General features: G+C 40.5%; 3 long non-coding RNA genes across 3 annotated transcripts; 2 read left to right on the top strand and 1 right to left on the bottom strand.

Moving 5' to 3' along the window:
* The first annotated feature begins 10,958 nt into the window (after window positions 1-10,958).
* Window positions 10,959-116,510, top strand: LOC116694045 (uncharacterized). The gene is made up of 3 exons (XR_004333062.1): window positions 10,959-11,048; window positions 43,534-43,587; window positions 116,388-116,510. It is a non-coding gene; the product is annotated as an uncharacterized LOC116694045 (long non-coding RNA).
* LOC116694041 (uncharacterized) lies at window positions 78,359-96,720 on the top strand. Its single transcript, XR_004333058.1, has 3 exons — window positions 78,359-78,458; window positions 91,663-91,674; window positions 96,711-96,720. It is a non-coding gene; the product is annotated as an uncharacterized LOC116694041 (long non-coding RNA).
* On the bottom strand, window positions 100,402-104,495 carry LOC116694042 (uncharacterized). Its single transcript, XR_004333059.1, has 4 exons — window positions 104,484-104,495; window positions 101,702-101,703; window positions 100,587-100,811; window positions 100,402-100,412 (listed from the first exon to the last, which is right to left on the bottom strand). It is a non-coding gene; the product is annotated as an uncharacterized LOC116694042 (long non-coding RNA).
* Window positions 116,511-120,289: the final 3,779 nt, after the last annotated feature.

Raw genomic sequence — 120,289 nt, 5'->3', positions numbered from 1 at the left:
TGAAGGCAACGTTCTTCTTGTTGAGGACAGCCTTGACTTCCCGCGTTACCCATGGCTTGTCATTAGGGTAACAGTGGACAGTCTTGATGGGGGAGACCACGTCTGCGCAGAAGTTTAGGTAGTCCGTCAGACAATGTTTCATGCCCTCTATGTCCTCACCATGCGGGTTGATCAGCACATCCCAGACTGTGGTGTTGTAACAGTCTCTCAGAGCACTTTCCATCTCAGGGGACAACCTCTTGCTGGTGCGAGTCGTCCCCGGCTGTTTTTGGACCACGGAGTGTACGGTGGCTGTAGATGAACTAGGTTGTGATCAGACTTCCCCAATGGGGGGAGGGGAGTTGCTCTGTTTGCATCCCTTACATTAGCATACAGGAGATCAATTGTCCTGTTGTCTCTAGTAGGACAGTCTACAACCTAGTGAAAAACTGCCAAAGTAGAATCCAAAGTTGCACGATTATAGTTAAATAGGGGTAAGAGAATTTCACAGGGAGTAAGATAAGAGGAGGAATGCTAAAAATCAACATGCTTTTCAATTTTAGCTGGGTCAAAGAGTTGTCCAAGGCCAAGCAACCACCACAAAACCTGCGTGTACGGATGGCAGGTGTTTATCCAGCAATTGACAGATGTTGATCACAGTACTTTCGTAACAGCAAATTGACCATTACAATTCTGTGTTATGTTAATGCAGCTTGTCATTGTCAGCTAATTCACATTACAAACACAAGCTGAAAAGTAATTTATACACCGTTGATGGAAATTTCATTTCCTTGGGTTTAGTCATAGACATAACCAATATACGTATACTGTATTTTTTTGCATCTTAACACATCTTTGGGGCAGCTCAGTCTGTTTTTCTTAAATTTCCTGTTCCTTATCATAATTACGTGATAGTGTAGAGTAGAAAATGAGAGCTGGACGAGAGAGGTAGCAGCAGATAAAAACGATAATGTCTCCAAACTTACCTCAATTATAACTTGTCTCCTCCTTGTCGTACTACAGCCCTTACTGTTAAAAATAAGTTTGGAGACACTACCTTATTTAATCATAAAATTAATAGATATTTTTTGTCGGTGTTGTAGTTTATAGATGGTCCCTAAGCTCCGCCGGCTGCTGCTAGAGACCAATCTTATTTTTCCAGGTTGAAGGATGGCCGTTTTGATAAAAACTTGTTTTTAGCTCATTGTTAACTTTACGTTAGGAAAGATCAATGTCATTTAATATCATTGCACTATAGAGTAAAATGGTCTCAGAAGTTTAAATCTGTGAATATCTTTCTAACGTTGCTCACTTATTAAAAAAAAAAAAAAAAAAAAAGAATTGAGCAAAAAAAACCTAAAAAAGTAGACAAAAAACTAAACCAAGAGCACAGATTATGAATCCGTGCTCTTGGTTTAGATTTATGTCTCAGCTGAACCCAGGATGACTCCATACCTCCTAAAGCACTATTGTAGGAAATTTATTTTTTTACTTAAATGTTTTTGTTGGCCTTGCTGTGGTGATTTTCATTGCTATGTTCTTCTTCTTCTTCTTCTGTATATTTATTGTTCTATACACCCAAGCGACCACTCCTGGGAAAGACCTACAGTACTTGACATAGCATGTTTAAACATCAAATGTACCAGCTTTCATGAACTGTGAGTTGGTGGTTTGTGGCAATTGCAAAATGTTTATTTATATGACAGTGTTTTGGATCATTACTTTAAACTCCCAGTCAATTAGGTTTTTAACTTTTGTTCTTTTAGGCCATGCCTGACACACCTTCATGCCTCTTCTGCAGCCCATCAAGTCATGTCATTCTTTTTGTTTTCCTTAATGGCCTCCAGGAAGTGTGTGGCAAAATTCGAGAAAAGAGAAAACTAGAAGCAGATCCTCATTAAATCTCTCACACTGAAATAAATTATACGCACTGTTTTTGCTGGAAAACACAGGAAACAGGGAGAAGGATGTGATGTGAACCCCTCAGCTCAGGCTGTCGTCTGGCTGAGCTTTTGGTGTTCAGGTCCAATCAGGGTCCAGTGCTGTGAGACAGACGTTGACCCACGTTTGTGCCGTCGTTATGTTGCAAGTGAAGACCGGGGAGTGGAGAAAAGGCAATAGGCTTCATTGCTTTCCAGCTCTGACAATTATCTTTGCAATCAGCTCTGAACAAGGAGCTTTTTATTTCAAGAATCCTCCCCGCCTGCACCACTCAGCTTGACCGTACTCAGCTTAAGAACATGAGGTGAATGTTGTTGTACCCAGCTGTGTCTTGGCTCAGCAATAGTTTAGTGCAATTAGAGAGTGAGAGAGGAGATTAGGAAACACCCAAAGGCTGTGTTGTCACTGCTGAGTAACACAATGAAGTGAGTGTAGCTGACAGTGGCCCTCAGAGTGCCAAAGGAGATATCTGATGTAAACTTGAAGGATTAACAAAACTCCAGAGCCTGCACTGAGTGAACTTACAGAATTTAAAGGAAGGGAGGGGAGTACATTTGATTGGATTGTATATTAGTGCACGATAAAGAGAATGTAGTGTTAATTATCAATCATTTGTGTGGTAATGTGTTAAAGCTTTGCGGTAAATGGCTAAAGTGATACCATAGATGTTTGTTATGTGTGTGTGTGAGTGGGACTCAAGAGAGCATTCGTTCTTTTAGACACCATCTGGTTCAGCTCTTCTTGATCACATGATCAGTGGGTAGAAGGGTTTGGTTACAACACACACACACACCACACACACAACACACACACACACACACACACACACACACACACACACACACACACATTCTTAAAGGTCACTTTTAAGATTTCCGGTTTTCGTGTATGTGTTATTTTCTAACCAAGCCAGAAAGCCAAACATATTCCATTGTTTAGACCTTCTTTTTCACTTATTTGTGGGACAACAACATGGGACAGATTTGTTCTGAATTGTGTCGATCTATCATGTCATCTACCCACACTGGAGAAGCTTTAGTCATATTTATTAATTAAAGATTATCTCAGTTGAACCTAATATATCCTACTAGTATTTCCAACAGTGGTACCACATAGAACACGGCTCATCGCTCATCATTCATCCTGTCTTCTTCTCTACTCACCAGCAGTGCACTACACATGCACAAAAACGTCAGTGATTAACAAACCTGCAGTTAGAGGTATGATGGATTTATCCCGATGTGGAATCAGAATGTGGTGAATTGTTTGTTCAGGTTGTAATTAGTGAGCGCATTTATAAAAATTAGCTCACAAAGCTGTTATTGATGGCGTGTAAGGATTGATTGCTGTCAAAAAGCTGATAACAAATGTGTGCGGGAGATGAATGAGGAGTGAAGATTACTGAGCTGGCTCACTCTCTTTGTCTTTTGGCTCAGAGGCATTCCTAGTGTACGATGAAGAGAGTGCTACCTGAAGATACATTGACAGAAACATGAGTTGTGTGTGTGTGTGTGTGTGTGTGGTGTGTGTGTGTGTGTGTGTGTGTGTGTGTGTGTGTGTGTGTGTGTGTGTGTGTGTGTGTGTGTGTGTGTGTGGTTGTGTGTGTGTGTGTGTGTGTGTGTGTATGTGTATGTGTATGTGTGTGTGTGTGTGTGTGTGTGTGTGTGTGTTTTGGAGGCTCATGTGCCAAAATTCTTCATATTTTCTAAAGCAATGGGCCCTTGTTTTCAGAAGGAAATATCCAAAAGCAAGCCTTCCATTTCTAAGCACAGACCATCGGTATTGTTGGCTGTGATGACTATTGTCACGAGCAGATTTTTATCACCTGCACCTTTTATCTAATCTGCATCCAGCATCAGATCTACTTGTCAAATGCAAATCCATCGGAATCCCTTGTTAATCTCATATCAGTCTATTTCTGTTTAAAGGTACAGAAATAGTTGTATTTTCTTTAATGCCAAGAGATCGATGAGCAGATTGATTCTGCTCTTACACATGAGATTGGGATTGATCCTCCTATCAAACTCTTGGCAAGAAAGTGAAACACTTTAACAGTTCTATGCAGCAAAAGTTTATATAACTAGCATTTTGTATGAAGGCCAAAAATAAATTTAGAGTTTTTCCAGATAGATTACATATTTGCTACAATATTTATATGAACTGTCTGAATGTTTGGTACAGTGCTCGTCTGCATATAAAAAAAATGAGAAGATAAATATTGGTTAGACACAGCTTAAAAACATTACAAACATGGAACCAGCTATCACAACCCAACCCTGTATACCTCAGTGTAATGATCTGTAATACGAGCATTTAACTCAGCTGAACACAGCTCCTACCAAAGTCATTCTGAAAAGTATGCCAGACATGTAGGTCTGTGGGCCTACTTCACATATGATTTAATTGAGAGCAGCTCAGGTAATGGTTAACGAGAGTTTAGCAAGAAGGGGAAGCATTTGACATTTAAGCATCTTATTCAATCATTCCTATTAAACTCCTTTCAAATGCTTCATACTTTTTATATTGGGTAGCAGGATGGCATCACTGTAGTATTGAGAATTTCTGTGTGAACAGTAGTTGTGGCTAATATTTATAATGGAGGCGCTCACATCTATGTGTTATGAAAAGATATGTGATCCCGGTCATTACTGACCAGGGCCTCTTCTCTGAGACATGTACCCAGACCCATGAAGTCACTGCTTGTGCTTTGTGAATGTATTTTGATTAGACATTAGATCTCGGTCATTACTGATCCATCTCTCTATTAGTTCTGTATATCATTTCATCTCTCTCTACTGTGATTGCTTCCACATGCCAAGCCCCAGGCGCCACAGGCCCACACAGTCTTTGGGTGTGTGTGTGTGGGGGGGTTCCGGAGCCCCTATAATGGCATTAGGCAACCATGGAGTCCACCTGGATGCATCAGTGGATGGGACACAGAAGAGGTGGGTGGTTGGTGGGATAACATGACGGTTGTTAGGGTAGGATGAAGGGTGGAGGCGTGGAGGACGGATTGAGGAAAGAAGGGGATTTGGGCGGACACATCCTTGGGCTTGCTTAGTACTGATGAAATAAATTTGAATCATGGGGATGGACAGAACTAGAGAGCATATTTATAGTGGCAGGGGATTTCAACCACACTAACCTGAAGACTGTTTTGCTCAAATTTTACAAGAATGTGATCATTAAAACAAGGAACAACAAAACACTGGACAAGGTGTATACAAATGTTCCCGGAGCCCATAAAACCCAGTCCTCACCTCATTTTGGACAGTCTGACCATCTATCCCTGCTCCTGACACCAGCCTACAAGCCCAACATCAGCAAGAACAATCCTCAGGTAAAGACCGTGCAGATCTGGACTGCAAAAGCCTCCTCAGACATTGCCACATCAAATAAGCAAATTAAAATGCTCCCCAACCAGAAGCCCTTGTTTAACAGCAGGGTGAGGGAGCTGCTCGAAGGCAGGGACACAGCGCTGAGCTCAGAGGACAGGTAGGAGTACACGAGGGTGAGGGCCAACCTACACAGAGGCATCACACCTGCAAAGCGGAAATACAAACAACGCATTGAGGATAACTTCAATGACAACAACCCTGTGCAATGTGGCAGGGTGTAAGGAACATTACTGGCTACAAACAGAGCAACAGCAACTCCACGTCAACTGACCCTTCTCTCCCAGACCAGTGTCGTGGAAGTTTCTTGTACAGCGAGAGAGACACACACAAGGAGAGAGCCAAAAGTCATACACCCTGAGAGGCATTTGGGAATACCTATGAATAGTCAACAATACATGGATATTATAGAAGGATACATATGAAATCATTGCTTGAATGTAATTTTCCCATTACACCGCCTAAAAACCTACTTTGCCCGTTTTGAGGACTCCAGGTCCAGCTCCAACAGGGGACCGGACCCACATACAAGCGCCACCTCTCCAGAGTGCGATCAGCAGCTCACTCTTTTGACCTACCAGGTAAAGAGAGCACTACACAACATAAACTGCAGCAAAGCAATGGGGCCTGATGGCGTTTTGGGTACAGGGATTATGGTGGGGGTTTTCAGACAAGTGGGGAGGGGGGACCCCACTTGTCTGAAAACTGCCACCATAATCCCTGTACCCAAAACCTCAGCCATCACAAGCCCGAATGATTACCGGCTGGTGGCCCTCATACCGGTGATCATGAAATGCTTTGAGAGACAGGTACTGCCCCACATCCCTCCTGACCTCGATTAACACCAATTTGCATACAGGTCCAACAGATCCACTGATGATGCCATCCCCATAGCACTGCACATAGTCCTCACACACCTGGAAACCCCCAACAGTTATGTAAGGATGCTATTCATTGACAACAGCTCTGCATTCAACTCCATCAAACCAGACAAACTGATCAACAAACTACAAACACTGGGTCTGGGTGACCTTCTCGGTCAGGGGATTAAAGACTTTCTCACCAATAGTCCCCAGAGTGTCAGGATCAGCCATCACACCTCCTCGAGGATTATCCCCAACACCGGCGTCCACCAGGGCTGCGTCCTCAGTCCAGCCCTCTACTCTCTACCCTCTACCCACGACTGCACCCATTCCCAAAACTCAAAACACTCTCATCACATGTTGAGGAGTCTTTCTTTTGGTGTTTTTCAGAGTCAGTAGAAGTGTTTCTTTACTTTCCTAATTTTCTTATAACTGTGACCTTGTCTACCGCCCTTAATCTGTTATTGTCTTTTCAACCTTTTAACAGGTGCATGTTCATTAATTGTTCATGGTTCATTGAACAAGCATGGAAAACATTGTTTAAACCCTTTTATAATGAAGATCTCTAAAGTTATTTTGATTTTTACTAAAGTATATTTAAAATACGGTGTCCTGAAAAAGGGGTATTTCTTTTGTTGTTGAGTATATTTGATATTTTTTACCCTATGCTGCTATTTGGAAAGGATGGCTCCAACAGAATTTTGTTGTATTGCATACAATAACGATCTAGCTAACTATCTTCTAGCTTGGGCACCTTTATACATAATGTATATGTAAACATTTGCTACATGCACACTAGATGTAGTGTAAGTCTGCATGTTTCCAGTTAACAGTGAATATATTTGTGTGCTGGGAAACACGGATTACTCAGCGATTAGAGTGTGTTTGATGGCATGACGTTGTTTGAGTGAATTCAGCCCTTACCTGATAGTTCTTACAGACAGGATATGTTTCATATATCCATAATAAGCACAGGGGAGCTTTGGTTGTCAGTTCTACCCCAAGTGGAGTGTACATCTGCCCAAATGATCTGTGTCGAGAAAAGCACAGGAGAAATGAGAAAAACAGCTGCAGGCGTTCATGAACACACAAAAACAGTCTCACCACCATTTTCCACTGAAAATGGCTCGCAGTATGATCAAATGACAGACAAACTGGCAATTTACTCTGCTCGTCTCTCTGGCTAGCTGTCCTGGTAGTGGTAGGAAGCCAGAGGCGTCGGTGATGAAGCAGACCCCAAACTTTAGAGGAGAAGGAGAATAACAGGCCTACAACAGAGACCATTTTGAATTGCTATATTTTGATTTGTGGCATCCTTTCTTGGAATAAATTGGGGAATATTGTTTTTTTTCTAATAAGGTTCCTGACTGTTTAAAGTCAAGTCCCTGAGCCAGTTGGACATTTTCCTTTTGTTTGTTATTTATTTACAATTCTACATGGTTTGGTGGCAAATGTCCAAGAGGTGCAAAGAATTGTTACATACCCAAGCCATAATTAGTGCTTTTTCATTGTAATAATTTGTTTCCATTAAAATTGAGAACATTTGTTGGCACAGCTTTTTTTGTTTTGCCTCTTACTACTTTGTCAGGTTACATCATTAACCCAGTGAATATCGCATGTAGTTTTGATTGCCATCAAAAAGAAATTGCTCAGAGAACTTTCCGCCCAGTGAACAGCTCCATTCTCAGATAACAACACTCAGCAATTGCCCAGCCAGCTGAGACAAGCTTGTGAACACAGTCACCCAAACTGACTGAACAAGGTTAAAGATATTTGGTTTCTTGGGTGTGATAAAAAGGTTTAATGGCTATATCTTTCTGCTTCCACAGTTAATGGTAACCTAAGAATAATGTTCACAGTGATTTGATAAGAACCAAGTACTATACAGGCTTTGGCACTGGATCTTTCTTGGCTTGATTGTCACTATTTTGCACTAGTAAGGTGCTGGAGAGCAGCAGTGCATCCTCGTGCGCAGCTAGTGTTTGTGCTGAACCCAATCGATTCGGTCTGTTCCAGAGATTCATCCCTATGTTTCTCAGGGAAAGAAAATGTTCAGTACATAGACCCTGGAAAAGGAGGCCTGTGGACCTTTAAAAATAACTTCCCAATACTACATACGGAGCACAGCCAATCCACCTTGATTCAAACCATGTGCATGAAACAGGATAATGCTTTTTTGTGAACACAGTCTATAAAGAATAGGGTTTGTAATTGGGCATATGCAGTTTTCTTGTCATTATGAATTTAGATTCAGTGTGGCCAGAGGTCTAACTGGAAAGCTCTCATTTTGCGGAGGGGGACTGATTTTCGTCTGAATATTTAGATGGGAAGACTACAATGGTTGTAAATAAACAGAGTTTGTGTGACACTTTCCATCCACTAGCTACATACATACTCATCAGTAAAACCTCATCAGCTACATAGTCTTAAATATGTTTTTAAGGTCAGAAAGGTGATGAAAACCTGCAAAAAAACATCTTTGTGTTTGCTTTTCTAGATCACCTGTTAGTGTTCCATTTTATGCATCTCTTTTGTCTTTTAGGCCAATCGGTTCTGGCCATTGGCTGTTACTGTTGTAGGGAATTGAGGACCAAAATGCAGAGACAATGGCAGGCAGGCAAGAGAAGTTCAATACTAAGGGAAGCAAAAACCAAAGGCCAAAATCCCAGAAAAGTTCACAGAGAAAAGGATAGCCAAAAAACAGGGACAAAGAAGCCACAGGGAAGATACAGGAGCACACAAACAAACACACAAAATGAGGGGCGCACGGACACTAAATACACAGGGTACCGAGATAACGAGAGGCAGGTGACAAGTGGGCTGGGAAACAGGCGGAAAACATTAGGTAATCACAGGAGCGGGGAAAACACAGGAAGTAAAACTAGAGACAAGACAAGACAGAGACCCAGACTTCAAAATAAAACAGGAAACAGAGAATACAGACACTCACACAAGACAGGAACAACAACACAAGACCAGGGAGGAAACACAGAGAAATCACAGAAAACAGAACAAAGAAACAGGATGAAAACCGAAACCATAGCATCGGCACAGAGGAGCATACCCTTACCCTTGTTTACCACCATTCATATACCCCTTGTCCTCTTTTGACCTAGATGCACATTGTGGCTTTTTCTGTGTACATATTGCATAGCTTGTATGAGTGTCTCAACTACTGTACTGTAATTGCCCACAATGTCTTCCATATGTAGTTGTTGTGTTCTGCCATCATATAGTTCTTCTCAAGATTGTCAGAGCTTGAAAAACTGAGATGTCTTCTAGCCGGCTCGTGGACACGAGCCTCCTTTTCACTGCGTAATGTCCTCATGACTTGCACAGACAAAATGTGTCTGTCCACAGACACAAAGGGGATGCCTTTCCTAGAAAACCTAATCACCAAAAAATGAGAAAAGTGCAAGCAGATGATATTCTTTTGGAAAGAGTGATATGTTTACACTTCTGTTTACTCTGTTTTCACTTACACTGGTCTTAACTTTGTAATCTTAAACTTAACTTGCTTTATGACCAGAACCCGATGCATTTCATACTTTTGTCAGCCAGTTGAATTCAGTTCAATGTGCCCCCCCTCACCGAACAAAAAAGACCACACTACCAGTCGCATCACTGTGCATTAGATTCAGGTTCACCATTATAAATCCATTTGAAAGTTTTGGTTTTTAAGTTTTGATTTAATTTTCTCAAACTCAACCCGAGATACAATTTACAGTTTTTCACTATCCAGCTGGGCTGAGTTCAGTTGGAATTAAGATGATGTGCCTAGCTTTTTCTGTAATATGAGTCATTGTGAGCATTTCCATAAATATATCACTCTTTGCTGGAGGCTAGGAAGATTTTTTTTGTTTTTTTGTTCCTCAAACCAATGCCGATTCAAGGACCTTGCAAGCACTAACAAGCAGCTGTGTCTATCCTTACCTTACTAGTCTCTAAATCTCAGAATCCAGCTTTCTTCTATTGAGTAAAGCTGACTTTTATCAAATATTTTGCTGTTTTTAGTGAAATGTAAAACACTGATATCATATTGCTTTTTTTGCTCTACTCAATAGCCGTGAATAAATGAAAACAGTGATGTCTTAAGAACACATTTTCCTCCCCCGATTGATAAGAAGGGACAGATTTAGAGTAAACAGTGAGAGCCATCAGTGTAAGCTACTGTGTTTTCATTGGCATCCTCACACTGTGTGGAGCTCTTGAGTGTGATTGACACAGTGCGGTTGCCATTGCTTCATGCATCATTCCAAAACATTCAGATTTTTTGATTTTATTTAATGTTGATCATGGAAATCTTTTAATTAGCTGTTGCTGTACATGAGTCTTTTTTGTGACTTAACAGTGATCCTAGTATTGGGCATACTGTTGCTTACCGCTGCAATGCATGGGCTGGGCTGTATTGTTGTCATTTTCCTGATTGATTTATATTGTGTGGCATTGTTTATCTTGCTAGAGATATTCAGGGATTCCATTTGACTATTGAAGTGTGTCCAAGAAACACTTAAATAGTCTGAAGCAATCCTTCCGTTTCATGGTCAACTTTCTCATGGAGTGGGAAGACACATTGGGGTTATGGGAGTTGCTTTGTTGGGATCTTCTAAGCGATTATTTTTAAGTAAATAGTGCGGCGCCCTCCAGTTGTGTGTTTGTCTTTCATCCAGATATATGTGTGTACCCTTGTTCCTCTGCCAGCAGCACTACTGTCTTTTTTAAATATCAAACTCATTGAGTGCTGTAATGAGCCAGTTGTGTGTGTAACATTTTTTTCTACTCTTGTCCCTGATAGGAGAGTGTGACCAAGCAGCAGAGAGCAGCTGAAGAAAGAGATACAACCAATACAGAAACTGCAGTAACATAAACAGTAAGTGCAGAATTATTTAAGCATGTATTAATGACCAATTATTAATGCATTTCATGAATACCTACCACATATATCCTTCGTGCTTTATGTGATTTATGCACACTTATGCTGTGTTGTATACATCCCCAATACACGGAAATAAAGAAGTTGCAATGCAAGTGACATATGTTTGTCATAATGCACAAATAAGTATTATGTACAGTATGTATAAATATTTTAGAACGTTTCATTATACCATTCAAATGCAATAAATGTCAAAACACTTTTACAAATAAATACAATTGAAACAAAGTAATACATATATTGTATATTTCCATTTTGGAGTTTTTTAGGGGCCCCAAGTACCAAAGGTGCTTTGAACAATTCAGGTTAAAATGGACAGGTACCAGGGAAGATGGTCTATTATCCATTTGTGATATTCATGTATATCATATGTGATGTCATTAGTGATAGTTAGGGTTCTTGAGAAACACAGACTTATGCAGAATTATGAATTATGTGTTAAAGCAACACTCAAAAATATTTGAGAATGAAAAGGGGCTCGGAAGTTTGTTGCTTGCTTATTTGTGGATAAAGGCAGCGGTAGTCATCTTGTATTCACAGCAGTTATTATTATTCCAATGGCGATCCAGAGTCACGGAGAAAATCATGTCAAAACATGTTAAAAAATGTCCATAGATATTTCTGTTCCACTAAGTCCACTGATCCCAATCATCCACTTCTCCACTGTTAAACCTGATGTTCAGTCTGTTCCAAAAAATCATTGTTTCACCATAAATCGCTAAATAGTCTACTTCCAGCAAAGCTTCAGATTTACCGAGGCAAAAGCATGACAGGGAAAAAGCAGCGTGTTTGGATCATACTGAACATATGAATCATAGGTGGAGCAGTAGATAATTCTGCATGAGGTTTAATACTTAGTTTTGACAAAAGCTATGTGCAATTGTTTGCTACTGATCGTCAACTTAGTCAATTTGACTTAATCTTTTAGAAGAAAAATAATCAAGTTAATTACCATTATAGAAACAAAAGGATAGCATCATATGTAAAGAGCAAAGAGAGAGGATTCTCAGTGTGAGCTGAGAATGTAAGATTTACTAGGTAGCTGACACGAGTCTTCTTGGAAAACATGAATTTTCAGCCTATGACAGGGAACATAATGTAACATCACACAGTCGGCCTACTGAGAGACTATCATGACCCTTACACAGCATACTGTCAAAGCACTATGGCTGTCAATCATGCTCTTCTTGAAAAGTCATCATTATGGTTAAGGAATGCAGTCTTTTTCCATTCTTCCTCTGTTGGTAGGCTCAGGGTAGTCTGGATCAGTGACAGAACATTTCCAGTAGGGGAAAAAATAGATACAGCATAGTATCGCGATATTTCCCGTGGGAATACTGTATCGATACACAGACACCAAGTATCGATCTTTTATTATTTAAATTGAACATGAGAATTTTACTTTTTGGTAGTAGAATAATTAAATCGATTGCTTATTCGGTCCACCAGATGGCGCTGTTTGTTTTCTGGCGAGGTCAGCGGGGTGACTGTCAGCGTGCAGGAGGATGTAGATAAATTAAACATGGCAACATCAGAGAAAGAAATCAGAAATGTACCGTCTGCGTTTAAATCAAGTGTTTGGAACTTTTTCAACAAGGAGGGGACAACTGAGATGCATATGAGACATGGGATTTGCAAGGAGTGTCGTATGCAAATAAAATACTCAGGGAATACCACCAACATGAGGGCTCATCTCACACGCCAAGTTCCAGAGTTAGCGTTAGCCAAGAACGGTAAAGCTAATGCTAAACCAGCTCCACCGAAAAACCAACCAACACTGGACACACTTAGCTTGACAAAGCTACCTCCAAATTCAAAGCGAGTGAAGAAAATAACTCAAGACATCGCCTACTTCGTGTGCAATGACCGGCGTCCATCCAACGGTGTGGAAAATGAGGGATTTTGTCACTTGCTAAAAACACTGGAACCAAGGTACGTAACTCCGTCGCGCCGCTTTTTCACGGATACAGCCGTACCCAAACTCTACAGAGAAGTTAAGCTTAAAGTTCAGGAAAGTTTAAAAACAGCAGAACGTGTTGCATTGACTTGTTATGAATGGACGTCACGGTCAGTGGATTCCTATGTGACTATTACAGCTCATTATCTCACAGAAGACTGGCAACTGCTGTCTCACGTTCTCCAAACTAGACCAGTACACGAAAGTCACACCGGGGCGAACATTACTCACCGTCTGCAAAATGCACCACGAGAATGGGGGACTTGTAAAATGGCCGTTGCAAAGACTACGAAAAGATTTACATTAAAATGAAATGTTAAATTTAAATAAAATGCAACATGTACTCTTAAAGTAAACAAAACGTGCTACGTTTGCTGCCAACCTTAGTACTAACAAAAGTTCGAAAACATTTTGTGTGCGCAAAACACTTCACGTGGAGTTGTCCCGCTTGTCACCGACAACGCTTCTAAAATGGCCGTTGCCATTCTGTTAGCGGGACACCTCCACATCAAGTGTTTTGCGCACACAAAATGTTTTTGAACTTTTGTTAGTACTAAGGTTGGCAGCAAACGGTAGCACGTTTTGTTTACTTTAAGAGTACATGTTGCATTTTATTTAATTTTAACATTTTATTTTAATGTAAGGCTACATGTTTTATTTTAAATTCAACAGTTAATGTTTTTCTAATTCCCTAGGGGCTGAAGGGCTGAAGTTGTATTGTAAAAATATACCTGTTGGTATTACAGTCTAGTCCACCTTAATTATATGCAAACAGTTCAGTTTGCCAGGTGTATACAACATTTATAACATATTCATGAAAGTGTTGGCTAGTTAGTCAGCTTGACAGTCACATTTTACAGCAATACAATTCATGTGAGATGAACAAACAGATGTTGACAACGGTTTCCTTTGGGGACAAAATAATGAAGTTGGGAAACAAGGTACTAAAATTGCACTATATCGCAGAATATTGTAATATGTGTAAAATCGCAATAATATCGTATTGTGACCCAAGTATCGTGATACTATTGTATCGTGGTGCCTCTGGTGATTCCCATCCCTAATTTCCAGGATAATGCCTCACATCCGGGCCCGGCGCTGCCAGATGTTCTGCCGGATGTCCCTCTCCTTCCGCTCTCTGTGTGTTGCCTCTCTCAAACTCTTTTCAATTCGGGAAACAACAACCTTCAAGCTAGCAAGCTACACGCTAAAAATGGCAAGTCCAAATTTTAACAAGGCAGGCCCGCTTGGTTCCTTTAGGAAAGGATTGTAAAGATTTATGAAGAATATGTTTATGGCATTTACTATCTAACTGGGACTATTGGGACCAATTGGCGGGATTGCTGTGGATGAAATTTCATTTAATATTTTATGTGGCGTTTTCTTTTGCGGGGTGCCAATGTTCCACCAAAAGTTCCTTCCAAAGACTATTTTGCAGAGGGACCATCGCTGTGTCCGGAGTTTAGTGACCCCAAGACCATTGTGATTGGTTTAAAGAAATGCAAATAACCCTGAGCGTTTCCTTCTCCTATCCAGGAATGTACAGTATGTGTGGTACAGCCTGACCTTTCTCCGCAACGCTGTGGAGATAATCTGGTTGGCAATGCAAGACTAGACTCAGGGCAAGTCACTAGCCATTTGTTCAGAATGTCCCACAGGGATTTTTTGTGAAGCTCTTGTTGGATTTTACCAGCAAGCAGCTTCACACATGACCAGCATAGCCTCACAGCTCTCTTGAGTGCTCTATACAGTGGAAACTGGTAAACTGAGGAGTAACTGGAGGAGAGCAGGCCAGTATATTCAACAGTGGTGGTCTTGGATGTCAGGTCCAGCCACTAGGGGGCAATGGTACAGTGATGGTGAGGTGGTGAAATTGTTTAGATATACTAAAAGCCGTTGATGATCTACTTACAGGTAATCTTATATGATACATAAACACTGACATGTTGATCCTGTACTGACTAATTGGCAAGTATTTTGAAACAGTCATTGATATGCTGTTATGGGTAACTGATCCCTTGTTGAACTTCACCTTTGAATCAGATTTTATGATCGTAGCCCTCAAAAATATGTTTGCATGCTAATCAATCTGAATCTCTAAATTGCTACCAGGTAGGATGTGCCCCTCTTCTTCTACGAAAAACAGCCTGCAGATCGCAGGAAAATACATAATTGATGAAATTAACGTAGAGGAAATCCGCAGAATATGAACACCAGGTTTCAGATCAGTTTCGGGATCTACTTCCTTCGGGCCTTAAGGTCCCTCTCACACAGTTTACAGAGCACAGTATTAACAACAATGTAAAGCTGAATAGTATAAAGTAGCTTAAGAAAAATACATTTTCTTTTTACCTGAAGTGAATCTTGATGCATTTTTAAATTCCTTGAATTCTGCTTGTCATTGCAGAAAGGAGTTTTTATTGATGAAACGAATGAAAATACATTTTGAGATTGGTACTTTAACTCTTCCATTATTTGGTTATTTTTGATTATACTTACAGGTCATATTTACAATGCAAATATGTATTTGGCATATTATCAAACAACACAAGTTTGGAGGCCAGACTGGGATCTTTACCAGAAATTGTTATAAACATACCACAAGCACAAACAACAATCCATTTTTGAGTTATACAAACTGTGTTTGATTTGTTTTTTTTGTAACACGCATTAGTCCAACGTTTGGAAATTTATATTAATGAAAGGTTCTATGCCATTAGGCACAGAGCTCCAATATTAAAAGTTCACATTTGAATAATTGATAGCAGATGTATGGCAACAAAGTTAGCACTGAAGCACCGCAAGCATTACAACCATTGTCCAGTCTGGTATATTTGTGCATTGTTTCTGTGCGTTAAGGCATTGTCAACACCGTGCACGGTGATAATCGTGTTAATGATAGCACTGCCAGACAGGAGGCAGAGCTGTGAATGCGGTGTGGTCTTATGGTCGTATTTTACAGGCAAGTTTCACTTCTTTTTCTCAATGGATCATTACCCCAATGTGTGCAGTGATTTATGAGCTACGTTACAAATGCTGGGAGCAGTTCCTGTCTGGGGGCTGACATCCACCCACTGATTGCCACTATTTGTCTATGTGCATGTGTGTTTGTGTGTGTATTATGCGTGAGCGTGGGCATGACAAAATGGGAGCAGGACTGCTGTAAAGGCTTGTCAAAGCCAATGTGTCTCTTTCAGTCAGTCTGAAGGCGGGTGATTGTTTCCCTGTATGCATGTGTGAGACCTGTGTCCTATCAGATCTAGAGTTCCTCTCCTGGTAACTGAATACAGTAATGTCTCACTTTGCTGGGTGCTGATGGATTACATTTTAAACAGATTTTAGAGCTAATATTTGGATGAAAAAAGTAACCAAAGGCTGAACAAAAACCTGCAAAGAGCAGCACCTTGGTGTTTTCTCAGATTAGTGGTGTGAATGTGCTCAGCTTTGTGTCTTTTGTGTGGAGGTTTACTCCGTCTTACCTATGTTGGGCGAGGTTGAACGTGTTTGTTTGGACAGTTCTGGATTGTACATTAGCCACAATGAATCTCTGTCAGCTCACATCATCCACTGACAGAATACCTTGGAAACTATATTAGCCTGTCACTGATGCATATCTCTCCATGTGCATGTGTGTGCATGTTTTTGTATACGTATCATTATGTGTATGTATTGTTTATGGCAATATGAGTCATCACTGGATACGTTCGCCTGTGTAGATGTTTTCATTGTAGCCCTAAATAGTTTGCATTGGTTACATGAAAAAAAGGCATTCCAGAGATTCATTATGTATATGGCAGTGTGAGTGAAAGCGCTGCATGCCCTTTTAGGTCAGTACAAGAAGCGATGCGTTTGCTGGCGTATGGAAATTGCAGGTGTTCGTCAAGCTTTTATCAAGGTGTTTTGGATACTTTTGTGTGTGCTTGTTGTCTCGCTCTCTCTCTTCTCATATGTGCTTGTGTTTGTGTGTCTGAATGTGGACCACCCAAAGCCTTTGAGGTCATAACAATAACAGGTCCACTTCCTTCCAGTGATATGGCATTAGTTTCACTCGAAGGGCTGTAGACGGGTTTGTCGCTATCAGTCCACATCGGAACAACAACAGCCACACTGTTTAGTGGACTTGTCACAGCTGTGCAGTAGGTTATTCCCCCTCCCAGTGCCTTTATCTACATTTGTAGAATGTATACATATATATACAGTACATTCTACAAATGTACAGATGCAGCCTCATATTCAGAATGAAAGGTCTGGTGTTCTTGAAAAGCACCCACAGAGCTCATCCATCTTCCAACAGATGTTTATACTTAATGTTGCAATTAGTCTTTTATTTTTTTCTCTAGCCCATCCTGCAAAATGTGATGTTTTGAAATATCTTCTCTTGCTGTTTTAGACCGTTTCTCTACTTGTTTTGCATCATAACTTCAGCGTAAACAACATCCTCTGGTCAGGCAGCTTTTTCATTTTTTAGTATTTAAAAAAAAAAAATGTTGCTCTTCTTTCTCCTTCTGGTGACCAAAAGTACGCCGTTGTAATTAATATGATAATATGTGTGGTGGCATAGTTTTTTCCAGGCATATACCATATTAACTGGAGGTCTGAATGAGGTTTCAGCTGGAAACACTGAGGATAGAGGCCGAGTACAGTTTCTCTTGGCTAGTTTAAGGAGGGGAAAAAAATGTTATTATATTTTGGAGAGAAGAGCTCTTTACCCACAGCAAGAACTATTCCTATTTGCTCAGATAACTGTGTGAAAAATGCAGCTTAGTGCAATGTTTGCAGGTGTGGAACAGGATTGATAGTGTTTCAGTTCACCTTTAGCTCCAAGACAATTCTGCCTTGTCTGACTTCATCCATGAAGCTGGTTTATCTAACATGCTAACAAGCATGGTATGGGAACCACAGAAACTAAACTTTAGCTTCATCTTAATGATTTATTGCATCACACAGTTTGGCCTCAGGAATCAAGTGCGCTAATGCGTTTGATCAAAAGGGAATTCCTTTGCTTTGCTTCTTATGCTTTGAAACATTGTTTTCAGACACTCTTCAAATTGGTTTCTCAACATCCCAACTCTAATAGGCTGTTTATGTGCGAGGGGATGATTTACAGTGTTAAATGACAGTGGAGCTCACATCTGTGGTTAAACTGGGTGCAATATACTACTCAGATGCCCATGGTTGCCAGTTCCCCAGTCTAGACGGGGTAAACACCAGGCTTTATAGACCTGCTGACTGACAATCACTGATGATTGGGTTTGTGTGATATGAGAGGCAGGGTCAGTTAAAATGATTGACAGCTAGTGGCATTCTTTGTGTTTGCTTGTTAGTGTTGGGGGGGGGGGGGCATTTCTTTATGGCTGACATGAACTTAAAGCACTTTCAGTAAGGAGAAAAAAGAGGGTTTCACCTGCTCAAGCTGTTATGAAATGATCAACACAAATTCTCCTCATAAATGTCAGGTGAATGGGGATACAGTGATATAATAGGCATTTATCTCTGGTGTACCTTTTGAGTTATGAGAAGAACCTTTTGCACAGCCAACCAAAACATCCATAACACAGCTGATGAATCATACTGGTTTGAAGGCAGATAACAAAGGCCCTGGGACCTTCCCAGGAAAGAAAGTGTTGGTCTTGATTTGCTCCAAGATCCCCAGATCCCACATCTCTCTCGCTGTGCTTGGTGTGGTTGCTGTGCATGCTTGCTGCAAAACTTAGGATGGTGATGGTAATTATTCTTGTTGTTATTTATGTGTTTTGCTTTCGGAATTGCTGTGATCTATGGCGGAGGCTGGTTCCCTTGGGGTGCCTGTTATCCAGTGACAGTGCTGTGATGGGGTTCACAACACTGGTACTGGATAACAGGTATCCTTACTGTCATTAATACACAGATTTATTGACATTCACTTACACTCAAGTGCTCAAACAAATATTGTTTAATCCCATTATACTGGTTTCTCTTATAACTCATACTTTACAAATACTGCCTGCTTTGTATTGAATTGTAGCTACACCCATATTTTAATTTGTCTCAGTTGCTAATAACTATCATTGTAATGATCTTTGATGATCCCAATGCATGGCTACACAGGATCATTAGTTTTTTTTTGCTTTATTTGGATTACCCATTTATTTTTTTGTCTTTTGTGGAAGTTATTTGAATGTTTTTCTGCATTTGTCTATGCTCTTGCATTCAGAGAAATTAAAGATGCATATGAGTCACTAAAAAGAATATACATCAGCTTTCACAGAATTACAGCACTTTTTGCCCTGTCTGCAAAGAATGGCACCACTTGCAAATCTGTCCTAAGAGAGGGGGTTTCAATGGCCAATGATTGGAATCTGTCTGCCTCTGATTAAAGCAAGATATTGAAACACAAGATTCTTTGCAATATGGTGTTAGAATGAAGTGTGCGTCACTCCATCAATCGCACACTTAACATTAATTCTTAACTAGGTGGAGAGCTTACTATTTACTTTTACGTGTGTGTGTGTGTACATGTGCATTATTTGCTGTTGCAGGAATATATTGCAAAAGGGCATTTTACTTGGTTGACTGAAGAAAAAACATGCTGTTTTAAAGAATGAATACGCATATCAAATACACCCTGGCAGAAGTAAAATGTGCTAAGACAATGCTTTGGTTAATTGTAACCACTGTGCCAAGACTGACATAGTGAGTCACTGTGTAAGCAATGGCTCTCAGATCAGCATCATAGCTCAACCACATGCCAAAGGCATCCAACCTCTTTTGCTCTTGCACACAGCCTTATGAGCTACTAAACTGCCTTATGTCCGTCTCTTTTTTCTAAGGGACAAAAAAGGTTCCCAGTCTGCAGGGAAATACAAATCAGAGATCAGGATCGGTTTCATAGAAATCTCTTTTCCTATCTCCTTTTCCTGCTGGAGCTTTCAGTTAGACTAGTGGGAAGCGGTGAATGAGGAAAACAGTGTATGTATTTGTGCTTGGAAGAAAGATTGGGGGCACTTTTGCTCTACTACTCATACATTGTTGTGACAATATAGCGATGTAATTGTGATTTGTTCTGCAGCTGAGGGTTAGCAGGTACAGTGCTCGTAGGGCATATTGGGTTTAGAGTTGACAGCCTTTACAGCTTTTCAATGTTGGCATGAAGAGTCAAACCACAAGTTTGTCTCAGGATGATGCGGATTGACTTGGCAGATGTATTTTTACAAGAACACTTGGGGCAGAATTAGGGATTTAAGGATGCACACACCTTGACATTCTCATCTATGTTACACCAATTTCACCCCTGCATCTTTAGTTTATTGTTGATTCAACATGGATGGGATTTAGGTTTAAATCCACTTTTCCGTTTTCTTTAATATATTGTCCTGCATCAGATTCCAATTCCTTCTGATTGTTGGTGCTGTACAATGCTAAGCAATATGTTCTTAGTCCACAAGGGGGTACAGTAGACATTCAGCACACATGCTGGATGCTGCTTCACTGTCAAAGCCTTGGAGGAGTTGAGCAGGAACACAAAGAATCCTGTCTGAATGAGTTTAGCTGACTGTCTTCATGCTGTGTTTTGGTTTCACTCATGCAAACACAAAAAGAAAACTCCTTGAAAACCAGATGCATACTTCTCACCAGCCCAAACTGCACTTTAGCACAACACATTGTGACAGGGAGGAGTTGAAACTGAAGAGAACCTGGTCATTACCTGTAAGGACCTGGTTATTACCCCATCAGCATCTAGTTATCTGGGTCATTTCCGCTATAGTCCCAACTCTAAATAACAGATGTCTGAATATATATATATATATATATATATATATATATATATATATATTCATTTAAAAAGACGAGTGTGACAAATGTCTTTGAGGATAGATTGGAAAATAAATGGCGTGAGTGAGGAGGAGATCAATTAGTAACAGCTTGCAGCTTCCCACAGCCAAATGCACTTATGCTGCATGACAGCAGGAAGGGAAGCGAGGATTAAGTTGGAATTCGACATTGTTACACATCTTGAGAGGACCAGCAGTTGTGAGTTTCTGTGATGTCTTTACTTCATACATTTTGTTTATGCACGCATAATGTCTTTATCGCTCGTCATGACATTCATCAACATTGGAGGGAAGGTAAAAATTCACATTTTTGTTCCTTGAACAGAGTTCAGATTCTGTCAATTACTCCATTACTTACACAGGCCGTATTAGGTAGGTAATGGTAGCTAATGATAATTGTGAAGTAAACATCACTGTGTGGAAATCTGGGGAAATGCATACAAAACCAACCTATAGTTGTTATGCACACTACAAAAGAGAGTAATCAGAATCAAAAATAATGTTGGATACCTGGAGCAGACAAATCCTTTATTCTTTAAGTCACATATTCTAAAATTCATTGATCTGATTAAATTTAAGACTGCACAAATCATCTTCAAAGCAAGAAATAATTTACTTCCAGGAAATTTACAAAAACTGTTTATGGGCAGACAGTGTGGGTTTGATCTGAGAGAACAACTCAATTTTAAAAAACTCCTAATAAGAACAACTCTAAAAAGTATGTGCATCACGATCGGTGGGGGAGTTTGTGGAATAGGTTAAACCAGGTGCTTAAACATTGTACAAAGATAACAAAGTTTAAAAAGTTATATAAAACACTTTATTAAAAGGATATGAAGAGGAAGGGAGATGATTGTGTAGGTGGGTTAGTGCGCAAATTGTTATTGCGGGGGGGGGGGGGGGGGGGGGTTTGATTACGGAAAGGGGTGTCTGATTTACTTAAAACATAAAAAATAATAATAAATGGGGTTGGTTTGTGTAAAACTAGAGATGTCTTGTGTATTATATGTAAGCTTCGGCTTCAACCTGCTCTTTTTCGGAATTTTTATATATATATATATATATATATATATATATATATATATATCTGTGTGTGTGTGTGTGTATACACTCACCTATAGGATTATTAGGAACACCATACTAATACTGTGTTTGACCCCCTTTCGCCCTCAGAACTGCCTTAATTCTACGTGGCATTGATTCAACAAGGTGCTGAAAGCATTCTTTAGAAATGTTGGCCCATATTGATAGGATAGCATCTTGCAGTTGATGGAGATTTGTGGGATGCACATCCAGGGCACGAAGCTCCCGTTCCACCACATCCCAAAGATGCTCTACTGGGTTGAGATCTGGTGACTCTGGGGGCCATTTTAGTACAGTGAACTCATTGTCATGTTCAAGAAACCAATTTGAAAATATTCAAGCTTTGTGACATGGTGCATTATCCTGCTGGAAGTAGCCATCAGAGGATGGGTACATGGTGGCCATAAAGGGATGGACATGGTCAGAAACAATGCTCAGGTAGGCCGTGGCATTTAAACAATGCCCAATTGGCACTTAGGGGCCTAAAGTGTGCCAAGAAAACATCCCCCACACCATTACACCACCACCACCAGCCTGCACAGTGGTAACAAGGCATGATGGATCCATGTCCTCATTCTGTTTATGCCAAATTCTGACTCTACCATCTGAATGTCTCAACAGAAATCGAGACTCATCAGACCAGGCAACATTTTTCCAGTCTTCAACTGTCCAATTTTGGTGAGCTTTTGCAAATTGTAGCTTCTTTTTCCTTTTTGTAGTGGAGATGAGTGGCACCCGGTGGGGTCTTGTGCTGCTGTAGCCCATCCGCCTCAAGGTTGTGCGTGTTGTGGCTTCACAAATGCTTTGCTGCATACCTCGGTTGTAACGAGTGGTTATTTCAGTCAAAGTTGCTCTTCTATCAGCTTGAATCAGTCGACCCATTCTCCTCTGACCTCTAGCATCCCAATCCCAGTAACTGAGCAGATTGTGAAATACTCGAACCGGCCCGTCTGGCACCAACAACCATGCCACGCTCAAAATTGCTTAAATCACCTTTCTTTCCCATTCTGACGTTCAGTTTGGAGTTCAGGAGATTGTCTCGACCAGGACCACACCCCTAAATGCATTGAAGCAACTGCCATGGGATTGGTTGATTAGATAATTGCATTAATGAGATATTGAACAGGTGTTCCTAATAATCCTTTGGGTGAGTGTATATCTATATATGTACAGTATATTTATTTATGTATGTATGTATGTATGTATGTATGTGTGTACATGTATACATATATTTTAAATTTGTTCGAAATAAAAATGAAAAAAAAGAGTACGAACAGCAGGGGATATTTTGTGTAATTTTGCTGTAATATTTATGTCTGAATGTTGCCAGCATCATGAGGCCTCTAATCAGTTTGTGTTTAATCTCCTCCCTAATGGGAGCCATGGTAACTCACACAAAAATGTAATCGTCCCTCTGTATACGTTGTAGCAAGTTTGTTTCGTGTGAGTGGACTAATGATGGATTTAATATAAACTTTGGATTCACTTGGCCGTATTATCTCACTGTTTTCACATTTGTGCGATGTTACTTTTTCCAAGAAAATATTATAAATGTGGTGCACATGCTGTGATTTGTCATATAAATGTCACATAAAGTGTTTTGTATGATCTGCTGTAGGTCACGTCAATGTTAAATAGTCTCTGTGTGGGTGCAGGGGACACCTGGGCTTCATGCTCTCTGGATGTGTCGGTAGATTTATGAGGCCCTGCACTTTGTCCCCACTCAGCGTGATACTCACATACTCCTATATCATATTCAGATGCATTGCACAGTTTCTTTTTTTTTCTTTCTTCCAATGGTTATCCATCGACCAAGATCCCACCACACAACCTCAGTCATATTTCTGCATTGTGTATGACCCCAACATTTTTTTGTCCTATTGTTTCTGGAACCACAGTTCTCCAATTGTCCCCCTACTGTCAGTCCATTGTCACACTTTCCAACTTTGACTCTCAAGGGAAATTTCTTGGCTTATACTGGCATGATTAAAGCTTCTCTTGGCAGGATTCACTCCTACTCCAGTGTACTGCCAGTACACTGGAGTAGGAGTTCAGGCTAGGGATGTTTCATTCTCGCAGTGTATTAAGATGGGCTGTTTAATCTGTTATTAACAAATCTCTAATAAAACATGCTCCTATTCTCCAATAAGGTCCTGCACCCATTTAGTTGGCATGCAATACATATTTCCTATGTATTTATTTTCCTATCTGTCATCAAATGTTGCTCTAAGGAGCGGCATTCTAAGAGGGGACCTGCTTTAACCTTCATGACATTATTTTATAAAGTTTTGTATCATATCACAAACTTGGGGCATGTGCTTACTTTTTAAAAGACAATTTTTTGAGTTTGCATTTGTAGTGTCAACTCCTGCTGGTATGTTTGTAAAGTACCTAATCTGTCTTCATTTGTGTTTAAACTTACTGAACTCAGATTCAAGCTCCACTGATTCACACATCAGAAGGCCTGGATGGGAACCATTCCTAAGTCACTCAGCTTTTCCATTCTTGGTCCCAATTTTAGGCTGCTTTTATAACATGTTAGGTAACTCGAGTTGAAAAAATAATTCTATTTCATGTTAACATCTGGGTCTTGACGGACCTCTCACTACCTGTCAGGAAGGCAGAGTAGTGGAGTTTACAGTTTCAGATGTGAATTGTGGCGCACTAATCGTCGTTTGCCCGTCGGTGCTTCATCACCACAGATGACTTGGCTGCAGTATTTGCATACACAAACGTGTATGTATTCTGTGTCTCACTAATAGCTTGGGTTAGGCTGTCAATGCATATTTGACCCTGACTGTGTGTCAAAGCACTTGCATTTGCAGCTGTTGTAAAGGTCACTAGCGAACACTGGGTGTTGCTTGACCTCGACCCGGGTGTGTTAAATCACTCAGAGCTGTTGTAATTTAGGAGGGGAAGGGAAGATATGAAGGAGACAAAAATTCTGGGAGAGAATATATAAATCAGGGAAAGTAAGAGTGACATGCTGGCTGAGGCCAAAATGAAAGAGAATGGACTTTTGTGATTATTAGCTGTCCAAGGAGCAGCTCCAGCAGGGGACCCCAAATGTCCCTTTCCCGAGGCACATTAACCAGCTCCGACCGGGGGATCCCGAGGCATTCCCAGGCCAGGTTGGGGATGAAATCCATCCACCTAGTCCTGGGTCTTCCCCGGGGCCTCCTCCCAGCTGGACGTGCCTGGAACACCGCCCTAGGGAGGCGCCCAGGAGGCATCCTTACCAGATGCCCAAACCACCTCAACTGGCTCCTTTCATCTCTACTCTGAGCTCCTCATGGATGACTGTGCTTCTCACCCTATCTCTAAGGGAGATGCAAGTCACCCTCTTGAGGAAACTTTTGTCCGCTTGTACACTAGATCTTGTTCTTTCGGTTATGACCATAGGTGAGGGTAGGAACGAACACTGCTATAAATTGAATATAACACCGCACCCGCTGCACTGATTTTCTGACCAATCTCCCGCTCCATTGTCTTCTCACTCACAAACAAAACCGCAAGGTCCAAGGACAAAATATTGGACATTTTTGAGAGAGGACTGCAATGGGTAGATCGCCTATTTGTATTGGAGTGTTAACGCTTTAGTGCCTAACTTTTTTATATTAATGAACCTCTGTTTCATCCAAACCACTGCCAAATGAGTTAATACAAAGCTAATTAAGATGATCCGCTCCACAACATGTCTGGTGACATTTGCCAGCGGAAACTAGAGTGAAGAAAATTACATCTTCTGAAGAGTACATTATGTTTTTTTAAATCTTCTGTGTCCTCCTTGGTTACAAGAAACTGCGTGGAGGAGGGGCCTGTGTTACAGAAGGCTTGTGTCATGTGGCTGCAACAAGAGTGGTGTTGTAATTACTTAGAATTCCTCATGGGGGAGACAAAAACTATGCACTAAAAGTTTAAAGGAACAATAGCTTCTCTATTCTCCTACAGATGGAATTTGGAGTCAGGTTGGCGGCTCAGGAAGATCCAATCATTCCATTGTTATCTGGTAGGACGATGGTGATGTAGTTGTCCTTGGAGACAAAAAGGGGACTGAGTGCACCTGGACACCTCTTTCATTCCACAACTACAGTAGTCCAATGGCTCGCAGCATTCTTAAACAAAATATTCCTGGAGCATAATGACAGTGGGTTATGTAAGAGTTAGAGGTAGCCGCAAGGGATCCATACCTGCCAGTGCAGACATATCCATGCCATAACGCTGAAGGTGGGTGGGTGAGTGAGCGCAGTATTTTTTGTCATCTGTCATATTTTGGAATGAACAATCACTTAAGTAAATATTTGGAGCAGATTCATGCCAGGTGATTTAAAAAAAATGTGATGCAGAGCAAGGGAAATGGAAAGAAAAGAGAAATAGACCAAAGATTCAACAAGGACATTTTATGTGAGAACGACTACTGTTGACTGAAGGACTGTGTCATGGGGCTAGCCCATGCCTTCATGTAAATCTGGGGTAGCATGTGGTATCATGCTAAGCTAACCTTTGTATGTCAAGTAAATGGGAATGGTTAGTGTGAGCAGTAGCAATGGGTTTGTCATTTTATTTCAGTACTTGTCAAATGGCTAGGAATCATGTTTGGATAAAGGCAACACATACATAATTCAGTTCAAGTTATTTATTTTAGTTTCATTCACCTGTTCTCATTGCAAGCAGGGGTTGGATTGGCAAACAGGAAGTGATAGATTCTGGAGTCATTTATAGAGGGGAAGATCTGGAATGGCCCAAGTGTCAGCCAGTCCAGAGGGGTGTACAGAATGTCTAGAGTTTTGTTGTGAGAACTTGTTCAGCATGTAACATTTCATTTTGATGTTATCGTTGATAGAGCGTGTAGTCATGTAGCCATAAAGGTTTGGGAATGCTGAAGTAACACAATAGGGTTTGATTGATTTCCAATTAACTTTGGTTTGTCTTGTAGGAGGGGCTTCTGCTATAAAGGAAGGAGGCTGAGGCTCCTCTGGAGGAGAACCACTTTGGCCAGTAAGAGTGCAGTTGCTAGGGCCCAACAGTCCGGGCCCGATTTAGCCTTTTTATTATTTTGTTTGATATTAGTTGGTGATAGTAATTTCAATAGTTAGTATTTAGTTTTCATGTTTTGTTTATTTTCTATTATTTTTCAATAACTCATTCTGGCAATGCTGCAATTCCTTGTGACGGCTGAAGAAATAAATCAAGTCACCAGGTGGAGAACTCCAGAGTCCATTTCTCCTTCTTCCACTATGGGGCTAAACATTACAGACTGTATTTGCTCATATAACTTTTAAGCATTAAGGGCGGATATTAATTTACGTGTCATGCATATAATGTACTGGGCAGCCCCTCAGGTCTCTTCTGCAGGCCAGTCTATTGAGCTTGAGGTAGATGTCTCGGCACTTGGGTGTTAAGTAATGAAGGGGGCTCATGGAAAGTGTCAGCACCCCTTTCCTCTTTTCTCCAACTGGCTCAAATGCTGAGGCATATACATGTCAATGCATGCAATTGAATAGTGGTATGCCTTTTAAATTGTATTTACTGGTTTTGTTTCTTCCTTCAGTCTTGGGCATGACTCGGTCTAAGACTGTCACTTCGACTTTACGACTGGTGAAGGAGACCAACTACATTGGAGCTATGCTGAGCTTATGCTGTCACAGATGTGGGTTTGACTGGACAGTGGACTGCAGTCTGAGGCCATATTTTCAGGAAAATGAAGTGACAACAAAAAAGGTGTCTTTTGTTATGATGGTTACAGATTAGTTAAGCATCTGTAACGTTGCCCCCATCAAGCGCACATACTATCAACTCATGCCAGTTCTTACTCTTGGTTGGTCTTAAAACAATAACATCTTTTTAATAGATGCAATAAAGGCATCAAGCATGTCTGGATGTGCCGAAAAGTGCTGCCACATGTAAGGACCTCGATGGGGTTAAAGAGGTCGTTGTTGTCATCGTGATCCCCATTTCTGTCATAAATTAATAACATGCTCATTAAATGTGGGGTCAGAACACGTGTGACATATTTACTATGCACATGTATATATTTAGCGCACACACACAAATAAATGCAGCATCTGTCGCCACATGAATGCAATAAACAACAACTGTCTGCCTCCAATCCTCTTGGATGATACAGATCCAAACTGAGACTGCATTCAAGTGTCCCTAGGCCCAAGATAAACCCAGAGGTTCAACTTTTGCTTTAAAAAAAAAAGTTCTTTATTAATTAGCATCAGTGGTGTCACAAACATTTCCAGCCGTAAGTAAAAGTGGAGGAAGGACCCAAACTGCACAGTTGTCAAGGATCCTGTTGTTGAGCCTCAGTATACAGTATGTTTGGAGGCTGTTCCACGCACTAACCTGCCTCAGGGCAGTGTAATCTAGATTACTGTCAGAATCATCTTTGTCGTTGTGGGTGGTGCATGTGGGGAGAAATCATACTGAGCAGAGGGGTGTCCGTAGGGCCCATTTATTGAGGAAGCAGCGGAGTGCAATCAGAGATATTTAATAGAGCACACATGGTTGTGCATATTTGTAGGTGTTTACCTTGCACATGTCTCCCCACTGACTGCATGGAACATGACCAACAATCTCGGGTTTCAAGGCCGAGATAGTTTGATGTGCCCGCGGTTAACTTTCTGTTCTGTATGTGTACCTGTTTGCACAGTCGCTGCTCTGTGTACACAATTGATGTAAGCATATGTTCATAAATGTGTGTTCCATCTCTAGTATCAATAGTTAGTAACGTTTATTAGCAACAGTAACAGCCTGTGGCAAAGTTATAGGTGTGGTGGAAAATGAGGACTTGTAGTATCAAAGTCAGGGTGTGTTTTCATTTGATTTGGATGCGTTTCAATTCCATCATGACTGTCCCAAATGATCCATTCCATCCATTCCAGCTTTTAGCTTGTAATCACAGGTATTCGTTTCACACCGAATTGGGTTTATGTACTGACTTTACCTCTAAGGTCAGTTAAGTGAAGATATGTACGGTAAGTACCTTTTTTTTGTCGGATTGTACCTTGTGTCAGTATTGATTTAGAATAACTAAAATTATATGTTGGTACATGCATATTGAAGGCAGTTCCCATGAGCGAAATGTACATTTACTGAGGTGGATGTTTGATTTATGCATGTGTTTTAAGGTTGTGATGGCTTACCATATATTTTGCGTACTGTGCTTTACTTTGCTCATACAGTATGTGTGATTGTGACATGTGTATGTGTATGAGAGAGAGAGACAGTGATGAGGGGCCTTTGGTGACATATCTAAACAGACCTGACATTAAATCCTCAGCAGTCATCAGAGGTGCATCTCTCAGACAAGCTGAAATGTCAGTCTTTGAAGATTATAACATGCAGTGCAATAACATGAATCCTTTCCCATGTTATTACAGTTTTTGTTTGGAGTATCGGGGCTCTGCACATGGAAGCTATTACCCTGAAGGATTAGGAGTGCTTTTCCATAGAGAGAAACTGGGCTGGAGACTATCTATGCATTATGCCCAGGGTCTTATTTTTCCCTGAAGCCCCCTGTCTTCTTTGTGGAGGAGAGGAAGGCCTGGTTTCCTTATGAGGCTAACCATAAAGAGTGTGAAACCTGGCCCACAAGAAGTTGTGTGTAGTCCTAAAAGGAAAGGCCACTTTAGGGTATGTGAAAATAGGTTTCAATTTAGGATTATGTTATGAATTTAAGATATCACTTCTGTCCTTTGCATTAATAATAGAACCGAGGTGCAGTTCTCTACCAATATAACAGAGGGATAAAGTCCAGTTCATTTAGTCACTTCCTGTCGTGGATTATAGCTTTTCATCCCTAGCTGAACTTCACACTACAATTGATATCCAGGTTTTCCATGATGGAACATCAACTGTCTCTTGCTTTCAAATTAAGAACCATCTGGGTTCTTCCTTGTCCATCCAGAGACGGTCCTCCAAACTATGCCCAGCTGCTGGATTCAGTGGTCCAGACTCAGCAAGCCTGTTAAAGAGAGGAGAGTCATAGGAAGCCCATCTGGACTCCATCAGGACTAGGTAAACAGAGCCAGATCCTACATGGAGCAATAGAGCCAGCCATTGACTCCCACCCACCAAAACAAAAGACTCAGCCAATGGCTCTAGATAAAAATGATACACACATTGTCATTAACTCAAACCGTGTGCAAAAATTCAAATCTGCTCAAAGCTTGCTGCGTCTACTTTCAGCCTTGTGTCTTTTTGGTTTAGTCCTCCAGCAGAGTAGAGGAGAACAGAGGAGTTATAAATCATCTCCAAGGCCAGGTCAAGTGTTTTTCTTTCGTTTTTTTGTGATCCATTAAAACTGTTTTAATAATGTCAGCTGTTTTACTGGCCTATATCTTTGCTAACCTCCCCCTGCGCTTACCACACACTAGCCAGTGCTATCCTCACTTTGCCACAAGTCAAAAATGATTAGTTTCATGTCAGACAGTGGTCGATTGAGAGTGAGAAAGAATTGTGTTGCTGCACTTGAAGTTTATTTTTGATACGTTTTTTAATTTTGTGATGTTGAGTCCAGAAACTAGCAAATCTAAAAAAAAATGACCTAAACATATGTATCAAAGACTGTATGAGATCACAGAGATACAGTTCTACAGTCCCCTGTAGAACTGTATGGAAATGACCTTATGACACCCTGCGTGTGTTTGAAGATTGTCTGCATGGTTGGTTTAGTGCTGCCACCTTGGAATTTGGGTGTCTCCACTTGGATCTCTGTGTAGTGTACATTAAGCTTTGAGGTTATACACAAAGGACGCTGAAGGAGAATGAAGTAAAATAGCAAGTTTCCACGTGTTCGGATTATATTCGTTCTCTTCAAGACTACAGGCACAAAAACAACAGGCTTGCTCCTTCATCACTTCATCTCCCAGCAGCCAGTTAGCACTGTGTATTTCTTCCTGCTAGCATATATCAAGTGGTCCAGCTTTATGTTCCAGCATCGTTAACTGTTGTAGACCTAACCCGGCCTTGTTGTTACACAGTGCAAGGCTGGATTGTTCCACTGGCACACTGTGAACTCCACACTTCATTACTTCAGTGTTTTATTGACTTGAGATGTTTTTCTGTCTTTCAAATAGAAAGATGAAGTGTACCGACCTTGCACTCACTGCACATTTGATGTCTTGTTCTATGTGGTGATCAGCCTTGGAAAGAGGACCAGTGGCCATAAAGAAACTAACTGCTCTGCGTTCTGTTTCTGCAGAGATTTATTGTAATAATCAGTTGTAAGCGGTCATGGCTAGGTCAGCTACAAATGGAAATAAGCAATCGTAATAATGATAATAGGCCTCCTTTATAAACGTATGAGATTCAACCTTGTGCCTCATTACAGCCAATAGGGACCCCAGTGGTCGGTGTTGCAGACCTCAGCAGCGTTTCACAGTTGGAGATCGAGGAGGGTTTGGATTGTCGACTAGAAGTTGTCATCTGGAGAACACTTCCATTGGGAGCCTGCTTCCAGACATTGGAAACAGTTTGGGGTTAGCAGCAGACTGAAGCATAGCTGGCCTCTGCTTGTTCCCCTGCTACATAGTGTTTCAGAGCGTGAAGTTGAACTGCTTTAATTTTCCCAATAATATGTTACTGGAAAACATAACCACTGCATAAGTCAATCTGAATACATCTATACTAGAGAGAAAAGCTTGGTCCAAACTACATATAACCTGCCTAGGTTCTCTTTCTTTCTGTATCCTCAGTTAAGGTCCTCCATGAGGCCATATGGCAGCGGCTGTCAACTGACGGCCCGCCAAAGCTTTCAGTCTGGCCCGCAGATAATAATAATAATAATAATAATAATAATAATAATAATAATAATAATAACAACAAAATTGTGAAGAAGTAAATGCATTCTGGTATTTAGCTTTTTGACCATTCACAGCAGATATCATTCCACAGGGAGAGTGCAAACCCACCCTACTGTGATTGCGTTTTTATTCACATTCCACTTAGTTTTGGTATTGCGGATCTAACGTTAAGTCTCACTTAACTGGACACCAAGGGAAACCAGACAAAATGTCATGCAGCTTCAAGCACAAGCTAAAACAAAAGCTGGTTTGTAGACTAACTGTATATCTAAGTTTGCCACAAATCTTGCAGTTTGGACAAGTTCTTGTATACTTTACTGCTGGCCAAATACACCATCCTCTCCACTGGAGCGGTAAATCTATGGATGTATATTAAGACCAAAACTAATGCGTGTGTCTACCTAATAAGCATGTGAATGACGCCATCATCATTCTACATTCTTAAAGATAATGCAGGTTGAATTTGTTTGCAACAGCATTGTTTAATTACAAACGAGTAGACTGCTTACAGTTCATTCACTTGAAGCTTGGGTTTTCCACAACTTTTTGCTTCAGGCTCTTTGACAGTGACAGTTTACTACAGCAACGTTTCAGTAATCACAGTCTTTATAAAGTATACATTATTATTATTATAATTTAACCATCACTCCTCAGTGAACTGACTCTTAATCTGAGATGGTTTTAAAGAGCCAGTTGTCATTATGGACATCTCCCACATATTTTTTAGGAGTTTGCTCACACTGATACAAAAATACAGCATGAATTTCGTAAAAAGTGAAAATATCAAACAAGAATTGGCATATTAGGGATAAATACATGTTAGTTTCTTTTATTTGAAAGTCCGGCCCTTGGAGTGTCTGCTACGGAAAGTTCTGGTCCTTGGAAAAATGTAGTTGATGACCCCTGGCATACCTTGGAATACTCACACTTTTCACAGTATTTTAAATAAGGGGGGGGGGGGGGGGGTCAAACCAAGAGTTTGGTATCTGTTTTGTACTCCCTGTTTTCTTCATCTATTTACAAGAGAATTTTTGGAGTCAGGTGTCCTCTACACTGTCAGATGTGTTAAGAACTATAGTACCATGTCCACCATCTGCCATGCTCCTGAATGACCTCCAATTATCATATCCCACTAAACGTGTAGTGTTAGCAGGCCTAACCGCAGCCAAAAAGATGCTGGCTCTATGCTGGCGACCTCCCCATACACTTACACATATACAATGGCTGAACACTTCTTGATGTAATTACCATGTAGCTTTCAGTGGCTGGAATGAATAGCGCGAGCGAGAGAACTATTTCACAGTGGGTTGGTGCTTATAATAAGGTAAAGGAGCTAGCAAACTAAGGATGTTGTCTGTTTTCTGTCAGTGCTTGATGCAAGTGATGCATGATGCTGTATTGCTTTAAATCATCTTGAGATCTTGGAGATTCTCTTTAAGAAAATAAAAAACACATTGATGACAAAAAAGCTTGATCAATTCTGCACTACAGTACCTTGCTTAGCAATTTAATATCTCTCCTTTTTCTTGTGTTTTAAACCATGTACAGTTATGAGTGTAGTTGTCTTAAATTCACACTTTCTATTTTGTCTGCACATGGCAACTATAGCAATTTAAGGTATGGATAGGGTAAGGCAATTACAACACTTGGTTACTGTTATGCCTGGTTATGCTTAATCAAAAGGTGGATATTTATTGCACGTTTGGGACTGGTGTCCTGCCTGAAAGTCAGACGTGCTACACGCCCATCCACCACCCCGACCTCCACACCCTTACTTTCTGCCTAGCTACATAAAGGGGACACTGCTTCCTGCTTAATATATGCGTGTAAGTCGTAGTGAAACTGTGCTCATAGGTCCTATAACAGGATTGATTGATGCTGACTTAAAAAGGAGCTATATTTCAGGCTTGCTTCATCGCCCAATCAAGTGCAGGTTTTTACATTAAAACCGGAATTCGGAAAGAGTGCTGACAATATAGATTATGATTATATAACAGAAGGAAAGTGTGGAAGAGACAAGGAAACAAAGACAGTGAGCGTAAGCGAGATGCTATGTGGATGTGTGCATATATCCATGTGTGTATTTAATATATATGTGCAGTGGGGATTCCTTTACCTTTTAGCAAGGAGAGCATTACATTATGTCACTTATGAACACCATGTGTCTGTCTTGCCAGTGTACATGAAAAGCGTTTATTAGATCTATCTGTTGAAAATGAAGACCGTACCACATGTAGGTCCATCATTGAATTTGGCTAAAACTGATTAAAACCTTTCATAAGCATGTGAACGTTCAGTCCTGCTGTGGGGCAGTCTATACTATAGCTGATGCAAACTTTACACACACCGCTGGATGTTTTTGGTTTGGTGAGATTAATTATTGATTTTTATTAAGAGCAGATGCTTTGGCTGGGAATGGGTTTTGCCCAGCTTCGAGGCAGCTCCAAATAGGATCTGGTTGATTTTAAACAGAAAGTAGTATGTTTAAGGTTAGCACCTTCAGTTAGCCCTACCTTGAAGAAGGTCATTTTTGTTCCCCCTTTAATCCAACTAAATGGTACTGTATGAAATGTCATTCAAAACATTCAATCTGAGCCGTTTTAACAAACAAAAAATAACATTGACTTTTATAATGAAATATGGATCAATAGGTCTGAAATTTTCTTATGAGAGTTAAGAACTTTTTCAACACAGCAGGAGTATGGCTTTGTTGACGATTCATATATAACCCATTTTAAATAATTGCTTGCTTCTTTCTAGCAGCAGGTAAACCGCCTCTGTATATGTGAGAAGATAAAAGTGAGATAAGTGTTGGAATCCCACCCCATAATTTGAGCACGTAAGTCATCTTAAGTGCACCATAAGCCTCTGTCCCTCACCACATTCCCGTGCCACCCAGACTCCAAATTACTGTAAACTAACCCAAAGCCACACCATGGCAACGGAAGGGTGTCAATTTGGACAGGAAAGAATTTATTTGAACATGACTAGAGTTTCTCTGGCTCAGCTCCCTGGTGGGGATGTGGAGAGGGTCTGTCTCTTGTTACTCTGTCCCTTGACGTATATGCCACATGCACCCCAAACAATAGCCGATTCATCCATCCACCTCTCTGTCTGTCTGCGGCAGCCTGGGGAGGCCGCCACAAATAAACACCTGAAAATCTCTCCTAAGTGAGAATATTTTCAAATAATCTTAAATACAGTGCATGCAAACATAAACAACTTACATTCACGACTTAAAAGTGGTGGTATGTACAGTACGTTGCTTAAAAGAGAGTTGCAAAAGTAGTATTGGGTGATAAGAAAAATCTTTAATGCATAGAGTTGAGGCATTGGAATAGAGAGAAACAAAAGGTTTAATGCATCCCTACTTGCATTTGTATATGGATATCACCTACATTGTTCCTCAGAGTACTTAGTATGACCTTAGCTGACTGATTCTTATCAGTCTCATATTTCTGTGTGTCTGCTCTCTGAAATATCTGGGAGGCCCTGCGATGGAGCGCTGAACCTAAATGTCATGCCCTTCAAACAAAGGATGTTATTTCTTCTCCACAATTTACTTGCATGATACACTATGACGTTGTTTTTTTACTTAGGTAGCATAGAGAAGTAATTGATTCACGGCGCCTTGCATGGACACATACTGTAGGCTCTGTAGATGCTGGGGCAGCTGCCTCAGGTCACACTCCAGAATAATAAAACCATAGTGGGGTGATGTGTGTGAACCCTACTGGACAGTCACCCCCTTTTTCTTTATTCTTCCCTCCCCCAAGTTATCCTCCCCAGCCCTGGCCAGAGAGTGGAGTTGATGATGGGCCCCAGAGTTCCCCAGTAGGCCTCACTTACTGGTTCCACTCTGAATGGGTGTCTGTTCCCTGACATCTCCATCTCTCATCACCACCCCATCAATCCCATGTCTCTGTAACCATCCCTGCAGAGACAGGGCTCCACTTTGTCCTAAAACCCACCACACTTCCTTACCAGTCCCCCGGCCTCATAGCATCCAACTGTGCATGGGGCGTGACAGCTACCCAACAGCAGAGGCCCCTAAATGACAGACATTTTAGCCAAAGCCTCCCTCTATCCCCCAGTGCATCACAATACCATTGCTAGATGCATCAGCATCCCCCATCATATCCAAATACCATGTGTCTGTCCAAGAGTGAGAGACCATCCCCCGCTCTGTATATCTATAATGAAGCCCTTCTACCTTGCTTTCATCCACATCAAGGTCCCCTGACCCAGTAAACGCCCGCAAGATCAAGGCGTCCTCCAAGAATGGAGGTGGATGTTATCATAGCATTCCAGCTCATGTGAAGGTATGCCAATTAGTATAGCTGGAGAATGTTGTTTTACTAGACTCTTTCACTAAGCCCCCACCCCAACGGCAGGCGCATGCGGCAGGCTCCTAGCTGTCACTGGAATTGCCATTGATGCTGAAACTTTATATTTTGTGTTCCAGCTGCTTCTACGTTTATTACACAACATGGAAGAAATGTATAAATTTTACAGTAGGTGGCATAAAACTTTCTGTCAGTGTCAAATATGAGTGGTATGACTCAACAACAATTCCAGTCTTACACTATACTGTGTGTGTGTTCACTTTTTACATACTCCAGTGCTCACTTTTATGCTCCACACCGGTTTAGTGGGTGTTTGCACTGCAGAGTAAACCTACTAACTCTGGTGCCTATTTGTATAATTTTCCTCGAGTCTCCTCTGGGAAATACAGGCAGTTTAGACAAAAAACTATTTTTTCAGAAAATCCATGACAGTGTCGGTCAGACATCCTGTTAAAATTAGGACATCCTAGTCTAACCAGAGTGAAGCCTTTTCTGAGTGGTTCACATGCTGATGATAATCCAGGGAATACAGTATTCTTGATTCACAAAAAGTCCTTTAACCAGGCACTCTGGTAGTAAATCTTTGACCGACTTCATATGACACAAGCTATACACAGGCTATACTGTAGATGTCGATGTGAAGTCCTGCTGATGTCCCCTATTGGTTAGAACCAAAGCAGATTTGAATTTCGATTTTGGCTGTAGGACTTGGAAACATGTCACAGTGTAACATATCACAAGAATAATACACATACATACAACAATGATTTGACTTCAGAGCCACCATTTTCTTTTGTTGGGACTGCAGAGATTTAAATGAAGAGACACAGAAAGTCGAGTTCACGCTGTGCACTAGACCTCTACTCGACCATATGCCCAAACCTCAAACAATGCACTGTAACTCAAAAGCATTGTTTGAGACACGAGGCACACTCTTAACGCTGGCTCTGGGTCCAATCTGACCACGATACCAAATGTCTTCAGCTTCCTCAGAGATACAGTACATGCCTCTGTCCAGTTCCAGAACGCACTCTTCATGCAGCAAATAACCACTTGAGCACATTTGCAATGTACTCTAACCAAAACTTTTTCTTCTCCTCCACTTTCCATTGAATACTCCTCCTGTAGGCGGAATAAAAACAGGCATTCCTGTCTCATAGGGCTTTAATGTGTTATTGTAGACAAACCTAAATGTCTTGGCAGAACGACTTGTAACCAAAAAGGAGCCTCCACTTTTAGGGTTGTTTTTTATGTTTCGGTGCCTGACAAACAGTTGTGACTTGGCAGGGGTAAGTCATTGTGTCCAGTAGCTAGGAGGGGGCCTGCAAAGGGGTTAGAGAAGGATGTCGGGTGAGTGGGTGTTTGCCAATGTGGGGTGGAATAGTGGGCTCACTTGCCAAAGAGTGCTGTGGTCCAACAAAAATGTGATGCAACTGCTCCGCTCTCTATAAATCAATGGGCTAGCTGGTTTGGACCGCAAGTCCACAGCCTAATGATTTATTTGTAAGTAGCACTACTAGTAAGAATTTTAGAATGAGATCATAGACTTCTATGTCCACAACTCTTTTTTTATTCAAATTTACATTTGTGTAATTGTACATATGTAAGCTTCAATCACAGGCAGGTCAAATGTAGTGTTGAATTTGTCTGGTTTTTCATTCATTCTGCCCAGGATTCCTAAGGGACTTGTGGTTTGGTGCAGTGTAGGTTCCTGGCCTCTCTGATTCTGCTGGTGGAAGGATATATGATAGCATAGGTTGTGGTGTGGCTGTTTTTTGTGTTTGTGTTTCTGTTCAGACTGCTGCAATGTTTTTGTTCCTGCAGAAGTGTGATTTGGCCTCAGGCTTTCATGGCTCCTGGTTTCAAGTGGGACGTCAGTTGGGATAACAACATGATCTTGATTTAGGATCTTAATGCTTCCTGCAGATTCACCGTACACAAAAACAGTTCATAAGACTGGATATCTGTTAAAAGACTCTGTGTGCTTGAATCTGCTGTATATCAAACGAGGATTGCTTTAGATATTTGTTTTGACTTGCACATCATGCCAATTTTGTGATCTGATCAAACATGATAACCATGTCGCTGGAGGACATAAAGAATGTTGAAGTTATCATCTGGATTGCAGCTGAATGAAGGAAGCTCAAAAGCATGAGCCTAGAAGCATTGTATGGGAAATGTTTGCTTAAAAGCACTTCATTTGAGTCCTCACGTGAATAAGATTTTTAAACAGCCTTTAATAATGTCAAATAATGTAAAAACATCACCTCTACTGTTGGATAAATCAGCATGGTCTGATAACCCTGCAGCAAAGCACAGACCAAATAACCTTTGTGAAAACTTATTTTAACCCGACGGTGAATAAAAAGGCTCCTTATCATACTTAATAGAGTATTTGGAAGAATTGTATTATGGGCTTTCTGTCAAATGAATAGTGTTAAAGTTGCAGTTATAATAGGTTTCTTTTGTTATACATATTAAGATCATTGTTCTAACAACCAGCCAGTCAGAAGCAGAGTATGAGGGCGTGCCACGCTAGCAGCTAGGCGAGTATTATAACGTGTGTTACAAAATGATGGACGGCCGTCACATAAGTAAAGGCTGGACTACAATAGAGTTGTTTGGAGCAGTTTGTGAACAGTGTTTTCTGTTGGAGATGGAAAGTGCCTTTGGGGTGGACTTTGGGCTTTTTCATTTTGTAAACCTATTACACGCACAAAAAAGATATATAACACAATAAAGGAAAGAGAAAAAGCCAAAAAAGCATAATATGAGCACTTTAACAAAATACTTGCATGTTAGCTGTGCAATGAAGCAATGTTAACGACTTCTGGGTCACTACTAGGTCTTGGAACGTGTGCTCTTGATGCAGGTGGGACTGCAGTACACCAGGGTCTTTTACTCAGATGGATAATAATTCTGGAAAAAGCTGGACCCTGACCTAATTGGAAACAGGAATGACTATATGTCATGCTGGTTTAGTCATGGTTTCAGCAAGTTCAGCAAGGACTGAGATCATCTAGTTATCATCGTAAGTCAAACCTTGGGATCCCTTGAAGAGGATTTGATTTTTATCATGGCTCCTGTTCAGGTCAACACTCCATATGTACAGGACAAAACTGAAACCCAACTCCCTGAATGGCTTTGAAGTGTATTTTAAGGTTTCGGGTTGTGCACACACTGTTTTCCCTTGTGTAAGACCTTGGCTCATAGAGTGTACCCTGATGACACTACCTGTGTGTTGTTACTTTTGTATCAGAACCTAAACCTGCTGTCGGGATGATACATGGTTTTGTGTATTTGTGTGCACAAAAGAGAGATAGGACAATAGTAACGGAAGAAAAGAGGAACTGTGTGTGCCAGAAAAAAGTACCCGTACCTCACTGAGCAAGTGAGGTACGGTCTGCTTTTCATTGCTCCTCTAAATCCGCACTCTCAAATTACCTTTCTGTCTAAAACCAACCATCAGAAGGGTGTCTGGCTTCACAGGACACATGACTAAACTTAAGCCCGAAAACTCCAAGCCAAAACCATTCACTTATTTCTTCTCTCTATTTCTTTTATTTCATTAAAACCCTCCATCGTCCCATTCTCAGTAAATATTTATTTTATTCAAGTGTGTATGGAAGTGTGAACCACGCTGATAATCTTGCATGTTTGTGGCTGTGTGTGAGGAGCTAAACTCTTGTGTGTAACTGATTTAGATAACTCAGTAAAGTGGTTTACTGGGTGCAATATTTTATCTGTGTGCGTTTACACTCAGCTAACAGTCAGGTGATGAAAAGTGGATTTCTAGCAGTGTCACTTGCCTATTTTGTGCATAACAACAGACTATGTCACTTGATCCGTATAATATGGTCGTCCTGAGAGGCCACTGCACTGCAACTTAATAAAATGAATGCAAAATCAATCACATCACGCAACAATAAGAAAACGCACGCAAATAACCCACAACGCACAACAATAATAAAAACACACGCAAATAGATCACAACACGTAACATTAACAAAACATATGCAAATAGACCACAACCACCTCTGTGTGTTTATATCCTTAAATATTTTTTTATGTGCAATAAAGTCATTTATTTCTTTGTTACTCTAAGTCAGTTGATTTTTCTTTGCATAAGCGAGCATAAATACATAAATGTACAGGAGATGCCCCATTTCCTGTAAAAACTAGGAATCAGGAAACTTATGCCAATTTTGCCGATATCATCACATGTACCAGCAAGCTATCAGTAGAAAATAGATTACAATGTTTATACTGATATATATCATAGGTATAACACCAAACACAATATACACTTTGTGTATTTTTTTCTCCATTAATTTAAGATTGTAACAGTATTTTTATTTGTTACTGGAAAAATGTTTTCTATCCAGTCATATTACTTAATTTTTACTCTCATTGTTATTGGTCCTGTCGCCATTTATACTGTAGTTCTCCTTCTTCATCTAACATCAAAGACAGGATGTCAGTCAAAAACTTCCCACATTGTTATGCCTACATAGACGGCCAAGAGAATTTCAAGATCAAAGATTTGGGCCTCTCAGTTAAACAAATCACATGTGAAGAAACTGTGAAAGATGCAAACAGAGGTCAGAGTTCTCTATCCCAAACGATACTATTCCCATACAACTAAGGTAATGGGCTGCTATTTAGTTTCCTCTAAGAGATAATTAAAACTTTCCCAGGGAGTCAGTAGAATGAGATATGTTCTGTTGATTATGGCAGCCAGCTTGCAAAAAGCAAGTAAAACTAAGAGCTTGTTGACACATATGGTTTCTTTCTCTGTGGCCATGCATCGTAAATTACGTAGACTATGTGAGCCTTTGCCTAGCGTACACATTACCATTTATTTTTGTTTGTGTGCATGAAACTGCTGCACCTCTTGTTGCAATGCTTATCAGCATGCCACTGGCTCATTCCTCATGTCTGCCTTTGGTTTATGTAAGTGTGAATGACAGTAATAGTGTCAGGGTGTGGGTTGAGAAGCCATGCAGAGAGAAGACTGGCTGTGTGTTTGTGTGTGGATGTGTGGTTGTGATAAAATTCTGAAACCAGGAGCACAGCACTCGTCCATCTTGGCAGGAGACCTGCAACACTGGAGAGGGAGAGTAGCAGCCAACCACTCTGCCAATCTCTCTCTGTCTCTCTCACTCCTGGAAACAGGTCTTTTTCACCCTCTATTAGATCTGATTTATACTTTTTGTAAACAGTAGAACACAGGTTCATGACATTATACATGCCTTGGCATAGGGAGGATGCAGATCGAGTACTCAAAGGGGCTAACCAAATAAGTGCTGCAAACACAATGAGGGCAGCAAAAAACTAAAGCCTGTACCGACCTCATGCTTTTACTACTGTGCCAGAAAACTGTCTTGATCCAGCAAGAGAATGTTTTTCATTCAATTACTTGTTCCGTGTTTTCGTTCCAAGGCTTCATGCACAGTGGCTTCTGAGCAGGCCCATTCTTTCACACACATCCTCATCTCCAACACTCATTTGCCTTTCAAAACAGGCCTGCACAGGGTCCGTCTGGCACTGGCGTGTGTTTGTATGTTTTATTTGCATCTGTAGAGTGTACGTGTGTGCTCATTATATTTGAGGGATATTTACCAGAGGATAAGTTCAGGCACGTGTCATGCGGTTTACCCTCTCTATAGTTGATTGCATTGTTGTATTCACTTACCATAGATCTTGTTGAAATTGAATGTGTAGAGGTGTTTGGGGTACATGGCTTAATTATCAAAGCCTTGCGGGTTTTTTATTTCCCTCCAAATGGAAGATGTAATTGTAGTTCAAAATAGAATAAATCATGTCCACACTTTGAGTGTAGATTGTGTCATTGTTAACATGTTGCAAAGTACTGTAGGTCTGTTGCAGCTTATGATTGATGTAATTCAAGAATTCGTGTATTTTAAAAATAGAGGTCCGCATGGGACCGGCCAGCCTGCAGGTCTCGCAAAATGCAGCTGTTGGCAGCACAGTAGTTTAATTAGGGTGGGCACATATCAATGTGCTGTCATGATTCTGTAATTCATTTGTTGGCATGCCATAGCTTGCCATACCCGCACCAAATAGCAACATGTTTGGCAGAGGTAACAGCTCCACTGACTTGATTGTTACTGATTGATGATACTGGCTGACAGATTTTCCACATTGGATTACAGGATTGGAAAGATACGGTAAGATGCTATGTGCCAGCTTAGCATTGGAGAAAAAGACTGCAAGCTAGTAAACATAGATGTAAACAATGCTAGATTTAAAATACTTTGGCTTTGGAAATATTTTATAAGTAAGGAACACAACACAATTTTATATACCTAAAAGATACACACTATGCATTTTGTTGAGTAACACTAAAGTTAAACATAACTTTGGTTTGTTTGTTGTTTCAAAAGAACTCAGCCATATTGGTTAGCAATTTGTGGGCTTATGTGAGCACTCCAAAGGGACTTAGACCCCTCTGAAACAAACCATGCGTGAACACAACACGCTTCAGGTTTGTTTTGCCTTTTGTATTTCTGTATGTATTTTAGCCCGAGGCCCCATCAGAGCTGACGTGGAACAGACAGAGAACTGAGTCCTCTTTCAAGAAACCTGACAATGTCAACGCAAAAAGAACTGTCTCTTTTCTATTGGTCCACTTTTTAGTCCACTTTAGGTTATTTCAAGAGAACTATAAGCATAGGTACTCCACATTAGGTACACTTTTAAAACATATGATTTTGAATTCTTGCACCTCAATGCTTCAACGATTATATTTTTGACCATATTTGCCCATTGCTACGCACCTACCCAGTTTTTTACTAGATATGTTTGCCTTACAAATTAAAACGTGTTCTTGATTGCTCAAATTAATTGATGCTACTTGTTGGATTTATTTGTTTGTTTAGTGTGTCTAAGTCTACTGGCTGCAAAGCAAATTGGCCCACTGGAACAAGAAAGATTTACTCTACTATTTTATGATGACTGTTCTTGCTCAGTCCTGTCCTAAATCATCACAGTTTCCACATTAATATGCCACATTTAAACATGTTTATCTCTGCTACAAAATCCTGTCAAATGTTTATGACTGCTAAAGATTCCATCCCTCTGCTTGTCTAGAGTGATAGTAGACCATTTGGGCTAAAAGATCAGCTTAGGAGAATTGAGGTTTTATCATTGTAAGAAAAGATTTGGTCTCACTGATCTTTGCAGTTTTCTATAAAGACCAGTGTGCATTATCTGCTTAGTGCAATAAAAGCTCTGTTTGCTTTTACATCAGTAATTGATGAGGAAAATTTTATTTTAAAGCTGTTGAAATTGGTACTGTAGATTTGTGTAAATGACCCAAGGATGACCCAGTTTATTGGCAGCGTCTGGCTACATCTGCATAACACATTTTTTTTCTTTTATGTCCTACAGCCCCACTTTTGACCCTCGTCTCAACTGATTTTCCAAAGACCAAAGGCCACACAGGTAAAATTTAGCTTATGTTTTGCAATCAAATATTGAATCTAACATAAATGCTGCATATATAACCCTATACATACTCACACACATTCTCTAATGTGTCTGTCTGGTTGTGGTTAACATGCGGTTATCATTTTAATCCACAATCCTCCCCACCTCCCACTGTGTGTGAGTTTGATACTGTGATTTTAATTGCTTGGTCTTTGCTATAATTACATGCAAGTGTGCTTCACTCTGTGTGCCACGCCACTGTTTTTCCCTGCAGGATCTGGCAGCTTGTTTATGTATGGATAAGAGTTTTATTGGTCTGGACAGTGCACAAACGATAAGTGAACAGCCAGTGATGTGCTTTCACTGAAGCTCAATCAGGCCTGTAAACAGAGCAGGGCTGGAACAGCAGGCTAATGAAACAGACACTTAGTCCATTTTCTGCCGCTTTGATCCACATTACAGGCCCTGCTGGACCCCAGCATGCTCCTTCACTCCCCTTCACTCTATCTTTCATGAAAAATACCCATCGGGGAATGTTAATGGGGTTGACGGTCTCTGAATGTTTTAACTTTTATGAGTGCATCTCTCTCTCTCTCTCTCTCTCTCTCTCTCTCTCTCTCTCTCTCTCTCTCTCTCTCTCTCTCTCTCTCTCTCTCACTCTCACTCTATCCGTGCACCGAGCTGCGGATCATTTATGAACGGTGACGTCGTTATCAATGGAGTATGTGATTGGTCAGTAGGTGGTGCTTTTACATCGGATGATCTCTTATCTCCAACATGACCTGCTGCCGACCAGGTTAGGTGTTCAGCATCAGTTACCAATGCGATTTAACCCAGAAACAAGTGATCCACCATCGTGATACAGAAAGCCCTGGGTTGAACCCGAAGTTACCGCCAAATCTTGCTTTGTAGTACAGGCCTCCGAAGATTAGTGAGCAGCATGCTTGGTCTCATGCTTTGCCTACTGCTTAGCAAGGCTTAAGCTTGTGTGTTTTGATATATGGATTTTTTGGAGACTATGTGCTTGTGTGTACAGTGCGACTGGGGGTGAGCATGCTTGTCTAAGCGTGTGTGTAATGTGAAAAAGGCCTTGTTTAGAGAAGTGAGTGTGCCCTGGAGGCTTGTCAATCCCCAGCAGTATCACAGCGTGGCCAGTAAGTTTTCCTAGAACAGGCAAGCAGGCATGCAGGCAGGCATGCAGGCAGGCGGAGCGGGACGCTGCTGAGGTTGCCTGGGGATCGATAGTGTAAATTTGGATCTCTGAGCTGTTGTTAAGATGTATAAGTCAAGGAATGGGGTTGTTGAGTTTGGTTAGAGCTCCATCACAGCTATGCTCAACGTGATATCCCCTCATGGATGAATCTCATCTTACAGGAAGCTCCATCGGCAACTACAGTACAGGTCGATAGTGGGAAGTAGAAAAGGAGGAATAGAGGGAGGACAGAGAGAAATCAGCATAGACAGTCAGACAGATAGATAGATAGATAGATAGATAGATACTTAAACCCCTACTGATATGAAGGTTTCAACAATTTTGACGTGAGTGTTTTTGGCTTTTGGACTAGGCCTGAAGACGAGGATGTGAAGAGGGCGGGTTAGAGTGAGAGCAAGAGAGACAAGAGTGAGGTGTGGAGGCAAGTCTGGGTCTGAGTGGAAACTTGAATGAAGTGGAAACTGGGCTTGAGGCCACAGCAGATCCACCTGAACCCTGCCAGAGCAATCAGCTATCAGGAGTTTAGAGAGGGAGCCATTTGCCCCTTAAGTATATTCAACAGGGGTTTGTAGGGACTTGGCCTGCTTCTTGAGCTCTAATGCAGGGATATTTTGGTAAGGCCTCTTGTTTTCTGGAGAGGGTGCCAAACCCTGTCTGCCTTTTAATGGGATCACAGCAGACACCCCAGGAACCCCCGGCAGTTGAAGTGATTTCACTCTCTACTTCCAGCTGTGTAAACACACACACACACACACACGCATTGGCATATGTACTATCACTTCTAATGAAATGCCTGCTGGCTCTCAAGTAGGGAAATGCTCACTTTTCCTTTTTGCGCTCAAATAAAAAAACTAATTTTTGTGACGGATCCAAATTTTTGGTCTTGTTAAAAAGAACGAGTTGCCTGAAAGATGTCAACAAATTTAACAAGAGCTGGTGTTGTCTTTTCTCACACTGGGAATGTTCAAATGTGAATGGCAATGTCCTGCCTCTCTCATGCTCCGTATTGCTTTTGTATTTTATTCTCTTGTAAATCCTTTACTTAGCTTTTTCTGTTAACGTTAATTCTGCTAATTTTCCTCTACTGTGATTTAGTTTGTCTTGCAACTTTATAATACATCAATGTAGGGATATTTATATTTCACATCATCCACTGTTACTGAATTGATGAATTTGTACTTGGAAACCTTTTAGGACTTTTGGTTCTTGGTCATTTCAGGAAGCAGTTTTACTAAGCCAGTCTGGCCTTTAGGGTCAGTTTGTGCAAAGAAGGAGGGGAGGGAACAATCTTCGTGGCCAGGCAGTAGCTCTACTGTTAAAGGCATTGGGACATTAAAGCTCCATTGTTTATGTAACCAAGAGAAAGTCAAGACTCCCTTATGGCCCCTTTGAAAAGCGGATGCCAGAGATTTTTGCCTCTGTATTTTATGGCTTATATGCTACCAAGGAGATTCCGAGATTTCTTATGGGACTAAATCTTTCCTCACTTTGCACACGACAGGGAGAAACTGTCTATAAAGAGAGGTTTAGCTGTGAGTCTGAACTTACTTGTATGTAGTCACGCATTGGCAGTCCTATCTCCACAGCGCAGTTGAGTAAGGTCTGACTACATCACAGATACATTCTAGAATAGGAGAACAAAACGCTCTGGGTTGTTTGCATTTTTTTTCAACCAATCTGCTTACCAGTGTATCTTTGTGTGTACTGTGTACCACAAAATGTCCCAGTTAGAAAGTAAATGGCGTACATCTTTACAATCATTCCCCAAAAGAACCAAGCAGGCCTGCCTTGTTGCACGGCCAAAATGTTCCTCAAAACTTGCCATTATCAGCGTGTAGCTTGCTAACGCTAAGTTGTTTCCCCAAAAGAAAGTATTTTGAGTACGGCAACACACAGAGAGCAGAAGGTGAGGGACATTAGGGACAGATGTCAGGGAATTATCCTGGAAATGTACTTCCGTTGACCCAGACTAACTTGTATGCGATGTAACAGTCACTGTCATACAGTAGTATGCAATCAACGCAAAGACAAAAGGTAATATACATAAGCAGTGGGATTTCTATATTAAAGACAGACTTGCTGTACAGACAACAGTTAATAAACAATGAATTAAATAATGCCTCCAGTCTAATTGTCCTGCCCTGGTGATGATTACACTCTATCACTCGTCAGCAGTTTTCACTTCACCCTCAAGGCTGCCTACACTGCAAAAGAAATACCCCATACTTTACATGTCATTAGGTTTCCTTTTCAGCCTTGAGGGCTTATTTTTTTTATTAAACAAGGAAAATATTCTGGCATTTGGGTGTGATAATTCCAGATGCTTTGTCAGATATCTGCACTACTAGAGCATGGGACAGCTGAAGCACTGGCACTGGCACACTGGCAGACATTGGTCACTGACAACATTTTTGGTCTCTGATCCACTGCGCTGATCATCTGTAGGAGAAGACTGGCAATCATTCTGAGCTCAGATTATTGGCAGAACTTTCATAAACAGATGATCTAATATGAGACCTGTGTCACAGCTCTTTCTCATCTGGAAGATGAGATGTTTTTCATAACTAACCAACCATGCCTTGCAGCCACAGGAGGAAGCTCCAAACTAAGGCGTAAATTTGACTGTATCTTACATGTATCCCAGAACAGACAAACGGGTCCTAATAAGACCATGATGGCATAAAAGTGGGGTCTGCCATTATGCATGTGTGGAGCTATAGTACTAACCCTTGGTATTAAGGTTGGGTTTTTTCAGCCTGAGTTTACTTGCATTATTGTTCAGATGGACATTTTTGCATTTGTAGAAAGATTGTGTGGCATGATGGCTCACAAAACAAATAGTATTTTCTTGAATACCATCACATGTTATTTGAAGGAAAAAAAACTTTTAAAATGCTAGGAAATGTTTTCAAATATTCTGTCATTAATGGAGCTGAATAATTTGTCCAGACTTCATCCTTCATCCAAGTGTGATTTTTCTACATTCAGTAGTATTTTCCCTTTGGGTGTTGTAGTCCCTGCACACCATCAGGATTGTGCATTTTAAGACAACTTGCCAATCCCTGCCCTCCCAGAACGCATTAGTCCATGTGTTAGCTCAGAGCTCAACCTTATTGAAAGAGTCTGGACTCCAGCCTCCTGTGTTTGCTCAGCTGGATGACTCAGGTCTACTCTCAGGATCAGTCAGCTGCCGTCCCTCTGGATGTGCCACCAAGCCTTCAAACATTCACTACTGTTGTGGTCCCTGCTTGGTCCATATACATGAATTAGTGGCGAGGTTTATGAGAATATAAACTGCATACATCATGGGGCTTCCATCTGTTTTACCAATTTACAGAGAGCCCTAATGTGCCACACAGCTCAATGTATAGGGTAGTGTGTGTTACCGTGTGTATATTTATATGCTAGTGTTCCCACTTGCATGGCTTTTTGGGGGGGGTATCAAACCTCAGTACTTGATTGGGACTAACCCAAATGTGTCTGTAATTCTGCTGTTTAGCAACTACTGAAATCTGGCATCTATCAGATTCGTAATGCTGTTTACTTATTCTTTGATTAAATTTTTTGTAATATTAACAAAAACTTTGCTGATTTGAACTGTTTTTACAGGCAAAGTTCTGGAATTGCAGCATGTGTCTAACATTTGAGACCCTCTTTGGTGAAATTTACAGAACATCACTTTGATAGAAAACATGCATATCGAAGTAAGACAATTAATCAGTTCACAGAAACTTTTAGCAGCAATGTTTTAGAATAAATTGTTCATTTATCAAGCAAAAAGCCAAACATTCTCTGGTTGCAGATTCTCAAATTTGAGGAATTGCTGTTTTTCTCTTTTTTTACACCATAATAAACTGAAAACATCACCTTGGGCTCTGTAAAACGGTTATGGAAAGTTTGATTCAATCTTGTATCTTTTATAGACTAAAACAATTATTAAATTTTTTTTTACATTTGACAATTAACAGTAAAAATAATTGATAGAAATCTGGATTGGAAAATGGCAAATCAAACTCAGCTCTAGTTTAATGTGGTATATGAACAATATGTTGGTGTTCTGGTGTTAAATATACAGCATTTGCATGTAGCATTCAGATGTGTAGATGTAAGCCTGTGACAGTCAAAAAGGATACAGCTCTACTCTAGATGTGATCCTGCACTCTACTTGCTCTGCCTGGTGACAGTCAGGGCTTCTACAGTGACCCAAAGGCTCTCTGGCCCGCTGTATTAGCAGTGAGCTGAGAAGCAGGAGAGTGATATACAGTGTGTGTAAAAGTGAAGGGCATTAAGTGGAACACAAGCCAACAGCAGTAAAAGCCACAATATATCTGGCAAGACTTTTCTTTTCTACAGAATATCCATCCTTGGACTTAGTAGTGTGTGTGTGTGTGTTTGTACAGGATGTGTGAGCGTGCACAGGCCCAATTCCCAAAGCTGGAGTCTTGCCTTATAGAGTGACCCCATGAGCTGATTTATGTTTAGATTTCATTCCATTCATTCTGTAATGCTGGATGCTGGAGCCCTTCAGCAGGAACTGTTAACCAGTATATCACCCAATAAAATGTGTCATATGTAGCGGACATTATAGGCTATACAATACTTTATAAGACATACATTACTCGCACCTTAAAGTCCTGCATGCATTAAATGGCTTGGGAAGAAGTTCTGAGGGGTGGAACTGTGCAAGAACTGAAATGTGTGTGTGTGGTGGTGTGTTGTGTGTGTGTGTGTGTGTGTGTGTGTGGTGTGTGGTGTGTGTGTGTGTGTGTGTGTGTGTGTTGGGTGTGTGTGTGTGTGTGTGTGTGTGTGTGTGGGTGTGTGTTGGTGTGTGTGTGTGTGGTGTGTGTGTGTGTGTGTGTGCGCGTCTCTTCTGTGTCTCTTAACCCGTTCACGATTTAATTTTTAAATAACTTCTATTTAAAAAATAAAATTTTTAATATATATTTTTTTTAATGACTTTGATTCTCCTTTTAATTTTGTGAGCCAATAGCATCACAAACTCTACTACTTGCTTCTGTGAGTTTATTTAGACTGCATAAAATAGGGTTAAAGTGTCCCAAAGCACTGCAATGCTCTCCCTTCTCTTCGTCAAACCCTCTGTTTATAGGCTTGTGGGGATGTGCAGTGTGCTAAAGGTGTCAAAAAAAAATCTATGTTTGGTACTGCCAATTTGTTTTGTCCCGGTCAAAACAATCGTGGCAGAGAATCATGATATCAATTCTAAGCAAAACAAATCATGATTCATACTGTCTGTCTGTCTGTGGCCTAATTTTTGGAGATAGTGAAATCATTAAGCCTTGTCTCGGTAATGGAGACTAATGTGGGATTAGGCAGACGTAATGACATGCGCTCGTCTGGAACGTTTCAGTAGAAGCAACCAGCGTGGAAAATGAAGTGATGGAATTTCTTTGACAAGCTTTCATTCATAATCATAAATGGATACTAATGTGGAAAAATATGGAAGAGTATCTTACTTATGGAAAATGAGGATACGGTCTAGGAAAATTATCTAACTTATCAAATGTGATTGTGTCCATAAGAGACATACTGTAACAGTGACCCTATCGCAGATTGCGTCCCAGTTTTTCTTTTTCTTTTTTGTCAAGCGTCCCCAAACATTTTTGTAAATATCTATACAATGCGGTGTGATCAGTAAAGACTTGACAACAACAATAAAGATTAACAATAACAAAAGTGGCGTGTTTGCTCTGTGGTTTCCCGTACTGTGCACTTCACTTATACCTCCATCAGACCCCAGTGAGTGAGTTGTGGTTATGCAGTTTCCATAGTGACGCCATAGTTGCATGTGTAGAAGATTGGACCTGCCTCTGCCTTTACTTAAACATCAGTCATTGATCATTTCCTTGGCTGAATGAGTGAGGGCCCGGAGCATCAGGGGAGGAGGAAGAGGAGGAGGAAAATGAATGACCATTGAGTTTTTCTAGGAATCTGGATTTTGGAAAGAGGACTCATATACCCGTTATTCCCCCTTGGACTGCCCCCTTCTGCCATAGAAATGTACACTCCTTAGCTGGGAGTCTCTTAGTGCTCAGGCTGCTGCGTGCCCCCATGGTGGAATTGACTGGATGCATTTATAAATGAAGCTCTCTTTTCAGCCTTCCATGACTTCTTACAGTTACATTTCCATGTCCGCTTCCTCTTCACTCCTACATTATGCCTCCCCTGTCTCTCCCTCTTTCCTGGTTTTCTTCTTAGCCATTGCTTCATGGTTTTCTTCTCCACCCTCCACCTTTTGTGCGAAAGTACTCAGAGAGGACTGGGCCATCCATCAAACCGGCCATTAAAAAGAACTGCACTTCTCATAGCAAAGCAATGAATAAATTAGTTTCTTGTTTCTGCTGGTTATTTTCAATAGAAAAGTGGAAAAAGAAAAGTGTTGTATGAACAACAATCCAATGCTGTCAAGGAACTATTTATATACGTATACATTATTACTCAGCTCATAAACGCTTCGTTTTACTACTCTTTCATAGGGTGTTTTCAATTTCATTTGATCAAACTGTAACTTGTCTGATTGATATTTGGCTGTAGATCACACTACTAGCCTGCAACACACTGCCAGGTACTACATGCGGTAAAAGACTTGGTAAGCAATACACCTTAAGCTATGACACGCCCAATGTATTGCATTAAAACTACCATTATTAAACAACCCTTGCTGTATATTTAAAAAAAAAAATGCCACACCACCTTCAAGCATTTAACGGCAGTGTGCTGAGCCGCAGTCGGGCTTAAACCATTCATAAATCCACATATAGGAATTCTTGGATTTGTACATCGTTGCCAGTTTTACCACCCTATCCATTTACTGCAATAGATCTCGTTTATGACATTGATATGACTGGAACCGCTATGTCAACTAATATAACACCTGAAGAGATTTATTTTTGAAGGTATTTCCTACATAGCTCTGGCTGTTCCTTCTCTACTGCCATGTCTACTGACATCCTATAGGAATGGAAAACAAACACTGGTGGTGTGTAGGTTTTGGTGGGAGTCTGTCTCTGGGGATCAAAGTCTGTTGCTCTTTGCTCCCAATATTACTGCTGAGATTTAAAGCTCTGGCTGCTCCAGTGCATGTGGTCCCACACTATCCTTTCATTTTCTTTTCTTAGTGACAGTTAATTTTCTAAATTTACAGATAGTTCATGTTAGCTCTTTAGTAGCGGAGGTGGAGTGGAGGTTCATTCCTGATATTGGGAACATTTGTCTGTGCTTGTAATTTCCCCTTGAGGGATTAATAAAGTACACATTATTATCATTGATATTATTAAAAAATAGTCTAAATTAAAGATTCACTTACTAGCTTTTCCTGAAGATTTCTACCATATGGTGATGACACCAGAGCAAGTTCAATTTAATGAAAAACACATGGGATAGGGTTCCTAAATGAACCTAAATGCGTATGTTATCCCACTTTGCTCGATAAATCCTTTTGACGTTTTCCTCAGTTGTTGCCACAGAGGGTTACTACATATAATGTCATCGCCTGCAGCTGATGCATTTTTTTGTAAATGTGCGCCAATCTTATCCTGAATCCACAAAACACAGCTGGAAGTAAAAATGGTTCAAATGAAAATTGAGATTCTACAAATTTTTCGTTTTACCTAAATGGAATTTTGGTGACAATTTATTCAGTGGTAAGAAACCTTCTCTACTTACAACCTTCACCCCAGCTCCTTCTCTAACAAAAACATATTTGCAAAGTCCAGGGAGACATTTTATTGATGTCATGTTCCATGAATTCTACTGTTAAGTCTGCATAGTTCATACATAAATGCTACCTGTCGCCAACATGGGAACTTGTGGATTTTAGTGTCTCCTCCTTAGTGACCAACACACTTACAAACCAGTCTCTGCGGCATAAGGATGGAAAAATGCTTCACAGGCTCGATTTATGTGGTGCAGGTTTTTCAGATGCTATTTTATTACATCAGGAGAGAATCTACCGGGAATTAAGTCATTATTAAAATTGTCAACACTGGTTGTCAAAAGATAGAAATAATGCAATGAGACTGATGTCTTTCTTGTTTTAATGATGTCATCATTCAAGGGTCACATGGGGGTATGTCTTCCTCTAGAGCTTAAAAGAGAGAGATTGGGTGGAACACATTTATAGACACAATACATCATCGGCCTGTTTCACTGCAGTACAAAATCAGAAAATATTTGTGTTGTACACATGCTTGCACATTTATTCTCATGCAAAAACTCATCTGCAGATATCTTGAAGTCCACGAGGGTCTGTCTTTGTGGCAGATAAGCATATAGATCTGATCAAGAGCAGTGTGGCATGTTTATATTCTCTTGGAATGTTTGGACTGTTGGATGGAACATATAGTCTTCTCTCAGCTTGGGCTACAGGTGTTTTTATTTCTCAGTTTCCTCTCCAATGCTCAGTTGTCATGTTTATGTCTCTGTTTCTCATTTACATGCTGCTTGAGTAACAAAAAAAGACAAGCTGATTTCTGTTTATTGCATATTTTGTCCGGATCTTATCAGCACATTTCATTGTTTTCAGTGCTTCCACCACAACATCAGACCTGCCCAATGTCCTTCTTCAACTCTTCCCCTCCTGTAGGCACAGAAGGACTGATGTTAATAATTTGACTGCTGGATCCTGTCCTGTAGACCCATATGGTTTCACTGGGATGGATCAGGATTTATTAATCATGCTCTGTTGCCTGTGAAAAATGAATTTGATACTTCTATTGCATTATAACGGGCCTGGTGAGTGAAATGTCTTGAAACACTTGGTCTGCATGACAGCACCAGGTTGTTTCCCGAGTGATCAGGTAATATTCACTGCAACCTTTATTTCGGGCCCTGAAAACAATGAATCAGCATAATATGTGTGAACAGTTCACTATTTGTTTTATTTTATGTCTTATACCTCATCTCTTGCACCCAATGCAAGGTCCTTACACCATGCGTGTCATGTACTTAAGTTACTGCAGACAAATTCAGTCCATTTGTTTTACATACTTCATTGACAAATGAATGGATTGGCTTGTTAAAGTGTGGGCGTCCATTTACTTTGACCCCGGCTGAAATGCGTCTCAAACTGATTCCAAGTTGGTTCTTATATCAACCTCTCTGTGAGCCAACAGCTTGTATGCAATACAGTTGTAAAAGGAGATAAATCTTGGATATCCCTTAGTTATGAGACCAAGGCATTTGATTGTCTGTGATGGACTGTTTACGTTATTGTGATTGGCTCACAGTTTAAGAACCATGCCTTGAAGTTTGCCAACAACCATTACCAGTTTCCCCTTTCCTCTGCTCGGCTGTCAGTGCCCAATCTGTATACTGTGTGTATGTACTGTATGTAACCTCATCTACACTTTAATGGGAAAATGGCAATTCTAGTATATAGTATATATAGTGGGGCTCAAAAGTTTGGGCGCCCCAGGTAATAATTTGTATTAATGTGCATAAAGAAGCCAAGAAAAGATGGAAAAATCTCCAAAAGGCATCAAATGACAGATTAGACATTCGTATAATATGTCACAAAAACTTAGATTATATTTCCATCATTTAAGCTTTCAAAAAAAAAACGTTTGGGCACCCTGCTGAGTTAATACCTTGTACTGCCCCCTTTGGCAAGTATCACAGCTTATAAACGCTTCTTGTAGCCAGCCAAGAGTCTTTCAATTCTTGTTTGAGGTATCTTCACCCATTCTTCCTTCCAAAAGTCTTCTAGTTCTTTGAGATTTCTGTCACGCACTGCTCTTTTAAGGTCTTTCCATAGATTTTCAATTACATTGAGGTCAGGAGATTGTGAAGACCATGGAAAAACCTTCAGTTTACGCCTCTTGATGTAATCCACCGTGGATTTTGAGGTGTGTTTAGGATCATTATCCATTTTTAGGAGCCGTCCTCTCTTTGACTTTAGCTTTTTCACAGATGGCATCAAGTTGGCGTCCAAAATTTGCTGAAATTTTATTGAATCCATTTGTCCTTCTACTCGTGAAATGTTCCCTGTGCCACTGGCTGCAATACAACCCCAAAGCATGATGGATCCCCCCCATGTTTAACAGTTAGAGGTAGACAGAGGTTCTTTTCATTAAATTCTGTGCCCTTTCTTTTCCAAACGTACCTTTGCTCATTCCGGCCAAAAAGTTCTATTTTAACCTCACCGGTCCACAGAACATGTTTCCACAATGCACCAGCCTTGTCTATTTGTTCATTTGCAAACCTCAAACGCTGATTTTTTGTGGTGATGACGTAGAAGACGTTTTCTTCTGATGACCCTTCCATGAAGACCATATTTGTATCTCTATATAGTGGAATGGTGTACCACACCTCCAGTGTCTGCCAGGTCTTTTTGGATGGATTGTGTAGTCAAACATGGCTTTCACTTGCTTTTCTCACAATCCTGCGAGCTGTTCTGTCTGATATTTTTCTTGGTCTTCCAGATCTTGCTTTAACTTCCACTGTTCTTGATGATAGCCATTTCTAAATTACATTCCGAACAGAGGATATTGGCATCTGAAAATGCTGGGCTATCTTCTTATAGCCTTCTCCTGCTTTGTGAGCGTCAGCTATTTTCAGTTTCAGTTTTCTAGACCACTGCTTAGGCAAGGCAAGGCAAGGCAGCTTTATTTGTATAGCACATTTCAGCAACAAGGCAATTCAAAGTGCTTTACACAAATCAGTTAAACAGATAAACACCAAGTAAAAACAGTTAAAAATCACAAGCATTAAAAACCGGTAAAACACATGAATAGACAGTTAAAAACAAAGAGAAACATAAAAACAAGAATAAAATTTACAGTGCAGCATAAGAAATTTAAAGAAATGATTAGTCATTTAAAGAAAGGCAGCATCAAATAGAAAGGTCTTCAGCCTTGATTTAAAAGAACTGAGAGTAGCAGCGGATCTACAGGTTTCTGGGAGTTTATTCCAGATATGAGGAGCATAGAAACTGAAAGCTGCTTCACCCTGTTTAGTTCTGACTCTGGGGACAGAAAGCAGACCTGTCCCAGATGACCTGAGAGTCTGGGTGGTTCATAGTGTAGTAGCAGATCAGCAATATATTTTGGACCTAAACCTTTAAAGTGATTTATAAACTAGCAAGAGTACTTTGAAATCAATTCTTTGAGACACAGGAAGCCAGTGTAAAGACTTCAGAACTGGAGTGATGTGATCCAGTCTCTTGGTCTTAGTGAGGACTCGAGCAGCAGCGTTCTGAATCAGCTGCAGCTGTCTGATTGATTTTTTAGGGAGACCTGTAAAGACCCCGTTACAGTAGTCACGTCTACTGAAGATAAAGGCATGGACAAGTTTTTCCAAATCCTGTTGACACATAAGTCCTTTAACCCTTGATATATTCTTAAGGTGATAGTAGGCTGACTTTGTAATTGTCTTAATGTGGCTGTTAAAGTTCAGGTCTGAGTCCATGACTACACCAAGATTCTGGCTTTGTCTGTTGTTTTTAACATTGTTGTTTGAAGCTGAGCGCAGACTTTTAATCGTTCCTCTCTTGCTCCAAAACAACCACCTCAGTTTTCCTTCATTTAATTTCAGAAAGTTCTGGCACATCCACCGTTAATTTGTTCGATGCACTTAGTCAGTTTTTGTATTGGACTATAGTCCCCTGGCGATAAGGTTATGTAAATTTGTGTTGTCGTCCGCATAACTATGGTAACTTATTTTGTTTTTCTCCATAATCTGAGCCAGTGGAAGCATGTAGATGTTAAACAGAAGAGGCCCCAGAATGGAGCCTTGCGGAACTTCGCACGTCATATTTGTACGCTCAGATGCATAATTACCTATAGACCCCAAAGTAATCCCTATTCTTTAGGTAGGATTCAAACCAGTTTAGTACTGAGCCAGAAAGGCCAACGCAGTTTTCCAATCGGTCTAGTAGTATGTCGTGGTCGACCGTGTCAAATGCAGCACTGAGATCAAGTAATACTAAGATTGAAATTTTGCCATTATCTGTGTTAAGGTGGATGTCATTAAAGACTTTGACAAGAGCCGTTTCAGTGCTGTGGTGTGGTCGGAAACCCGACTGAAAGGTATCAGAAGAACTTAGAAGAACCTGTGGTGCTGATTGTTGGGGCAAGGTCAGATGAGTCTGGGCATTTAAAACCTTAAGACTGACATCACCTGGTCTTTCCAGACGATGATTGAGAACAATCCATGACACTGTCAGGTCTCAGCTTTCCAAAGGGGGCGGTGCATGCTGTAAACTCTGCAGGGTGCCCAAACTTTTGCAGACGCCATTTTTTTTGTTTTCTGTTATTTTGAAAGTGTAAATGATGGAAATAAAATTGAACCTTTTGTGACATATTGTTCAAATGTTAAATCTGTTATTTGATGCCTTTTCGAAATCTTTCCATCTTTTCTTTTCATTTTTGGCTGGACAATATATCACCAATATCTTTCATGTTGGTCTTTAATTAGCCTAGCTCAGTTTGGGACTGTCTCGTCCAGTAAATGTCTAAATGGACAAATGGGGCATTGAGTTGTCTTACACTAGTTCTACAGCAACACTTTACATTTCTTTTCTCTTCCTATCAGACTTATAATTGGGTTGGTGTGTTTAGCTAACTCACCCTCTGTACAGAACTTTAGTATGATTTTCTAGCTTTGTTTCCCTGAGGTGATTGGTTGTTAGTATGTTGTTAAGCAAATACCTTATAGATAGTATAGCTAACGTTTCTTGGTTTGATGGGCATGTTTCAATTATAGTCTTAATCACGGACATTCTGGATTAATCATCTACTCTTACACAACCTATACCTCAGATTTGAGACTGTACATGCAAACCCCACCTTGTCTGATCCCTGTTGTTTATATTTTATGATCCATACTGCTTACTGGTATTAGTCTGGCTTATGATGGATGTACAGTGCGGGTAAAAAGCCTGACATCTGGCGTTTCTCTCACATGCCGGATTTCAGGCGTTGACCTTTTCTTCTGGTATCTGCCAATTTTGCAAGGGCACCGTTGCTGCAACCGGCACCCAGCGCTGACCAAGACTATTGTGATTGGTTTAAATGTTAACTCATTCAGCCAGACCATACTCTAGCACTGACACAGCAATGTGAAAATAGTACCGGCATTGCAAGACTACCTGACTGTTAACGTGATTTTGGGATTGTATTTATTGTGTTTTGTATTTGCAACTTTTTTGTATTTGCACTTACACTCTTCCAACTTTGTATTGCAACTGCTGCACAACAATTACCCTCAGTATAAAAAAAATATTGTTTTATGTTATGATCATTGTTACCTGCCCAGCTATAATTTAAAAAGTTGTTTTCTTTGTACTGTATAGTATGCCTCCTGCAGGCACACACATAACAACCCACGCCGACTACTGTATAAAGGTTGCACAAGTCTTTAAACTCTCTTTCCTCCTGACATCATGCTTTTGGGTTGTGACAAGTAGCAGTCCCTCTTCCCAGCAGAGCTGTAGTGCACACTAATTGAAGTGAGGTCACCACAGTAAAACAACACAGAAAGTTTCCTAAGGTCGTAAAGGCTGGCCGCTGAGTGTTTGGAGCACTAGAGGAATACGTTCTGTATAATTGGCAGGATAATTTCCGTAGCGGCAGCTGAGGTCAGGCATGGGCCTCCTTCCCCCACTGTCCACAGTCCACACATTCAGCCTGAACCCCTCATCTGCGCTTCCTCTCATCACCTTAACCTCTTGTCTAATTGTAGTTTTTCCTTTGCTTCCGCAATTAGCCTGAACTTTTGGCCACACTCATATGATGTGTACCCATTCTACAATAGCGTTTTCCTGTGGCGATATGGCCATTTCTTGGAAATAATGTCTTGCCACCGACTGTTTTGATGGTGGTTAAGGGACTGATCTCTAGTTGCAAAAAGTGACTCTTGACTGTGACTGTTTTAATGAGCAATATGTACATGTGCATAGCAAGTAATACACTGGAAACACAAAAACCATCAAAATACAGAAACACATGCAAAGAGCAATACAGATTTATAGCTGTATTGATATTGCACAATGCTTAATATTTGAACTACGCTAAATGCCACTTAATAATGATTGCTTGCCGTATAGCCTTGACCTAGGAAGGTTGGTGGTTCGATCCCTGGCCCTGCAGTTTCATGTCAAAGTGTCCTTGGGCAAGACACCAAACCCCAAATTGCTCCCGATGCTGCACCATCAGATTGCAAATGAGTGGGAATGTTTATCTGGCACCTTGTATGGCAGCCTCGGCCATATTTGCGTGAATGGTGAATGGTTCCTGTATTATGTAAAAATGCGTGGAGTAGTCTTTAAAACTAGAAAGGAGCTAAACAAATACAGCCTATTTAGCTAGACAGAAGGTCAAAAAAGTGCAATTTGCTACACTGTGGTACCTACAGATTACAGCTAATCAAGATCCATGCTGGTAACAACATTGTATCTTTTTAATTATAATAAGTGACACTTCTCATAACCTGTAAATTAGGGTCAGAACATTACTTAAGAATAAACAAAACCTTTGGTTAAACTAGTGAAAATATTACAGCTGCATAGTTGATTTCATTTGTGGTCAGTGGGAAAAGCTGAAGAAAGGAAGCTGAGAAAAACACAACCTTGACATATTCTACTTTTATTGAAGTGCTATTGCAAAGTGTCTGCAAACAGTTCTGGCAAACATGAACCAACATTAGCATTCATTTACAGTGTTTCTAGCTATGTGATGAATTTGAGTCCAATATTTACTTTCCTATATGATTTGATTTGGTCTCCACCAACTTCAAAGAAAAATATGTTGCTGCAAAATGCTCGACCAATTACTCACCAACTTTTTCTGTTGGGATTTTGCTGCTGGGCCGGTAGCCTACAGTTTGTTTATCAGAGTTTTTTTGCCTAAAATTGCTGCTAAAGACAAAAGACAATAACCCAAAGGACACTAAAACACTCTGTAAAGCTAAAGGAAAGCTTAGAATTGGGTGATTAGTTTGTCTCTTTGATATATTGATCATGCAGCTTGAAATAGAAGCAAATGGCTTTAACAAGTAGCACATGGACACCACACATCATCATTAGTAGCAGACTAGCAGATAACCCTTTTCAGTTCTTTTCTCAGTTTGTGTATGGAAACTCTGCCGTTTCCTTTATGACTTAATTGTTTCCTTATTTTTCATTATTTCATGGCCATTTTTCAGGATTTCTTCATGGCCACTTCGCTCCTAAATGAACAGCCCCTATCTCTCTCTACGCCTGTGTGTGGTGCGCTGCAGCATGCATCTCTGTTAAAATATTCTCTATTTTATTTATCTCCTCTCTAGTTGTGCTAGACTTAAAGTGTCAGCTTCAGCTTTCTCCATCTAGGCCCAGCTTGCACAGTGTGTTGGAGACTTGCTCTGTGGGTGGGAGGAAGTTGCATGCGAGGCACACTCTGGGCCGCGTGCTGTGGGCTTTTCTCCCCTTTAAACTTCTGTAGATTTTCTCATTGCTCACTCTATTTTTCTTTTTTTCTTTCTTTTTCTCTCAGTTCCTGCAGTGGGGGAAAAACTTACGGTGCGGTTTATTTGTTCTGGTTTGGTGTCGGTTCTCACATGTCCTTGGCAGACTTTCATACCTCCATGACAGTAGCCTGGATTGCGAGGGATTATCATGATATCGTGTGTGTGTGTGGTGTGGTGTGTGTGTGTGTGGTGTGGTGTGGTGTGTGTGTGTGTGTGTTGTGGTGTGTGTGTGTGGTTCGTGCGTGTGTGCGTGTGCGTGTGTCAACTGTTCACATTGATGCCACTGCAGCACTACTAGCTTCAAACACAGAAAATGTATTTTCATTCCTTATGTATGTGCGATACAGCCCGTCACTGTTAATGTTGGAGCAGCGAAATGCTTGACTGCCAATGCATTTCCCTGCCACAGCGCTTTGGACCACAGCATCCAGAGACTCATCTTTCCCCACTCCCTCAACTCATTTTTGTGTCTGTCTTGTTTATGTTCCTTCTCGGAGAAAAACCACACCGACCTTGCAGGAAGGAACGTGAGGACTACAATTCAACTGGTGATTTGATGGAAATGAATGAGGGGATTTGAAAAGAAGGGAGGGCTTTGGAGACAGATCTGTTTCCATCTGACTGTTTCTGCTAATCCCAAATTGCAGCCACTGGAAAACAGTAACCTCGTCCTGACATGTGTTCACCATTAATCCAGCCAGTGGGGAGAGAAGGCCTGTTTTCACCAGGAGAGAAAGATGAGATAGAAGAGGAGTTGCCTCTCAGATCACATATTATTCATACCATATGTTATGTGTCTTTGTGTGTGTGCATGCATTTTTAAATATGATGATACAAATTAGTTATTAAAGGGAACACAATCATCTACATTTTTCATATACCCTTAGTCTTGTGAGCAACACATCATTTTAATTCCTATAAATAAATGAATAATGTTGAATGAAATTAAAATATTCCTGCTTAAGTTCAGCGTTCTTCAGCAAAGACAAAAACAGGAGTATTGTGATAACAGACGTAGAAAAGTTCTCTGAGGACAAACCAAGATGTAGTATGCACAGTTTTCAGCTGTGACAAACTTGAGTGTATTATTGGTAAATAGAGGTGGTTGAGTCATTCCCATTTCTTTCCAACCGCAATTGGAGATTAGATATTCCATTTCATGTCCACAAATATGCTCTGTTTGTAATTAAAGGGCCAGCGATTTGTTTCTTGGGTCAGCAAAATCTTTGACACATTGGATCTATTTAGCGGATGATGACCTTTCATTCCCCCTTTTTCTCCCTGTTTTTCCCCTAAACATCTAGTCTCTCATTCTCACTATAAAAGACATAAATGTGGTGATTTATGCTCTTTACCATTCTCTCTTCTCACTTCATACATTCTTCTTTTTCTCTCTCCATACTGCTTCATATCGCCATATGACTTCTGCTGTAAGCAGGAGAAAGTGCAGGGGACCCAGGGCGTGTTGACATCCAGCTCCTGCATGTGATGTATGAGATGGATATAGAGGGAGGTAGAGGGATGCAAGCCCCGTTCCAATGTTTGGAAGGCGCATAAAACATATTATAGAAGTGCTGTAAAAAGAGCCAACATTAGTGTCCAAATTTAAAACATGTCCCAAGTCTCAGCTGTTGTTCGCAAGGAGATTTCTCACCCCCCTACCTCTCTTCTCCAGAGCTTTGGCAGAAACAAACTAATAGAACAGAGGAGAGGGGGAACTGGCAGCCTGGATGTTCCCAACATGCAAACCTTATTAGTCTGAGACATTATGTGCATCGTGTTTTTTTTTTTTGTATCAAAGATTTGGCATCAAACTGAATCAAAAGAGGGCAATTTAATATGATACCACACAAAGGCAAAAGCAAGACGCCAATGTGATTACATTATGGCACAAATTTCGGTATCTTTAAAAGGATCAGTTTCCCCAAATTATAAAAACATAATGTATTTCTCCCTATGCCCTACTGATATCTAGACAGGCAGATCCTTTCAAATCCAATGGGTTCTGAGATATCCGTTTCTGAGATGTCTGCTGCCTCCCCAGGATATTTGAGGTGAACAGCATTTAATTTGTGGTGCTCAAAGCATTGAGAAATGAGATTTGAAAAACTTAACAGCAACTGTTTTTCCTGTCTTTTTCTAGATAATCCACAGATCTCGCTGTCAACAGTTTTCACAGGAACTCTTTTCTACAAAAGAAATACCAGCAGAAAAGTTTGTAGAATATTTAAACTAACCTGGACTGTTACTGGAAAGACAGTGCAGTTGAGTTTTTCAAAAGTAAAGATTTTCATTGTATTACCTTGAGTTGCACAAACATCCATTTAAATCCCATGCATTGTGGTGGAGGCGGTTTATAGGCTGATATCTTAAAAACTAAACCTCAATAATAATAATAATAATAAAACAAACAAATCTACATGGACATATTATGGGTGAACTAGCCCTTTTATTGAATGAAAGCGTGTCAGATTACAGGCCTGAAACGAATCTGTTGACACTTTCAGTTTCACATTTGATATATTTGATATGTTATGTTAAATGTGTTATATAATATATATATATATAGTATGTGTGTATGGCCATGTGTGTGCATTGCCATGTAAATAAAAACGTGTGTTCAGGAAGACTCTTGCAGCAGCATACCATTAACATTAATGATGCATAATGATGCCGAGAACAGATTAAATCTATATTTTCACTGGCTAAACATTCAACACCTAAAGTGTGGTTCAGTGCCCTCCTGATCATTAAACCCCACATTCAGCCTTACTCTAGCCTCATGAAAGACCAATATAGACATTAAATAGCAAGCAGTGCAGGGGGCTTCAAGTAGCAATCCAAATATACGGAGGTATTCTCAAACAACGCAGTCCTGCCAACTACAACACAGCTATTTGTTTATATATTCATCTGGATTTCCTGTATACTTGTCGAGATGTCGGGCGCTGTGGGCCATGCTATCTGAGGCCCGTTTGACATGGGTTGGCTAGCCCTGGCCAGGCTATGCACGGTTGCATTAAGGCTGGGTTATTTATCCTGGGGGCTCATAATGATGCTGCTGTCCCGGTCCCTGAGACGGCTCTGTTTTCTCAGTCGCCTCCAGCCTTTCGTAGGATGCCGGACCTGGCTGGTTCCCAGCAGAGCTCCCACTGTGGACGCATAGGTCAGGGGTGGGGCTGTGGTTTACTTTGTGTGTTTGTGTGTGTCTGAGTATGAGACCAGGTATAATCCAGGTAGTGTAAAAATATTTCTGTTGAGTGATTCTTTTGCATTTATGGTTTTGCTCCTCCAACAGGAAAGTTGTTTGGGCAATCAAGTTCTATACTCAACTCAGTACTTAGCCTACTACCCTCTGAGGTGGACGCTGTTGTTGATACGGAGACACTTATCATTTGATTAAATAGTATTGATTTTGTCTTTTTGATACCGTTGTTTTCACTGAGCAATAGATATTTGTCACAGCAGATATTTTGAGTTGCATACACAGGTACTAACTAATTTATTAATATTGGCTCCGTTCAGTGCCAGTCAGACATACCAGTGAGCAAGCATTCACAATACCACAAATCCTGGAACTCCTGAATGAAATGCAGCCATTATTATTTACTCCTGTGCTTTTACTGCAGTATCAAGACAAAATTGTGACTGTGAGAAAAGCCTATGACTTTTTACAATTCCCAATGTTTAAACTTCTTATTAAACGCATCATTGTCAATAACCATCAGTCAATAACTTATTGCCTCTTTCACTGTGAAATCCTTTTTATTAGGCATCCAGGTTTTGGCAAAATTTTGCAACAAAATGTTTGGCATTATCTTTTTCCTCCCACAATCATCATTGATGTAGAAATCGAATCATAATATCCTGCACATGTTCAGATTTTACATCTTTACGTCTTTTACATCAGTATACAATAGATTGTGTGTGTGTGTGTGTGGTGTGTGTGTGTGTGTGTGTGTGTGTGTGTGTGTGTGTGTGTGTGTGTGTGTGTGTGGTGTGGTGTGTGTGTGTGTGTGTGTGTGTGTGTGTGGTGTGTGTGTGTGCGTGTGTGTGTGTGCGTGCGTTGCTCATATGAAGATCTGACAGGCTTGTTGGTCTGAATGTAACCCTGGTATGCACTGTAGATTTACACTTGGTTACTTTAAGGACAAGGTTAATACAGGGGCTCCTACCAATGTGTTTGCATGTATAGGCCTCCAGTATGTGTGGATGTTTTTAATTACAAAAAAAAGGAAATGGGAAGTTTACTCTAATTACTTGCAGATGGTCACAACAAATACTACAACGTTTTAATGCAGTTTTAAAGCACTAAAGGCCTTTTCACGCCAAATCTCATTTTTTTGCAAATGAGCACATTTAAATCATTGGGGAATCCTCAGCACATAAAACCAAAACGGCTATATATCTGCCACATACCACTAGTGATGCATGAGAAAATGTTGATTTGGGATTTGGGTGGCCCATTTAGTCTGTTTTTTGGCATACATGCACATGGACCTACGTAACATACCTCTTCAGATCTGATCAGCATACCTCACTGTATGCAGTGGCTGTTGTCAGCTGTCACATGGTGACATGGCAGCGGTTTGTGGCATGTTACTTGTTATACTGTTATTCTGAACGTGTTTCCTCATTGACCTTGTAGATCACGTCAGCCAGCTCTGTCAGTGGGGACCCATGCTGCATTTTGTTGGACGTCTGCCTTGTATGTCTCAACCAAATTCACATTGATTGATGTTGGCAGAATAGGGCCTCTTTTTGGCAGATATTCTAAGTGGAGTGTTTGACAGATGCTCAGATTGTAAAAGTTTTTATATATTGTTGCGTCTTCATGTAAATTAATTTATGAACTTTTTTTTTTTCTTCTATTATGCAAAAACCAATACAAAACAATTGTAGGATGATAAAAAAGTACCATCTTATCTAAAGGGGGAAATGTTTATCAATTAAAAAAAAACACCTTGAAGAAGCACGATTTCACCCCCTGTTCCAGGTGTATGCGGCTGGAAGAATTTTAACATCATTAGCTGAGTAACATTCTGTAAGGCCAAAATAGACAGCAGGATGGAAACAGGAGGGAGCCGTGTGCCACCAAAAGCTCCTCCCTCTTTAATTTAAACTGAGAATATTTCCTAACCAGAGGTTGCTTTCAGGTGTCCAAGCAAGCTCAATATAAAAATCTAAATAAACATTTTGACACAAATGTGATTCTGCTGTGGCCCTCATAACTCTGGAAATGGGAATTAATGAGGAATGTAAAATTGTTGCCAAGCTTTGCCCACATGCTCCTCAGTATGTGTATGGTTAAGCATAAACTGCTCACACCAAAATTATCTCATACCAACCGGCATTCCCACTCCCTCTCTCTCTCTGCCAACTGTCCAGCTCTCTCTGCATAAGTCCACTTTTAAAAGTGATAGGGTCGTTTTAGGTTAGATCACCCTGAACAATTACACTGGTCAAGATTAAGGTTAAAGGAGTAGTTAGACAACTCAGGAAATGGGCTCAATTGCTTTTTGACTGAGAGTTAGACGTCAGTTTACTTGGCTTAACATAAAGAATAAAAACCTGGGAAAACTGTCATGAGTTTTCTGTATCCTGTTTTATTTTGTAGTCACTCTGTTCTCCCATGTGTTGTCTTGTTTTACTTCCTGTCTTTTGGTTTTCCCGCCTTTGAGATTGTCTGCCCCGCCCTGATGTCTTTCACCTGTTCCCTAGCCCTTGTGTCACCTGTGCCTTGTTCACCCTGGTTTCCTTCTGAATTGATGTTGCGTTCCAGATACAGTTTTTAGCCCATAAGTTACGACTTCAAGTCACAACTCACAACTTGGTAGCGTTCCAGGCAAAGTCACAACAAACCCTTCTAGCTAGCGTTAGCTAGTGGCTACCTAATGTCAACATTAGCTAGCGCTAGCTGATACTAGATGTTTCTAGTCTGCAATATATTTTGAGCTTCATTTAATAAACAACCTATTTTTAAGAACCATATTCTCAAATCCACACCATGCAAAAAGACAAAACGGAATAAGGACAGCTCCACTCACTTATTTACTCTTATATGTGTTCTCTTACTATTTATTTTAAATAATTGCCTCTCAATAGCCTTCATAAGCATCGTCTCACTGCTTTTTTTTGTTCCCACTGAGATTCCACCATTGGTCAAATTGCAATAGTTAGCACATGTTGACATTTTACAACCAATTGCAAAATGGGGTTAACAATTAATGATTAGTCACCGTTTGGTTTGTTGACTTTCTCTGGGTGGCACCTTCTTGTAGTGATCTGTGTTCTTACACAGCCTCCGCAGCAGCACTAGTAAGCTGTAAAAACACTACCACCACATCACAGCAGTGCATTTTATGAATAACACACATTTTGAATTGAGTTAAATTTAATGTTTTTCTTTCTTTTTTGCTGTCTTTCCATCATTTTTGTTCAATTAGAACAGTTTTTGTAAGCAGGAACAACTCTTATATGGCTGTGTAAATTGCCTTTTAAAATGGCAGCAGGGCACAAGCAAAGTTTGTAATCAGCACAGAGAAAAGAATAGAAAACATGCTTGAAGGGATGCTAATCCAGTGATCCAGTGTTTATATAGACATAACTAATACACACGTTATATTAACTTTCCTTTTTGTTCTCAGTACATTTTCCCTCTACATTTCTTTGTATGCTAAGACCAAATCTGGCCTTTCCTTTTAGAATGCTTCACGTGTGCACACATGGCTGAGCAGTAGCTTGTTTGTGTTTCTGAATAATCCTTAATCAACAATCCAAACCAAAGCATAGTCTCTCATTATCCAGGGGAGCATGCCAGCTTGGCACACAGTGAGCGATGATCGGTTTCAAACAGGAACCTACTGAAACAGCACAAAAAAGGCCCTGATAGCAGCACAGGCAATCTATGTGTGTGTGCGTGCTGCTCACGCACGCACGCTACGCACACAACACTCACATGAGACAAACAAGACAAATGCACAGACAAATCTGCATTAAAGTGATACCCATAGGTACAGCAGACGTACACAGCACTGCAAGCCAAAGGATGCTCATAATGTCAATGTTAAGGCAAGTAAAAGCCATAAAGCAAAAACTAATAATTTGAGTATAATAGTAGGGTATTGTGGCAAAGCTGAATAATGTACAGATAGATAGATGGATTAGCTTAAGACTTTAAAAGAGTGCTGGAAATTGCAGATACTTTTCATTAGGGAGCATAGAATCTGCAACACGGGCCCTAAGGGCATTCATTACTCTGAGAGTGGGGTCTGTGTGGGCCTGACAGTAGGCACCACACATGGCATTGAGTAACACATGGCTGCAGATCCTCATTATTGGGGCTTTCCTCTTCAGACCTTTCATCGCTCTCCATCATGCAATCCAGAGAGGGAATCCTGAGCTTTGGTTGTCCTCTAACTAATGAAAACATATGTAGTTCTTTATTTTTGTATTTCTTTTTCCTCAGGCCTCTCCTTGTTTTGTTTGCCTTATTTCCCTGTGCATTTGTTTCTGTTGAACACAAACACACATACTGTACATGCACGCATACACGCACAGTTGAATTACTTGAGTGACACGCTTCACAGCTCTGACTCTCTGCCACCCAGTGGGAGGAGCTGTCCATTACAGTGACAGACTTGACATTTAAAAATATTATTTCATATCGGGCCAGAGAGGTTAGACAGAGACAGCTGCTGTCAGGGAGTGATGGATGAGCCTCTTTTAAAAGGCCATGAGGGAAATAATAAGACAGCCCAGTGAGCCTTGAAAGCAGCGAGCTAAGCCAGGAAGATCTTTGCCCTCCCTCTCATCTCCATACTGTCAGACTGAAAAATGTCAGCAATTAGAAAGTATGGTAATGTAAAGGTAGTTGCACCTTTTGATCTGTGGTGACCTCAAGTAGCTGTGGTGGTTGAGGTGGTCATAGAGGGCATCAAGCATCGGGAGGGGAGGTTAGACTCAGGACAGATGAAACCAGAGCCAAATGTGCCAAATATGGATAGGCTGCCAAGGAAATCGCTTAGTCTTAATCTGCATTGCTATTTGTACTCGTTGTGAATACTCAGGCCACAAAAAGTAATTAGGTTGTTGTTTTGTTTTGTTGACTCACTTTTACTCACAACATGCTAACCGGCAACATAGGATTCCATTTACTACGCTAAGCTAACTAGCGGCGGCACTTATGGTTTTGCACCGGACTAAAACAGTGCATGCACTGAGACAAAAAATGCATTGGCCCACCTATCTACAGCTAGGGGAGACTGTGATAAGCCCTGTTTTAACAAACGGTGGCGTGTTGATATTGTTAATGTTGGGTAAAAACCTTGTATGTCCAGCTCACATCAGAATCAACCTAATTAAACAAATGGAATGGCAGTATTTTGTCCTCCTTAACTTGAGACGATGTGCAGATGAAGTATGATACAATTGCCTCGTCACTGATTAAATAGTTGCAAAAACCCACAAAGAGCAATGATTTAGACTCTTCAAAACAAATAAAAAGTGTCTCCTGTACATGGTCAGGTATCATGCAAAGTTGGAAGCAAAGGTTTTGGATGGGTCCCAGGATGTTATCGTTCCCGACCCATTATGTAATCATGCAGACATCTCCTGTTGTTGTATTGCACTAAAATCTAGGGTCCTTAATTAGGTTGTCCATAAACAACACATTTACATGGTTATGCACAAAGGCAGATATGAACTTTTGCTTTGCTCTTATTTACACGAAGAACATGAAATCATGCTTTTTTTGAAGGATTAAAACCATGTAAGCACAAACATATAACAATACCGCACAACCCCCACTATTAAAAACTTGTATTCCAGCGGTTGATTTCCATTACAGGCAGACATGGTGAAAGCCCAATAGAAAAGAAGACCATGGAGTCTAAGAGGCAGCATTTACTTGCTTTGAATGGCTTATTTGATTAAGGCATTTTTACTTAGTGCTTCGTCTGACTCCAGATCTGGGACTTGTAATGGAGAATGAGTCAGAGCTGGAGAGAGAGAACATTAAAAAGAAAGAGATGGAGAGAGACAGAGTGAGAGATTGGGGTCTTCTTAGTCAACACAAACACTGTCAGACAGGCAAACCATAGCCTAACCATATACTGCAGTTCTGCTTTGTATTTACTTGTAGCTCATAGTTTGGTCGAGGCTGAAATTTGCTCAAGTTAATTTTCATGAATAAAAATGTGCATATGTGTCTGGTTGGGATTGGTATTTCTCAACACAAACACAATGACAGTAAAACCATAGACTGACCGTACAGCTCTGCTTTTTATTTATTCATTATCTATGGTCTTAGTTCTGGCCCACAATCTGAATAAGTTAATTTCCATAAATGTCCCGCTGATTGCATAGAAAGCAGAAGGGCAGTGAGGAGTAACAAAGACAATCCGTCCTCATTTTTTGGGCTGATGAGATGATTCAAGTACTAGGAAAGTTCCGAATTCAGCAAAACACATGCTATTACACAGTGACATCAGTGTGGTGAAACCATAACTCACTGGTTTTGAAAACATCTAGCTGGATCTGTGGGTGCTTTACTAGTGGTTATTAAAGAGAGACAAATAGCAGAGCCGTACTGTCCACACACTCATGGAGAAAAGCACCAATACAAAGGGTCTCTAGTCCTCACCATTTTTTTTCTTTTATCGCTCCACAGTGGAAACTGTGCTGCAAAAACACTCTATTTAAGCTACAGTATGTATACTGAACCGGTAAAGCCTTAGAATTACCACAGCATGCAGATCCTTGTCTGTAAAGATAATCATTACTGGATAATTTGTATGTATGTGTGTATGTATGGTTTACCATGCGCTTCCTTGGCAAGGATGTATCCTGGATTGAGCTAATGGTTGGGACTGTGTCTATTTGTGGGCACTAGTGTGTTTTTAACAGCACTGTGATTCCTTGATCACCTTGCAAAGAAATTAAAACAAAAAATACCGTAGGAATAGTTTAATTTCTAACCATAGGTTTATTTACAAGGGACAAGAAATGCTATGTTTATATCTGCTCTGATGCCCGTAGAACTTATTTAGATTTCTCCGCTTTTGGCCGAGGAGGGGAAGCAGAAAGAAAACAAGGTTTGGGATGGATACTGTGGTGTATTGTGCCTTGCCAGTTGTCTCGACCACTAGCTTGTCTGTCTCTATCCCTTTGCCCAGAACAGCCATGTTGGTTTGTTCATCTCTCCGAACGAACAATTGGCACTACTGACTTGGGGAGAGGTGGGAAGAGGAGGAAAAACATAGGGGCGCCTTGGGTGGGGGGTGGGGGGTGAAGTGGCTGTGGGGGATTTTTTTTTCCTTCAGCTTCATTTTCCTCCAGCACCACAGCTGAATTGTTACCACATTGATGATGGTTATTTAGTGGGAGAGTTATGTATGCTCTAGAGTTTTCTGGCCAAACCGGCTCCCTTCCCTGTGGCATCAAGCCCCTGGCACCCTGCACTGTTCTTCCCCCACCACAGCATCACTGTCTCATCCATCAGTCATCCATTCTGAATCAATGGATCCTAATCCATCATCCCTCCTTGGGACATCTCCATCAGTGTCTTAAAAGAGTCTTCATCAGTTTCTTATTGATCTGCAATTGTCTTTTCACATGTCCACAAAGCCAGTGGTTTACATTCAAAGAACACCACTAATATTCTTTTGGATAAATCCATGAAGCTTTTTTTGTTCCATCTCTAATCCAAATCAATTGTTTTCATTCATCCAACCACAGATACCAGCCTATCTCTCCATACGCTCCCATCTCATCATACAATATGAGCTGCTTGCTATCAAAACTTGAGCAATACTGTATATGTTTGACTTATTTTTCCAGCCTTTCAGCTCGCTGTGTCTGTGTTTTGTAAGAGCAATACCATTATACTCCTGTCTCCTGCAATTATATCCAGAAATTGGAAGCTGTAAAATGAGAGTATGAGTCCAACCTTATGATGGAACTAATTTCTAAAGTGTGCAGTAAACCAAACCAGATTGAACGTCGTTCTTTTGCCCCCATTTGTGTCTCATTTGTTTCTCTGTGGCATAGCCGTGTACCCTTGTTTTGTCTTTTTTCTCTCACGAAACCACTATTCCTCAATATAAACACTGTAACAATATAAGTATGTTTCCTTGAGACACACACAACAGGCATATGGACTATGGCAGCCAGTGAGCTAGTTTCAGAACAAGACATGTATTTTCTTTCATACCCTTACAGCAATTTATTCACCTCTTCGCACACAAGGCCGCCGGAGCAAAATTTGAGTAAACTCTCACTCCTTCCAACCTCCTTTTTAACATATCAATACAACTGTAATAACTGTAGCAACTCATTGTTTATCGATAGCAAGAAAAATGAGAAGTTTTCCCGATGAGGGTCTCTTAGGAACTGAAAAACCTGCCACTTGGAGATGTGGTACTTGTCTACAGATACAAAACGTACCATTCATCTACTATGTGAAAGCTCTTGGACTTGCTCTTTTTCTCCTCAGTCCTTCTAAATGTTCCTTTGAAAAAAAACAAGGGCTTTCCTTGCCATTCTTTCAAATAAACTGTTATAATGTTCCAGGATGTAGAATGAGTTCTTATATGTATGCACCTTAGTGCTGCAATACATGCTAATTGTTAATCAAATTCAAATATAAGAACAAATACATTTTTGTAAGAATTCATTTTTTTGAGTCAGTGATCTTGTAATAGGGGCCATATCTGCCAAAGATGAGGAAAGTCTGGTAAAAACAGCTTTTCCTCTTGGAAATGAAAACACAGTCGAATGTTTATAGGCCACAGTTAAAGAACAAGATCATCAGCTTGAGAGCCCTAGACTGCCAGTGACCGCTCTTCCACCTCACTTTAGACATAGTTCACTTATATTAAAAACAACGGTGGCGATGAGTAGTGCGAAGAGAATAGTGGTGAGATCAGTGAGTGTAATATATACAGAAGTGTTTGCCAGAGCTTGATGTAATACAGACTGAGCTTGTTTGAAGAGCAGAATTTGAACTTTAATCATACGATCTGCCATAAATCTAGCCAACGCTGGAGTGATATTTCTTTGATACAACGGCGAAAAAGTATGGACCTTGTTGTACAATATAGCTTTCTGAGGTTAGGAATGCAAAGCTTCTCTTAATGTTTCTGCCTGGGATGTTATCCAACTCATGCTGAGAAGCTGTAGCGCTAAAGAGGGCATTATGGCGGTATTTCCACATTATAAAAGGAGCGTAGTGGGATACTTCAGCTGCTGCATTGGTTATATTTAACCAGAGAACTGGAGTTATACACAGGATTGATCTTTGTTCTTGTGCTCATATTCTGAACTATTATTAAAAACGAGGAACTCTGGTTGCTAGTTCTGCTGGGATTTTGAGGGAAGGAAATTATGATGAAAGCGAGTCAAGGGCTGGCCGCAGATTGGACTCTTTAATAAAAGTCCAGTGGATGTCCAGAAATGGATTGCAGTGAGGAGGTATTTCCTGCAGGAGGACAGACTGCTTAAAGTGAGTGATGTGGACGGCTTAAAGGTCCTGATGGGCTTCTCCAATCTTCTGTATCTTAAGACTGCTAAAGCCTGCAGTTATCTTGCTGTTTTCCATGTACTCAACAGGCTCGACTGGCTGACAGTTTAAACCACACTATACTTCAATTTACAGCCCTCATTAAGAAGCACAGCTTTGTTTTTTCCACATTAATATTTCAAAATCCCCACTGGTACTGCAGCTTTTCTTGTTTTTTCACTTAGCTCCTCTTAGAAAAGGCTGCAACTACCTATTATTTCCTTGTCAATGAAAGTGTTGACTATTTCCCTAATTGATTGATTGTTTAAGTGTATGAAATGTCAATTGCAATTTCCCAGTGCACAAGTTGAAAACATAGAAAAACAGCAATTTAGTTATTTGTTCTTAATTATTAACAATCAATCAAAATTGTAGTCGACACATTTTTTTTGTCAATAGTCTATTGACATTTTTTGTCAAAAGACCATATATAGACTATAGACAATAGTTCAAACACTGCTTGAAAATTATTAGTGTCATCACACTGACTTTTTCTCCTTTATCTTTCCCCTTTGCACTCTTCTTTTTTTGCTGCTGTGTGTGATGTTGTCTTTCTGCCCTCCAACAACTTTGTCTTCATGCTCTGGTAGAACGTGATTAGACAATGTCAGGCGCCACTGATTATTTTAGGCTCCGAGGCTTAGTCTTTCTCAAAAAAGTGAGTGTGACTGGCTCTCAGCAGAATAGAGAGGCTTTATTGCTGCTTGTCTTTAAACCCATTTTGCTTGACTGATTGACAAATGTTGCTTCACAGATGTGTCTCTGCATTAGTGAGTGTACAAGAGAAGAATTGCGGCGACAGTGGAATGAAGAAGAGCTGAATCTACGTTCCTCCTGCTGTGTTAAAGTGTGTGTTTTTTGCTTTTGAGTGTGTACTCATGGTTCAGTAGAAATGAGTGTATGTGGCTGTATCCGCATTTTGGCCCCAGGGCAGCCTGAGCGAGAACATGATTGATGATTTGTGTACTGCAGTGAAAGTCTTTGAAATTAAAGCAAAATGGAGTATAGAATGTATGACTTCATCAGACCTGCTCAGCTCAATGTGAGGTTAATGAAATGTGGCAAACTCTTCTCATCTGGCTCAGACCATGCGATATATTCCACAATAAGATATCTTTGCTTCACTGTGAAGCTGCTGCTCACTCAGCTGCTGTCATTGTGAGCGAACAGACACCGGATGATCGGCTGGATCTGAGCTCACTGTGATTGTTTAGTCTATGAAATGTAAAAAGAAATGTCAAAAATTTCCATCAGAGCCTCCCAAAGCCAAAGCTAGTGTCTAGTAGTAAGCCCAATTTAGTTTACCATGATTACAATGATGACATTTTATCTATACAACTTATTTTCAAATTATATTGCTGATTATTGTTGAGCTTGAATTCTTGCAATAGTGAAAATACACTAATGGGATGTGTGTGTTGCAGGAAAAAGCCCAGATTAGAAGATGTCTGTGCACTGGTTGTTTTACTGCGATTGAGACACATCACTATTTTTTATTCAAATTTCACAGACAGAAACACTACCACATAAACAAATTGAAAATGAGCAGGGATAAAGTAAAAGTTTGACATAAAAAGGCACATTTTAGTTATTGTTAATAATTTTATTTGACCTAGTTTTTAGTAATTCCATGTTTGTATCAGAATCATGACATTACTACCTCATGGCCATGTGGTTATTGAATTAGAAAAGAAACACTGCTGTTTTTCTATCTAATCAGCTACTTCCAGTCAGTACCACTAACCTGGCCTATCGGCCATAATTCAATACCTTCAAGAAGAACAGCAGGTTTTTAGGACTTAAGAGCCAAAACTGCGCTTGACACCAACACCTGCATTTTCATCAATCAAAGGTTTTGCAAGCATGACCATTATAATTTACATATCAATGATTTGGCATTGATAGACACTGCATGGTTATCTCAAGATTATCTTTTGCTTATCTTGACTTCTAGAGAATGCTTTGGCCTCTCTGCAGCATTATTCTGATCAGATAAGGAAATTAATTCCCATGCATATTGCTTCAACCACGATGAGATTCAATTTAGGACATGCTTGCCAATATGAATCTTTTTGTCTGTTTCCTCATGTTGATAAAAGCTGCCAGTTTCCTCAACCTTATATTGAATATGGCTTTTTAGCCTGTCCACTAATGTGTTAATTGTGTGCATTCATTTGATCCCAGGACTGTTAGCGTGCGTGCATGCATGTGTATATGTTCTCTCAGGTGTCTTATAATTAGGTAATGGTTCTTTTAACCCAGAATGAAGTTATGAACTCAATCAGGTGTATGTAACACCACTCTCCCACCTGCTCTAAACCTGCTGGGACAGGGGCTCGTGGAATGCACAGGAAGCCGATTGAACCTCAGGGGTCCTCATTGCGTATTCTGGTCTTCCTGAACAGCCTCAGGTGAGCTCTGCGCTCTGTTTGATCGGCAACTCCCAGTACCTGCTGGCCCCAACTCAAACTGTTTTTGTGAGAGGAAGTGCTACTGTGGTATTATTTACTGTGTGTTTATGAGCACTCATTTGCATTTTTGTGGATGTGAGTCTACTTAATGTGCATGCTCCTGCTGGAAAAGTGAGAAAAGCCAGCACAATATTCCTAGACAGAGTCCAAGGAAAAGAAGTTGGAGGGCGAGGTTTTCTCATCTTACTGTTGAATGTTCATAGAAGATCAGCATCTGGGTTTGATGTCTGTGTATATGTGTGTGGTTGTGTGATGGTTCTGTGTGTTTGGTGTGTGGTGTGTGTGTGTGTGTGTGTAATATCAGAGTCTTTACCTGAGAGCGGAAACTTTGTCGGGTCTTACTGCTCCTAGCAACTCCAAGGGCTATACAAATCCTTGTAATTTACCCTTCCGGGACTAATAAAGTATACATTATTATTATTATTATTATTATTATTATTATTATTATTATTATTATTATACAGAATGTGTTTACGAGTGTGTGTGTGTATCATACAGTATTACATCTGCATATTGCATATGTTCTTGTGTGCTACACCATGAGGATGTTTGTGCTTGCCCAGATTTCTTTCAGAGACACTGTTGGCTCACAGAAAGAAATCAATAGTTATGGAATGACTAAAATGATAGAGTTGGGGGATTACAAGCTGATCTAAAACAGAGCAAAGAAGAATCTAAGATAAGTCCCTCTGAGAGACTGAGAGAAAGTCTAAGTCAGACCAACAGACGTATCCTCTGTCACTGTCTTCAATGCGAGCCTGCTTCACTTAGACTTAACTGTATTCCTTCTCCGTATGAAACCTGCCACAATGAGAAGACTGTATGTGTCCAGGGGTGTGAAAACATTCCTGTTATCACTAAGGAAAACTCTCCCAGCTGTCATCAGATGGGGGGGAAATATTATGAGTCTGTCTGCTGGCAAGTGTGTGTTACTCTGGGACAATCCTGCTATGTTTACTTTATGAAACAGTAGACGTTTAGCTTCCACATCACACAGACCAGGATCCCTTAGCCACAGCGTCAACCTCACTACTGTTTCCGCATGGGGAGGAATTTGGGGAAAGTGAGGTGTTGTGTGTGTGTGTGTGTGTGTGTGTGTGTTGTGTGTGTGTGTGTGTGTGTGTGTGTGGTGTGTGTTGGTGTGTGTGTGTGTGTGTGTGTGTGTGTGTGTGTGTGTGTGTGTGTTGTGTGAGAAAGAAAAGTAAAGGTTTTATTTACACTGGGGTGTGTATGAAGCAGAGAGGAATGACTTGGGATTAGCGGGGGATCAGAAAAGGATGAATATAATTACAACAACATGGAAAACCTAATGTTAAAACCACAAAATGGACAAGATTGCTGTTGTTTGTTTAGTCTAAACCAGCTGAGGAATCAGTTACTGTATATTCTGTACGTTCCGTCCTTGCAGGCAGCAGATTGCATCCATTTAGAAGTCATAAGTAGATTGACTGTCGATCAATTTCCAGGGTATACTTATGTAGATTCAATCACTTTCCATTGTTAACTTCAAAGGTTTCACCCAGAGTCACTTTTCCGAACAATGCCATGGCTGTTTACTCTTTTGATCAATATTTAAGATGTAGACAAAGTGATCCTGAAACATTGTGAAGTGATATCCCAGTTTGGGAGTTTAATTGGAAACTAAGTCTTTAGTTGCACATCTGTTGTCATGGAATATTCCTTCAGGCTCAATTTGAGAGGTCAAAGAGACAGTAGTTTGAGTCTGTCCAGCCTCAGTATTTAAAAGATTAATGGTAGACAGAAGGAACGTGGTTATGGATATAACTTTGTAATTGTTAAATGATGGTTTAAAATAAAAGGGAAATTGTCAAAAAAAAAACAGCCACTCTTGGTTACTGTCCCTGCTTTGTTGCTATTGGGGTTTGTTGTAAAGGATGACGTCAGCACCAAGCAGTAGGGCCGCTCTCTGGTCCTGGCGTATGGGTGATCTATCTGGTCCCATCAAAACAAAACAACACTGCTGACTTCCCTGTGCACACATGGAAAGTATTGGGTCACATTCAGAAGCAACACACACGAGCGGGCCCCCCCAACACACACACACACACACACACACACACACACATAGGCCTTCATAGAAAGCAGAGAGAAAAAGGTAAACGGAGCTTCCAGATGACTATCCACCGCAGGCTCTCAGGTTACAGGGACACAGTTTCCAAAGCATTTTTCCTCTCTATGGCTTCTTTGCTATTATAAGACCTGTCACATGTTTCCATTAGGCTGCAAACTAATTGTTAAACAGTTAACTTTTTCAATGAGGGATGCTTTACTAAAAAGCTTTTTCACCCCTTAGCAAAGTGCTTGGGCCTCTGACAGCATTCTGACCTCACAGATAATCATCTTGAGAATGTCTACACACCTAAACATGCTTCTTCCCTTCAGACTATAAGTTCACTGGGATGAATATCACATGTTTATTGGTTTCACCAAATGACCATGATTAAAATTATTACCTGCCGAGTAACGGTGTGGGCTAATCAATCATTGCCAAGTTTGGATTTCAAACACACACACACACACACACACACACACCACACACACACACACACATACACACATACACACACACACACACACACCACAACACACACACACACACACACACACAGAGACAGAGACAAAAAATTACTACCCATTTTTACTACCCAGAGCATAATTTCTTCATGGTGGAATGGTTTGAATAATATTTTTTTTAAGCATTTAAGTGAGAAAAAAGAATCAGGTGTGAAAGAGCAAAGATGAACTCCATGTCTCCACTTCCTCCCACTGTACAGAAATAAATCCAAAATATCCTGGTTACGGGCTCTACCATCTTGTAAATTTGGCGCCACAGTCTGCGCGGTAGTGATCAAGCAGTGGAGCGGTATTAAAGTCACAAGCCCGACCAATCACTGTAGTCAATCATGACGTTTCCCCCCGTTTTTATAGCATCAAATAACTGATAAAAACCAAACTTATCAGAAAAATAAACACTTTATCCAACATCCGTATGATAATAACTGTCTAAAATGACAGAAACTTTTTCTTCTTGGACAAGAAAGTATTTGACACGTACGCTAACAAGGAGGGGGGCGGGGCCTATGACCTATATTGCAGCCAGCCACCAGGGGGCAATCAAGATATTTTGGCTTCACTTATACAGTCTTTGCATCAACCCCTGGTTGCCCATTGCCCTCAAACCAAATAAAGACTCTGTTACAGTGTTGATGCCGTAGATCCTGAACCTTTATGAGTGTGATGAAAGGCCTGCTGATGGGAGGTTACACAGATGGATGTTGGTCAGCAGAGGCTACTGGGCAGATGACAGCGGGCCCTCATGTGGGAAGCAAGGACTAGTAATGAGTGCTACAGATGAGAATGCCTTTGAAGGGAGAGGGCGTGACCTGGTTATGTAAGCTGGGGCAATGAGTGACAGATGCCATGAAAAGCAGAGAGAAAGAGATGTATTTAGATTACTTAAACATACAGTATGTAGGACTACCACCTAGCACAGTCAGTATCTATTCATATGCGGTGTACGTTCTGGATATTATATTTTGGCCACTATTTGTATTATCCTTGTATTGTTCTGCTCCCTATACTGTATATTAAGCGTTCAATTCATCTGAACTCCCCCTCTCTGTCTCCTGCACTAGCTTGCTGTCTCATGTTATTCTATGTCATGTATGCAGCACCTACAATTTTCCAAACGTGCATTTGCTGTAACCCTGATAATCCATCACACATACCATTCCTCAATTACCTCGAGCCATAGCTCAGTAAAGAGTAAGTAAGTAAGTTCATGTAAGTGCACTGGCCCTTTGGAGTAGAAGAAAACAGACTAACTGCTGCTTTCACTTTACCTATAGATTATGTGCTGCTTAACGTGACATCCCGGGGACAGAAAAGTAAGTCCTTGCCCTGACAAAACCTCTGTTAAACCTCTCATTATCGCTATTTGATCTATTACTCCTGCAAAAACACCTGATTGCACAGAAATTCTAAATTCAAGCAGCCAGCACCTCGCATTTCAACCCCAGCTCCTTGTAATTGTTCCACTATCCAAAGTCTTTTTGGCTCCTGCAAATAGAGTGTCCATCCCTGTGATCACAGCCAGTGTCTTAACAGTATCCATGTGTCCTGAAAAGCACTCTGCGACTACTTGTTCACATACACTCAAACATTATATGCACACTCGAACGCACACTTGGATCATTAGGGTAGAATCACCACAGGTCTTTAAAAAGTTACAGTAACAGGAATAGTGCCCAGAGCGTTGAAAGAGGACCAAGTTTTGTTAACTGCACGTCAGTACAGTGGGGCTCAAAAGTTTGGGCGCCTCAGGTAAACATATTTGGATTAATGTGCATAAAGAAGCCAAGAAAAAATGGAGAAATCTCCAAAAGGCATCAAATGACAGTTTAGACATTCAAATTATATGTCACAAAAAAAAAGTAGACTTTATTTTCATCATTTACACGTTCAAAATAACAGAAAACAAAAAAATGGCGTCTGCAAAAGTTTGGGCACCCTGCAGAGTTCATAGCATGCACCGCCCCCTTTGGAAAGCTGAGACCGGACAGTGTCATGGATTGTTCTCAATCATCGTCTGGAAAGACCAAGTGATGTCAATCTTAAGGTTTTAAATGCCCAGACTCATCTGACCTTGCCCCAACAATCAGTCACCATGGGTTCTTCTAAGCAGTGGTCTAGAAAACTGAAACTAGTACTGCTGAAACCAAATAGTTGAATCTCACAAACCAGGAGAAGGTTATAAGAAGATAGCAAAGCGTTTTTAGATGCCAATATCCTCTGTTCGGAATGTAATTTAGAAATGGCTGTCATCAAGAACAGTGGAAGTTAAAGCAAGATCTGGAAGACCAAGAAAAATATCAGACAGAACAGCTCGCAGGATTGTGAGAAAAGCAAGTGAAAGCCACGTTTGACTCCACAATCCATCCAAAAAGACCTGGCAGACACTGGAGGTGTGGTACACCATTCCACTATAAAGAGATACTTGTACAAATATGGTCTTCATTGAAGAGTCATCAGAAGAAAACGTCTTCTACGTCCTCACCACAAAAATCAGCGTTTGAAGTTTGCAAATGAACAAATAGACAAGCCTGATGCATTGTGGAAACATGTTCTGTGGACCGGTGAGGTTAAAATAGAACTTTTTGGCCGGAATGAGCAAAGGTACGTTTGGAAAAGAAAGGGACACAGAATTTAATGAAAAGAACCTCTGTCTACCTCTAACTGTTAAACATGGGGGGGATCCATCATGCTTTGGGGTTGTATTGCAGCCAGTGGCACAGGGAACATTTCACGAGTAGAAGGACAAATGGATTCAATAAAATTTCTTAAAATGTTGGACGCTCATGTGATGCCATCTGTGAAAAAAATGGAAATTTAAAGTGGAGGACGGCTTCTACAAATGGATAATTATCCTAAACACACCTCAAAATCCACAGTTGATTACATCAAGAGCCGTAAACTGAAGGTTTTGCCACGACCTTCACAATCTCCTGACCTCAAAATAATTGAAAATCTATGGAAAGACCTTAAAAGAGCAGTGCGTGACAGACAGCCCAGAAATCTCAAAGAACTAGAAGACTTTTGGAAGGAAGAATGGGCGAAGATACCTCAAACAAGAATTGAAAGACTCTTGGCTGGCTCCAAGAAGCGTTTCCAAGCTGTGATACTTGCCAAAGGGGGCAGCCTTTTGGAGATTTTCCATCTTTTCTTGGCTTCTTTATGCACATTAATACAATTTTTTACCTGGGGTGCCCAAACTTTCGAGCCCCACTGTACCTTTTCATTTATCTTTATGAAAAATGATGCTTCTGAAATACCTTGACTAACGACACTAAATGTTGGTTCCTGTTCTATTCATCAACAAAACATCTTTGAATTCTTGTTATTCTGATCATTAGAATAGGTGAAATTTAAATCAGTATTACAAAGATACAGAGGAAAGTCTGACACCAGAATACAACCTCTCTCTGATGTTTTTTTTTAAAGAGGGATTCTGGGGCATAATTCATAGCTCATTTTCATTGTCTCCTGATTTTCTACAAGGGTTTTCTTATTTAGAGGACCTTGTTTACAAGGAAACGTTGTGTTTTGTTTATTTTCATCAGAAAAACCAAAAACTATTGAGTGCTTGAAAGTGATTTAAACCTGTTCATGTGTTTTTAATGAAACTTGGTAGAAACCAAAAACATTAGCCTTAACTAAATGTTATCTTTGGAAAAATGGCTCTCATCGTCTGTGCTAATTAATAAGTAAATGGATCTCCTCAATTCAGGTTGTGTTTTTAATCTTGCTTGTTTACATAGAAAGCGACAGAGCGCCACAATTAATAGTCCAACTATTAACCAAACTCACTGCATCTTATTGCAGTCTTTCCCCTCATCCTTGGCAGTTGGCTGTTATGTCCATATGTCGTAGATTAGACGTCCCTGGGGGAGGAGATGGGAAGACTTAAGGAGGTTGACACCAGAGGACGTTTTACTGTACCTGACTATAACAGCCTCTTTAACATGCCCGCCTTAAGAAATTGTTTGTTTGATCAGTTGTAATTGCCTTTAACCTTTCCTGCCAAGTGTGAGGGAAAGCTCTGTGGGCTGTAAACCTATAGCTTGGTCTGTCTCTGACTGTGACTGTTGCCTTAGAGCTTTCTGGATGTTAAGCCCATGGCTAAGCTATTCAAAGACCCCAGTTTCCTGTAGAGGGGAAACAATGCAGCTACCCATAAAGTTCTGCAATCCCATGATAGAGACAAATAAAACATCTTGCAAATAAGGTGTAAATGAATGTAAATACTATATTAATTATTATATGTATAATTAATTTGTGTCACGCATAATAAGCCACATATTTTAAATTTTTTTAACTTAACATTTGTATACAAAATGTGTCTAAATTCAGTGTGTTTGACTGCCGTTAAATCACACTTCATTACTAGGCTCCGTCATCTAAAACCCTGTTGGTTTATCTTATTTTTAGTGCCACTGATATTTCATTGACCGATTTCATTAACTGATTATTACACTTAACACATATCTAATATAATGTTATACTTACATTCATTTGCTTACTTCCTTCTATAATTGTTGTTTAAATAGGACTAAACATACAAGACCAAATCCCAAGTGTGCCTGCATATAAATGTAAATGTAAATACAGTTTCATTACAAAATGAGATATCCAACATTTGGAAAATGAACCACATTAAATGATATAAGCGTATTTTTGTATTGAATGGTGTACTCTACAATGAAAACACCACAATGTACACTTTCCCTGTGCAAAACACACACACCACACACACACACACACACACACACACACACACACACACACACACACACACTCTTCCTGCTGGGTTAATATTCATGGTCATTCCAGTAAATTCCAATGTTATTCATCCTTTCTCTTTTCATTAATTTCACTTAAATTACTGGTAATTAGCACCTTTTGGTGTCAATGTGTTTTCATCACCTATAGGAGAAAAAGCCTAGGGCTCAGAGCTCAGGACTGTGTGGGAGCCTTACGGAAAATGACACAGTGTGCCACAGAAAACATTGGAAATCAAATGGAAATACAGACTTTCTTGTTTTCCTTTCATGTCTCTCTTTTCTTTTATTTCTCCTTTACTCCATTGCTTTTATGCTATTTTGTTTTTGAACATGTTTCTGGCCGCGCCTTGCTTTCTGACTGGAACAGATGTTGTGCTTGGATTGTAGTGGCATTGTCCTGGTGTGACTGCAACAGTATGTGTGAGTACGTTCAGCGGTTGTGGTGAAAGTGAGTCTTCTTCCCGTACGGTTTCTCCTTCTTGCGATTGGGACTAAAAGGGAAGAAGTGGTGCCTAGCCCACCCTGTCTGTTTGTCTCTGTCTGTGGAAGGACCCAACTCCATACTGTGGATCATGCCATGTGTGGGTTTGGATTTGCCTGCCTGAGTAAACATCTCCTGGCCAAATCATGGTCAAAAGATAATGGCCGGTTGACTCTTTGATCAGTGACTTATCTGGGATGCAGATGTTGCCTTAATATGAAATTAACCTCAGCTGTTCCCTGTTAAAAGACAGAAAATAAATTTAGATACTTAATATAAAGCACTTGAGATGATTCAATCAGTCAATCCCTTGCTGTTAAATGACATCTTTGGCACCATTCCACTGACAGCAGTGGCTCCCTTCCAGGCTACGCACTGCATGTTGTTTCCTGTGTAAATATACATGTTTTTCTGGTAATATTGCTAAGCAGCATTACATTATTTTTCATAAGAATTCTGTTATAACCGATAGTATCTAAATGAATAGTTGGACATTTGGGGAAAGACACCTATTTGCTTTCATGCCAAAAGTTAGAACGATACCACTCTGATGTCTGTATGTTAAATACGAAGCCTGTTAACTCAGGTTAGCAGGCTTGATAACGCTAACGGAGGTATTACGTAATGAATGACCGCTGTTCTGACTTGGGTGCCTGGGTGTGTTGAACGGTGTCGTAATCTTATTTCACCCACCAAGAATTACATTAGCATTAGCATTAGCTACTTGTCAACCAGCACCTCTAATGTAGGCACCAAAGCACTTTTACTCTTTGTTCCCCCTACAGGTTGACATCGGAACTGTTACCATTATTCTTATGTATCATTCCAAGTTAATGAAATTATTTTGGAAACATTATTTTAAGATACAAAAGAATCTTTGGTGTTGGCTTAATCAATATTGAAATCAACTGTGTTGTAAAGTGGGATGTAATCAATGACAAAACAATGCCTTGTGGCAGAAAAAAAGTTGGATTACGTTTACTGAGAACCCCAAAAATGAAAAGAATTGAGGTTTGCATCAAATTGTGTGTGTGTATTTTGTTTCCGTCAGACAGAGCCAGGCTAGCTGATCCCCCTTGTTTCCCATCTTTATGCTATGTTAATCAGTTGCGGACGTTATATCAAGACAAAGAAGAACATGTTTGTAATGGCAGTGTTTTAAACACTACATTACAACGCTACATCAACAGCAACTGAGATGGTAAATAATCCATCATTCTGTATTTCTGTGTTTGTACTTTATTATTGTATGCAGACTGTCAATCTATCCTGGATTAGAGCAAAGTTTGTACTGTATACCAAGCAACATCCACTGTAATTTGCAGTCTATCAGATAAACCACAGACTATATGTGGTGTAGAACGATCTGATTGTCGCACATTTTACCGTAATGAAATGAAAATCAAAAGCACTTAGGCCCCTCCTGACCAGATAAGAGTTTTGTGAGCAAGCCTGTCAGCGTTTATGATATTGAAAAAAACAGTCTTTAGGGGCAATGCAGTCAAAGCTGGGGATGGTGCTGGTTGAGTGTTTGATGTGTTGGGTGGTAGAGTGAGGTTAAAGGGCACAGAGTTTAGTCTGGGTATACTGCATTTAGATTTATTAGCAGCAGATAAGGCTGATAGCAGTCACGCTCACTTTACTCAGCCAGCCAATGTTGATCTATTGCCAAAGCACACAGAATGATACATTCCTTAATGTGTCTGGCGAGAGAGAGAGAGAGAGAGAGAGAGAGAGAGAGAGCGAGAGAGAGAGAGCGAGAAGGAGAGTTGCGGGGGTCATATTATGGATCCTTTTATAAATCTGTTTTTGCTTTGTCTTCTGAAAGCATTTTTTTCTTCTTTTTTTTCTTACATCCCACATCTCTATTTTCAGGTTAAAAGTTGAGACATTTACTATTGGTGTGTGTGTTGTGTGTGTGTGTGTGTGTGTGTGTGTGTGTGTGTGTGTGTCAGTGTTCACGGACAGACACATAAACTACCACATTATCCTACCTTTATGGGGAGGAGGAGAGGAAGCTGTGAAAGAGAGAGGCATGATAGCATTTTAATCACAGCTAATACAGGGGCGCTGCTAATGAGACTGAGTTGGTAAAAACAGCACCCTAAAACCACTGGAGGTGGCATACTGCAGTAACAACACACACACTCACACGCACACACACATGTACACACATTCATTCAGCATTACAAGAAAACTGATGTTGCAAGTGAATAGGGAAAATCTTACATCTGTGTCACCAGCAAACACCTGATAATATGCATATACACACTCACATGTCACTCACACACGTCCATACAAAATTACAGACACACACACCCTTCACATCTTGAAGTAATAGGCCTAATAGAGTGAAACTGCTGGGCGGTGGTCTGCAGCTCGCTGTGAGTCTGCTCTCTGCTGGACAGATCTGCTATGATGTGAAGCATACAGAGCAGGTAGTGACCCTCTCTGCTGTCTTCAACATCACTCAGCTCCATGTCTAAATATAGCCAAAGACATTCATAGATGTCAGTATGGTCTTTAATCTCAGCAAAGAGGCTGGAACAAGTCAAATAAAGACATAGCATAAACTGTTCTCTATGATGATGTTCATATCAAACAGCAGAATGAACTTTGTGCCTCAGTGAAATCTTTGATTACCAACAACAGGTAGATGACACTTTTTCCAACATCTTCAGTCATGTCTAAATTACCAAAAACAAATGTCTGTCGGTTCTTTCATTGGTCAAGGGGCAACAGAACACATAAAGACTCCATTGTTTCTTAATTTCATTCCGCCGGACTCGGTGTCCTCATATTGTGAAAGATAAGAGATAAGTTACACTAACTACTGTGGAATTCATAAAAAATGCTGTGCGTGTTCTTTATAGGCGTTGTGCCGACCACTGACTCTGGCCGTAACCAATTGATTTATAAGTAAGAAAGTTTATTTGTTGGCTACTTTGAGGGCAAGCAGGCAGAATGTGAGAACTATGAGAAACAATGCACACACTTGTATTGGCAAAGCCATAAACACATGGATAAGTAGCTAATAACTCTGAGTGAGTGCTCAACTTACTATTGGTAATTTTATTACTCCTGGACTAAAAATGCTAACCCCAGTTCCAACCTTAACCCCCCACTGTTAATTGACCATACGGTATTCTTGTCTATCTGTGTGTGTTAATGGGGTAGAGAGTACAACAACAAGTAAAATGATGGGAAGGTGGATCATAATTGATGGGGACAAACCACCACTTTCATTTGTCTTGCTTTCAGTCTTTGCCGTAACAAAGTTTCCAGCCAATCAAAGTTTTTGATGCTGTGTTTGCAATGAAGCCGGGGATTATAAAACAATAATAAGTTCGAACCCCTGAGGTTTCTTCTAATGGATATGGTTGGCAGAAGGACAGAGCACAGCTGGAGGGCTTTAAAAGTGGGCATTTAACAATACAGCCTAAGACACTTTCTCCACTCTCTCCAAAAACGCTTTCATAAGTTTTCTCTGGAAAAAAATGTGCCCAATCAGTTTTGACAAATTTGCTAGGTCAAATTGTCATGCTTTTTTAAAGCCCATTGGAAACTATGACCGTCTCTTAACTATATGTAGTTTGAAGGGGCGTTGAGCAGTTTTGGCCATTTCTTTGATGTTTTCTCGCTTTTTGCTCACCGGTTTCTCTGCAGAGCTCCCCCTACAGCTGTGGAATATAGCTCCTATGTTTACTTATGTCTGAATCCCCGCTTCTTCTTTCTCAGTTCCTCCGACAATGCTTTCCTAAGTTTCTGTTTCTTTTTGCTGGCTCAGCCAAGACGATAGTGTGAAAAACTCCATCACTACTTTGTAAGTCGGTTACTGAATGATATATGTGTGCAGAGCCTGATATCACGTGATACTTCCTGACGCTGAGTCCGGCGACTCGCCGGCCCAACGTTGCAAGGGTGGTTTTTCCACTCACAGGCGCTAGGGGGGAGCGAGACGACCACCATTCAACTCCAAAAAGTCATGTAACCATCTCAATGACACTGTTCAGTTAAGGTAAATTAAGCTAAAAAAAACGTATTATCATTTAAAAAAAAAAAAAAAGATTATGCCTGAGGGAAATGCAACTACTACCATTCTGGGTTTTCTCTATAACCATGTTTAACTGACTTGATAAACTCCTTGATGAGTGACCATTAAACATACAGCACATTTACATTGCAGCTTTTTCAGAATGTCAGAAGGCTGCGATGAGAAACTCTCAAACACACACAACAGGGGAGTGGATTTATAAGGGTTAATTTGCCTTTTTAATGGCACCACTACATGTGATGCACATAATGTTGAGGATGTGGGCTTCTCAGGCAGAAAGCAAGACCACCATTATTACACCACCTCCCAGGGCGACCAGGACGACACCGCTTAGACTTCCTGTGAGAATAACTTTATGTCACACTGAAGGCACTGTATGCATGATAGAAGGAATAAGAATATTGTTTAATATTGTTTCAGGGAGTATTTTCTCCACTTTTAAATTACCCATTTTATAATTTATTTTTTAACAATAAACTTCATTTTCTCAACATAGAAACACAGAAGTCTCTTGAATAATTTAAGGACAATATATGTTCATGTTATGGCCATGTGTTCTATTCTAATTATTTCTAATAACATTGTTTTAGACACACTGTTTTTTGCATCAGTTTAGCACTTTGCTGCAACCGCTGTTGCATTGAAAACTCTAAATACAGTAACTGTAACATCTCCCGCTGGGTAACCCTACTTAAGTGATACTTACACAACCAACTGCTTAACAAAAACAAAACAGAAAAGGTGAACAGTGGGGGGGAGAGCTGGAGCTTGAATAAGAAAGAGCAATTGAGAGAGAAAGAAACCGTGACAGAGAGATGATGAGTAAAGCAGTAAAGGCAGCAGGAAAAAAAAACACGTAGGACGCACACACACGCACACACACACACACACACACACACACACACACACACACACACACACAACCACACACACACACACAGTGTGTACAGTCTATTCTGCACCACAGAAATGCCACTACGGTAGTTACACTCCTCTGTATCAGACTCAATAATCCATCTAAATGTTAATGTCAGGTTCACATCATTCATCATTGGTGTCTGTGATTCTGTGTATATCCATCATATAACACATGCTTTGTTCCAGACGGGGGATATGTGGGGGAGCTAAGGCTCAAAGATGGGTTAGAAACAGACCAAAGATAAAGAGTTCACAAGGCAGTAGCAAACAAGGACTTTGTTAGTTTTGGCAGCTACAGGGAATCCCTCATGGCCCAATTCCCAGATATATGTATATTATTTATTATTATGATAATTATTTTAAGAACTACTGGATATCTTTCTAAGACTGGGGTAACTGGTGACATGAAGAAACATTCTCTCTTCCTATTTTCACACATAAACACACACACACTTTAAATAATCCCTCTCTTTCATACATACATACATACATACATACATACATACATACATACATACCGTATTTCCTAAAATATTGCACATAAAAATCAGCTTGAGGTCAGTTGTTGCCCTACAGATGTCTCATACATTAAAAAAAGGGATTTGGACACTACTGTATGTGATTCTGGTTAGGGTTGAAAATACAAAGACCAGAGCTTTAGTGAGGAATATGGAGAGAAGAGGAGCTGTTACAGACAAAGATCTTTAATTAATATTCCCATAATAAGAAATTTCATGGAGGTATTTAGCAGAGGCCTTAGAAATAACATGAATAATATCCGAGTCTGCAGTGAAGGGTTCATAACGGCACAATATCTTAAACTGGTGCTTTAAAAAACAGGAATGACTAGTCATCTTGGGGCAATACAGTTAATTTGCACTGTGTTTGAATAATTGAAATTTTACATCTACATTGTGTTGTTTGTATGTAAACCGTTTTTTCCCACTGTGTGTGTGTGTGTGTGTGTGCGTGTGCGCGCGTGCGTGTGCCTAATATAACTGAGCAAACATTGGGCTAGACAGAAACCAAGGAGGGGCAGAGAGGAATTCATGGCTGCGGAGATAGAGCGGAGGGGCTCCACTTTGTAGACAGGTGGACAGGTAGCAACAGAGGCCTCATTGTCCACGGCTTAATCAGGCAGGCAGGTGTGCCACTCAGTTCGTGCCTAACCCCAGCAGCACAGCGCACTCCTTGCCTCCTCCTGGTCCATCTCTCCTCTCATGCAGTCTTATTACTGGGGCTCAATGTGCCTGCAGTCAAGGCAAGTAATATTAAGTTTGCTTTAATATTGATGGATTAGAAAATAATAGTCAATGTTATTGGAAACCTTGCTACAGCATGAGGTATCACTTGAATATGAGATGTGCCATGGACTCATACAGTCATGGAAATTAATGGAGCGGTGTTGAATGCATAATTATTTTCAATTATGCACACATGACTGTGAGGTGGAATTTTCTTTTGGTGAAATGATGTAGCCATGAATGTGAGGTAGTTGGTAAAAAACAGAATGTAAGGGAGAAATAATAATTGCATTGATTTATGCAGGGAGCTGGGAGAAAGAGAAAGGGGGTGAATGAGTGAGATATAGATATATTGCGGTTTAAGCAGGCGATTCTGCAAAGCCAGGTCTAGGTTGATAAATCTGTCAGCGGCGTGGCCAGGCTACACAGATCCAGGTTACTGTAGGACTTGACTCTGCTGCTCCCCAGCTGGCTTGGACCTCATCCAGAACCTCATACTATATCCTGGACTGGTTCCAAGCCTCTGCCTGGTCTGTCCTTACCCAGCCTCGGCCCACACCCCTGCCTCTACCAGCCGGACGTCCTCTTGGCACTGTGCCTCACAGCTTTAGGGTCATTCTGTGGACGCTTCAGCTTCTGTCTAGTACATGTCTCAACTGCGCCAGTGGTGCCAATTTCGACCCGGGCATAATTTTGGCCCCGTACTTGACATTAAAGTTAAAGTTTTTGTGCGGCCCGCGCGTTCTGAAATTTTTTCATTGCGCATTCATATGGTTCTACGTATAGTCTCTGACAGCGGCCTAACGTTGTCAAGAGCAAGTACCCTTTGTGGCAAAGCCTGAGGTTTAGACCAATGTGAATGCTGTGTTGGTGGATGCACCAACCCATCACAGGTTTAAACACGCATTTCCGGCCCTTTTTTGAGGTAGGGTTTGTTTTTGAACTTTGGCCTAAACCAGATTACTTCCAGCCCCAGGTATTGATTGAGACCCATGTCTAGTGTCTTGCTTTAGCATGTTTGTTGCAAATGAAAATGTAAGTTCCAGTATTAATATAATTCCACCCTTTTAGGATTGCAGATTTTTTTGACTCCACTGGTGTCTAAAAAATCATCTAACTGAGCCACTAGATTTTCAAACATTACGACGATACTGGGTACAGACAAATAGGAATGCATATCTTCTCACGTTTACTTGGAAACCACGTTTATTTGGTTAATATATTCGGATTCAATTGTTGTTTGTTTGCTGTAGTTTTTCATATTGCTTTGTAGATAAATCAAACTAGTGTCAATTACTATAATACCCTCAACTTCTGTAATTATTAATTGGTTTGAGTCATGTTTAATATCATTCTTATTGTGAATTCTTTTCTTTACTCCTCTATGAAAGTAAACTGAAGATCTTCGAGTTGTGGACGAAACAAGACGTGGGGATGTCTTTATTCATAGAGGACGTCATCTTGGGCTTTGGGAAACACTAATCAACATTTTTCACTTTTTTTATAGATCATTTTTATAGATCAACCAACTAATGGATTAATTAAGAAAATAATCAACAGGTGAATCGACAATGAAAAGAATGGTTAGTTGCAGCCCTACTCAAAACAGTTTTTCCACTGTCCTCTGAGTCTTGGGGACTCTGGCTCTTAATTTTGCTATCTGTTGGTTAGAGTCTGGTCACACTCTCAGTTAACCTGTGGTGAGGTTCTGGACCTATTACTGTCCAAGTGGCCACAAGGCCACTCTGTGGTCCAGCTCATTGTGATCTGGTGGTTTGCAGAGCTCGGTCCTCACATGGGGGAATTGACGGCAGTGCTGTTGTTTGTCTGGCTGCGGATACATGCATGCTTTCAATCTGCAGGCTGTTTCGGTACAGTTAATGCTCTGTGGCTCTTCGCTTTTTTATTTTTTCTGTCTGCAAACTTATCCAACAGTGATGCAATGGAGATGCAATGCTCCTATGACAGCCCATCAGTTTATTGCTATGTGTAAGTACTGTAGATGTTACAGGCATGCAGCTCATTTGCAGTATAAAGAAGCCTCTTGTTTAGAGTATTATCAGAGAGAAAAGACAGCTCTGTAAGAGGGTGTGAAACTGTAAGGAGGCAGGCAACTCTCAACATGTTCACTTTACTTTAGCACTGTGCTCTTTTTGCCTCTGCTGTCTCCTCTACAAGTCATTTTTCATTAGATGTAAAGCAATTTCTTAGAAGCATGTGTTTTTGTTTGGTGTGCGCTTAAATAAATAAATATTATTTGGTTTCTCCTTTATGTTTCTAAATATGGTTCAGCACAATGATTATGTTCTTCATGGATTTTTTTTTAGGTTTGGTCATCTGTTATAAAATGAAATTAAAATACTGACTGATAACCCCAGTTTGTCCATTTCCAATGGTGAAAGGAGGGTTTCCACGTATAACGCAATTTAATAGATTCAATCAATTGTAGAAATGTTTTAGAGAGGGAGGCAAGTCAAGTCCAAGTCTGCTTAGAATACGTTTTCACCTACACTCACCCAAAGGATTATTAGGAACACCTATTTAATTTCTCGTTAATGCAATTATCTAATCAACCAATCACATGGCAGTTGCTTCAATGCATTTAGGGGTGTGGTCCTGGTCGAGACAATCTCCTGAACTCCAAACTGAATGTCAGAATGGGAAAGAAAGGTGATTTAAGCAATTTTGAGCGTGGCATGGTTATTGGTGCCAGACGGGCCGGTTTGAGTATTTAACAATCTGCTCAGTTACTGGGATTTTCACGCACAACCATTTCTAGGGTTTACAAAGAATGGTGTGAAAAGGGAAAAACATCCAGTATGCGGCAGTCCTGTGGGCAAAAATGCCTTGTTGATGCTAGACGTCAGAGGAGAATGGGCCGACTGATTCAAGCTGACAGAAGAGCAACTTTGACTGAAATAACCACTCGTTACAACCGAGGTATGCAGCAAAGCATTTGTAAAGCCACAACACGCACAACCTTGAGGCGGATGGGCTACAGCAGCACAAGACCCCACCGGGTACCACTCATCTCCACTACAAATAGTAAAAAGAAGCTACAATTTGCAAGAGCTCACCAAAATTGGACATTTGAAGACTGGAAAAATGTTGCCTGGTCTGATGAGTCTCGATTTCTGTTGAGACATTAAGATGGTAGAGTCAGAATTTGGCGTAAACAGAATGAGAACATGGATCTATCAGGCCTTGTTACCACTGTGCAGGCTGGTGGTGGTGGTGTAATGGTGTGGGGGATGTTTTCTTGGCACACTTTAGGCCCCTAAGTGCCAATTGGGCATCGTTTAAATGCCACGGCCTACCTGAGCATTGTTTCTGACCATGTCCATCCCTTTATGGCCACCATGTACCCGTCCTCTGATGGCTACTTCCAGCAGGATAATGCACCATGTCACAAAGCTTGAATATTTTCAAATTGGTTTCTTGAACATGACAATGAGTTCACTGTACTAAAATGGCCCCCACAGTCACCAGATCTCAACCCAGTAGAGCAGGGGTCTCAAACTCAACTTACTTGGGGGCCGCTGGAAGTAGAGTCTGGGTTTGGCTGGGCCGCATCAAGTATTCCAAAAAAAAACTATTTCCTCCAAACAGGGCGTGGAACTGCCGGTGCTTTAAACCCCTAGATCTGATATGGTTGGTGCATTTCCCAACAGAGTTCACATTGTCAAACCTCAGGCATTTGCCGCAAAGAGTACTTAGCTAGCTTGACAACCGTTACGCCGCTGTCAGGAGACTACTACGGTAGCCCATAAGTGACAAGCGCAATGAGAAAAAGTTTTAGAACGCGCGGGCCGCACTAACACTTAACTTTGATGTCAAGTAGGGGGCCACAAAATATCTTCCCGCGGGCCGCAATTGGCCCCCGGGCCGCGAGTTTGAGACCCATGCAGTAGAGCATCTTTGGGATGTGGTGGAACGGGAGCTTCGTGCCCTGGATGTGCATCCCACAAATCTCCATCAACTGCAAGATGCTATCCTATCAATATGGACCAACATTTCTAAAGAATGCTTTCAGCACCTTGTTGAATCAATGCCACGTAGAATTAAGGCAGCTCTGAAGGCGGAACGGGGTCAAACACAGCATTAGTATGGTGTTCCTAATAATCCTATAGGTGAGTGTATATTTCATCTTGTTAAGCATCACGTATATTTAAAATGTCACAAACTGGAAAACAAAGTAATCCTTCAATAGGAAACATTTATATTTACCTTGTAAGTGTATAACTACAGTTTACTTATATGCAGATAACCACACACACACACACACATGCTTGCAACACACACACACACACACACACACACACGCACACACACACACACACACACACACACACACACACACCACACACACACACACACACACACAAGCTTGCACACAAACACATACACACACACACACACATACTGCTTGTGACTTTGCCTATTCCATTCCTGATAATAAATACCATTGAATTCAATGTGTTTGGAAAGTTCTATAAAACATAATGGTCATTAACTTTTTGACCAATTGTTTTTTTTCACACTGTAGATATTGTGGATGAAGTAGTTTTTATTTGTTCCTCTTGGACAGAGCTGACAATAACTTCCTTTTTCTGCTTTGATAAACACTACTGGGGTAACATAAATGATTGTGCCTCAAAATGTGTGTTGCATATGGTTGTTACGGCTGCATTTTGTGAAAATAAACCATTGCATCTTTTTGTGGTTGTGCAGAAGACTGAGAGTAGCTTCACATCATTCTTCCTTGTTAGACAGTAGACGTTGACTGTCGGTATCATTGTCCAATTTGTATTTCTGCTCGGTTTATTTTAAGCTCTGTTTAGATCCACTGCTATGAGAAGTGTTATCAAGTTTTCTATGTTGTACACAGGCTGTGCAGTGATGTCTGGAAAAGCTATTTTCAACAGGAGCCCCATCATTAAGAATTAGATTCTCTGCATGTTTTGTGCTGCTGTGCTCACGCTTGCAGGCAATTTGATAGTAGAAACTATCAAAACCAAAAAGCCTAAAAAAGGAGGTTCCTTTTCTTCATACAGTTTTTTTCCTATTGCTAACACACAATTTTGCAAACTAGTCTGGTTTTATCAGAATACGTAAAACAATTCACAAAACCACACACCCAAACTGCAAAATATCTCATATATCCGGCAAAATGAAGCACTGCAACCAAAACTACACATAACATTATCAAAATCGAACTTTTGCATGAAATGGCACACACTTCATTCATATTACAAGATTTTTGCCTAACCAACTACACACTGTTGGACATAAAGAAAAGCACCCCCATCTTTAGTATGCTTTGCCATAATACTAAAATATACATCAGATTGTTCAGATGCACAGAAATATTTGCAGATACACACATATGCTGTTGAAACATTATTTTATGTTTCACTACAGTAAACAAGTCAGTGCAACATGTGCACAGCAGATATATTTGCATGGGACTGAACAAAAACATTCTTCCAAAAAAAGAAAATTTAAGAAGAAATGTATTACAGTAAATAAAAGAGGCAAGAAAAATAATTAGACAGCATCTTGCCGCACAGCCGGGTCTGGCCACAACGCCTCGTCAACATCACAGGCAATATCTTCCCCTGCCAGACATTGAGGGAAGAAGCGCCTTAAGTGCCTTATCCATCCCTGAATTGCACCCACATCCATCTCATCACACGCCTCTTCCATGGCCTACACAAGAGGCATGCGCACAAAGGGCTGCCGGTCGTATTCCTTCCACCGCCATGCCGAAAAGAACTCTTCTATGGGGTTCAAAATGGTGAGCATGGTGGGAGGTATTGCACAAGAAATGTTGGGTGGTCAGCAAACCAGTTTTGGACTGCGGCTGCACGATGAAAGCTCACGTTGTCCCATACTACAACGTACCGGTTTCCTTGATGGTCTGCATCATTCAAACGCTCTGGTGGTATGAGAATGTTGTGAAGTCTGTCCAGAAATGTGAGAATATGGCTGTGTTGTATGGTCCAAGGTTGGCATGACGGTGGAGGACACCATGCATACTGGAGATGACAGTGCACATTGGGATGTTCCTACCACGTTGGCCAGGAACATCTATAATGGCTCTGTGGCCAATGACGTTTCTCCCCCTTCTTCTGGTCTTTGCTAGGTTGAACCCAGCCTCATCTATAAAGATGAACTCATGTGGGATTGCATGAGCATCCGTTTCCACGTCTTTACTTCCTGAAACAAATAACAAAAATCTGTCAATATGGTGTTATCCAGTACACTGGGAAACAATGTTGCGTGTAGTGTACTGCAGTCAGTGTAGTACTTGCATCCACATATGCTCGTCTGACCTCTTTGTTTCCTTGAGAGTTTCTCTCAAACGGCACCTTATAAAGTTGTTTTATTCCGATTTGGTTTCGCTTGAGAATGCGAGCCTATGTGGACAGACTGACTTGTTGAATAAGGTGTTGTCTTGGATGATGTGGCTTTGAATTTGTCGTAATCTGATTTAATTATGTTCCAAAACCAAGTTTACAATTCCAGCTTCCTGTACCCCGGTGAACATTTGGCCCCTTCCTCCACCATGGTGTCGTCTCTCAGTCCTTTAGAAAAAATAAAATAAAGAAATATATAGGTCTTGGACAATGCAGCCTAAATATTTTTCCCCCACAGTATAGTGCATTGTACAGGAAACTTGTACAGTTCATGAATGGCTGATGTCATACACTAAGTAAACAGGTGTCACCCAACTGATACATTATGAGATGGGGTGTACTGCATGTGTACTACATGAAATTTTGGTTGCATACCTGTTCTCCAGTCTAAAGGTCCGAATGACAGAGGCGACAGTAAAGCGGCTCAAGTTTGGCTGCACTCTCTGTCCAGCCTCACGCATTGTCAGCCCATGGTTGATGACATGATCTACTAAGGTTGCTCTGATTTCATTTGAAAGTGTTTGTTTTCTTTGGCCAGGAACTCCTCTACCTACTCTACCCCTACCTCTCACTCTTCCTCCCCCTCTTATTCTCAACCTCCCTCTTCCTCTTCTACTCTCTGCAACGTCTTCCATTGTTGTTGTTAAAAAAAGGTGCTCACCTGTGGTCTTTTCGTAGTTCTTACATCCTGATTGGAGTGTTGACAATTGGCCACATGAGGTGGCACATGTAATTGGCCAATTAGCTCATGTAGTGTCATTTTGAAGGGCAGTGGTTTGAAATGGCAAACATGTGACTTTTTGTCGGATTGTTGTGTGTTGTGTCTTATGCAAGTTCCATTTTGAATTGCAAAATGTGTGTAAAGCAGAAAATGTGTTTAGACTTTTGGAGACTTGAGAAGAAGTTTTGCTCTCTGTGTGTCAGTTTTGATAATTGTGCCGTGCATGTAATTTTAGTGTGTTAGCAATTGGAAAAAACTGTAATAGCCTGGTGGTATTGCAGGTTTCATGTCAGAAACACCTACTGTAATCCTCCAGGTAAAACCAGCTCTGTGAGAAACTACCCCAGCCTATGTATTTACTCTTTGAATATAAATCACTGCAGTACATGACGACAGTCAACCGGTCAATAATTGCAATGGTTTCCTTTGTGTTGACTAAAGCACAGGAAATATGTCAGCGCTGGAGGAAATAATATCTGAGCAGGCATCCCCCGGCCTGTAGGAATTAGTGGCTATGACAAGTACAAATTGCTAGTTTTTGGATTTCCACAAGCTAGAGTCAACAGCTGTCTCCCTACTGAACTCTGCCCACCGACACCCACACACACATTATCCCCACCCCCACCCCCCATTCCACTTGCACTACTACTACTACTACTACTACAACTTGCCCTACTTAACATACTTTATAGTTATTTATTCTGTATTACCATAGTTATAGCCTGGCCATACCTGTAGTAATAGACACTCATATAGACACATAAACATATACTTATATATCATTCATACCTTGCACATTTGTTCATACTGTAGCACATGTCATTTAATGTGTTTTTAATCACTACTTAAACATTTCTGGTTAGACACTAACTACATTTTGTTGCTCTGTACTTGTGACATATGTGATGACAATAGGTTGGATCTAATCTGACATATGATCATGTGTTATGTGTATTATATGCTCATATATATATATATATACACAATAGAAGTGATTAGCTTAAAATCACTCAGCCTAATGTATCTACCATCGCCACGGCCTCATCGCCATTGTAGGGTAACAAGGATATGCCTACGAGGTGCGGTGGGATTAAGGTCCTGACAGTTATTACAGGACGTATTGGTGATGCAGAACTAGATACTTGGTCAGGCTGTACACAGTCAGATGTATTCAGGGAAACTGTCAGGTGGAATACTGTAATCTATATCAGGGAAGCTGCAGTGGAAGAGATGATATAAAATGACTTTGGGGAGAGATAAAAGTTTTGAGAAATGTCTGGAAAAATAAAGCTAAGCTGAATAATGGGGAAAAAGGGAGTGACCTGCTGCAGAAGGAAGTACAGATAAATTTGGATTCTGCAGGTGGAGCTGGACAGCATTATGAAAAGAGCTTGAGAGAAAGCAAAGTAGCAGCAGTGGGCAAACTAATTAAGTATCAACAGTATGGTTTTTAAAGTTTGCATGGCTAATATGCTTCAACAAACATTTTTCCTACTCACACAAAACAAACCGATCAACAGGGGCATTCCATTGGAGTCGAGTATCCACTGATACCTTGATTTGGTCCAGCCACTACCTAAAACATATAACTGAGGCTCTTTATTTAACCAGTGCTTGGCTTTCTTGCTCTGCTGGATATGTAGCATAGCCTGATGACAACATCTGGCTTATTTCTTTGTTTGGAATGCATCCTTCAGGGCCACAGAAGACATTTTTCAACTTTTTTCACAGACTCTGGAGTACTCATGAAGGATAACCTGAACATTATGTGTAAAATTGGAGGCGCTTTACAGTATACACAGTCAGCACTTAAAAGAAGCCCTTGTATTACTTTGTGTACACAAACATACAGTATGTGTGCATGTTTATGTGCGTGCATGCATGTAACAAGTTCCACTGATTCTGCAGAGCATTCAACAAGGCCTCCTTGTCTTTCTTATTCTGCCTTTAAGCTGTATTTTACATGAACTACTATTTTGTGTGCAATTAACTTTTCCCACAGCAAAGTATTTGACTGAGGGGAAGACTGATGGGGTTGATGGGAGCAGTAATTGAACGGCTGAGTGAAAATGGGTAAGGAAAAGATAGAGTCGGTGAGTGAGGGAAACAAAGAAGCGGGTCAATGAAAGTCAGCGAATGTCAGCACATCCAAATCAGATGCTGGGCCCTCACCCATGACCTTGGCACAGTTGGATTTGCAGTTCTGAAAACAGTAGTGAAGAGAAGAGAGATGGTCTGCCCTAAAACCTCCTGTATGAGTCACTATGATATACCATGTTTTATTTTTTCAGTGCAAAGAATCCCAAAGAAGTTTAAACTCTGCCCTCCTGTTTAATTATGACATACCTTTAGACATTACATTTGTGCTTATTTGAAGCACATGAATAAAGTTGACCGTTGACAGATTTAAATCAGCTACAGTCCATTTAGCTGCTTAGCTTAGTTGTAACATTACTTATTTTGGCACTCCTCTCCCCATCTGTTGCATGTGTGAATGTGTGTGAGCTTTGTTGTTGTTCTTCATTTGTCTCTCTGTGGTTTGAAGTATTTATTGACGTTGGGTGTTGGTGGTGGTGTTTTTTTTTAGATTTAGACCTGTCAGAAAGTAATATGTTTCTGTTGATATTTCTAGAAATTCATTGTTATTGTTAGTTTTAACTGTTGCGCGTTGGAAGGTTCTTTCAGCTCTGAGGGCTGATTGTTAGGGTTGTTGTGAGATGCTCAATGACTACTTCGCTGTAAGTGTTTGGGCACTTTGTGGCTTTCAACTTGTTATCGAGCTACATTGATGCATATTTATTGAGCTTTAAAGTCACAATGAAATAACCATGTCACCCAATTTCAGTGTTGTAATGTATACTAATTTAAGCTTTTAAACCCCTCATGATCCCTTTGTATAATGCGCTGCCAAGCATTGTTCCACCCTTCAGAACTTAACACTTTTAACTGTTTAATTGATTTTATATTTTAAAATGCATTAAATAATACACACACAACACATCTATATTCCCTCTAATGTTTTAGAACGAAGTGAAGTGTTAGAGAAGTGTTGTCACAGATACATAATCTATGCTGCAGTATGTACAGTACATAATTGTAGTTTAATGCTATGTAAATAAAATCACAGCTACATTCATTTATAGTTGAACAGTTTGACTTACAGAAAATAAACAATTCTATTTTTTTTATCAAACGGTTTTTATAGTGGACAAATTAGTGCTGGTTGTAACCTTGGTTACAGGACTTGGTTACATGTTGACACAGAAATGTATAGTTACTTTTCCACCAGGGCTGTAGTAGTCGAGTCCGGTCTTGGACTCAAGACCATTTTTCTACGGTCTCGGACTTGTCTCGGACTCGTTAGTATTTGGACTCAGACTTGTCCCGGTCTCGGCCACTGGTCTTGCCAAATATGGCTTTTGGTCTCGACCAAGTCCAGGTTTCTTTATTATGTTGATAATAATATTGGAGGGAAAGTGAAACCCAAAAGTATTGTCTCGGTACTGTCATGCATAAGACCTTCTGTCTTGGACTTGGTCTTGACTTGGACTTGACTAGTCCTGATCTTGCACTTGTCTTGGACTCGACAAAGGTGGTCTTGACTACAGCCCTGTCTTCCACCATATTGAGGAACAGAGACGTCAGATGCTCTTTGAAGCGATCGATACATCACTGCACCCAGAGAGCCTTCCTGTAATAGCTATTTCTTACGCTTCTGATTGGTCAACATGGCTTTAGGGTTAGGGTTATATCGCCGCCTGATGGTTTGGCATACTCTTGTTAATGCTTCAGTTGTGTTTTTGTGTTTTCATTTGGATGGAGATATTTTTTAACAGCACTTGTGTGGACAGGATTTTTTTGAGAACTAAGGAAGCCAAAAAAGTCTTCAAATGTACCTGTGTATGTGTGTGGACTAGGCCTATAACTGAAAACATTACTGAACATAGCTTTTACAGCAGTGGAAAACATTCAAACCGGAAATTTATCTTGTGTATTAAAGGACAAGTCCGTCAATGCCGTGTAACCAGTAAAAGAAAGCTCAAGCACAGCGTTTGTTGTTTGACTGGTCATGACTGTCATGATAAGATGCCGCTTGCCTGGATACTCGAACTGTACAGTCTTTATAAACTGTATTTTTAATAAACTGTCTGTACACTTACAAAGTTCTCAATGTTTTAGTTTACATGAAGGGATCTTCAATATGCTACCATGGAAGTGTGGTGATATTTTGAGCCTTGTTCATGGTATACAAATAGCAATTGATGTTTACTTAACCAGTGCCCTGATGACTAGCGTTATAAGCTAATTAGGGGTTTGCGCTAAAACTGGTCACATTCTAGCATAAAAAACAAATCCCGAAGAATGGTTGATTTGGTACCCACGTGTTATTAACCCCTAGGTTCATTTTGTGCCGGAATTGTCCTTTAAAGGATCTGTTAATCAATTGCCAAGTAACAAGAGGTTCCAATAGATTTTAAAATTTGAAGGTGTTTTGTTCACATTTGGTTCATGAATTATGCCTTTAAGGGTACGTCTAAGCAATGTACTGTTTGTTTTTACCTTAACAGAAAATGTATTGAATTTCTGTTTTTGTGCGTGGTTAAAGGAGAATTCCGGGCCATTTTTTCACATTAATATTGATCATCGTAAATATGCGTTTACTTTCAAATATTTCGGAATAGCTGCAGCTACATGTATGAGCTTCCACTGAGCTAAAACGGTAGTTGCCGGTGCAAGTTTTACAGTGCCTTTGTGCCTCTTATCAGACATAAAAGGCTATTAAAATGTCTATGCAACATCAACAGGGCCCTTACGTGACAACAAGATGCGTTTTAAATTTAGACATTGTTTAAATTCACCTACCCTGGTCCCTGTCTTGATCCTGCTGGTAGCTTCTTGCGCATCTTCTCATCCTTTTGTGCAAAACGCATCTTGTTGTCACGTAAGTGCCCTTTTCATGTTGCACAGACATTTTACTTACATTTGGTCTGTTAAGAGGCACAAAGGCACTCTAAAACTTGCTCCGACATCTGCCGTTTTAGCTCAGTGGAAGCTCGTACACGTAGCTGCAGCTACTCTACTGATTTGGCTGCTGGCTCCAGCTTCATATTAAACTGATAGATATAAGAGTGGTATTGATCTTCTCATCTACCTCTCGACAAGAAAGCGAACAAGCTTATTTCCCAAAATGTCTACCACTCCTTTAATGCTACATTGAGATCTAACTGCTGTTTCCCAATCCCATCACTTCCTCTGCACATAAAGCTGAAAAAGCCATTCAAAAGCTGCTTTTGCCATCTGCTGCATGTCTGCTTAACACATTTATTTATCATGTAAATAAAAGCATAATTCCATTTCAGCGTAAGTTCTTTGTGGGCACATTGCGTCCATGACCGACTCTGGAAATCCTTTGAGCAGCGCTTGGGTAGACTTGGTAACCCCCCCCCCAAACACACACACTCTTCTGCCAATTTAATTTTGCCCTATAGCTTGGTCTGGAAACCTGCACGTTTAATTCTCCTGGTTCAGTTCACAATTTGCGGGAACCAATCACAAACTGTCTTATCTACCTGGAGTGCTGTTGGTGGGTTTAACACGATGATAGAGAAGCGACCAAGCCGCTTCTTGTTAACAGTCACCAAACGCCACCAAAGCGCAGCAACCCCTTGATATCGCTTCCACGTCACCCGGTACGTTGGTCTGATTGGTTGACTATTCAATTGCGTACAGAGTCATTTTTACTATGCCCGGTGGTCACATCTCTTGTGCAGAGAAAATACAGAGCAGACTCCCCAGACCAATGCTCAATCTCAAATCTATTGATCTTGGCTTGGTCTGGTGACTAGCGCTTGGATGCATTTCCATCTGGATTTAAATGTGGTTAAGCACTGATTATAGTGCTTATATTATATTTAAGACAAGTTATATTACCAGTTGTAAATGGTGTAAACATCTACTTGATACTTATCAAAGCAAATAATGCAAAAGTTAATACAAATTGTTCAGATGAATAAACAGAGATTTTTCTAGATTGCAAATAGGTTTTTAATACCATTTTGATACTGAAGCCAATTTGCATCTTTCTAAAATATTTCAATGCGCTCCCAGGAAAATGTTTTAGTATGTAAAGAAACAATTAGAGGTTGAAAATCTGAAATCAAAATATGGTCCCATTTACACTGATCAAACAATACAGCAGGAGACAAGGGGCTCTTTGAGAAACTTTGAAAGGCCCTTTTCTCAATGCATGCTGAACCTAAAAATAAATAAACTGTTAAATTAAAGCAATCAGGCAAACATTGCACCATTAGAATTAGGTTAATTTTGGCTTTGCAAGGTTTTGGTTCTTAAATGTCAAAGTGCCTTCAGATGTGTTCAATCAACATTTAGTTTCATGCTTGTCACATTATATTGCTCAATGCTTTGGAAGCTGATAGTCCACTACCAGTGCTGATCTTTGACACATGCAGAGCCCAGATGACCTAAATTTTCAATTTATGGCTTATGTTTTGCATTGTTATTGAAGCCTATAGAGAGGCATATTCATGGTTTTGTGCAGAGGTCAGGTTTCAGCTTTTATTGCCTATGTAAAGAAAACACACTGAAGAATGTTTCGGGCCTGAATGATTGTCAGCTCTTACAGTGGCGTGAAGACAAAACAGGAAGGCCCCTTGATGTTTTTTTATTAACAGGAATCACTAACCGTGCCAGAGACTCTTATAAAACATACTGTACAACCCTGAAGGATCCTTTGCTCTGGTTGGTTGTCGTGTTGTCAGCACCAGTCAAATGCTCTGTGGTTTAACTCTTCATGCGAATGGGGTCCTATACCACTGTTCATATCACATGGTGAGTGACACTCTGAGGAGTCTGAGGTGACGTTGGATCCTCCACTGTGTAATTGTGACTATATTGCCAGTCTTTGCGTTCAAATGATGGTATTACTTCATAGTGTGGGCTGCTGTTTGTGTTGGAAAATGTTTTCCAGTTTATTCCTCTGTGAAGGACGCTGCCTGTTTGGGATTGTTTGACAATATGTCACTGTCAATGTCAATTTTATTTATATAGCACATTTCATTAAATGTAAACCCAAAGCACTTCACATAAAACAAAATACTGAATATACATCAACGGTGCCCTGCTACACGTATTTCATTACTTTGTGGTAATGTCTGAAGTTCTATTGGACTCTGTAACATTTTTTTGTGGAAAAAATCCCTTGGTTACCTTGTTTCAAGCCATTCTAGCGTGGTATAGAAAGCATGCAAGAAGACTCATTAATATTCAATGAGCTAAGCTGCTTGACTCTGACTGGCTAACAGCTAGCCAATGAGAACCTGGCTATCAGTATCCTTTACCCAGCGCAACTGGGCGAGCTCATAATAATGCTTTTAAATGTGGACACAGTCGTGCTGTACCTCAGGTCATCAGGCAGTTTGTTGCAGAGAGCAGGACCACAGTAACTGAAGCCCCCCCCCCTCACCGGACCTGGATCTGACCTGGAGCTAAACCCTTATATGCTTTACAGACTGTTAAAAGGATTTCAAAAGTGATTCTGTATTGTACCGGGAGCCAATGAAGTGATTTTAGTACCAGACTGTGGCTGCTGCATTTTGAATTAGTTGGAGGCGTCCTACTGATTGTTTGGATAATAATGCAAATAAAGCATTACAGTAGTCTAACTTGCGTGAGATGAATGCATGCACCAGTTTCTGAGAGTCATTTTGAGAAATGAACGCTCTAAGTTTTCATGTGTTTTATAGCTAGGAGGGACAGTACTCCTTATGTCCACAGACCATCTTGGCACTGGTGTTAAGGCAATAGGAACATAACCAAAATGTTCAAGCCCAATGATGGAATATTAAGTAACCGGGTTAGCTGGAGTTGACATTGTGTCTTTGCCATCCCTTCATTTTCTAGGCGTAATGACAATTCAGATGTAATCGGGGGTATTGAAAGGATAATCACTAAGTCTAAACAGCCAAAATGTGGTTGAGCTACTTCAGACATCAGCATGAAATGGCTGTGGTTGAGTACAAAGATGATTCCATTTTCTAAGTGCTGACCCTATTTTATATACATTTCTTGAACTAATATACACAAGTTATTGGAGTTGCCAAATTTTCCAGCAGTGTGCAGCAGGAAAGTTGCCAAGAACTAATTAACTAAAGCTCAAAGGCACACTGTAATCTTTTAAAATTTGTGACGTCTTACTTGAAGCCAGTTGGGTTAAAAACTAAAGAGAAGTGCAAAATCCAATTGCCACATGTGTTCAGCACATGTCTGACACGTGATTTTTTTTAGTAGTATGAAATTCATATTATCATAATCAATGAACGTAACAGTATAGAGCTTTGACCGCTCAGCGACTGGTGAGCTACATAAAGATCATCTCTGAAGAGAGATTGGTTTAAATGACATTAGCTGTATTTAATCTAATTTGCAGTCATTTGTTGACGTTCAATGCTGGGAATGTGGAAAGAAAATATTTAAAGTGATAACAGGTAGCCTGCTGTCACTGCTCATTTTACATCTCCATTTCATTGGGTGAAGAGCCAAGACACACACATCAGCCACTCTGTCTGACTGAATGAGAAATAAACCCAGAACTGAATGCACTACCAGGGTTCCCACACCCCTGGAAAATTAAAGAAAAGTCATGTCATTTTAAAATTGTATTTTCCAGGCCTGGAAAGTTTATGAAAAGTTATCAAATGTAGAAAGGTTTTGTAGAAAACCATGCAATTTAATTGCATTCTCTTTTTGAATGCTGTTAAATTTAACATATTCTGAAATAGTCCAGACCTGAGGAAAATACTGTTGGTTGCACAATTTGTTTTTGGCAGAGGTAAAACACACACACACACACACACACACACATGCTTGCACACACACAAATCAACAGATCAAGGCCTTCTTACTAACACAATCCTACTGTGCCATGAGTAGGTGGTGAGATCCCATGTTAGGAGGCAGGAGGTCATAGTTGTTATTTTTCAATCTCAGTGTTACTGAGGCCCTGCTGATGTCTTTTATAAAGTGCAGACAAGTCCCCCTGGTTTTACAAGAGCCCTAATCACCAAGACTGCAGTTGTCAGCTCAACCCCCCCAGAGCTTGGGCCTCTGAGACGGGGAGGTGAAGGCCTCACAGGTGGCCAAATTTAGAATTTAGAGTCAAGGGATAGATTTGTTTCATAAATAATTAGAATTATTTTTGTTTCTGCATTGAGTTTGATGGTGTAAAGGACAGTGACTGGATTTACTGTTAACAAAGAGCTTTTGTCCAACACCCATTCCACTTCCTGTTACAAATGTCCAGTGCCATGTTGGTGTATACTGTTTAAAATCATACTTGGAAACATTAAACCCTCTGTGTTGGATAAGGTAGGTTTCCCAAACTTGTAATATTTGTGTAGTGGATTTTAGAAAATCCTATGAATGACCGCTCAACTGGCCCCACCTCATACATGTTGGGAAACCACGTATTCCAGAAAGCTATGACAGTAAGCCAGCATGCACACTACCAGGAACCTGAGCTAAATGGAATACAAACCATTATTCATTTCATCACTTTTGTCTCACAGTCTTGTCTGAAAAAGGCCTAGTGGAAGCTGTGACATAAGAAATAAATCCTTTGCTCATATACATGCTTATAAGAATGTTTTGGTGTATATTTTTATATCATGGTCTGTTTCGTGGCAGCATATATTTTCTCCAACTACATCTTCCACTAATAGATAGTTTCCTAAAAATGTCTTAAAATATGCTGCCTATAGCAAACTGAACTGGGCTCTATGTTGTAAATTTCAGTGATGCAGTACCTCTTTAACTTTATATATTAACATGACTCAAAAGATAAACATTGAGTTCAGTGAATGGAATGATTGACCCGCGTTAATCGACCAGGACATGTTTAGTTGGAAACAAAGGAAAAAAAAACAATAAAGGTTGGACACTCTGCTCTCAGTTCCAGGAATACAAGTACCGGTTAGCTACTCTACATCTCAGCCAATCTGCTGCCAAGCTGTTGTCCTAGAAGGTAGGGGGAGACAATCACATTGAAGGCATCACTAATGGAAACAATTATAAGGCCACGATAGATTAATCCACTCACATGCTCTGTCAAGATGACCGGCTTTTCCTGCTGTGATCAACCACATGCTAGCATTATGTTCAGACAGACTGATTCAGTATTTAACAGTCCTTAAATCATCTTAATTACAGCCTGGCATAACGCACAGACAGTGGCAAGGCAATACAAACAGCTTCAACTCTGCTCTCAATCTATGTAGACACACTACAGTGGGGGGGGATGAGTGTGGGATTTGAGTTTTTTCCAGCTTCTTCTTAATTTATTACAGTACATACCTGTTTCCGCTTCATAACAAATTTTGCAGACGCCAACAAAGGAAGATAAGATCATGGAGCTTCTGCCGCACCACCTGAGTGTGTTCGATAGTGTAACCAGAGGCAGCGATGCTATCGGGTGCTGCGGGGGAGAAGATGCTTTGGCAAAGATTGAGAGGATTTGTGTGCCGAAAAGCAGCTTGTCCTGTCTCTCTCACTTGTGCACACACACCTGCTCATCAGCTATTTTAATTCCTTTAGTTTCTTAAATGAACATGCACGCCCTCACATGCGCTACCATGCATACATGGATACACACAGCAACACACACACATACACACAATAATTGCCTGGTTGATTACAGTGTGCTGAATGTGGCAGAGGTGGTAGTTGTCGGTTTTTGTCCAGCTTTGAGGTAGCGGCATTGCTGGAGTTGTGGGTGGGCTTGCAAGATTGTCATGCTTCGCAGATGGTAATTTGGGGTTGAGTCTGTGGTTAGTATTGGGGTAAGGATATAAGTTATGGCTGGTGTTGGTTTGACTAGGCGGAAGTCAGCAGTAGGGAACGGTAGCTCAGGCCCTCTCTCTGACTGTCTCCTGCAGATTAGAAAGCTCTGTGGTTTCTTCCTCCTGTCACTCTTTCCTTTCTTCATTTTTTTTCTGTTGTAGTTTGTGTTCCTGGGTTCTTAGGAGAGAAAAAAAGGAAAATGAGAAGGGCATTGAGCAAACAGTGGGGGATACTAAGAGATAGACAGAAAGTGAGACAGAGAGGAGAGAGAAGGGAACAGGACAGGGCAGGAACCGGGGAGAGGCAGTGTTTGAAGTTAAACAAAACCGGTCCGTATCCTGAGGAAGTGACTGGGTGCCAAAGACAGGGATAAAGACAGGACTGTTCCTTATGGTCTGCAAGTGCACATGATTACATGTGTACTCTGTGTGTGTGTGTGTGTGTGTGTGTGTGTGTGTGTGTGGTGTGTGTGTGTGTGTGTGTGTGTGGGTTGTGAGCTCACATGCATTAGAGTGTTTCTGTTTGATAATGACACCATACAACAACACAAATCCCATACTTCAGCGAGCAGCCATGGCTCATTTTCACTTCTCATGCTTCCATTTACCATCACATCACATTGTGCCCTCTGCTTAGCCCTAAAGGTAATATATTAAGGTCTCTAACGGTCTGCATTCACTGATCGCCTGCTCAAAGCCCGGGGGGGGGGGGTTCTTCTCACTGGGTCCATAATTGAGTAGCAGATAGGGTGCTAACAGGGAGCACTTCATGGATTTTAGATAACATCGCTGTGCCTGAGTAATAGTGGTTCAGGGTCTCCAGGGTCACATTAATTTAAATAATTTGAGATGGGGTGAGTGTGAGTACTTTTTTTGTCTGTTAGTTTCATATTTATGTCTCGAGAGTAGAGCTGAAAAAATTAATTGATTATCCGATTAGTTGTCAACTATACATTAATCGCCAATTTTTTTATTTAGATAATTTTTTGATAATCGGTTTGAGTAATTTCTAAAAATAAAAGGAAGATGTCTCTGTCTCCAGCTTCTTGAATGGGAATATTTTCTGGTTTCTTGGCTTCTCTGACAGTAAACTGAACATCTTTGAGTTGTGGACAAGGCATTTGAGGATTCAGATTTTCTGACGCTTATCGATTAGTTGAGAACATATTTGACAGATTGAAAAAAACTGTCGCAGCCCTAGTGTGGAGAGTCAGGGTTCGGAATGAGGGCTAGAAAATTGATTGTGTCAAATGTAAATGCATGCTTGTGGTTTGAAGTGTATTTGCATGCATGTGTGTATGTATACAAATACTTAAGCTGGGACACGGAGGGTGTGCAGAGTGGTATTAACTTTGCCGGAATGACACAGTGGAATACCACAGCCACCCAGACAAAACTCGCCCAGTGTAGCTGCTCGGGGCACAACACACTCAGAGATTACACATTTGTGTGAGTGTGGTTGTGGGGTGTGTATGCACTCCCACCTCAGTCTACAGTAGTCTAGACTCTCTAACAGCCCTGTTGTGGAACGCCTAATCAACACAGCTGATGAAGCGGTGGAAATAAAAGACAGCAGGGAGTATTAAAGGTCACACAGGATATTTAAGAATGAGTAATAGGAATAAACTCCTGAAAGAGAGAGCTGTGGAGAGGCCAGTGAAGCATGCCACGACTGGCTACATTACGTATGCGCTAGAGACGATCTGTTTAAAATGATTATCTCTGGGGACTTCCCTGTAAATATTCAAATAGGGATTAGTGCGGTTTGGTTATGATGTGACTGGTGAAACTGGCGAGACAGCTGTCCAACAGGACGTGACTTTCAAACAACCACAACAAAATATTTAACGACTAAGGGCTTCGGCCCTCTCAGCAGATAGCATGATGACTATGCCCTAGGCCCACTGCCAATCACCATTGACTCTCCTCCCTCTTGTTCTGAAAAGTCCTTTGTTTTCTGGGAGCTGTCAGACCGACTTCATGCAGGTTTTTTTTAGGGCTTTCACTCCTAGCACTACATGCCTTACAAAGGAGGAAAATTATTTCTCAAAACCACATCTGATAGCTGAATGCACATCTGTTTAATAGCATGAATATTGCATGTGTAATGGTTTTTGTGTATGAATACTATATGCCTTTCTATGGGGCCTTTTGTGCAATTATATAAGAGCTATCTGGGGTTTAACCTTTCACTCGACATGTGTTTCCCTTACTGTACAGGCTTTACTGCCTGTTGTGACTCAAGAGACTTGGAGAGAATGACAGATAAAGTCCTGTGTGTTTAGAAATTACGCAGTCCAGCCAAACTGGTGCTTATTCATAGAAAAGTTACTTTCAGACCCACTTTCTGGTTAGCATGTTTAAACTTCTTGGCCAAATATTTCTTTGGCACTAGATAACTATAATGTTTTAAGTGTGTATGTGTTTTTGTTCAGGAAATAACTTTTCATTCTCATGCGCCCTCAGAGATTCATCTGTTTTGCTATTTGTCTGGCAGACAAACGATCTCTGCCATGATTATCTGGCTCATATGGATAGCTCAGCTGTTCAGGAGCTGTAGTGTAAAGCGGTAAAACACACAATATAAGATGCTAGGTTGTCTACTTATGTCTTGGGGAATCATAACTACAGAGATGGACAATGACATTTAGGGACTAACCAGTGACAACCAGACATCAGTATTTTTGTTCTGGTGTGTGCCTGGCTGGAGCAGTACTGCAGTCTGGTTTTTACTCTGTTTACGATTTTGGCTGTGTGGGTTGTGTGTTTGTGTCTGGACAACAGCAGGTCCCAGAGACTTGAGCGTGATAGAGAGGTTAACCAAAGCATAGCCAGAGGGCTGGAGTCTGGGTTTGTGGACTAGAGTGTTTTGATGGTTTGTATTATCTGGATGGAGAGCCCAAAAGCTCACAAGATGCAGCTAAGGCCCTTGGGGGGCTGAGGGATAAGCGTGCTGTGATGTCTGTTTGCTTACGTATATGACAAGGGGAAGTGTCACGGACACTTAAAAGGTGTTGGGAGCTCCAGAGGAACATAAAAACCCAGAACACATTAGCGAACGCTGTTCTGGAACTGTTAGACTTCCGTCTGTTTGTGCTCTGCAGAAACACACAGAAACAGATGTACAGTGATATGTGTAGGAAGGAAAGGGCATCAGACTGTCCGAATCAAAGGTTTAATGAGGTGTGTGTGTGTGTGTGTGTGTGTGTGTGTGTGTGTGTGTGTGTGTGTGTGTGTGTGTGTGTGTGTGTGTGTGTGTGTGTGTGTGTCTCTGTGTGTGTGTGTGTGTGTCTGTGTGAAGGTTTCCAGAAAGAATATTGGACCACGTCAAGAAGGCATCAGTGGTCCATGCCTCTGATTGTATTGGTCCACATGGGGTGCTAATGCAACACAAAGGTCATGGCTGGCCCATGCTGATGGAAAACCTGTACGACATTAAATTGTAGGCTTGCAATTGTCCAGGCAAGTTGTGAGTCACTAGTGGTTGATTTGAAGGTTAACAGTTTCCATTCCTCATGAGTCAAACAAATCTGGCTTTGCTTGGGTGAGATGTTTGTTAATAGTGTCTAGTCTGTAAAATGTGTGCTAGTGTGTGCCTTTTGATATGTGCCTTTGTATGCATGGCGTTTTGTGGGATTCATCATTGCTCGTGGCAATGACGAGCGGGCATTTGTTTTTAATGGTGTATTTGACTGGCAAAAGGCATTGATTATACAGTTTCTGCTTTCTGCTCTGAATGAAAGAACGGAGGGCGGGTGGGACTGAGAAGCTGGCAGGGTGAATGACAAGTTGGGACATCTGGTGTGGTTGTTTATTTACCCTGTGAGGAAGTGACAAAACTATTTTTTTTATTCCATGTGTTGGCACTACTGCTTTATTTTCTCAATCAATGCTTTAATCCCTTTGCTCTATCTTTGTACCACTGTTTTCTTTTTTTGAATGTGGTTCTGTAATGACTGTTGGAACCTGATTAAAGATACATAAGGAAACAGTAGTGCCAGACAGTCTTTTGGGACAGGGTTAGCACAGAACTGATACCTTTTAATGAATCACTTCACATTAGAGATGAGACATGGACCTGAACCCTTTTCAAGATTAATTATTTGAAAGAGACATATCCGTATTGGATCAGCCACAGGTTGAAATATTGTTGGTGCCAGTGTGTCGTTTGCCCTGGGTGATGGGTGTGGCTTTATCTTTAATGATCCTGATTCACTAAATACATTTGAAGTGATTCCAGCATGGAAGTAGAGATTTCCCTCATTTTATCACTACCAAATTGAATCATTACCCGAGCCTACACCACATTTAGAGTTGCTTTTTTAAGAATGTCTGTACAGTAAGTATGGAGCTAGAGTTGGGAGGCACTTAGCTTAGCTTGATGAGCAGGGGGAAACAGCTAGCCTGGCCCTCTGTCAAAAATACACCTAGTAACACCTCCGAAAGTCACTGATTAATATGGTGTATCTCATTAGCTTTAACAGTACACAGATAGAAATGTAAAAACAATAATAGGTTGTTTTAGGGGGGGACAAGTGCTGTAATTAAAACATCTCAATCTTCTTATTTTATGCACAGAAAAGAAGGTGAATAAAGGTTAACATAAATGATAGCTTCAACTAGTGTTAGTTACCCAAACCATGGTTTCAAACCACAGGAGAAATCTGAGGGGTTGAAGGGAACATCACTCTTTGGTTGACCTGCTGACAACTAATAGACCAAGTATGCATTGGTTGGCTGTAATTCATAAATTATAAGTCAGTAAGGTTATAACCACTGACCTAATCCTTAAGGCTCTGATGTACTCTAAAATGACATGGGTGTGGAAAGCAGGGCCAACAGTGGACACATATATGGTTCTGTTAATACAACGTGTGTCTGCGTAGGCAGACGTGTCCACTCGTGCATAAATGCAGTCATACATTTGGTCAGCCATTGGACATCTGTGCAGACCTGGGCGGACATGAGACAAAATCAAGTATAATTTTAGCTTTACCCCTACTCTAAAATGGTTATTTTGGTTGCCTTTCCCACTGTAATCTCAGCCTTGTTACAGACCTCTGATTCATCGTCAACCAATCAGATTTGTTCAGTAGGCCTATATAAAAATAGGTTAGGTATAGACTTATTTCCCTTCAGATATTCTGGCATGCCTTAGCTGGAAAAACACAAGTGTCATTGATAACCTTAAAAACAACTGCATCCCATTTAGGTTAGCTATGTCCAGGATCCTTGTATTGTGCTAGCTAGCTAACTTAGCATTAGATGAGTCAGCTACCCATTCAGCTACTGTAGCTAACATCATGTGGCAAATTCAGTCGCCAGTTAGCCCAGCGTTGTTGTCTGTGTCAAAACAATCAATCATTCTAAAAATAAATTCATGAGCGTGTTGAACGTTGCTGTAACATTACAACGTTACCGTACAGATTAGCCACCAAGCATTAGCATGAGCCACATCCTGTCATCTGGTGTTTCCCATGTTTGCCGTAAGTTGAAGCAACTACAGGGGTCAAAGGTCAAGTTCAAGTCTAAGTCACTTCATTTGTAAACAGAGGTAGATTTAGTTTGCAGTAGAGTCCTCATGCACACATAAAAAGAAACAGAGGCACATATTACCCATAATTCAACTTAGGACAATGGGAATTACGAAATAGCAAAAATTAAAATTTAAAATTTAAATATTTAATTATTTTATGATGTCCTTGATAAAAAGAAAAAATGACAGATTTTTCGGGTTTTGAACATTGTTGGAAATATTTGGGATAATTTAAGTACACAATTCAACAAAATAAACATAGGTAGACCTATAGTTGATTGTAGACTTTGTGATAAGGAAATATTACATATTATATCTTTCAATTAACTTTTTATCAATGTGAATCTGCTTCTATAGCAACCGCTTCCACAGCCTAATTGGTGTTGGCTGACAAGGACATCAAAGGGACGGATATGTTACGGGCTACAGATTTGTCAGGGCAAAACAAAACAAAGTATCCCCAACAAGAAACGGTTATCATGCACATTGTCCAGCTGAATGAAGGTAATGGAAACTCAGTAGGCTATGACAGATAGGCTACTGTAATATTAGTGCAGGTGGAACTAATAACACTATTGATGGCCGTGTATCATTGTTGGGACCCAGTTAGCCATGTCAGTGAGCCAGCACGCACCGATCCAAGGCCCTGACACTGACACACCTGAATGGAGTAAAGCCATAATTAATGTTATTTGTTACACATGTGCTTTTCCTTCTATAGCATGTCAGAACGTCTACTGGGAAAAAAAGCATTAAGTCACATAATCCTGTGGTGGGAAAACAAGATGTCGGTGTGATGTCTCTCCACAACATGAAGTATGAGTTTCATAGTTCACCCTTTTCATAATGAGAGTGAATGTGTTCCCTTGTAGAATCATAAATCACAAGTGAGACAAAGAAGAGTAATTAGACTTCTGAATAGTGGTTATCCAAATCTTCTTCTCATGATATCAGCTGAGTGGAAAATGTGTGCAGCTGTTGAACAGGCTGTTGATCTATTTTTTTTTTTTTTTTTTGCCAGAGTTCCACGTCTCTGCGCTGAACCGTGAACTCAGAGTCCCCCATCTCTCACGTTGACTGTTTGGATTGAGTATAGCACTATTTGGCCTTCACAATGCAGCCACACTCCAGCAGGGCTTTCCTCTGCCGAATTCATTGAAAATTGTTTACCTTCACGCTCTAACATGCTGGGGTGGTCTTGGTGCACAAGGTTAATGCGCAAAAGTTGCAAGTGCAAAGTTCAGCTGTGTGTATACTCAGATGCAATCACAAAAACACAGCAGAGTCGTGGTATAAAAGTCTTACGCCAAACACTACATGTGCAAAAAGAAAAAAGCTTTACATTTCAAAAGAAATATTAGTTATTAGTGTAAACTGTTTTACCTTCCACTAAGAAGATGCCTATTATTCATATGGAACCTTTGGTATGTGAACAATATGCGGCGCAGATGTTGAAGATCTCCTTTTGAACATTCTTATTTCTGTCTGTGTGAGTGTTTAGCTTGTATTTCTGATAATGTATTTAAGTCCACTTTAGAACCCCATTTTTATGATTTACTCTTTTGTTGTAGTCTTTTTAGATTTACTCTTCATACAGAGTAAATATTTTTGTCATCTGTCTATGTGTGATTTCAGCTTGTAAGAAAAGAAAAAAGACAAATGTCTAATTTCTTGTTGCTTGTTTCATTGTGCTGCAATTTACGTTGTGTACACTCGGATTGTTTCAGATTTATAATTCTGCACCTATGCTTGTGTGCCTTTTAGTACGCTCGCTTGTCTAGAGAGAAAACAGTATGTGTATAGCACATATTCCCTCCTGGTGGAGGTGCAGGATATGCAAGGACCATTAAATGGGACACAAACCTTTCCATATTGTGGTCTCACTTAGCACATGCATTTGCTTTTGAAACATTTGTGATAACAGTTTCTGAATTCTTGCACTGAGTATGATCATAAAAGGCTTTAGTGGCGCTTTCGTGTCTACTTTGAGCTCACAGGGTGCATTTGATGGATGGATAGGGCTGGACTCATGCTTTTGTTTAGGAAATAAATACCTTGTGGCTACTTTGTGAGAAGTCCAAGGCAGTGGGTAAAGTGTGTCTGTTTATAGTTTCTAAATCTGTGTGAATGCCTCCTCATTGACGTTTTGGTCTTAGTAGCGTCCTGCGTTGGTTGATGATCAACTCTTTGGTGAGTCTCATGGGGGGTTGTGCAGCTGTGTTAGTCATGGAAATGAATGTGGGTGGTGCCCAATCTTAGTCAGCAGTCATTGACAGGTGAGTCTTTTTCACTCTGCAGGGTTGCTGAGGTCACCTACACCCCACAAAGAAATATGAAATATATGACTATTGCCAATACACACTTACATACATGCATGGTTGTTAAAAATTCCCAGAAACACACATCAATACATTACTCACAGCCCTCTCTCTGCTGACTTCTTTTGTTCTTTGGGTGTTTTTCTTTTATTCTCTGGAACTCTATTCAGGTTGAGGCCACATGTGCATTGGCGGAGCTTTGAACCTGTGTAGGATTAAGTATGTCTGTCTGTCTGGAATCATCTAAAAACAAGGCATGGTGCTGCTGGGGCATCTGACTCGTTGTGCTTTTTAACCAAAAGCTTCTTTTTCCATCCAAAATGTTTTAAATATTTTGATAACATTTCCACACAAGGAAAAATGAAAGTAACTCTTGAGTTCCTCTAAAGATAAGTGGTATTGAAATTTGATAATGAATTTTCTATATTTCTCACATCATCCCTGATCTTCCCACTCTTAAAGTTGCTGTTAAAATGCCAGATGTTAAACAGCTCTGCATGCCCTGTTGTGCATTCACTCGAACATTGCAATATTTTTAAATGTATTGCTTTGTGATTGTCTTCAGACAGCATGAAATGTGACTAATTCCATCTGCCAGCAGAATCCCAATTTGCCCATGACTAATCAATTCAAAGAGGCTTTTCTATTTTAATTATGGGTGTGTGTTATCTAAGGTGTTGCCAGTTTCTTATTTTCAACAGATATGAGCGTAACAGACCAAATGTTTGCATGGATTTGGTTTTACTGTTCAAAGTATTTGTCTTTTCTGCCAAATTCACGGGCTGCAGATGAAAACGTCACTTTATATAGCAATGTTGCCATACTTTAACCAAAAGGCCAGGTTTGGGCAAACACTGTGAGAAATAGAGTTCTTCTCTGTTTAATTCTTTCCAGGAGGTGAAAGAAACCTTGTTGTGGTAAACCTCTCATAGCTTTAAAAAGAATAAACAGTAAATATTGTGAAGAAATAAATAAAGCTGTAAAAAAAAAACTCTATAAAGGAAGTTTTAATTATGCGCTGGTTGTTAATTTTTATTTCCAATTGAAAGTGGAAAAGTGCTCCAATATCAAAGGCAATCACATTGAAAAACAAAAATATAGAGTTCACAAAATAACCTCAGAAATACCCCGGCTCCTTTTCCAAGACCACAGATTGACATTTATGAAACATTTTTACTCTAATCTACTCTCTCTGTTGTTTATAGGTGGCATTTTCTTCCACACAAAGGTTGACTGACAAATTACACCAAACGGTAAGAACCACACACACCTGGTCTAATCCTTTTAAGTTTATAACCACTGGTGAATCCCAAAGAAACAGTACACACTGTGACAAGGCCCTCGTATATAATGGCATATGTTTGTTTTATTTTGCATGTTTTCAAGTAATAAGATTCCCCAGTGTCTTATTGTCTACACGTTAACGCCCATCCCTGACCACAGCCAACAGGGGATAATACACGGTTGACCCTTTGCCCCTCCCTGTGAGATGTAAATCTTGTTTTTCTCAGCTGACCACCACGCTCCCAGGAAAAGACAACAGTCTTCCAAATGACATGGTTGTAGACTTCCGATTACAGCCCTGTCACTTACTCTACCGACGTGTAAACACATGATGGAGAGAGAGAGCGAGAGAGAGAGAGGGAGAGGGAAAGAGGGTGCGTTTTGTTTGCCTCCAGACGTCAGACCTTTGGTTAGAAGGACTATCATAAAACAGTCAAACCGACACGATGCCCTTAGTTAAGCTGTCTCACTGCACAAGCCCTTTGCCTTTCAAGGGGCTGAGTGAACATAAAACATAACTCATTTAATTATCGAGATGTCATTACACTGTCTCTACATTTCACTTCTGTTTTCTTTTTGTCTTGTTAAATGCATAAGCAGCATCTACATATCTCTGGAAACATTGTGAGCCCTGTGTCATCAAGTCACGTTGTATCATACTTTCTTGTGGCTCCTTCAAAAGATGTTTAAAAGGAGTTTTAATTTCAATCCACATTATTATAACAATAGTTTCAGCCATCCACAGCATTGTTGTGATCCTGTGGCCTGTGAGAAGACAGTCCTAGCACTGGCTTCGCCTTGGCCTCCTGACCAAAAGTGTGATAATTTTAGACTCAAGTCTCTCACATGGTCTGGAGCAAGGACTGCATTTGGAAATAAACTTGGAATTTAGCTTAATTGCAGTTTACAGATTTAGGAGGGGCAGCGTTCTCTTCTTTATTTTCTTGCATAAATAGAGAGTGACTCGAGGCCAAAGACATGAGGTTTCAAAGCCGCAAAAGAGGTTAAAGAACGTCAGAGGCAGTGGGGACACTTTTGAGCCTGGCTCCTTAGCTCTCCCTAAGGCTTCGCCATGCTCTGCCCCTAATGCAGGATCCTTCTCCCCACTCACCAAATTCATCAGATTTATTATTCCCCCCAGGCTATTAGGTCTCGGTAGTAAAACTAGACCATTAGTTTTTAACTGCTTTATGCACAGCAAAGTAACAATGTTTGTTTTTTTAAGATGCTATATTTTGTTGTAGGAGGTGCAGGAGGTTTCAGCTGGGAATGTTCCCAATTATTGTTCCCTGAGATCTCTTAACAGCAAGTGATTCGTCCTCTGAGGTCTTCAAACTTTGACAGCTTCTCTGCACACACTTTTTGGGTCTAGATATTTCCCATTACCTCATTACCATTATGTGTAATTGCTCCCTGTGAGGTACTAAAAAAACATTTATATCTAATCCTTCCCATTTTTACAAAAACGGACTCCTTTCTCTGCTTACGTTATTTTTCTTGTTATTTGGGTGAAAATTAAAAAGTTGTGATTAACATTTGAGGCTTTGTCGAAAGTTGTGACAGCGTGGTGTGATTCATGGCTTATGAAAATGATGTCATGGAATTGTTGCCGGGACTTAAACGAGGGGGGGGGGGGGGTATAATGGATGTGTTTCAGGTGGTGGTCTAGGGGACAGGACATGAACAGATTCCACTTGCTCCCTCTCTTACGCCGTGCTCTTGGGTGTGAATGATTGAGTATCTGGGCCTCCCTCATGGTCAAGGTTTCTGTGATGATGGAAATTAGATCAAAGAAAATATAACATTAAAACACAGTAAAAAAAACATCAAACTCTAAAACATGTGTACCCTTTTTATGAATGCAATCCTTTGCAGACGCAAACACACACTCAAACATACATAGGAAGGAATACCTTGTGCAGCTAAGATATAAGCAATATTCCGGAGACAAATTGTAAGAAATATTGCTGTTGATAGCTTGCTCTGCTGGAATGTATGACATCCAAACTGCAGTATGTCCACATTAGCTAGAGGCTATTACTGCCTTAGACCTCATTTCAAAGAGAAGGTAGATCAAACTTTAAAAAAACAGACCTCAACATGGGGCATACATCACTGGGAAAAGAGGCTGGTAGACCGGTATCTGGATGATAAAGAGGCTTTCTGGGAAAAATAAATAAGATTCAAGGAATGCAACTTGGTTTTGAGATGACCTTTTAAATAGTCCCAAAGGATAAGCGTACAACAGAGTGTGATTTGGGGATGAGTAATTGAGGGAAGTAATACTGGGTAACGGTGGCCTATGAAGAAATAGTTTTAGTTTATAAACAGGGGAAAGGATAGAAAGAATGCCAATTATTAATTTCACTGGTGGAAATTTCCGGTCAGCTGATAAAGTGTGGGTGTTTATGGTTCATGGCAAGATTAATGGATTTGTTTGAAGGATTTTGAGCAACATTCATCATTCAAATAACTGGCATGAATAAAGTAATATTTTACATGTGTGAATGATTATGATGAATGATACTGGTCAGATTTTGCTAAGATTTAAAGGGAAACCGGAGGATTATCTCATCTCATAGCCCTTAATTTGCCTCCTTGAGTCCACCACTTGCCTCCCTTCAACACGTCTTAGTCCCTCCCACCAAAGAGGCACAATAGACCAAACATCCTTACCAAAACACTTGTCTAAACGCAAGCAAAGTAAGTAAAAATGCAGCGCCATTTTTGCGTTTTCTCTTCAGTCCGTCTAAACAGCCTTAGTTTATAGCACTAAACCCAAAGTAAAGCTTGAGACATGTTTGGATCTTTAAGGTCAGCCATAGTAAGAATGTACTCTGTTTCTCTCTACCTAAACCTATCATTACCCTTTTGTAACACTATCTACTGGCAATTTACATTCATTCTTACCTGTCCTGTTTTTGACATCTGTAACGGCGTTTTTTTAGCGTCTGTCAATCCAACATAATGTTTGACATTCAGAAGAGGCTCTTTTTAGGAGTCTGTTTAACCTGTTGGTGTGGATGGCTGGGGAACACCTCGCAAAAGGTTTGGCGTGGGATGTTTTGATATTGTTTTTGTTCTCCCTGTTCACGAACCCTCCCTTCCTTGAGAGCATGCTGGGTGATTGACAGGCGAGAATGTTTCTGCGGGTCACGAGGCGTGCAAACCTGAGGGTATAGGACCCAGTTTCATGTCTGGAGATGCAGGTTGACACTCCAGTCTAATGCTTGCTAGTGACAGAGTGGTTTATTATTATAGGGTGGGGCCTAGGGGGAGCACATAAGAGCATGTGCCTAATCAATCAGTTACACTTTGCCTTTTCTGAACTGTGGCACAGAGATGAATACATCATGAATATGTAATCATGAAACATATCAGGGATTTTATTTAATACCCCTTATCTTCAAAATAATAAAAGACTAATCTACTTTTGTGAGAATTCACTGTTACTTAAAATTATATTGACGTTCGCCCTGAGTACTTACTAAGGGTCACTTTGTCGTTTAAACTTTTTCATTCCTTTGAAATTCAACACGAAATAGGCATTACAATATTTAATGCTATATCACCTCCACTCTGCAAACTCTGCTTTTAGTTCTTTCACATCTAAAAATGGAGTTTATTAGATTAAAAAAAATGTGTCTCTTAAAAGCATCTGTTATCTAAATATGCCAAACTTGACATGCACGTTCCCTTCCCTAAAAGTTTAAAGAGAGCCGAGGCATCTTATCCATCCCAAGATCTTCCTCAAGCCCTGTTCAGACACAAGAGTTGTTTTTTTGCTTTGCTGCTTTGTTAAGATCCGGCTTTAAACGAGCAG

The sequence above is a fragment of the Etheostoma spectabile genome, chromosome 8 (genome assembly GCF_008692095.1).
Source record: "Etheostoma spectabile isolate EspeVRDwgs_2016 chromosome 8, UIUC_Espe_1.0, whole genome shotgun sequence".
Taxonomy (NCBI): Eukaryota; Metazoa; Chordata; class Actinopteri; order Perciformes; family Percidae; genus Etheostoma; species Etheostoma spectabile.
This window is presented reverse-complemented; position numbering and strand designations above follow the sequence as displayed.